This window comes from Thamnophis elegans, chromosome 2, assembly GCF_009769535.1.
Source record: "Thamnophis elegans isolate rThaEle1 chromosome 2, rThaEle1.pri, whole genome shotgun sequence".
Lineage (NCBI taxonomy): Eukaryota > Metazoa > Chordata > Lepidosauria > Squamata > Colubridae > Thamnophis > Thamnophis elegans.
The window spans coordinates 55,872,577-56,016,755 of record NC_045542.1 but is presented as its reverse complement, the minus strand read 5'-3'; the positions used below and the strand labels follow the sequence as shown (position 1 = coordinate 56,016,755).

Genomic DNA, 144,179 nt, shown 5'->3' with positions numbered 1-144,179 from the left:
CACTGCAGTTGTCATATTAGTAACATGGTTATTAAGTGAATCTGGATCCCCATTGATTTGGAAAAGGTGATCACATGACAATGATCATATGTGTGAAAATTGGTCCTAAGTCACTTTTTCATTGCCATTATAACTTCAAACGGTCACTGTTGTAAGTTGATGACTACCTATGCTTTTAAGATAACATTTTAAAAGGGATGTTGGGAGCCATATCTAGACAGTTAGTGGAGGGATTTATTCTATGATCCAGTCTATGGATGAAATGATTACTCTTCCAAGACAGGGGATAACAGGAAGGTATGTTGCACTAAAGTTTATGATGGCTTAATGCACCTGCCACCCTTGTGGACAAAATATACTTTTATAAGCAATTTGTTTCTAATAGCTAACTAAGAGCCATTGTAAGCCATTATAGTTTGATGGCTGAAAATCTGTATGTATGAAATATGGTAGATGTTTCTTTGTTGACATGGGAGTCTGATTAACTCATAAACAAGGGGAGGGAAGAGACATTCATTGCAAATTCATTCATCCTCCCCGACTATTAGATTCGGTTTTGGATGAATGAATGCACTCCATGCAAAACCGGGCTGGTGTGAATCAAAGGAAATATTTACTCAGTGATCAAAAGGCAGGTTGCTGAATTAATGAGAATGGCATATTGAGAGTTGTTCTCGCTGAAAGTGGTAGGCTTTTCCCCACTTGCACTTAGCCACGATGGAAACTTAGCCTGACATCTTTTGTTGGTTGTTTTGTCCTTTCAACCTGACTTAGCTCAGGGAAACAAGTTCTCCTCCTTTAGCAGGATTAAAGTGATGTTTTCTGCCCTGCCTATCCCAACTCTTATTTCGGTACACTCTAAAGTCGTGATGGTGAACCTTTGGCACATGTGCCACAGGTGGCACGTGGAGCCATTTCTGAGGGCACACGAGGCGTTGCCCTGTCAGCTCCAGTGCACATGTGCATGCTGGCAAGCTGATTTTCAGCCTTGATTATCAGCTTTTTTGCCCTCCGGTTTGCGCATTGGGCAGGTTTGTCCTCTGGAGGCTTTGGGGAAGCCTCCTGAAGCCTCCAGAGGGGGGGAAAAACGGCCCAATGGGCAACCCAGAAGTCTGTTCCTGAAATTCTAGTTGGCGTGTTAGGCCATTTTTCACCCTCCCCAGGCTTCAGGAGACTTCCCTGAAGCCTGGGTAGGGTGAAAAACAGCCCAACAGAGCCCAACGGAAGTTCAGGAATGAACTTCCAGATTGCCTGTTGGGCCGTTTTTCTCCCTCTGGAGGCTTCAGGAGGCTTCCCTGAAGCCTGTGAAGGGCGAAAAGTGGCCCAACCTGCCTCCCGGAAGTCTGGAGGTTTCAGTGAGGCCTGCGTGCATGCGCGGAGGGGGAGGGTTTTCCGCCCATATGGAGCGAATTGCATTATGGGTGTGGGCACGTACGCGTGCGATCCCCCTCCACGTTCTTGGCATGCCTCGAGAAAAAGGTTAGCCATCACCGCTCTAAAAGAAGACTGTCCTGCCTTACCTTGCGCTACCTAGAGGGAAGTCAAGTAAATGTGGGATAGGAGAAATTAACAATGGGAAGTTCCATCTGATAGAGTTTTCTGGGTGAATGGAACTTTAACTCAGAGGTGGGAAAGGTTCTACTTTCAACATGTTTCTCTTTGTTTTTGATTTTTTTTTCATTTGAAAAACAAACCCACAGACATTTTGGGTATCAGCTCCCATCCACTTCAGACAACAGAGCAAAGGCAAGGGCCTGCAGGGCTTGTAATCCAGAACATATGAGGTTCTGTAACGAGAACTTGTTACAACTTCTGGAACTTGTTTAAACTTGTTAACTGTAATCATCAGTGTTGCTATGAGAACACCAGGAGGCGATGAGGCGTCTTCTTGAGATGAAGTCCTGGAAAGGGTGATTTGCAGCTGCTACTCACCTCAGAGGAATGGAAATTATGCTAAGGAACCTGGTTGTGCAATGATCCCGGCTCAACGAGAGACGTGCTTAGACTGGAGGTTATGACTTTTGATAACAACCAAGCTGGAGATGTTCCTAGAATTGTATTTGGGTGGTGAATTGGAAGGATTTGGAGATTCTTTAGTGAGTGAAATAATCTCTGGATAACAGCTGGGATGGCTGACTAGACGGAACACCCATGCTGTGTTTAGCCTAGACGCCTAATGGGACAAGTTAAAGAACAGGGCTTCTTCTTAGGGCACTGATCCCAGATTTCTCAATCTCCGTGACTCCAGGCTCTTCCTGTTGATCTTCCTGAATTAATGGAGACAAGTTAATCCTTACTTAGACAGTGAGACTCATGTGTGGATGCCCATCCTTCCTCTCTAATTCACTTAAGGCAGGGAAGTTGTGAACTGCCCATATTTTATAGGAATAGTTGCAAATTTACAATGAACTATGCAGTGTATATGGGGGAAATTTGTAACCAGGCAGCCTAAGGACTAATGTGCCCTCGCACTCCATTTTAAATTCTTCATTATCTTTAAACTGACTGCAAGTAGCAATGCCTACCTGATCTTGGTTGACCTAAAAAAGCTAAATAAGGTTGGACCTGGATAGTTTGCATGGAGGATTTCTGGGCAATCCTGGCTTAGACAGGATGAAGTCAAACAAACATCCTGGAAGAAAGTAACGGCAAATCACGTCTACCTTGTTTCTTTAAAAAATATGCACGTGTTCAGATGGCTATCAAGAGTCAAGCTTGATCTGAGGGTTCCTTTGTATATGGTGCCTTTGAATCAGTATTTACTCCTGAAGACTGTCTGGATAAACCCCTGCAGTTTCCTTGGCAATGCTTTTCAGAAGTGCTTTGCCATTATGTTCTTCCTGGGGCTGAAAGAGAGTAACTGAACCAAGGCCATCCAGCTAGTTTATACATAAGGCAGGATTTGAATTCACCATCTCCTGGTTTCTAGCCTGATGCCTTTACAACTACCAAATTGGCTCTTTATCTTTACTGTGTTTAAGTCAGATTTGGATAACTCTTCAAACTAAGGGGTCTTTCAAACAGGAGGCTAAATACTGTGTTATGGGCTCCTCTTTTCATTTCATTGGGTACTTGTATAAAATCATTTCCCATAAATTGTTCTGGTTTTATTAATATATCCAAGTAAGTATCAGCCAAAATCAGTATTTTTATGAAATGATCTCTAAATCCAACAGCCTGCAGTTTGAGCTACTCCCTTGGCTCTTATAAGCCTCCATTTCAGGAAAGCACATCCAGTATATTCATTTTAATTGATGGAAGCTTCCATCAATATCCATAATCTCTCTAATTCCCCAAGTTGTGTATTCTTCCTGACATCACTGTTAACATTCTGCCCTGGATGGCTTATTAGTACAGATTCATTTTATGGGAGTTCACTTGCAGGGTAACATTTTGCATGAAATGGATGTTAGTGTTAGATCCTCTGTTAGCAGTAATCAGTGCTCAATACAATCTTGCAAGGAAGCCCCCTGTCTTCCTACTCCATTTACAGACTTTGTGTGATTGGAGCAATCTGGCCAAAGAACTCTTTCTTCAGACCCTAGATAACAAGCAATACTATCAGTGGCCGGTTGGAGTGCACAAGTATCTCTAGATCAGGGCTGTCAAACTCATAGCCTGTGGGCCAGATGTGTCATGTGCTGGACACACCCACGACTGGTTTAGTAAAGGGGGAAAAAGTCCCAATGCGTCATGTGACGATGCCGTGATGCTGTGATTTTAACATCCCTGCTCTAGATGAATGTTATCCCCACAAGGTAGTCCAGACAAGCAGCATAACTAGATGTACTCTTCTCTAATTTAAGATTCTTTTATTCTCTGGTAAACTAGGGAGGGTCACTTCTGAAACATTTTCCATGCCCTCACTCATTCTGTGAACCGAGACATCTTTTATTCGCTGGTTTTCCAGTGTGCATCTTTTCCCACTGCCTTCCAAGGTTATTCTCTAGTCTATAACATTACACTGGATTGCTGAGTGAGCAGGAGAACAGGTAACCATTACCCTGATTTCTCATTAAACGTTCTCTCCAAAGAACTATGCGCATTTGCATCAGTAATGTTCAGCCTTGGCAGAATTTATATGTTCTTTCCCCTAAAACACTGAAGGTCCTTAGTTTTAATCAACCCTATTCATCCTAGCCAACTTACACTTGTGCCACAGACTAGACTACAATTTTATTCTTCCTGGCTCTCAATTTCCAATAAACTGGGCATGCTTTTCATTCAAATGTAATTTTCACATCTGTTCTGTTTCATTTCTGTCCTTAAACTACATCCGTATTCTGTCTTGTTTTTCTGTCTAACCTCAGATAATCCCTCCCCAGAAACAATTTCCTTTTCTGTCTTGCCAGGCCTTGTCAGTAATTCTATCCACTAGGGATTTTGTATCAACACTGACCACTCACACTTTTATGGGAATTGGAGCAAAGGAGAGAGAGAAAGACATTAATGGCTGTTGGAATCCATGGTTGTGCTTCTCCAGCTATCCTCATAAACAAGAGCTCGTATAAACCTTGCATTCTCCTATGATCCTTAAACATTTAGAGTTTCTCATTTACTATAAACATGTTCCTCTCCACTAAAGCAGGAATAGCATTAAATGGGATAGTTAAAATGTTTGGAGGCCTGGTGTTAGTCTACAATGGCTGGTTTCTTCCTCCCACAGTTGCATTTCGTCCTTTTGGTTCTGCCTGTGTTTTTTTCTGAGCAGCTAAAGGGAATGCATTTAATTAATTACCTCTCGCATCCTCCTCTCCATCCAAGAAACTGGAAGAGAAAGGCTTAGTCCAGCATGAATTTGGATCACTTTCTCTTGGCCAATTTACCCATTAGGGTTGTTGTTGTGAGGATTAAAAAAAGATGCTTTCCATGGAAGCAGCCCTGAACTCCTGGAGAAAAAGCGAGTAACAATTCAAATATTACTAGCCTCACAATATTTACTCCAAATGCTAGATCAATCGTCTTCTCATAAGTCTGCATAATTTCCCATTCAAGGAATGACTGGTGAATCAGACCTGACAATATCGGTGACCTTCCATCAGAGGAGGCTTTTTATTTGTCCCGAGTGTCAGTGGACTTAAGAAATGAAGCCGAATCTTCAAGCTTTGTGGCGGTTCTCCCCCCCCCCCACCCCAAGTCAAGTGGGAAGGCAGGAGAGTTCACCTTTGCCCTTTGCATGGAGCTGGCTGGGAGGATTAATGTGAGTAATGTGAGGATTAATCTGAGTATCTGATCAAGGTGTAATCACCAGCATGATAAATGAGACTATGGCTTTGAATTATCAGTCTCTCTCTTTGGAACTGCATGTTGAAATCATAAAAAATGTTCGCTAAAAAATAGAACTCAAAGTCCTATGTAGGTACTGGTAATATAAATGAAGCCAGTTATCATGTTGCTTTGATGAAAGTCATTCTTTTGATAAGGAACTCTCTTGGTAGATTAATCTAACTCAATTTTTCTGTCTGCAGATTAGTTTACTTTATTGTCATTGCACATGGTATAACGAAATTAAATGCTGTCTGAATTCAATATGGTTACTCTCCTGGGATGGAAGCTGTTTTTCCAGCCTATTTTCCCTTGTTTTTATTATTCTTCTGAGTGTGGTATTGTGGTAAAAGGGTTGGAGTAGGATCTGAGCAAACACAGACTCAAATGCAATATCAGCTCTGCAGGCTTGGTTGGATAATGTGGAGCCAGGCATTTCCCTCAGTCCAAAGGGCGTTTGTTGTTGTGTGTTGTTGTTGTTGTTGTTGTTGTTGTTGTTGTCAGAAAAGCAGGAGAATGTAGTGTTATACATCACTTTTTGCTCCTGGAGGAAAAGTAAGGTCTAAATCTGACAAATAAAAGCCACACTGGTTGAGTTTCGTCAAATACCAAATGTGCCTCATAGGGCTATCTTAACATATGATCCCACTGATCCTATAGAAGGCTGTTATGTATGGAACAGACTTTTCCTCCCAACCTTACATAATTTTTTTAAAAGTGCAACTAAGAAAAAAGAGGAACAAACCAAAAATAAATTCGAAAGTATTTACAAGTTATGTAAAACTGAACACATATTTTCAAAGTAATGTTAGATTAATTCTACGTATAGGAGTAAGATACTCCTAGTTCAATTTTTTATTAAAGTCTACTGTTAAGAATAGCCACAAATATAGCAAGCATCATGAATCAGAATAAACAAATTTATTAATATAAATTTTTACCTAGTGTAAGAAAGTCTCTCTTTATTACAATCAGGCACGATTTAACATTTAAAAGCCTTATATTAAGAGAAGCTCATTTCAGCTGTAAGTTCACTGAATGTGCAGAGTTACAACCCATAAATAGTTCCAGGATAAGTTCGTACCATTATCAGAGTTGTTTTTAATACTAAGTTATTTTGGACATTGCTTATAGCTTAATTATTAAAGGACATCTTTTGACTTCCGTGATTGCTAGTTCAATTGGCAAATTACATTCTGTACTTCTAGGCAAAAGCTTTGTAATTTCATCTTTTCTGATGCAATATATTGCATTAAACCAAAATGATAACTAAAAGAAGATAACAAAGATAAGTAGAAGATATAAGAAAATGCAATATAATAGCAGACAGAAAATGCTATCTTAGTATCTCTCTCGATCATACATTCTTCTATTCATAGAAGAGAAGCAAATATGGTCTGGCTGATGGATTGATGTTCCAGGCAAACCAGACCTCCAGGATTCCAGTCCTGAACTCAAGGTCTGCGCTCTAAGCCTCTGTTTTTCAGCAAGAAGCACTTCCGTCCTTGGTACCTTGAAATGGGGTAAGTTGCCTGGCTAAAAAAGCTAAAAAAGTTGGGCAGGACAATTGGGAAGGAGTACAAATTGGGTGGCGGTGATAAGGAGGCCACACTAATTGTTCAACTTTCTTGGCATCCTCAATAATGAATGGAATGGAATGGAATAGAATAGAATAGAATAGGAATAGAATTCTTTATTGGCCATGTGTGGATCGGACACACAAGGAATTTGTCTCCAGTGCATAAGCTCACAGTGTACATATAAACAGCAAGTAATAAATTACCATGAAAAATTGCAAAAAAAAAGTACATAGGCCTACATGTATATGAAATTATTTTTCCACCACAGAAAGATTGGTTTTTCAATCACAGAAATGTGCTACAGCAGTTAGAAGGCAAAAGCCTTCAGGGTGTAGCTAATTAAGATTGTGTCAATTTCAGACAGGGTACTAATCAAGGTCACCCAGTAGAGCTTGTTAATTTGCAGTTAGTCCTTATTAGGGAAGCCCTGAGCAGTAGAGCACAGCTGCTCAGGAAGAGGTTAGTTTGTAGATACGCAAAAAGCCAGGCAAGATTTGATGTTAAGACTATGCTTGCCAGATGGGAGGAAATGAGGACAGAAAGAAGAAGTCCTCTTCTTGCTGGTGGCCTGGAAATCTTGCTTGTTGGATGAAGAGAATTTCTGGGAAATGGTCCAGTATAATTTACCATTTCTTCTCACTGCACTGCTTTCTCTGTAAAAGCGTTATGCTCAAGTTCCTTCAGTCTGAAGAGTAGGATATCTGTTATTTTGTTAAACCAAGTTACAGGGAGGAAAACACAGAGAGATGTAGTTTGGGTATGGCTTGCAAGTGGAACCAGCAATGATGTGGCAAAATTCAAAGATAAGAAAGGAACAAAAAATCTTAGCATGTCCTATATGGAGACTTCCAAGATTTATTTCACATTGGATAACCATCATATCAATAATCTGTCCAGCGTAAAAAACAGATACAGAATATAAAGTATACAAAGAGACTGCTTCCAACCGACTGCGAGGCAAATTTTGAGTCAGTCATATTGCTAATACTGCACTTCAGTCCAAAGAGCTCACAAATTCAGAATCAAGCCTCTTTTTTTGTTCAAATAAAACCACAATCACACAAATGTTCAAGCAGATGTACAACTATGAGTTGCCTCTTTTTTCCTAGAGGTTCTCTGGGGATAAAAAAATGCTGGGCATAAGTACAGATTTGCCTTGCAATTATGCACCCAAGCCTTTTAAAACGTTAATGTAAAAAGAGAATGAAAACTCTGCTCTTGTTCATTCAGACATCCCATCCACATTATAATAAGAAGACCAGTGGTGGGAAGGGAGACAATGAGAAGAGGCAAAAAGGGGGAGTGGGCAGAAAAACTGGGAAATAAAAGCACCTTATGACCCATCCCAAGGCCTCTTATCCTAGATCTCTTCAACTCTCGCTCTTACACCATTGCCTTGAAATGTCAGAGGATGCAGAAATCTATGTCATGTTTGGCTCTGCAGTATAGATAAAGAGAAATATGGCCTAGAGTCAAGATCACCTTATTTCCAGTGAAGGTTTTCCAGCTAAAGGTTCAACTATATAGAGTTGCTTGGTGATAGAGTCTCCCAAAACTCAAGCAGACCCAATGGTTGTCAAAACAAGAACTTGGAAAGAGGCCAGCAGTTCCTTCTCTGAGGCCTATTGGCCCAATAAATAACATCAATGTTGTTTTGTTTCTTTCTCATAAAAAGTAGCTGTGGTTTTTGGGTGATGGGAAAATAGCAGAATGGAGAGTTGCCCATTCCCACTCATCAGGAACCTTCTGGGACAAACACAAATCTAACTCCAGACAGTAAAGGCTTGGAGTGGGCCAGAAATCCTTGCTCAAAAAAGCAAATCCACCCACTATTAGGTCAGCCAGGGCAGCTTTCCCAGCAGATCTTCTTCCATGGAATACTATGAGCAGAATGTTGTCTCTTTTCAAATAATGGGATGTTTCATGTCTAAAAATGGATTACTTGGTATAGCATTATTCTTGGACAGAAAATATGATGGTACCTGGCGGCAGAATTGGACTGAAGATAAACTGGTAGAGCTTTATGTACTCTAAATGTTTTAAGTAGAATATACTAGTTTTTGTCCATTTTTCAATATATGTATGAGCCCCCTGTTCCCAAATAATGCCATCCATGCTTGAAGTCAAGACCATCCAATTATTTCCATGCCCTAATTAGAAAGCTGTCATTGAGATGGCCCCACTGCAGTGATTTCCTTTCATCCTCAAGGTAGAAGGAAAAATGCCATTTTGACAACTGTTTCCCCCCCACAGTTGTTCTATGCCTCAGAAATAGGACTCATAAAGTCGCTGTGCTTTCTTCCAGATGTCAGGGATGCTCTCTGGAAAGCTGCCAGGATGGGACCAAGAGGAAAGAGAACAGCAACACTGCCATGAGGAGGAGAGAAAAGAATGCCACCTCTGCCCCTTTACTCTATCCCTCTGCTCACATATGTGGAACAGTTTTCCCGCTACTGCTTTTCATTTTCTATCCATTTCAAATTGAAAGAAAAGGAAATACCACTAACTTTTCTGCACCCGCTTCTCAATTCCTTCCAGCTGATTCTGAGCAAAGTCTTGGTGTTGGCTCACTGGCTTTCTATCAAGCTATTTGGATAAATTGATTTGGGGTATTGCCCCAATGTATATTCTGGAATTTTCTTGCAGCTGTGTCCTTATAACTTTGTAGTTAGTATCCACATATGAGAAAGCGAGAGAAATGAGAAATAAAATCCTTAACATATTATGCTATGTTTTCTAGAATACAGAAGCAGAACTATAAGATAAGTAAAAGTTACTAGTGAAGTCTTGCTATCTCCTTACTGGTGGGAATAACGACTTCACGGAGGGATCAAATTTTGATTTTCCATATCCATGTGATATTCCTCTGACTTATACCACAAAAAAGAAATGAAGGAGACTGCCCTGGAGAACCACAATACAGTAGAAATGGCTATCGACAGAGACAAGGAGCTCAATCACCAGATAAGAGAGAATGGCCTTTCAACCGGCCATTGGAGCTCAGCAGTTCATTGACCTTAAGAAGACAATTCTGCAAAGTGACACAGAATACCTACCTACATTGTTTAGAAAATTTCATTTTCCTGCTAGGTCATCTTGAATTGCCTTCCATCTGCCTTAGCAGCAGTTAGGCACCAGATGTCAGCTCAAGAAATAACATGTAAACCATCTTGGAATTGGGATTAGAAGGCTTATAGTGATGAGCCCAGGGAACAATCTATGTTCAGAGCAAAAATAAATAATCCTGTAACACCCTGCTGGCAAAAAAGGGGGCGCATTGGGGTCCGCATGTGGCCCCCATGTGCCTTGTTTTCACCCTCCATGATCTCCTGCAGATTTACCTGGCCATTTGGAGCCCATTTACGGCTGTTTTGGGACAGTTTTTTAGGCCATTTATGGGGAGATATTCAGCCCATTTTTGGCCCCAGTTTTAGTGCAGTTTTAGGCCATTTTTGGAGCCATTTTTGGGCTCTTTTCAGGCTGTTTTTCAGGTCATTTTTAGTGAGCAGAGTGCTGCTAGAGGCCATGGAGAGTGAAAACGAGGCAGCCACCCCTCTGCACATGCAGCCCATTTTAGCTACCAGAGCAGTGGTGGGTTTCAAAAATTTTAGAACCTCTTCTGTAGGTGTGACCTGCTTTGTGGGAGTGGCTTGCTGGCCATGTGACCAGTGGGAGTGGCTTGCCGGCCATGTGACCAGGTGGGAGTGGCTTGCTGGCCATGTGACCAGGTGGGAGTGGCTTGCCGGCCATGTGACCAGGTGGGAGTGGCTTGCCAGCCATGTGACTGGGTGGCGTGACAACTTGTAAAATGTGGTGAAACTCACTTAACAATGCTCTTGCTTAGCAATCAAAATGTTAGCTCAGAAACTCAGACATTTGAAGCATGCAAGTCTTAAAGCTGTCAAGTTACAAGACCCTCGCACCCCTAATGCTTTAAAAAAAATCCAGGGGTGTTTAAACTTGACAACTTTAAGACATGTGGACTTCAACTCTCAGAATTCCTTCTCTCGCTCTTCATCTTGATGATGTGCGGATGGGCGGGGGGAGGGAGCTGGACGTATAGAAGAGGTTAGAACTGGCAGGAACCCCCCCTGCACCAGAGGCACCGCAGGCTTGTCCTTTCATATTTCCAGGCCAGCCCCATGGGCCGGATTTAAATACCCCATGGGCCAGATCCAGCCCGCAGGCCTTGGGTTTGACACCCCTGGTATATACACACACAACATTTAAATTAACTAGCATGGAATCATAAAAACATTTTTCTGATCATCAATTTGTTCTAATTTAATGGGATATGAATGCTGTGCCTTAAAGTATGATAAAGCTGCAAAATACAGGAAATGTTACAAAGACAATGCAAAGTACTTCTCTTAGGCTTCACCAACCTTTCCAAAGTCTGTTTATAAGCTTCCGTGGTCCAGAGTTGACCAGTCATATTTCTACTTCATAGAATTTCTCTTCCTTCAGCCTTTTCAGCTTCTGTTCCCTATTCCCAGCCTCTCTTTAATTAGGTGCTCCTTCTGTCCTCCCCTCTCTCTGTGTTTGCTAGTAATCAGCTACAAAAATGAAGAAGGCCCCAACAGAGAAGTGATTTTGATGACAGACATTATTTCCGGACCAAAAAACCTCATTAAGGATATGGAATGGGAGTTGTAAAGACTTAATGAAATGTTCCTAGAGGAGCAAGAAAATCTTATTACAAGAACTTGCTAGTCATTAAGTTTTTTTTTTTAAAAAAAAATCCTGAGTTAAAGAAAAGTTAGGAAAATGTAAGAACTGAAATGTAAGCTTTATTAACTACTTCTTGGAGTTTATATTATTTACTATGTATGATCTCTATTGCCTCACGATCAAACACTTCCTCCAATCTTTACAAACTACGGTATATATCAGGAAATGTCGTACTCGGAGTCATTTTCCTGCTAGTGTTATTGCTCCCTTTGATCTTTAAAAAAATTTTAATTCAAAATAAATAAGTTGGCTTGCTGAAAGCAAATGCAGTAGACTCTAGCATTACAGGAATTTGATTGTACATAATGCAGTCTATACACATAGAGAAAACGCAGAAAGTATACAGGATTATCCCATACCATAATTGGGGCCCAGAAAGATGATGGGGAACCTCATTTGCCTGCTTTTTGGCTGATAGGTACTTTGCAGTTGGGCACTGTCACCATGGCAACCCTTTTAGGAAGAGATCACACCCTTGATACCATTTTGTTAAGGTATTCATGACATGCCCTCAACTGCATTCAGAATGTGCTTACTCCTTCCAAAAGTTAACCTGTCTTCTGGATCCGTGAAACTTTAGCACCGCTGTATAAATCTCGAGTGGAAACAATTCAAGCCTTCCCTAAAGATACTTTAGTTCTTCCATTCTCTTAAGCAAATGGTGAACTAACATGAATAGTACTCCCACTGCTGAGTGGTATTGCTCTTCTAGCTGCTGTTTAGATTTTACATTTCAATGGCTCTGAGCAAAGTGAATTCAGGGCAAATATCTGGGTCAAATGTTTCCTAGTTGAGTGTGAACATGTATTAGCTGAGTGATACCTAGCTATGCATCTCTATTTTTTAAATCCCTGTATTGGATGTCTTGGTAGTCTTTCTTCCCTTGTTTTCATTTTTGTAAGAAAATAGTCTTCCCATCATTCAAACACCAGTTCTGGAATGTGCCATATTGCTAATGGCTTTTCTTCCATGTGATAGTTCTAGTTATGTTGCAACTACAACTCCCAGTACTTCCAGTAGCATGACCCCATTGACTTGGGATTTTAGGTACATCCGTTCTAGAATGCAGCAAGTTAGAGAAAGTGGAATTAATGTTTGGGATCTGATCAACTTGATGGTCTGTTCCAACCATATGGAGGTGCTCTGGTCTAGGCTGGGGAAAGTTGGAGCAGTATTTATTATTTGTGGTGGAACCTCCAGCTAGAGTGGGTAGAAGTGTGAAGAGGGGACTAAGCTTAGAATTCTTGCACAGCAGGAAGTGGTGCAGAAGCCTGAAGTCTTATCTGGCAGTTCTCAAGAAAATGCAGTCAGATTTCTGCAAATAGGCATGCAACAATAAATAAATAACTTTGATCAGCTCACGGTGTCATTCTGGTTCCTTGTGCCTGACATATTTCTTATATATAAGGAAACTGAGATCCAAAGTTAGCAAACTAGATGTTTGCATGTAACATCCTGGTTGAATTTAGGCCTTAAGTACCTGAGCTTTTTGACTTCTTGTCTGCATTTTTATCACACTATTTTTCCCAGCCACCAGTCCATTTTTTCAAATATACTTTTTATTAAAAGTTTCAAGAATAGTAATTAGAAGAACTTATATACACTAGATAGAACAGAGGAGTTTTTAAAGAAAAATAAAAGAAAAAACCCTAAAAGTGCAATAATTGAAGAAAGTAGAAAAAAGAAAGGTATAAAGATAGATTCCAATATTCTTCACAGCTGTTACAAGTACAATTATATTCTAACTCCTCTTTCTAAAATTATATCTCTCTTCTTCAGATTATGACTTTCTTCTTTCTAATCTATCTATCCTGTCCAATCGTCAAAACCATAAACCTCAAGTTGATTTTCCCCATTTCAAAAAGTCTGTAGATGTATCCAGTCACCAATATGTACTTAGCCACCATTCCTATCTTTATGTAAAATATAGTTTGCTGTTTCTGCCAAATCTGCAAGCTACATATCTTTAACTGAGAAAGGAAGGAAGAAACTATCATGTGCAGGAAGAGGGCATGACAAAGGAATTGGACCTGTTCACAAGTTCATATGTGAACCCTTCCAAATTCATATGTATAGTACCCAACATGCTTTCACATGAATACTGAAACACCTCATAGTGCCCAAAACATGCCATCAAATGGTTGAGTGACTGAAAACTCCAGTCACACGAGTAAATCCTCCGTTTCATCTGGTAGCTTGTACTCCTTGTTGATCCAAGAATAATTCAAGTGTTTTGACTTTTGTTGGGCTCATGGGACTATTTATTTCTTTATTTCATTAGGGATTTACATCTTGGGAAAAAATTAAAACCACAACACATGTAATTTTCTCAATTTAGGCCATGGAAAATGTTTCCTCCAGGGTATCTCTTCCCATTACTTTGCAACAGCATGTTTCTGCAGGAGATCTTAATGCTGCGTTTTTTGCCACTTGTGGCTTCCTTTTTCTGTCTTGCAACTTAAAGGCGCAGTGACTTCATTTCTTCTTCCCCGAACTCTACTGGAAAACAATGGCCATGGTTACAAATAGTTTTTAAAATACCTTCTTGAGATTTTTTTTTCCTGGTTGGAACCTCTGCCTGGTATAAAGCATAATGCTCATTGAGACAAGATCAGGTTTTGCAACAGTAGGTGTGACACTTCCCGCATGCCCCAGCATGAGCTTAATCCCCACCTGCTTTTTTTGGAGACCAGAATATATGCTGTAGTTCAGTGGTGGGATTCAAATTTTTTTACTACTGGTCCCCATCACTGGTTGGTGGGCGTGGCATGGCTTGGTGGGTGTGGCACAGCTTGGTGGGCGTGGCTTGGTGGGCATGGCAGGGGAAGCTTACTGCAAAATCCCCATTTCCTCCTGATCAGCTGGGACTCGGGAGGCAGAGAATAGATGGGGGAGGGGCCAGTCAGAGGTGGTATTTGCCATTTCTCCGGACTACTCAAAATTTCCACTACCGGTTCTCCAGAACTGGTCGGAACTTGCTGAATACCACCTCCGCTGTAGTTCTCAACCTCATCCCACACCAGGCTGCAGCAAATGCAACCTCCATCCTGTTTTCCATCACTGTCTCAAAACCAGGGTTTTCCACTTTCCAAAAAAGTTGAGATAACCAACTGGTTTTCTAGTTGCCTCGCTGGATTGTCCACAACTGTCTTGACTGTGATTGGCTACTGTGCAGTGCTGCAAAAATGCTGCTTCCCCTCTGGGCCCCGCCTTATTTCTGCCATTTTTCTTGGGCTGCTGAATTCCATCCCATTCAGAGGCCACGTTCCAAGAGTGATAAGCTGAACCTAAGGAAGCAAGATATATAACCTACTCAAATTTTAATTGATCTGGTTATTTGTGCAACCAGCCTCTTATTGATGCTGGTGGTTAGCATTGTAAAAATAGTTATCTGCCTTGGTTTATCATAATATATCTGGAAATATTGCTATTTACAGAGGTGAAGTGTTCCAAAGGCACATCGATGAAAGCAGAGCAATCAGCTTTAAAATAAAAGTCCCTACATTGCCTTTGGTCAAAAGTAGCTGCCTAATTTCTGATGAATCTGTTACAGTGGTGGGTTGCAAGTGGTACTGGTGCCTGCCTGGAGCACCGGGTACCATTCTGTTCCGGTGCTCCTGAGGGCCTACTGGCCCACCTGAGCTCCTTACCTGTATTTGAGCTCTTTGGCGCTTCCGTGCACATGCACAGAGTACACAGCGCCTGCACAACGCTCCGCCAAGCAGCTGGAGTGTCGCAGAGGCTTGCAGAGGCGTTACAAGAGATAAGGATGCATGCATGCTGGGATCCGGAACCCACCACTGATCTGTTACCCCATTGTGGTTCAAAAGTGTGGTGAGTACCACACTTGCCTCATATATAAACAGTTCCTAGTCCGCAACTGATCAAAACATTTTTTTAAAAAAATAACCCCCCTTCCTACTGGGCTTTTTTTTCTCTTTTGGAGTATGTTTTTCAACCTGTAAACTGTTGAAATGCTGGGGCTTTCTTTGCCTCCCCCCCCCCTACAATTGGAGCCAGGTAAATGGAGTGGTAGTCCTTACTCATCTGAGCTATTTCAAAGCTGGAGTGAAACTATTCTACCTGAAGGGAATGAGTGAACCATCCACTGGTGAGCTGCTTGTTTGTTAAATGGATGGCTCAAAGAAAGAGAAATAGTACAGGTAGTCCTCAACTTACGACAGTTCGTTTAGTGACCAAAGTTACAACAGCACTGAAAAAAGGGACTTGTGTCCGTTTTTCACACTTACAACCATTGCAGCATCCTCATGGCCACATGATCATATTTTGGATGCTTGGCAATTGGTTCATATTTATAACCGTTGCGGTGTTTGGGCTCACATGATCCCCTTTTGTGACCTTCTGACAAGCAAAGTCAATGGGGAGGCCAGGTTCACTTAACAACTGTGTTACTAACCGAACTGCAATGATTCACTTAAAAACTGTGGCAAAAAAAGTTCATAAAATGGGGCAAAAATCATTTAACAAATGTTTCGCTTAACCACAGAAATGTTGGGCTCAACTGGGGCCACAAGTTTTTTTAAAATTCTGTCCGTTTTCAAAGATAGAACCTTTTGTAGATGATACAACCTGGATCAACACAGATTATTGGAGCATCATCAAAGCTGTAGCAAGAGCAAATAACTGAAAATGAGAGCTGGAAAAATGTTTTAAAAATATATTCTACCAATGCAGACTTTGGGGTTCACGTTCCTCAGTAGTCCCCTTTGGGTCATTGTCCTGCTGGCCTTCTGGCCAGCAGGACAGTGACCCAAATGGGACTACTGCTGGCCTTCCCTACTTAATTGGACTGTGATCTCTGCCTTTGAAAAACCGTGGAAAGAAAATTGTCCTTTCTCTTCCAAAGTTGGTTAAGAATTTGCTGTGTCTCATTGTGGAATTGTGATGCTTATTAATAAAATAGGGTATTGCTACTGATTAGTAATCAATACTTGTTTTGTGAGATGGGTGGCTACAATTTGGAAATATAGAAATAAGATTAGTGTACATTTTTAGCCTGATTTGGTGGGGAAATGTGGGTTAAAGAGACTAAGAGTCACTTTATCAGATGGGCAACATATAAATTTAAAAAACAGGGAACAGAAAATGTTCTAGTTATCTGGATTCCTTTAGCTTTGATTTCATCTTGCACATCCTGGTAACATGATGTCACCATGCAAATATGTAATATATTGTACATTGTGTCATATGCATGTCCCATTACAGCATATCCTTCATGGATAAGGATGGAGGCTCTTGGACACTTTCATTGATTTTGACATAATAAAGTATTCACATACTTTTTCAGGAAGACCAAACAATATTATCTGTCTTTGGTAATTTTTATACACTTTGCTTTTATCTGCGCTGTGTGAGAAAAAAATGCTATTACTACGCACTGAGTTCACACCTTACCCAAATTTCTTAATAATCATTTATGTTAAACCAGAGTTAGTTGGGTTCAGACAACATGGCAAACCACAAACAAGCCACACTTCAATAGTAGGATTCATTCAACATCTTAATCCAAAGCCAAATAAATCACATTATGACTTAGGACATATGTGAATGAAGTCATTGTCCTTTGAGCAATACGCCTAAAAACTATTATTCCAGAAGTGCCACCTATTCTCTTACCATGCACTTACCATGATATAGTCAATAACAGGTTATGAATTTTCCACCAGGTGATACTATAATACAGGGAAACATGTTTCTCTTCCATTTCTATACTGTGCAGGACCAGAGTCAATTTCCTGCTTCTCTGTAGAGAAATACAAAACATAATACAGGTTACTGTATATTCACTGCAACTAAATATTTAAGATGGGGCCTTTCTGCCTTTCAGGATGTTTAAAACTAGACTACTCACAGCTTAATGCTGGTAAATCATTCTAATTCTGTATAATTAACTGCTTAATTCTGTTAGAATCTTCTCAGAAATAGGTCCTATTAAACCAAACAGTGCTTGCTTTGAGGATGGAAAATTGCAGCAAGCTTTGTTTAATACTATTAATGGGTCTAAATAGGAATGGTCACAGTAATATTTACTGGTCAGGAGTTTCTGCTATGAAAACATTATCAAAATGAATGACATTTATATAAATGGACCGTGTTACCTTTTAGAAGAATCTGATTTAGTCTCCTTGGGTTCTTCCGTTGTTTCTCTGAAGTTTGGGGGGGGAAAGAGAATCTATTATTTTGGACAGCAATAAGAAACAGCTTTTCATTATGATGGCATTTATTTATTCATTTAAAACATTCGTATAGCTACCCATCTTTCAAACAACTCTGGGCAGCTTCCAATGAATCAGATGCTACCACCACTCTACACTGCTGGCAGTGCCTACAACCCTATCTGCCATATCCTGTGCTAAAATATTTGTGTTTATCATCAGGATCCTAGCTCATTGACTGATACAATTTCTGTATATTATTGCACACAAGATGGGAGTGTAATCAGCTTTTGCCAGATAGGACTGAAAGATAAAGTTGGATTTACAATATACTTTGTGTCAGGTTTCAGAAAGATGCCCTAATTATAGATTTTAATTATAATAATTATATATATATATATATATTATATATATATATATAAACCCTCGATAACAGACATGGAAATGCTTTGCGAGTTGACACTTTGCATTTGAGAACTTTGGTTAATTTCAGATTTTTGTAGGTCAGGGAAAGATTTACTACCTTCTAGATTTTGGGACTAGCAGCTTTCACAATCCTTTACCAGTAATGATGCTTATATGGACTGATAGGAATTGAAAATCAAATCTCTGGAAGTCACATTTGCCTTCCTGTGTCAAAGGGGCCTCATTAGATTATCAATATATGAAGGAGAACACTCCTTGACTTCTCACTGGTACAGATTAAAGAGATGGCAAGCATCACCGTTTATTATTTTGGTTTGTGTGCTCCATCCAGAAGGACTCTGAGCAGCTTACATTGCATTCTTTCACTAAGAAGATTAAAAGAGGAAAACAATACAACAAAAGAGCAAACTAACAATAGCTAATCTTGTTAAGTCCCACTAATATTGAGAACACTGATGGAAGGACTTAGTTTCAGGGAGTCTGTGATGGCCCTAGGCTTCCAGTTTCAGCAGCAACACAGAAGGAGTCTTGATATCACCTTTAACTATACAGGTAGTCCTCAACTTACAACCACAATTGAACCTAAAATTACTGTTGCTAAGCGAGACAGTTGTTAAGTGAGTTTTGCCCCATTTTACAACCTTTCTTGCCATAGTTGTTACATGAAACACTGCAGAGGTTAAATTAGTAATACAGTTAAGTGAATCTGGCTTCCCTATTGACTTTGCTTGTCAGAAGATCACAAAAGGTGATTACATGACCCCGGGACACTGCAACTGTCATAAATATGAGTCAGTTGCCAAGCGTCTGAATTTTGATCATGTGACCATGGAGATGCTACAATGGTTGTAAAGGTGAAAAACAGTCCTGTCACTTTTTTTCAGTGCCATTGTAATCTCAAACAGTCACTAAATTTTCTGGTTGAAGTCAAGGACTACTTGTATCATTATTCTCAAGAACAGCACTATGGAAAATGAATTTTCCTTACTGTTCATTGCAATTCAAAGGAAAAAGTGGGAATTCTGAATACATCGAACAAATGGAAATTGTTCTAGGGACTGAGTACAGAATATTATTTTATATGGATCAGTGCAAAATAATTAACGCCATTACAAGAGACTTTCAAGAGACTTTCAAGAGACTTTCTCCTCTCGAGTAGCCTGCTTCTACCTTTTCTCTGCCCTACGTGTTCTTTGATCAGGAGTAGAAGGCACTTCTTCCTCCTCCTCCTTACTGACCAGCTGCAAGTGCATGCTTTCCCCAGCTGTAGCCTCTGCCAAATCCCTTCCAGACAGCTGCTCAGAGCCATCAATTAACTCAGGTCCCTGACATGCCACAAACCGGTTCATCCTCCCCTGAGCTGACATCTAGCGAGGTATCTGTGGAATCGTCCAGGAGAGTCATCACAGTTGGGCATACAGACAGTCCTTGACTTACAACCACAATTGAGCTCCAAATTTCTGTTGCTAAGTGAGATGTTTGTTAAGTGAGTTTTACCCCATTTTACAACCTTTCGTACCCACAGTTGTTAAGTGAATCACTGGAGTTGTTAAGTTAGTGCCAAGGTTGTTAAGTGAATCTAGCTTCCCATTGATTTTGATTGTCAGAAGGTCGCAAAACATGATCATATAATCCCAGGACACTGCAATCGTCATACTTATGCCAAGCGTCTGAATTTTGATCACGTGACCATGGGGATGCTGCAATTGTCATGTAAAAAATGATCGAAAGTCACTTATTTCACTGCCATTGTAACTTTGAATAATCATTAAACAAACTGTTGTAACTTGAGGACTACCTGTACTTTGCAATCTGAAGGGGTTGTGATAAGGCTCAAGGAGTGATCAAATAGTATGGTAAGTAAGATTTTTTTTTTAGTTCTGACCAATTAGAATGGAATTAAATAGGAATCAGGATCAGAAGCACAGTGGGAGAGTGCTTAAAAAGTTGTACTGTGGGCCCAATCCATTTTCTCATGCTCATGCTCTCGTTTGGTTTGATAACATTGACTGAGTTATAAAAAGAGCTTTGAGCAAACTTTGAGAACTTTGACAGCCGATTGCAAACACCCATATTCCAAATAATTAATTGTCACTGGGAAACTTAATAGAAAATTTGCTGAGAGTCAAGTTCAACAGGCAGAGCAGGAACTAGCAGCAATAGGCTATAAATGTAGCTATGTTTTGGAGAACTGGATGAAGTTGTTTGGGGATGTTCATCAGTGGGATTCCAAATCTTTTCCTACCGGTTCTATGAGAGAGCACTTTGTGCGCATGCGCAACACTCAAAAACCGCCCTTGGTTTCAGCGCTGGTGAGACACGGCCACGCGAATCAGCTGAGCTAAAAACCAAGGGAATATAGAACAGGGAATGGCGGGGGGCAGGAGGGTGGGGCCAACCAGAGGTGGTATTTGCCAGTTCTCCAAATTGCAGGGAAGAGATAGAATGTGCTGAGAACAAAATATAATATAAAAACTAATTGTATAAACTCTTACTAAATTCATTGGAATAAGACTTTCCTTCATGCAAATTTTTCTCATAACTTATTCTTTTCTCCAGATCAATTCAATTGCAATATACCAGTAGTAAAGAATCACTAATTGCCCACTAATTGTCTATCACAAATGCTATTATGAAAATTGCTTAGCTCACTCCATAGCCATTGCAACTTTAGCAATTACTGTAATTGTTTAGGTAGAGGTCAAGGACAAATCTGACATTTGTTGAAAAGGTTATTTTGATGTCTAATTGTATTGTTCTCTAGAGAGCTAGTTTGGTGTAGTGGTTATGGTATTATGGCTAAAAAGTGGGAGTTCTAGTCCCACCTTAGGTACAAAGCCAGCTGGTGATCTTGGGTCAGTCACTTTCTCTCAGTCCTAGGAAGGAGGCAATGTCAAACAACTTCTGAAAAACCTTGCCAAGAAAACTGCAAAGATGAGTCCAGGCAGTCTTTGAGAATTGGACACAACTGAATAGAAGAAATTTTTTTACATCTCTAACCAGAATAAATTCCTGCTGATATTTTGGTTGGCATTGCTTTGTCCTTTGTGAGTAAAAATGTTCTCTTGCCTTTTAGCTTCTCCAATCTTGATGTTATCTCAATCCAAAATATCATCCTACTTACAAAAATATATCAATTTCCTAAAATCCACGGGGAATATTTAAGATAAGCTGCAATTCACATCTGTTAACCTGCTTTTTCTCCCCCAGTTTGAATAATTTAAGGTAGGAATTATAATTTAACATGTGATGTAACAAGTAAAAGACAAGAAGTAAGTCTGTTTTTCCTTGACAAATTCTCCTGTAAAATAGTAATTGCATTTTGAAAAAGTAATGCTGGCCAGATCTGTTAAGTTCTGCTTTTCTCTTCCTTATCTGTTTACATTCTTGTGATATTTGATGAAATCTGCTTCATGAAATGCCTTAATATTTGCTGTCTATATATATACAATTCTCCTTGTTCTTCAGTCTTGTATTGCTTTATATAAAATATTTTTCTGCCATTTAATTCATTTAATACCTTGTCTTCAATTCTTAATAAAATATTCGTTTTTACCATTGCAGATCTTCCTATAAATAATTATATTGGATTTCTCCATCTTAAAATAGCCACCATCAGGCTTTTCCAAGTGTGTGAATAATTATTCTGAAAAAAGTAATTATTGTTTTGGTAAAGCAAATATTTGTTTGTTTGTTTTTTATTAGCTCACACTTCAGGACTGTACAGGATTTCCCTGTGCTTGTCTTTTTAGCAATGATATTAGAACCTGTGATTTGCTGAAGATACTGCATTTTTTCTTCAGATAAATTTCATATGATTTGAATCTTATTAATCTAATATCCTAAGATTGAATTGTACTCCTATATATGTTCCATCATTAATTCTAGGCAATTCTTTGGATGAGTAACTTTAAGTGCAATATTATTGCCTGTGATTTTAGTTTGTGTTCTTCATTCGCCAATTTAATTATTATTATTTTAATTTTCTTAGTATGCCTTCCTTGGAAATAGTTCCAATACCAGTAGAAATAAAAAGAAGACGGGCAGACATGTTCTTCACTCTTTGTTATGCTATATTTTTCTGACAAGACTCCATTTTCCTGGGTCTTGGTTTCTTATTCTTTATGCTTTATATTCAAACCACAGTTCATCTTCTCTGGAATCACTGAAAGGCCACTCTAAATTGTCAAATGCTTTCTCTGTATTAAGAGAAATCATAGCTACCTTCTTCCTTTTTTATGATTAAAAATATTTTTTATTATTTAAAATTTTATTATCAATTTTTATTATCAATTTACTTGTATTATCAATATATTCAAAATTTAGCTTATCCAACACGAGTTTCTTTGGAACAAATCCAGTTTGATCTAATGAATGAATTCAATTAAAAGACCTTTTAAGGCTTTTTCAATGGGGGTTGCTTGCTGCAGCATTATCAACCACAACATCCCAAATACATATTCCAAAGAGATTTTTCTAATAAACTGGAACATTGCCAATGGAATTTCTTCACATCATTATGGTATGATTTTATAACCCAAACCTCTTTTGTCTGAGTAATTTATCTGTTTAAGGTACATTTTGATAGAAAAAGTTTTAGTAACTTTAGGATATGTAGTATTTCTGTAACTGAAGTTAGAAAATTCTTCTCCACCAATGGTGGAGAGGAAATCTACTATTCAGGTCTCGTCTCCTCCTTGTCAGTCTTTATGAGAGACTCTTTTCATATGAATTAAACATCCCCTGACGTTTAATATTATTAGACATAGCAAGATGGAGTGGACTCATGATTTAAAGAATCCCCAACACACTGCCATGCCTCAAATACTTGAAATGTTTTTAGGCCAATCCTAAATCTAGAGGTAGAGAGCAGTTAATATTCTTTCTTTCTGCACTTCTGTCATGTTAGTTGATAACCAAAATGCTTTGGACTTGGCATAATATTCCACCAGAATAGTAAGAGCTGTTTGTTTGTTTGTTAAATTTATTTGCTACACATTTTGTATCAAATGAGTCTGGGCAGCTTACAAAATGAAAACATTGGAAAACATTAAAATCTTCCATTGTAACAGCAGATAAAATAATTAACAGATAAAATGTTGCTTATTACATTTATTCTGTAGTATCCAGAGATGGTGTAATGTAACATTGTGCTTGATTAAGAGACCGACAGGACTTAAAAACATGCTTAGAATATTGGTGGGGCTGAAGACAGGTATTGCCTGACCAAAGATGTCAAGATCTTTCTTAAAATTAACACTGTTTACATTATTCTGTGTTGAATAAAAATGTTTCAAATGTTATTCAACCCCTCCCCCCCAAAAAAGATAGTACAGACAGTACAGAATTGTTTGTACAGACTGCCCCTTAGACAATGTAAGTGGTTCTTGACAGGCATTTTATCCCAACACCCTGAAATTAATCTCACCCTCGATTCTTACGCCATGCTGTCCTATCTGTTTTCTAAAACTGTTTTCCCTCAGTATATTCTCCCCTCACCCCACCTGCTTATGGCATTTAATTTCCCCATAGACTATCACATAAAAGAAACAAAGTCTTTGCCTGGGAGTGCATCTGGCAAAGCAGCACCTCTTTTAAGAGCCTCAAAGATTGCTGGTATTGAGACAGAAGAAATGGATGGTTATGGCAAGAAGAAGGTGAATTTCTTAGTTCTTCCGGAGAAGTTTTAAGATTGGGCAGAAAATGCTTGAATTCATTTATTAAAACTTTATTTTCACTAAAGGAAAGTAAGTTTGCATATGCCCAAGCATGACACTTTAAAAAAAGAAGTAGTATGCTGTGGCTTAGTCATATAGAGAAAATGAATGAGGCTTTTGATTTAAAGGACAAAGATAGCGTATAAAGCATGTGTGGATTTATGGAAGCAAAGTTATAAATTATGGAGAGATAGAGTGTAAATGAATTGCATCTATTTATTTTCCTTATCTTACAACTTCAATTCATTTGGGTGTCTCTTATTCTTTTTCTGTGCTTTGATAATGTTGCTTATCCTCAACAGGAATGGTGTGATATGTGTATATATGGGCATATGTTTATTAAATCATTGTAATAAGTTGTTTTGAAATAATTGTATTCTTTTAAAATGTTTCTATGCTAATTCAACTTTAGTTACTTATTTTTTAGAATTGGAAAATTAGCTCCAATCAAGCAAGGCTTTGAGCAATTTATTATCCCTACATACAGTAATTAAAATGATATAAATACCAAAAAAATCTAAAATATTAAACTACCCCTGACCAATAACTGGCATTGTACTCTTCACAATTCCTTTCCATCCCCAAATCCTATGGAAGAGCCGGGTGAACCGAAATCTTCAGAAATGTAAGTGATGTGCCAGGGCCTCGAGGCTGTTAGGGACTGGATGGGGGTTAACAAGCTTGTACTCAACCCAGATAAGACCGAGTGGCTGCTGTGCTTCCCTCCTACTAATTGGCCAAGTGTTCCATCTCTCAGGCTGGGGGGGTCAAACAGTACACCCCTCAGATAGGGTCCGCAACTTGGGAGTCCTCCTGGACCCACAGCTGACTTTTGAACATCATTTGTCAGCTGTGACCAGGGGGGCATTTGCCCAGGTTCGCCTGGTGCACCAGTTGCGTCCCTACCTGAACCGGGAGGCTCTCACAACAGTCACTCGTGTCCTTGTGACCTCTAGACTGGAATACTGCAACGTGCTCTACATGGGGCTGCCCTTGAAGAGTATTCGGCGACTTCAGCTTGTCCAGAATGCAGCCGCGTGAGCGATCATGGGTGCGCCTCGGTTCACCCACATAACACCTATCCTCCGCGAGCTGCACTGGCTGCCTGTTGATCTCCGGGTACGTTTCAAGGTGCTAGTTGTCACCTACAAAGCCCTTCATGGTTTTGGATCTGGGTACTTGAGAGACCGCCTACTGCCAATTACCTCCACTAGACCAATTAGATCCCACAGACTAGGCCTCCTCCGAATTCCATCAGCCGCCCAGTGTCGACTGGCGACTAGCCGGAGGAGGGCCTTCTCTGTGGCTGCTCCGACCCTCTGGAACGAATTCCCCGTGGAGATTTGTACCCTCACCACCCTCCAGGCCTTCCGCACAGCCCTTAAAACCTGGCTGTTCCGACAGGCCTGGGGCTAAAGACTCGCTGCCCCACTTCAAATGGTATGATTGTTGTGTTTTTTAACTATGTATGGTTTTATGTTTTCTGTAACTTTGTTTGTTTTTCCCTCCCTTGAGTTGTGAGCCGCCCTGAGTCCCCTTAGGGAAAAGGGCGGCATACAAATAAATTAAAAAATTTTTTTTAAGGAGGCACTACTCTTATTTTAGGGGAATATTATTCCATAGGAAAGTGAGAGGGGAACAAGAAGCCTTATCTTGAGATCCCTGATGACAACATTTCTCCAGAGATAGGATCTGAAAGATGCTTTCCCTCATAGATCTCACAGGATGGGTAGTTTTCACCTAGAGCAGGTGGTCTTAGAGCTACCCAGGACTAAAATAGTAGAGACCTTTAATAGTAATAACCAGGATCTTGAATTTATATCAGCCAATATGGCACCTGGATAAGTTGAATCAAGCTGGTATCTATCTGGGCTGCTGTATTTAGAACCAACTGTAAGGATAGCTCCATACTGAGTGAACTGCAACAGCCCAGTGCAGATTGGAAGTGATAAGGATATGACGCACCATCAGCAAAGCTCCCATTCCAGGAATGGCTGAAAGTGGTACTAGATAGATGAACTAGTGCAAAGACTCCTGGCCATGACCTCCTACTTCTCTTCCAGCAGATGTTGCTGAGTCTAAGGGCAGCCCTTGTTTTTTAACTTGCTTCACCAGATGGGCTTCCTTTGGAGTAATCACCTTCCCTATACCCTACAATTGCCTTGCTGGGATTAAGTATCAACCTGTTTCTCCACATCCAGACCCTAACAGTTTTTAGATGCCAGAATAGAATAGTAACTGCAACCAAAGGTAACAGCTGTATAATTGAATATCAGTCATATATTAATACTTATTTTTTGACCACCTGTCTCAGTGACTATCCAGTCATCTACATTAAACAACAAGGGAGAAAGAGTCAAACTTGCTGGTATCCCAAATCAGAATGGAAGACAGCTCAACCGTTCCTTTTTCCCCAGTGGTGAAATTCAATTTTTTTTACTGCCAGTTATGTGGGTGTGCTTGTTGGGCATGGCAGGAGAAGGATACTGTAAAATCCCCATTCCCACCCACTCCAGGGGAAGGATACTGCAAAGTCGTCATTTCCACCCCACTCTGGGGCCAGCCAGAGGTGGTATTTGCCGGTTCTCTGAAGTACTCAAAATTTCCGCTACCAGTTCTCCAGAACCTGCTGAATTTCACCCCTGCTTTTCCTACCAACTAAAACTGCCCATTTAGGAAGGAGAAGAACCCATTCAGCATGTCCTTCATTCCTATCTCCATAGCCACTTGAACAAGGATGAATTTTCAAACCATTCTAACATGGGCTTGACTGTTTTCCCATAAACATAACATGTAACTGCTTTCTTTATATTGAACAAGATGTACAGATGTTCTGGCAGAAACAAAAGAACATGTTCAAATGTTCAATTTAGGATACATTGCTCTATGGATAGAAAACAGGTGAGAATACATTGGAGAATGACCAGTGGAATATGGCAATGTCTGGATTCGCTATAAAATCCTGTGAACGAGGCAAGCAGATGGCACATTAAAAACCTCACTAGGAAGTGAAAATGAATAAAATAGCTTTCTTGTCAGAAACTAGAGATGGATTTAGAACACGTTTATCAACCTAAGGAAGGAAAGTGACAGATAAGCAGTCAATGCATGAGTTACTACTGGAGACAGCTAATATCTGGTTTCAAATGAAAAATAATAATTATATTCTAAAAATAGGCATTTTATCCTCACAGAAAAAGAAGAAAAGCAGGTATTAAATCATTATGTATGGCAATAGGTAGCACTATTTGGTGGGTCAGTCCATCAGCTTCCTTGATTTTAAGCATTATCATTAATGCTAGCAGCTGTTTTCTTTCCTGTTATGTTCTTAGCTGTTCATCTAGAAAGAAAATCTGTTCAGAGCAGAGCAAACTGTGTACATAATCCTGAATTTTAAAAGAAATTTTAAAAAACAACTTGTGTAACAGTGGGCATTTCCAAATTTGATACTTGCACTGTAATTCATTAGAAATAGAAACATTCCTTCAGTCTTTTCTTTCAAGAAGCTATACTCTTGATGATTAAGGGCAAATTTCCACCATGTACACAGTCCTTCATAATGTTCTCTTTCTGCAGCTGGAAAATAACTGCACTAAATATATAAAATTCAGTCAATGTATACAATCTGTAAATCATTTGTGAATAATGCGCAGATATAGAAAAACTCTAGACATCTTAGTGCAATGACTGACTGCATGACATGCTATTCACAGTTATAGTTGTATAAGACATATTCTTGACCTGTTCTTTAAAAATATTATCAATGTCTAGATTGAAATCCAAAATAATTTTTAAAATCTTCCATCATGAAAGTGCCCTATTCATCTGACTGATAACAAGCAGAAACTTTCATTATCTTCTTTTCAGGATTTCTATAGGTAAGAAAATGATCTTCTCCACACAGAAGGTTCTTTTTCATTCTAGATTACAGGAAATTACATAATGGGTGAAGTTTGAAGTTCCAACTGAATGTTTGGACAAAAGCTTTCTAATATTAAGAACAGTTTAAGAATGGAACCAATTAGCCAGAGAAGTTGTAGGCTTCCCTTCGCTGGATATGCTGAAAGAGATGTTAGATAGCCATCTATTGAGGTGCATTAATTCAGATCTCTGCCCAGAGAGAGGGGTTGTTCAACTCCATAATTACAAAGATCAAAGAGAGAAAAAAGCTCTTAAAACAGCAAAAGGAAATGAGACGGACAACATAACATAGGAAAGATGGGTTCAGTCACATAATTTCTGTTGATTGCCTATTGTTTTACTGTGCTGCTTAATCAGAAGTGTTAACCAACATGGATAGCACACATCTCTTCCTCTCCCCCCACAGTTGTGTATTTGAAAAAGATAGTGAAAGGAGAAGGAAAGGAAGAGGGGATTAAATAATTTAATGTTTTGACAAACATTTCCCAAACAGCAAAATGAAAACTAGTAGGAGAAAGGAAGGAGGAAGTCCTGACTAAGCACATCTCTTGTGCTGATCACATGTTGTGTTTCCTATAGGGCTGCTGCAGAAAGTCACTAGAGCTCAGACTATTTAGTATTTTAAAGGTGAAGAGCTGATTTGGGTTGCATTCTAGTACAACCGCTTGTTAATACAACACATATTTACTAATATGTTTCATTTAAATATAAGGAAAAACTTCTTGACGCAAAGAGCTTTAAAACAATGGGCCAGACTGCCATCTCAGTCATCAGCTTTTAAGAAGAGGTTGGACAATCATTGCTCATGGATGATTAAGATAACCATTGTTTATTAAATTAATTCAACTGGGTAGCTTTGCATCAAACACTACATCATAAATTAATTACCCGAGTTGAATCTAAACATTACACTAGAAAAATATGGGATTGGCTTACTGTTGTGTGACTAAAAAAAATATTCCTTGACTTAAACTTGATTCCTTGAGATTTATACAGACAGATCAAATGAAGTTAATACGTCTTGGCAAACAAACTCTATATGCAACCTGGGGTGCTTTTATAACTCCCAGGAGTAGGTAGCTTGACATTTCCTCATAGTTTCCTAACCAGATGTATCCAATGGAAGAGAATATATGCCAATCAGTGTTTAATTGGGGAGTCTTTGGTGCCCTCTAAGATTGGCTGTTTGCTTGCAGATATTTCATTACCTGACTAGGTAACATTAATAATGCTAGCCACTATCGGTGCTAGCACTGATAATTTTACTTAATTAGGTAATGAAATGTCCACAAGCAAACAACTAAGTTTAGAGGAGCACCCCATAGAATCATATATGATCAGGCTTGCTCACCATATCATATCATTTATGAGATTTACTATTTATTGCTATCCAGTAATATAGGATTTTATATTCACTTGTATCAAACACATGCATCAAAACACCGGAAGGAAGCAGACGAGATTTCCCACATATGCAACACACATTTTCTTTACTATGACTATGAACTAACCACAATAAAGATTTGGATTAATGTAAGGAATTTGTTCAAAGACTATCATGACTACCTGATTTCCAGGTTTGGGACACAAGCAATGTCCAGTTCCAACTCCATTACCTTCTCATTCCTTAGACTTGAAGTCTACTGCTGTCTTTCTCTCACACAGACACAGTTTCTCTCATACATGCTATAGCCTGGCTGTTAAAAGAATAGAATAGATATAAACTATGCTGGATGCATCCTATAATGAAGGAAGATGGGTGGCAACGTCAAATGAGATCCTCCACTGTGCATTTTATGGGACTTCCAAATTCTTAAGGGAATACACTGTTCTTCTCTGGTTTCATTTTTAAAAAGTGAATTGCTAACAACTGACACCACATTCTTTAATAGAGCAAAAACCATTGCTACCTAATTACCCACAGAAAGGAATACTGATAATTGCTTGCTTGAGCAATTTTGCAGATACAGTATATGCAGAATGAAAACTCCAGATACTTGCTAGTTAATCTACAAACAGCATTTGTCAGTTTGCTTTGAAAAAGACTTGCGATCACCTCATCTATATAACCAAGGATAACTATATCCAATTTTGAATTCTAATTGACTGAAACAATGTGAATCTTTTAAGCATCAACCATTTTTCAGTTGAAAAATAGCTTTGTGCCTTTGTAACGCAAACCTATCCCAGAAGGAAGGGTTCTGTTCGCAGAGATCAGTTCTCCTTATAGAGATGCCTTGTGGCCAGAGCTACGTTCTGGATTGTTGAAATGCATTGAAATTACAAGATATTTTGTAGATGAGAAGAAGAGAAGAAAAAGAAAATATGTACTAGCATTCGAGTAACTACTGTTGAATTCAGTAGGACCCAGGAAGAAAAAGAGGCCTAATCTTTTAGATAATTATCTTGTGTTTGTTTTTTAACTTTCTCCAATTTAATTTAGAAAATTCAGCTAGGTTTGATTCTATTAAACAGTCATTATCAGCTCCACTAGGTGAACCAGACCAAAACTTCAGCTCCAAGAAAGCTAAAACTAATTTAATTAAAGGTAAAGGTTCCCATAGCACATATGTGCTAGTTGTTCCTGACTCTAGGGAGTGGTGCTTCTCTCTGTTTCAAAGCCAAAGAGCCAGTGCTATGCAAAGATGTCTCCGTGGTCATGTGGCCAGCATGACTAAATGCCAAAGGCGCACGGAATGCTGTTACTTTCCCACCAAAGGAGGTTCCAATTTTTCTACTTGCATTTTTACATGTTTTCAAACTGCTAGGTTGGCAGAAGCTGGGACCAGTAACGGGAGCTCACTCCATTACGCGGTGCTAGGGATTTGAACCGCTGAACTGCCGGTTTTTCTGATCAACAAACTCAGCGTCTCAGCCACTGAGCCACTGCATTCCTAAATTAATTTTATTTAGACTGACTCTAATAACAGAATCGTACAATCCTGATTGTACTGCAATCTCTCTTCTTAATAGGATAGTGAATCAGCAAGGTGCCTGCATGAGTTGCTTCCAAACATTAGCAAGACATTCTGTGGTTAAAATGTGCTTGAGTTCTTTTACCCAGGCAATCGATCCTGCATCTCTCTGTCAAGGACATCTTCCTTATTCTCTATAGGGATTTGGCACAAGTAATAGGCATACTCCACACACATCTAAGTTGTTTCAAAGAGATACTTAAACCGTAACCGGAATCTGACCCTGCAAAATCCAAATGCCACACAACCTACTTGGAAAGCAGGATTGGTTTTCATTTGCATACAGCCCACTGCAAATGTCGCTTGGATTGTCCATTATGTGTATTAATTTGGCACTAAAAGAGCTTGCAGTAAAAAAAGTATTATTTCCCCAAAATTTAGTTTTCTCATATCATAATCTCACAATTTTCTCCTACTTTTTTTTAAAAAAAGAAAATATTTAAGTAATTATAGATCATGTAGACGCATTAAAATATTTGCATATTATAAAACAGTAGTTGATTGGGAAGTTATTTTCAGTTTCTACAATTAATGCCATGTAAGTAATAGATAATTAAATGTAAAAATCTTGGTGTCTGAAATCATATATCAGAGTAATATAAAACAAGTTAATCTCAAAAAGAAGAGTCTTATCTTAAAGTCACTACTGTTCCTATATTTTCTTATCTCATTTTCCTTTTTCCCAATTGCTAACTGGTGTTATCTTTTCTCCCAACTATTAGAGATTGAAGATTTGGGTTTCAACAGGACTGAAATATTATACAGTACATTACAACTAAATGAATGCAGTGAAATAAAGGAAATAAATAAACCACATTTCCTACAGCAGAGCTAACCACTGTCAACAACCAAGGCATTTTAGAAGCTGAATGTGGAAGCCCATTTTAGGATGTGTTTCTATGGTATGACAAGGAACTCTAAATCTCAGTATCTTTACTGGGATCTAAAAGATTCTGCTTGATGTTTTGGCACAGAAGGGAAACCCTGCACTCCATTTCATCTCAAACTTTCACATACAGGCTCTGCCACACAATCCCACCTTCCTTGCTCAATCTAACTTTAGGGAATTACTAAGGAAAGGAAGGCAAAAACATGGCTTGATTAAGCATCATGCAAGCATTAATGCATCTTATTGTTCCATAATTCATCTTAAACAATATCCTAACTCACCTTGGGATGGTGGATGTTCCTAACAAAACCTGAATTTGTGTGTGTGTTTGTGTGTGTGTGTGTGTGTGTGTGTGTGTAAATATTCATGGTGACTGATAATTCAGTCCCAGATCAACAGGCTAAATATCACTTCAAAGACTAGTTAGAAAATGTAAGAACATTATACAAATTCAAAAAGAAAACCCTATCTTGAAAGCCTTGTCATGTCCTACCCTGAGCAGTGCCATCCCAAATATACCAGGACTCTGTTTCATATAGCTTACTAGACAGCCATACTGACATTCTCCTATGGAGAATCATTTCTATGTAATCCCTAAGATCTACTCACTGAAATAAAATTGTTTGGGTAGAATATGCACTGAGCACCAGAGATAAAAGAAAAACCCACAACAACCCTATCTCAGGAATTAGATTGAAAACCTGAGCAAAAACAGGCATTTTGATATCTCAAGATCCACTTTCCAAAAGTCAACAACAAAACAACATCATCAACAACAACACACATACAAACAACAGCTCTTTATGACTGAGAAGCAGACACTGCCCACCCATAGGCTCATTGCCATAAAAGCTGCTAAAACTGCTTCTCTATAGTAAGAGGAGGGTGACGAGACCTACGGTTCAACTTTGTTGAAGAAGTGTCGACGTAGCAGCAGTATTAGAGTTGTGATGGCCAAGAAGGTGGTGCACATGGTTCTTCCTCCATTACCAAACCAGGGGCATTCTTGAGCTACTCAGAAAGCAACAGGCAGAGTGGCATTGCTGCCCTTGGAACAAACGCCCTGGTAGCGTGGGAAGGAGGCTAGGCAGAAGAAAGGAGGGGGGGCTGTTTTGTTCCTGGTCACCTGTGGGCTCTCCTGACCCTTTCAGAGAAGATTAGAGGAGGATAAGATGGAATTAATGGGGAGGAAAATGAGGGCACAAGCCTCTAGTCTTTCAGAGAGTACGGCTCAAGACGGACCAAGTCGTGCAATGGCTCCGAGTCACAAGCTGAGAAAGCTAAAAGCTTTTTTCTTCTGGGAAAATCCCCCCTCTTCTCATTTGCACAGGATTCAGGTTCTATTCTAAGACCCCACTGGACTGAATGCTGTTTTTGCACAACATCAGCCACTACGCATGCATCATATTCTGAAGTCTTGGAAAGTCATAATCTTTCCTCACTTGTGTGATTTGCTGGCATAAGGAATTGTGTAAAATAATGGGGTGAAAGAAGAAAATAGGGCATAAAATGTATCGTAAATCACCTGGAAATCATTTCTCCATCAATATCTAGAATACTATCTTGCTCAACAAATGACAGACTTTTCTAGTACTTCTGTTTTCATGCTGTCTTCCAACTCCTTCACAATGTCTACCCCTCCTCTGGGCTGCAGCATTTCTTCCCTGCTTTATTTTTCTTGGCACATGATCTTCAGAGTTATTTTCCTCTCCACTCAATGCATTCCCTTATTTCCTCTAATACCACCATCTGCCCCCTCCCCCCCCCCTGATAATCTGAAAATCCTTTAGGTTCTGGCCAGCCACCTGTTCTTTTAGAGACTATTGTATTGCTTTCCATGCTCTGCCTTCTTGCTGATAACCTCTTCTACAATTTCTCCGAAATCTGTTATTTTGTACAGTAAGTATTTCTTCAACAATCCCTCCTGAAGGAAGCCCTTCAATTTGTTGTCACACGAAAGATAAAATGCTAGATAATTAGCTGGTTTTGAGCACTGTAAATAGAGAATCCTCTAATGGAAATGTTAATGCCAACTAATGTTAGTAACACTATGCACTAAGTCAATCTGTTGTAGCAGGGCGCTGCCTACTTCTTTGCAGATGACAAAAAGGCCAGTGTGAGCACAAACTCAGCTTTCTTGATTAAGCTGAAGTAAACATCGCTTAGAGCAGATTTAGATTCCCCCCCCTCTCAAAATGCTGCCCAATTCCATTTTTTTTCTGTAAGCTTCACTGGTAGTGTCTATCTAGAATCAAAAAAGAGAAACACTAGATAAGTTCTTCAGAATATTAATAGTCTTCCCCCTAACAACAGCTTGTTCTCACAAGCTGAACATGTTTGTGAAATAATAAAATGGTTGTATATAATAGGAAAAAGGACATGGTGGCTCAGTGGCTAACAGGCGGAGCTTGTTGATCAGAAAGGTCAACAGTTTCGTGGTTCGACTTCCTAGCGTCGCGTAACAGAGTGAGCTCCTGTTTCTTGTCCCAGAAGCTGGGACAAGAAAGGGAGGGAGGCGGACGACCCTTTACAAGGTAGAGCTGAGGAATTTGTTCAGTTTCTAATGGATAAAGTTGCTCGGATTTGGACACATCTGGACTCCAATTGCACAGTACCAGCCGAGGTACCAAGGGAAGGTCTTGAGCGGATTTTATGGAGCGAGTTTCAACTTGTCACTCCTGAGGAAGAGGACAAGGTTATGGGAGCGGTGAGTGCCTCCACTTGTATACTGGACCTGTGCCCCTCCTGGCTGGTCTTGACCAGCAGGGAGGTGACACGTGGCTGGATCCAGAGGATGGTTAATACCTCTCTCCAGGAGGGATCCTTCCCACTCCTCTTAAAGGATGCGGTGGTGAGACCCCTCCTGAAGAAGCCCTCTCTGGACCCAGCCATTTTAAGTAACTATCATCCAGTCTCCAACCACCCCTTCGTAGGGAAGGTTGTTGAGAAAATGGTAGTCTTTCAACTCCGGCGGTCCTTGGATGAAACCAATTATCTGGATTCCTTTCAGTCTGGTTTCAGGCCTGGTTACAGCATGGAAACTGCTTTGGTCGCACTGATCGATGATCTCTGGCGAGCCAGGGATAGGGGTCACTCCTCTATCCTAGCACTCCTTGACCTCTCAGCGGCCTTCGATATCATCGACCATGGTATCCTTCTGTGACGGTTACGCGAGGTGGGAGTGGGAGGCACCGTCCTATGGTGGTTCTCCTCCTACCTCTCGGACAGGTCGCAGTCGGTGTTGGTCGGAGGGCAGAGGTCAATCCCTAGGCCGCTCAACTATGGGGTGCCACAGGGTTCGGTCCTGTCCCCCCTCCTATTTAACATCTACATGAAGCCACTGGGTGAGATCATACGACGGCACGGGATTAAATATCACCAATATGCGGATGACATACAACTGTATCTGTCCGCCCCGTGCCAACTCACTGAAGCGGTAGAAGTGATGTGCCAGTGCCTGGAGGCTGTTAGGGTCTGGATGGGAACGAACAAGCTTGCACTCAATCCTGACAAGACCAAGTGGCTATTGATGCTCCCTCCCAAAAATGGTCCAGCTATTCCATCCCTTAGCCTGGGGGGTGAAATTATACGCCCCTCAGAGAGGGTCCGCAATTTGGGAGTCCTCCTGGATCCACAGCTGATGTTAGAACATCATTTGTTGGCTGTGACCAGGGAGACCTTTGCTCAGGTTCGCCTGGTGCACCAATTGCGACCCTACCTGGACCGGGAGGCCCTTTGGATAGTCATCCATGCCCTCGTCACCTCAAGACTGGATTACTGTAACGCGCTCTACATGGGGCTGCCCTTGAAGAGTGTTCAAAGACTTCAGTTACTCCAGAATGCAGCCGCGCGAGCAATTGTGGGTGCACCTAGGTACACCCACGTTACACCTATCCTCCGCGAGCCGCACTGGCTGCCCATTGATCTCCGGACACGCTTCAAGGTGCTAGTCATTACTTTTAAAGCCCTGCATGGCATCCGACCTGGGTACCTGAGAGACCGCCTCCTGCCAATTACCTCCCAAAGACCGATTTTATTGCATAGACTTGGCCTCCTCCAGATTCCATCTGCCAGCCAATGCCGGATGGTGACCCCCTGGGGGAGGGCCTTCTCTGTTGCAGCTCCGGCCCTCTGGAACAACCTCCCCATTGAGATCCGGACCCTTACTACCCTCCCTGCCTTCCGTAAAGCTACTAAGTTCTGGCTGTTCCGGCAGGCCTGGGGCTGTTGAAGTATCCAGCCCCACTTTAATTGTGAATGTTGTTGTATTTTAAATTTTGTATTGTCTTATTTATTCCCCTTCCTCTTTTATTGTAAGCCGCCCAGAGTCCTTCAGGAGTGGGCGGCGTACAAAACCAATAAACTCAAACTCAACTCAACTCAACTTCTGCCAACCTAGCAGGTCGAAAGCATGTAAAAATGCAAGTAGAAAAATAGGAACCACCTTTGGTGGGAAGGTAACAGGGTTCTATGCGCCTTTGGTTTTTAGTCATGCCGGCCACATGACCACAGAGATGTCTTTGGACAGCGCCGACTCTTCGGCTTTGAAATGAAGATGAGCACCACCCCTAGAGTCGGGAACGACTAGCATCCATGTGTGAGGGGAAAATTTACCTTTTATATAATAGAAAATGATTGGCAATTGTTTATGCTGACATATTACCACATTCTACACAAACACATTATAAAATCAATTTTCCATAGCTGGTCCCTTACAATGCAATTTTATATCTTTAGACATCAAACCGACGCTCATAGCTCAACATTTAAATCAGATGTTTGCTGAACCAAATACCCACCTAATAAAATGGCCCAAAAAAAGCCCAAGAAAGAAGCCTCTCCTATTTTTCAATTCCTTAAATCAACTTTGAAAATACAGTGGTTTGCAGTAGGATTTTTATCTGCCAATAATAAGACATTGAGAATAAGGAGAAAAGAAAGCCATTTAGTTATTGCTCCATTCCAGGCTGCCAGACATCCTGCACAGTAACAGACACCCATTACACATAGACATACAGACACAGGGAAATGTCTTAGATGACTGCTTCCTGTCCATCATCCTGCTGTGTGCTTCTGCCTGGACAAAGACAAAGCAAACAAACTTAAGCAGGCTTTCTTCTAGGCAGCTCTCAAGCCATCTTTTCCCTTGAAAAGCCAGCAAAGGTTTGGGAGATGGGGAACAGTTCTCCAAAGGAACAGGAGCTGCTCATAAGCTTCAAAGCTCAAGTTCCCAGCAATTTAAAATATATTACAGCTTCAAGCAAGAGTGGCTTCCATACATATTACACGTTATGCAGCAAGGCAAAAATAAATATATGTAAGGCATGCTTGCCAAAGTTTATATCAAAATATACTGCAAAATGGTGGGAGAACAAAGAATGGAAGTCAGAAATCAAACATTTATATACCTAAGGTGACCAGACATCCCGATTTTGGCAGGACAGTCACGATTTATAACAATTTGTCCCGTATCCCGGGGCACCTTTAAAAAAGTCCCGATTTTCTGGCTTCATGTTGAAAGCCCAGTGGATTTGCTTAAGAAATCCTAACTGGAGCAAGACAAAAGACACGGAGGTTGGAGGTCAGCTGGTGTGGAAAAAATGGTGGCAAAGTTTCTTTGAAAAACATTTCCCTAACTAATTTCACCATTTTAATTTGCTCAGTTCTTTGTATTAACATCTACATCATTCTGGATTGACTTGGAGTGTCTGCCTGCTGGTAAGTGAGCTGGGTTTTTTCTTTTATTTTTTTAATGTATTTTAAAATAATATTTTATTTATTGTGCATAGGATTTTTTAAAATAGTTTTATTCTGTGTGGATTCTTTTTTTAAATTGTCTTAGACTATTTAAAAAAAGATTCTATCCAACATAAATTGAAGTGAAACCATATTTAAAAATTCTATGCACAATACTTTGAAATATATTGTGCATAGAATTTTTAAAAATAGTTTTGGTTCAATTTATTCTGTGTGGAATAGTTTGAAATGTTTTACTTCAATTTATTCTGTGTGGATTCTTATTTTAAATTGTCTTAGACTATTTAAAAAAAGATTCTATCCAAAATACAAAATACCAGCTGCAGTTATTCACTTAAGAACTGTGGCAAGAAGGTGATATAGTGACCAAAGTTACAATGGCATTGAAAAAAGTGATTGATGACCATTTTTCACACTTAGCAACCAGTTTCACACTTAGCGACCGTTGCAGCATCCTCATGGTCACGCGATCAAAATTTTGATGTTTGGCAACAGATTCGTATTTATGATGGTTTCAGTGTCCTGGGGTCATTTTAATTGCCTTTTGTGACCTTTTGACAAAGTCAAATGGGGAAACCAGATTCACTTATGTTACTAACTTATCAGTTGCAGTTATTCACTTAAGAACTGTGGCAAGAAAGGTGATATAGTGACCAAAGTTACAATGGCATTGAAAAAAGTGACTGATTACCATTTTTCACATTTAGTGACCATTTTCACACTTAGCGACCATTGCAGCATCCTCATGGTCATGTGATCAAAATTTTGATGTTTGGCAACAGTTACAATTTATATTTGTAAATTGTAGTTATGTTGAAATAAAAAAAATTACAATACTATTTTTGCATTGTATGAAAATTTTTGTTGCTCCATATAAAATTTTTAATCAAGCCACCCCCACCCCCCCAGTCAAAGGTGTCCCTCTTTACCAATCTGAAAATCTGGTCACCTTATATATACCCTATTTTTCGGAGTATAAGACGCACTGGAGTATAAGACACAGGTTTTAAAGAGGCAAATTAAAAAAAAACTTTTTTGCAGTCTGCAAACATCCCCAAAACAGCCCATATTTTTTCAAAAAAAAAAGAGGACATGAATAGCCTTTAGAGGCTTGTTGAGTGCTCCGGGGGAGGGGGGGCAAAAACAAGCAAAAAACAGCCTGTTTTTTTTGAAAATTGGCCTGTTTTTTGTCAAAAAATTGCACAAATAGCTTTTAGGAGGCTTATAGTATGCTCCTGGGGGCTAAGGGGGCAAAACTGAACAATACAGCAGCCCGTTTTCTACTCATTTATGCCCTCCTCAGGCCCCAGGAGCTCTTTGAAAGCCTTCTACAGGCTATGCACAGCCATTTTGGTGAAGGCGGCAGGGTTTCAGGAGACAAAAAATGCTGTATTCAGTGTATAAGATGCACCCAGATTTTCAGCCTCTTTTTTCAGGGATACAATATATTGTTTATGGATGTTATTCTTTTCTTTTTTTCCTTTTCCTTTTACTATTTGTAAACAATAACAAATACAATAACAATAGAAACAATAATAGATTCACTGGAGAAGAGTCTAATGCTGGGAAAAACTGAGGGCAAAAAAAGAAGGGGAGAACAGAGAATGAGGTGGCTGGATGGAGTCACTGAAGCAGTTGGTGTGACCTTAAATGGATTTCAGAGGATGGTCGAGGACAGGAAGGCGTGAAAGGACGTTGTCCATAGGGTCGCGATGGGTCGGACATGACTTTGCAACTAACAAAAACAATAACACCGTGCAGAAATTGTTACTAAGCTAAAAAAAAACCCATATTTATTTTCCCCCTTTTAATAATAGGAAAGCAATATGCTTTGCTTGATATCTTTGTTAATGCTATTTTGGCATCAGTTGTACAATTGTTGTAACTACCGGTATGTGTCCATGTATAGACTTTATCTTTAAAAAAATTAAACCCATTAAAAATAAAAAGACTAAAATATTCCATAGCTGAACCAGAAATAGGTTGATGTAGGAGGTAAATCAGGTAAGATCCTTGAGGGTGGGAACCTTTTTTTTGAAATTATCTGTATAGAATCATGTGTTTTATTTGTTAAGCCACAAATTATAAGCACAAACTGCCTATCTAAAAGCATTACAACAATACATTGGGTTGTAATTTAGTAAACAGAATGTCTTTATTTGGAAAGTTTGCGTTATTTATTTCCGCCTTTCAAGACATGGGTGACAAAACTATATTTCTTTAAAAATCAACAGCAACTCACAGGTCCTTACAGTTCTTATAAACAGCCAAAGACTATGTCATAGTAACATGCAGACCTCATCCTGCAGGAGACTTAATTTACTCATTTCTTAAGAACTAATTATACATTACTAAGGTGACCAGATTTTCAGATTGGTAAAGAGGGACACCATTGACCGGGGGGGGGAGGGGCTTGATTAAAAATTTTATATTTTGTCAAAAGGTCACCCCAGGACACTGAAACCAGCATAAATACGAATCTGTTGCCAAACAAAATTTTGATCACGTGACCATGAGGATGCTGCAATGGTCGCTAAGTGTGAAAAATGGCCGCAACCATTGACTTATAAATAGACTAATGTTCTGAAAACCTGACCTAAATTACTATATATTTTAAATAGCTGTAAAGCTATGCTGAAAAAGTTGTTCTCAAGGTATTGTGATAAATTCAATAAAAAGAAGGGAATTCTTCATGAACTTTAGGAGAAATGAGAGTATTGGATAGTAAATGGGCAAATAAAATTACCAATCAAAGAGAATATTTGCATCTCAGGGTTGAAATGAGATGTTCTCTCCTACTCTTTCCTCTTCCTCTCTTCTCTCTCTGCCTCTCTCATCCTCTTTCTCTTTGTCTCTCTTCTCTTTCTCCTTCTTTTCCATTCTTCCTTCACTTATTCTTTCTTTCTCCCTTCTCTCTTCTCTTTGTCTCTTTCTGTCTCTCATCCTCTTTCTCTTTGTCTCTCTTCTCTTTCTCCTCCTTTTCCATTCTTCTATCACTTTCTCTCTCCTTCTCCCTTCTCTCTCCTCTTTGTCTCTTTCTCTCTCTCTCTCTTACCCTTTTTCTTTTATTTTCTTTCTCTCTCCTTCTTTCCCATTCTTCTGTCACTTTCTCTCTCCTTCTCTGTCTCTTTCTGTCTCCCCCTCCTTTTTCTTCCTCTCTCCCACTCTTTTATCACTTTCTCTCTACCACCCAACTTGTCCCCATACTTATTTTCGACTGATCATGTTTGCAATAATTTACCTTTTCTAAATAGGCGCAGTTCCCTTAGCGGATCCCTCGCTCAATCAAACACACACACACACATACACACAAAACCATTTTCTGCCTCTCCTAGCAGCATACAAGAAACCCCGCGATCTCCGGTCTCTCTTAACTTAGATACGGAAACTAAGCCCGGCGCCTGATACAGACGTCACAAGGGAAACGGCTAATAGGAACGACTCGTGGTCACAGATCAAAAAAGGAGATCGCGACGGAGAAAGAGCACCCATTAGCACTGCCCTCCCTCCCTTCCCTACTTCTGCGCATCTCGAGACCACCGCGTAAACAGAATTTGCCCCGAAGTTTTTCCTGCGGACAATGAGCTCTCCCTCAGACCTTTTACGATACAGCCACACGCTGCCAGACTCCAAATAAGTTCTAACTAGGTTACCCAGCCCAGCGAGCTAGCAGCTGATGGGTGGGGGAACGAATGAGCGGCTCACTCGTTCCCCACCCATCCGCCCGCTCACACGCTACAGTAGCAGCTGATGGGTGGGGAACGAATGAGCGGCTTACTCGTTCCCCGGCCATCTGCCCGCTCACACGCTATAGTACCCAGCCCAGTGAGCTAGAAGCTGATGGGCAGGGGAACGAATGAGCGGCTCACTTGTTCCCCGCCCATCCGCCCACTCACACGCTACAGTACCCAGCCCAGCGAGCTAGCAGCTGATGGGTGGGGAACGAATGAGCAGCTCACTCGTTCCCCGCCCATCCGCCCGCTCACACGCTACAGTACCCAGCCCAGCGAGCTAGCAGCTGATGGGCAGGGGAAGGAATGAGCGGCTCACTTGTTCCCCGCCCATCCGCCCACTCACACGCTACAGTACCCAGCCCAGCGAGCTAGCAGCTGATGGGCGGGGAATGAATGAGCAGCTCACTCGTTCCCTGCCCATCCGCCCGCTCACACGCTATAGTACCCAGCCCAGCAAGCTAGCAGCTGATGGGCAGGGGAACGAATGAGCGGCTCACTCATTCCCCGCCCATTCGCCTGCTCAGACGCTACAGTACCCAGCCCAGCAAGCTAGCAGCTGATGGGCGGGGGAGGCGGCAGCGGCGGCTGTTTTTCACCTTGCGCAGAGAACTCCCACTCGGTCCCGGAGCATCTGCCGCCTGTGGCGGCCCCTGTGCTGCGCCGCCACGAGCAGCAGAAGCTCCGTGACTGAGTGGAAGTTCTCTGCGCAAGGTGAACAGCCGCCGCCGCACGGGAGGGCGGCAGGACGCAACCACGCCTCGCGGATTCGCGGCGTGGTCGCTGGGAACCATGCAGCACAGGCACCGCCATGCCAGCAGAAGCTCTGTGAGTCCGTGACCGAGTGGAAGTTCTCTGTGCGAGCGGCGGCGGCTGTTTCACTCGTGCAGAGAACTTCCACTCGGTTCCGGAGCTTCTGCCGCCCGTGGTGGCGCAGCACAGGGGCTGGCTATGACGCGAGGAGGTGAAATGAACTCCGCAAAGGGGGAGAAGGAGGAGAGGAGGGCTGTCTCCTCCCCCCAGCGCCTCCCGATTCCCACCGGTACCAATCCATAACATGATTACTCACCAGTGAGTAAGCGCAGCTGCAACCAAAAGACGGAATGAAATGGAGACTCGCGCAGGCATGCTAAGCTAAGCGGAGTCCAGCCAATCAGTGAACTGGTTGGGATAGAAAATTTTCAGCATGCGGCATGCTGAAAATTTTCCATCCCAGCCAGCTCACTGATTGGCTGGAGTCCAGGCCAATCCAATCAGTGAGCGGCAGGCTGGGCTGGCTTAAATTAGTACGATAGAATGGAATGATGAGCCAGCCCAGTGAGCTAGCAGCTGATGGGCGGGGGAGCGAGGGAGCTGCGAGTGCCAAAAAAAGTGTTTTTTTTTTTAAGAACAGCGCGGGACGCGGGAAAATTTATGAAAAGGCGTGCCTGTCCCGCAAAATGCGGGACGTCTGGTCACCCTATACATTACCCCAATCTGAATGGACAGTGTTCATGAACAATTCAATAATGACATTCCACACTCAGCATAATGATAAGAGAAAACAATTACAGGTTTTTTAAAAAGTGCCGAGAACCACTCTATGGTAAAAAATCTTGCTCAAATGAAAATTATTTTGAAGGCCTTCTTGAATGCAATTTATCAGCATTGCTCCAGTATCTTCTCTGACTATTAGCAAACCTGTATAGAAGTTGGAGATGCTTCTTCACTGGAGATTTTTAAGAAGAGACTAAACAGTCACCTGTCTGAAATGGTTTAGGGTCCCCTGCTTGAGCAAGGGGCTGGACTACAAGACCTCCAAGGTACCTTCCAGCTCTATTCTGATTGACTTCATAGGCAACTTTTCTTCTAAAGCATATCATTTGTTAGAAACATTTAGCTGCAGTCAGTATAAAATGAATTTGACAATCTGAATGCAAAAATTAAAAAAATAAAAAACCAAAAGATATGTAGGAAGTTAGCAATCCCCCTCTTCTTGAAAAATGAAATATCCTAGGAAATATTGAAGAGGCAGAATATTATATTTCCCTGTGTTGAAAGAAATGTCCTTCTGGGTTCAGCTCCAAGTGGGGAAGAAGACACTGGAGACATGGAGGCTGCTTGGAAAGATGGTTTATTGTTGGACAGGGCCACATGGCTTGAGCCCTGAACAGAAAAGGTGATCACATGCTTCAATGTTGGTGGAGAAGAAGAGAGAAGGGCTGAGGAAGGGGCTTGCTAGGCTTTTTATACCCTGTTTAGTCCCACCTCTCTGTTTCCTGTTCCTGTGTAAGAAATGTATTCTGATTGGTTGTCAGACTCCCATGGTGCGATGCAGGGGGCTACTCTCTAGGCTGTTTTGAATTCAGGTATAGATAAGTTCTCAGATGCCATGTGGAGAGTTGAGTAATATCCCTTCCCCCTGCAGCTGCAGTGGAGAAGTCTTTATTATGTAAAGTAGGCTAGCCTGGCCTTCTCAATGGCCTATTAACAAAGTGTGGATGGGCAGGAAGCTACAGGCAACTATTCTGTCTTTTAAAGCATGTTTCTTTCTTTTCACATACAGAGAAATATATAGGATATTTCATTTTTCTGGGAGAGGGCTGGATGATAACTTCCCACACCTGGATGAGACAAGGGATAAACATGTTTTTAAAGACAGAGTAGCTCCCTGCAGCTTCCTGCTCCCCCTTGTCAATGAGCCATTAAAGCCTGAGCTAGTGTACTTTACATAATAAAGGAAGGATTAGCCTTCCAGAGAAACTCACCACATGGCATCTGGAAACTCAAACTTGGCCCCATGGGAGTCTGACAACCAATCAGAATACATTTCTTACACAGGGACAGGAAACAGAGAGGTGGGGCGGAACAGAGAGTATAAAGCCCAGAACTTTCAGCCCTTCCCTCTCTTCTTCTTCACCCAACATTGAAGCATGTGATCACCTTTTCTGTTCAGGACTCAAGCCATGTGGGCCTGTCCACCATTAAACCATCTTTCCAAGCAGCCTCCATGTCTCCAGTGTCTTTTTCCCCACTTGGAGCCGAACCCAGAAGGACATTTCTTCCAACAGATACAAATCTGATTCTAGTGGTGACAATATCCAAAACCTGGAGGATGGGGTGTGGGAATTCAATTCCATGTTTTTATGTAAAAAAAAAAAAAGTACAAAGATCACTTTAATCATAAAAGACTTGATCTTTAGTTCATCCAGCACCTTGCTTGTGTTATTACACAGATGAAACATAATTCTAATTCTCAGAAATTCTGATTCTAAAAAAGGGCACTTAGCCAGGTTACCTATAGAGAGCGCACACTGGAGTCATTCATTTTGTTGAGTTGTGGTTTCCCCTTATTTAGCATTGTAGCTGGAAGTGGCAAGCGCTTTGAAGAAAGTATCTTTTGTTTTTTTAAGCCTGGCTATTATCAGCCTGGAAGATATATTCCCAAAACTTTGTTTCTCAACTTTGTTGAGCCCATTGTAATTTTTAATGTTCTGATTTTGGAGAAGATTACAGTGGAAGACTGAGTGGGGGGGGGGGGCTTGATTTCCTGCCCACAATACCAGTGCTAAAATGCCTAGGCCCTGGCCTATGTCATTCCCAACTGTTTTAAGCATAATCATTATCAATAGGTAACTATCATCTGAATTTCATTTCCATTTTTTTATTCTGTTCTCTCCCACAACCTCAATCTTGGGTCAATATATCAACATGATTGCATTATAGTGAACAGGAGCCTTGATAACATCTTCAAGATTCGGCAACTTTACTAGGGCAGAAGCTCATGAGTGTTCACATCATTAGAATGGGTTCAGTTTGCCTGTGGAAAAACATCTGAGAGAAAGAGAGAAAAGGATAAGGAGATGAATAGCTGAAATTCTGTCTTGTTGATTGCTAATAACCTTCACTTTTCAACATTTGGAGCTTGGACAGAAGAGATCAATTAAAAGCAGGTTTGATTGACACAGCGACACCCCAGATTCAAAGGCATGCAACATGAGTCTTGCCTGAGCTGCCTGTCCTAAACTTTGGAAAACCAAAAAATATATGAAAAGCCAAGCTTAAAATTCTTCTACAGATTTGTTTGGCTTTTAAGATATGAATCAATGAATCTTTATGGGCACATCAGGTGCACGATCTGCATTTAAAATGGGGGTCTGCTTTGAACCTCAGCTAGGATCTTTGACAGCAAGCACGTCAAGTGCCACGATGAAATGCAGAATGATATGAATATGGTTATTAGCCACCTGCCACCTTGAGATTGCATTCAGTTTCAGTAGGAGGGAAACAAGCATACACAGCTCTGTAAAAAGTATCAGCTTGTGGCCTATCCTTTATCCCCAAAGTTTTAAAAGTTTTTTTTTTAATCAATTTCAAGCAGCCGGGCTGGAATAAGGACAGGATCCAGCTATCAAGTGATCTGATACATTGTGGTGGAGGAGATAAGAAAATAGCTAACTCCCCGCAGTTGCCCTCCTGCCTTCCTCTTCTCTCTTTTCTTCCTTTCATCTAGTGAAGTTTGTTCTTTATCATAATCGAGGAGGCATTCTGTGAAACTGGAACTAAAGGGGAAAAAATGGGGAGGTATGCCTGTTATCTACTGGAAAGAGAGAAATGGTTGAAAACAAATTGTAAAAGTGCACTGGATTTCTGACCAATTTGGAAAATAAGAATAAAGCAACATAAGGTAAAGGTTCCCCTCGCACATATGTGCTACATCTCTGTTTCAAAGCCGAAGAGCCAGCACTGTCCGAAGACATCTCTGTGGCTGGCATGACTAAATGCCAAAGGCGCACGGAACACTGTTACCTTCTTACCAAAGGTGGTTCCTATTTTTCTACTTGCATTTTTACGTGCTTTCAAACTGCTAGGTTGGCAGAAGCTGGGACAAGAAACGGGAGCTCACACTGTTACGCGGCACTAGGGATTCGAACTGCTGAACTGCCAACCTTTCTGATCGACAAGTTCAGTGTCTTAGCCACTGAGCCACTGCATCCTAATCAACATAATCAGACCTAAATTAGTATATTTCTTTTGATGGGAATACTGATGTTTCCTGATAAACACCTTTTAATATGTAAAGGTTTGGCCTTCTTGTTTTCATCAGGAAAGGTCTCATTAAAACTTTCCCTATAAGTGAAACTGCATGGCTTCAGAAGCCACACTTTGGGATTCTGGATTGGCACAAGCTTGCTCACTTCTGTTTGTGACAGATAGAGGCAAAGCTCTCTCAAGGCGAGCCAAAGGGCTAAGTTTCTCCAGCTGTACAAACTCAGTGATGGGGAGATTAGAGAAGTCACCCTGAATGGAATAATCTTTTACCGAGAGAATTTGGAAAAGAAAGTCTGCCAAACAGATATTAAATGGCCACTCCCAGCTCCTAAAGTCATCCATCTTTGCCAGTGAAAGAGATTTCTGAAGGGGTCAGCCAGTACAGCTTTTCCTCACCTGTAGCATTTCTTGAATTTTCTGCACCACTGTGGCAGGCCCAAAACAACTGGCAGCCTTCAAAACATCCCAAGAGGAAGAAGGGGAAAAAGCAGAGGGGAGGGAGGGAGGAATAGGAAAAACTAAAGATTTCACTCCTGTGGAAAAGGGATGAATCAAAAGGACACTTCAGAAATCAGGGACCAAGAGATTCTTGTAATTAGAAGCTCAGTCACTCCTGCCCACAGATCATTTCAGCACCTCCTGAGCATTGCGAATAAAAATGGAGGCTGCCCCTCCGTGCACTTGATCTTTTCAAAAGCTGTAGGAACGTAGAAGGAGCTCCTTCTGCCTCCAAAGCTGTCTGAAGCTGACAACACTGTGATCCCTTTGCTCTCTGACAAGCACAAGGTCAGCCTCCTGTCATTTTCCATCTTCTCCAGGGGCAGCCGCTGCACAGGGTACACACTCAGGCTGCTTCTAAAGGGGATAAAAAAAAACTGAGGAAGCCACAGACAGAAAACAGGCGGGTAGGCAGGCAGAGCGGGGGAATAGACAGGAACGGAGATGAGAGGCGAGAGGAATGGAGGGTGACAGATATGGACAAGGTCCTTAATTAAAAATCTACAGCAGGGAGCAAGTCAGTCAAACAGAGAAGGAAGATAAATTATGCAGGAAAGGGAATGGAACAAAACTAAGGGGAAACAGGCAGTGGCAAGGGAAAGGAAAATGCCTGGGAGAAAAAGAGGCAGAGGATAAGATTAGCAACTATTGGCTTTATTCTAGATGTCCATAGATTGAAGGAGGCCTTCCTGAGCTTCTAAGAATCCTGATTTGGTAAGTAGAAAGCTTCCGCTCTTGAGAACTGTGCATAACTTTAAGCTGAGGCTTAACAGTGAGTGGAAAGGGATCCAAAAGGCTCTGGAAATGAATTGGGAAGCAATTGTTTAAGTAGGATTGGGAGTCCCTGTATCCTTTCAAACACAGACTAACAACTCCTGTTATCCTTACCATTGGCCCGTAGGCTGTGGGTACTAGGACTTCAACAGCAGCTGGAGCCTTCCTGTAAATCAGCCTAATTGCAATCAACACAAGGATCCCTGTCTTTCACTTCTTGACGTACAGGTTTTTATCTGCAGTACTGAGGATCAACAATCTGGTTCAGGATTTCAGCTGGATAATCTGGAAGTCTGAGCAAAGGCATCCATTGTGGGGAGGTAGCCAAGAAGGTGACTACAGCCATGCAGTTGAAACCCTGCCTTTTTTTTTTATAACAAGACAAATACAGACTTCAATGGATAATTAGATTTGCAGAAAAAACAATTGCTACCAATCTGCCTTTCATTGGGGACCCGTATGCTGCACAAGTCAAAAAGAGGGCTGTGAAAATACCTACAGATCCCTCACATTTTGGACATAAATTGTTTCAACTTCTGCCCTCAAAACCACGCTATAGAGCACTGCACACCTGAACAACTAGACACAAGAACATTTTTTCCCAAATGCCATCACTCTGCTTAACAACTAATTCCCACAACACTGTCAAATAATTTACTAAGGCTGTATTACTATTCTTCTTCTCTTTCTTCCTAGTATCTATCCAACTTATTACTATAACCATGTTGCTTGTATCTTTCAATTATATTGTTTTTATTGTTTCCTAATACAATTCAATAGCTTATTAGTAACTTTGACTATCACTAAGTGTTGTATCTTTTTATTCTTGATGAATGTATTTTTTTCTCCTTATGTACACTGACCAACGACAAACCACACTTGGCCAATAAAGAATTCTATTCTATTCTATTCTATTCTATTCTATTCTATTCTATTCTATTCTATTCTATTCTATTCTACTCTACTCTACTCTACTCTACTCTACTTTAAGATATATGCATGGTTACAAAAAAGGGACAGAGATTCAGGTATGTTGTGGTAGATGCCACTTTGATTTTTTTTTATCCCTTCCAAAAATGCATCTGTTTCTGAAGTTGCAAAAAACCCAACCATTTTTGCAATCCCTAATGCCTTCTCTTATCTCACTACTAACCTACATTGATTTAGTTGCCATAAATCAGCAGCTATGTTTCCAGACATGTTAGGAAAAAGCACAATAAAACAATTGTGCCAACCTTGGGGGTCTGGAAAAAAAAAACACCCTCAAAATAATCCCAGTCAAAAGAAAACAAGGGAAAGCCCATGTACTGTATTCTATACCCAATTGGTTGATATCATTCCCCTCTTTTTAGTGTCTCTTTCCCGTAATGGCTCATAGCTGTCAAAACATATGATTAACACAGCATTTCCTCAAGAAGCAGGGCAAGATAGAAAAAAAGGACTCTAACTAACTGTGCATCTGTTTACAGACTCCAGATACTTCTTTGGCTCTGTGCAAATAATATGCTATTTCCAAGACAGCTACCAATTCCACAAGGTATTCTCAGCTTGCAATCCTGAAAGGAAGTGTTCTAAGCATCAAAACACTCCTGTTGCTATATGACAGTTTCTGCTCATTGAGAACCAATATGGCCATGGGAGAGAGAGAGACAGGAAAAAAAGGTTGTTAAAAACTTCTGGCACTATATCTTTCTGTTTATCAACACTGACTCTAAATGGCATGCAAATTCAGAATAAATACTATGCCTAAAAATGAATTAACTAAATATGTCAATTTACTTTATCCAAAAGAGAGAGAAAGAAAAGATGTTTAGATTCTAGAAAGAGTGCAGGGAAGAGCAACAAAGATGATTAGGGGACTGGAGGCTAAAGCATAGGAAACAGTTGCAGTCTAATTTAATGAAAAGAAGGACTAGGGGAGACATGATAGCCGTGTTCCAATATCTCAGGGGCTGCTACAAAAAAGAGGGAGTCAAGCTATTCTCCAAAGCATCTGAAGGCAGGACAAGAAACAATGGATGGAAATTGATCAAAGAGAGAAGCAACTTAGAACTAAGAAGAAATTTCCTGACAGTTAGAACAATTAACCAGTGGAACAGCTTGCCTCAAGAAGTTGTGAAAGCCCCAACACTGGAAGTCTTTAAGAAGATGTTGGATAGCCATTTGTCTGAAGTGCTGTAGGGTTTCCTGCCTAGGCAGGGAGTTGGACTAGAAGATTTCCAAGGTCCCTACCAACTCTGCTATTCTATTCTATTCTATTCTATTCTATTCTAGTCTATTCTAGTCTATTCTAGTCTATTCTAGTCTATTCTAGTCTAGTCTAGTCTAGTCTAGTCTAGTCTAGTCTAACATACCCTAGCCTAGACCAATATTTCTCAGATTTGGCAAATTTAAGAATTGTGGGCTTTAGCTCCCAGAATTCTCCAGCCAGCATGCTGGGAAACACTGCACTAATAAAACTGGGGCTGCATTCCTGCATAATGCCTAAAACATGGACACATCACCAACTTATACCACAGCCTGAGGGGAAGAGCCTGGTTTTGAAAGATAATTTCTAGGTCTACAGAGTCATGGCAGTCTGAGCCTCCAGGGAAAAGAGGATTCCATAGGCGAGGAACCACAGCACCCCCTATCAGATGATATTAGTTAGTGAAGGGGGCCCAAGACACACCTTCTCTGTTGGATTTAAAGGGACAGGCAGTAATGGAGAAAGAGATTTGGCTCCTCAGATTCACAGGTGCTATGCCATGAAAAGCTTTATAGATAACCCGCACCTTGAATTGCACACAGAAGCTCACTGTTGACCAGTGCAGTTGACATAGCGGAGATCTCGCATGAGCATACCAAGATGCACACAAAAACTGCTTGTATTGCTTCATCCTGGACCGAGCGAAGTTTCAAGTGGCCTTCAAGGCAGCCCCATATAGACCACATAGCAATAATTCACATTTAAGATGATCAGAGCATAAATGACCATGAGAAAGAACTCGTAATCTTGGGAAAGGGTGCTATTGTCAAACCAGATGAATCTGTGCAAAGCCTTTCTGGTAGCTGTGATCCCCAAATGATACACCGGTTCTGTTTGGGAATGTACTACTTATTGAGAACTAAAGATGGAAAATCACTAGGATCAGATTAATTTGTATTTTGTCTTTTATGTTCCCCCTTTTCCCCCCCCTTGAATTGTTCGCCGCCCTGAGTCCTCCCGGAGAAGGGCGGCATACAAATAATACAATACAATACAATACAATACAATACAATACAATACAATACAATACAATACAATACAATACAATGCACCCATATCTGTTCATTCTTGTCAAGGTTGAGCCTATTCCTCTTTGTACAGATATGAATGACCTCCAATCACTGAAACATGATCTCAATAGCATAACTTGGTTGACTAGAGGTCAAGCCTTTGAGCAATAAAGGTTTTGCTTAGGGGGTCAGTCTGGATAGATAAGATAGCAATCTACAAGAGTTCTTCTTCTTTGATATATCAGTTTCCACCACCTGAATTCCAAATCATGGAGATTATTATGCAAAATCTGGGTTCTGTCTCCAAGACATGGTTATTTTCATAATAGAGATAATTGAGAATAGGAGCAAGGGCAGAGGGCAAACGAGTTGAAACCTAAAAGGAAGAATCATTCTTTCTTCAAAATCACATGCCTGGAACATCTCTGAGAGATCACGGCCTCTCCCATTCTATGTAAAATAGGCAAGCTCAACAATGGTTAATGGCACATTTGAAGAAACAAAATATAAACAAAAGCTAGGAAGACAAAATCTCTGGTCCCGGTGACTGACTCAGATTGGAACTTGCAATATGACCCTGGGAAACATATATTCGCCTTCATTCGTGAAACAAAATATAGCTGGTAATTTTTGTCAGAGAGATCAATTCCTATTTCCTTCAAGAGAAGACAGTCTTTTCTGTTGGTATGAATGAATTTGCTTACTGGATTGGATGGGGGAGAATCAAAACCAATTAAAACTAAGCTTCTCATCTGTTCTATTGTTACACTTGATCCATTACTGATCAGGATAATACTGAGTTTTTCATATTATTCTTCCTCTTTTTCAGACATTGCCCTGCTTTGATTGCAGTACACTTCTTCTTTCTTCAGGCAAGATATCCAACATACTTTGAAAAATAATTATTTTGCCACAGACCTCAAGAGCTTCTAAAATATGTATATTGCTATGGTGATTGATAGCAAGGATTTCCTCTATTATTTCCAATTACTCTGAGCTTTCTGAGGATAGACGGCCCAATGTATGTTGTTACAAAGAATCCCAGCCCAGGAGGAATAATATTTCCTCCTCTGCTGAATAAAGTTTGTTGGATGGGAATAATCAGACTCATTTGTTAAACTCTGTGTTTCTAAGAAGTCATTTATTTCTTCAAATCTATAATTGAGAGAGAGATATTGGTGTGTGTGTGTGTGTGTGTGTGTGAGAGAGAGAGAGAGAGAGAGAGAGAGAGAGAGAGAGAGAGGGAGGGAGGGAGGGAGGGAGGGAGGGAGGGTAATCTTTCATGTATTTATCAATTTCATTCATAGTTCATCATTTAATAGTTATTTACATTAATCTAATTATATATGGCATATCTGGAAAGGAATTCAGAAAATTTTCTGTGGGGTTTTTCCCATTTATTCCTTTCTTATTTATTCCATTATATTTACATCCAATTTTATTTCTAAAAAGTATAAGGCAAACAATTGCCTCTTCCTTCCTTTTCATCTTCATAACAACTCTATGATATGAGTTAGACCAGTGTTTCTCAATTTTGGCAACTTTAAGATGTGTGGACTTGAACTCTGAGAATTCCCCAGTCATCCTTGCAAACTCCACACATCTTAAAGTTGCCAAGGTTGAGAAACACTGAGTTAATCTGTTCAATGGTAACTAGATAAGCTTCTTGTTTGAATTTTTCACCATGCCAAGTCTTCTAAGAACAAAATCTTCTTTAGCTGGGTCCAGAAGTAACAAAAGCTTCTTCAGCATGAGAAAAAATCCTTCTAAAGAAGCTTTTTGTGTTTTTTCATTTTTGCCAATACTATTTTATTACTATAACAACAGTAACAATTATACAATTGTGCTTCACTTGGTTTTTCAAGATAATTCGACATATCATTGCATCTGTTCACAACTGTTTGTTGATCCATTTATTGCACCTTGTTGATCAATTCTGAGCCATTCTATTAGTCTCTGACATCTGTCTGTGTTGCTAAATCTATAGTATATTTAGCCTAAAATAACTCCCATTTTACTGACATTTGTTCTAAAAGATTAAGTAAACTAGAATAGATGATTTGACATGCAAAGTATATTCCAATTATTCTAAAAGTAGCATATCTGTTGACCCTTGATGCTAGACTATGGACCCATATTTCCATAAGGGAGAGGTGCCTGTTTGGGTCATATATTAAGTCAATTCATCTGCTAGGAAAGGAAAATGAATGATCCTTTAAAAATTAGAAGAGAAAACTTCAGAGAAGCTGTGGTTGAATGCTAGAATAAAGTGGGACTTACCACGTCCCCAAGACCTCTCAATAGTTCAAGAAGTGGTACGTCCAGGGAAATTAAAACTGATGTGCTCTTATTGCAAAGAATGAGCCAAAAGTCTAACCAGGAGCTTTGGTGTTTTTTAATCTTCTGTTTAATTCTAATGTTCTTATTACTTTGTACAAGATAGTAAATTGAATGTACTATCAGTTCTCATTCAAACATTCAAACTTTAGATTGTACATGAATATATTTTCTTTCTTTTAAATTTAGTGTAATGTGGAATGGACAATATTTGGACTCTTTAATTTCTTGCAAGAGAATCCGAGAGATTTGTGGCAGACCACTACCATCTTGTGGTTTACCTGGAGCATTGCAAATTTTCCCCCAAATTTCTTTTTAGCCACTGCTTCCTCATGTTGTGGACAGCTATTTTTTTTCCTACACTGAATTCTTGCCTCTTAAATATTTTACATTTCATAATTTTCATATTTTCCTCTTTAAAAAAAGGTTTATTTTGATATCTGCTGAGACTGGTGTACCTGTAAAGGATAAGGTGACCAGATTTTCAAATTGGTAAAGAGGGACACCTTTGACCAGGCCGGGGGGGGGGGGGTTGATTAAAAATTTTATACGGAGTAACAAAAATTTTCATGTAACGCAAAAATAGTATTGTAATATTTTTTTTAATTTCAACATAACTACAATTTACAAATATAAATTGTAACTGTTGCCAAACATCAAAATTTTGATCACATGACCATGAGGATGCTGCAATGGTCGCTAAGTGTGAAAATGGTCGCTAAGTGAGAAAAATGGTCATCAGTCACTTTTTTCAATGCCATTGTAACTTTGGTCACTATATCACCTTTCTTGCCACAGTTCTTAAGTGAATAACTGCAGCTGGTATTTTGTATTTTGGATAGAATCTTTTTTTAAATAGTCTAAGACAATTTAAAAAAAGAATCCACACAGAATAAATTGAAGTAAAACATTTCAAACTATTCCACACAGAATAAATTGAAGCAAAACTATTTTTAAAAATTCTATGCACAATATATTTCAAAGTATTGTGCATAGAATTTTTAAAAATGGTTTCACTTCAATTTATTTTGGATAGAATCTTTTTTTAAATAGTCTAAGACAATTTAAAAAAAGAATCCACACAGAATAAAACTATTTTAAAAAATCCTATGCACAATAAATAAAATATTATTTTAAAATACATTAAAAAGATAAAAGAAAAAAACCCGGCTCACTTACCAGCAGGCAGGCATTCCAAGTCAATCCAGAATGATGTAGATATTAATACAAAGAACTGAGCAAATTAAAATGGTGAAATTAGTTAGGGAAATATTTTTCAAAGAAACTTTGCCACCATTTTTTCCACATGAGCCGACCTCCAACCTCCATGCCCCACCCCTCTGGGAAATCCAGGAAGAAACAGTCCTTACTTCTCTAGCCTGCAGTATTTCCTGCAGCTCTATGGTACTGGGTGATCTTTTCTTATAAAATGAGGGAAAAGGGGTGCAGGGGGAGTCTGTTTTCTTGCTTTAACGTTTTAATATCTTCAATGAAAGTACTGAGACATAGAGAGGGATTAGACAGAGTGTCTTTTGCCTTGCTCCAGTTAGGATTTCTTAAGCAAATCCACTGGGCTTTCAACATGAAGCCAGAAAATCGGGACTTTTTAAAAACACCCCGGGACACGGGACAAATTGTTAGAAATCGTGACTGTCCCGCCGAAATTGGGACGTCTGGTCACCTTAGTAAAGGAGGGTCAGAAGGACTGAGTCAGAGGGAGACTTCAGAATCTTGCAGGGTGTTGTTAGTTAAGTGGTTGTTGGAAGAAATGTCCTTCATGGAGGCTGCTTGGAAAGATGGTTTAATTGTGGACAGGGCCACATGGTATGAGATCCTGACAGAAAAGGGGGATCACATACTTCCAGATGTTGGGTGAAGAAGAAAAAGAGAGAGAAAAAAGGGGCATGCTGAGTTTTCTTATACTCTGTTCCGGCTCCACCTCTCTGTTTCCTGTTCCTGTGTAAGAAATGTATTCTGATTGGTTATCATGGGGCCGTGCACGGGCAACTCTCTAGGCTGTGTTTTGAGTCCAAGTTTTGTTGAATTCCTAGATACCATGTGGTGGGTCGAATAAAGGACTAATACTATCGTCCCTTAATCCCATCACCCTGGAGCTGAAAGGGGGACTCTTTGTTATGTAGAATACACTGGATTAGACATTTTAATGGCCCATTAAGAAAAGTGGGGGCTATTAAGAGTGAGTCTGTTTCCTGCCTAAAAACATGTTTCTCCATTTCTGATTCTGGGAAATATAATATTCTGCCTTTTCAATATTTCCCAGGATATTTCATTTTTCTAGTAGAGGGGTGGGTGCTAACTTCCTACATGGTGCTGCCTGGGATCATCCACTCTATCAAATGAGGAGCGTTAAATCTGGGTTTTTAGCTTTACCCAGTGATTTAAACAGCTTTAGACTGTTATGATGCTTTAAGAAATCATCCTTGGACATGTCTATGGAGATTCTCAATCATCCAGATCATGGCTGTCCCAAAGGGGCTTTTCCAAAAAGCAACTGGACTTTCTTGATTTTTCTCTGAAGATGTTTCACTTCTCATCCAAACACTTCAGAATTGAAGATGCTTCTTGGATGAGAAGCAAAACATTTTCAAGAAAAAAAAACAAGAAAACCCAGTTACCTTGGAAAAGAACCTTTGGGACATCCTTGGACATCATATTTAAAAATGAAATAATACAAAAAAGAAAAGAAAACTTAGAAATATAGAAAGCTACCGTATATGGAGTTAAGCCATATCCATCTAGCTCAGCAAAAACAGATGAGAAAATAAAGGGTAAAAACAAATGAAAAAAATAACGGGTCTGGATCAGACCTCTAACTAGGCCCGATGATTTAACCAAGATCCTAACGAAATCTGGAAAGGAGGGTGAGAACTCTATCACCATCTTTTCCCATCAACTGTTGTTCCATTAACTTGTCTAATACCTTGTGAAAAATCATCTTATCTGGTGGAAATCACAGATCTGTTAATAGCCAGTTCTATAGTTTAGCTACACATTTTGTAAATAAATGTTTATGTTTACCAGAAGAAACAAACAGACAAAATAGACAGAGGTATCCAATAGCTTAGCAGTCAAAAGAAGAAGCTTGGGAAGACCCTCCCCTAATGGATCAAACAATGAAAAGTGGCAGCAGAAAGTTTGTAACTTCAGACTTGCAAGATTCTGTTAATGTAGTCTTACAATAAAGTATTGTAGATTTAGCTCATTTAGTCGTGTTTCCTGTCTGATTTACTTAGGAGAGTTGATAATGGTCTTGTAAAACCTTTGAAAAATGTTGTGAGAAGGGATTTTTAAACAATGAAAAGAAAGCAAATTCCAGGTCATTATTTAAAGAGATTAAATAATATTGCTAAAAATAAAAAGAAGGAATATAAAGTTGCTGTGTTTTATTTTATTTTAACATAAAATAAGGGTGTTGTTATTTTTGATAACTCTTAAACTTTTGCTGATCAGAATTGAAATGATGAGTTTTTTAAGGATTTGTTTAGAGGTAAAGGATGAAATATAGAAAGAAAAGATCATTTGTTATCTTTTAAGAGAAGATGATAAGTTACTAAAATTGTTTAAGCTTCTTGTGATGAAAGGGGAAGTCATTTCTTTATGCATTTCATTTTTAACCTTTTGTAAGCTGCCAGAGTCATTGAGAGTGAATCGGTGTGGCCTTACACATTTTCTCAAATAAATTAATAAAAATAATTTTTTCTTTACTATATTCTAATTTTTCTTTTCTGTTTTATTTCTATTTTTTCTGCATCTTCTATTTTTTATCCTTTTGTTTTTTTTAACCTTGTATTGATATTACATTAGTATTATCTTTCTAATTGTAATTTTTAATTTTAAAAAAATTATTTTAAAAAATGATGTTGTGTGATCCTTTCTGCTTTGTTCCCAGCTATGCAGTATTCTCCACTCCAGTTATAGTCTCAGCATATATAAAATAAGAGAAGTATTATAATAGCATTTATTTTTAGTGCCCTCCTCAACCATTTCAAGTATGGAATTTGCCTTCTTGCAGCAGCCTCACATTTTTTCCCCTATAAAATTTCATGGAACAATCACTTTGAAAATCTTTTTGCATTGCCTTGTGTTTATTTACCTTAAATTGCATTTGCCATTTAAATCCCTTTCTGCCAAAGAGAATTTTGCCAAAGGTTCTTTGAAAGGCCAAATGTTCAATATCTTTTGAACTCTTGACAAACTATTGTATCTATGAGTATGTATGCACACTCTATTGTATCTATGAGTATGTATGCTTGTGTGTGTGTGTTTCTGTGTATGCATGCACATATGTACACCTGTGCAGATGTAGACACACTAAGCTAGATGACTTATCATTTTATTTCTCTCCTTAATCCCTCTTCAAAATGTAGTTACATTATTTTTTCAGGTTTTGAATCAGATGCAAATCTAAAAGATTTTAAAATATTTTAAAATCTGCATTTTATATTTAAGTGTTTGGAAATCCTTTAGGAGCTTTCTAAGGAGAGTCCTCTGGAATCAGGCAGCTTGTTGAGTTGTGGTTTCCACTTATTTTGCATTGATGGAAGTGGGAATCTCTTTGGGGAAATGATTTTTTGCTATTTAATCAGGGCTTTGCTATTTTAATCATCTTCCTGGAAGGAATGTTCCCAATATTTTTGTTTCTTTGTGTTAAGCCTTTTCTAATTGTAAATTTTAATGTCCTGATTTTGGGGGACACTAGGGTGGAAGGAAGACCTGGGGGAGATAGGAAGGGTTTGATTTCCTTCCCACAATATCGTTTAGGTATTGTAAGAAGGAAATCAAATATTGAGGTTTAATTCATCAATTTGGTTCATCAATTCAACTCTTGTCACCTCTGAGTTTTTTTTTCTTCTTTTGCTTGATTCATGCCCCATGATATCTCATGGCAATGGTTGTTCTTGGTTTGAGGCAAGATTGCTTACTCAGGGCTACCACACCTGGACTAAAAATATGGACATTCCATGAAATGCAGAAAGTTTTGCAGAAGGTGCTACATTTTTGTGGCCCTCTACTGGTTGTGTGTATTTGTGCACGCTGGATAGATATGGAAGAATAGCATCTAGAACTTTTGCTATGAAAGATGATGTGTTAATGAGTGAACCTCTGCCCCCTTCCAGATTTAATCTGTTGAATAAAAGATCATTATGATTAGGCATGCCATAACTGGATGACAAGGAAGAATTTAATTTTTCTGTATCTCTTTGCTGCCATTTAGTGACCTTCCTGATTTTGCAGTCCAGGTATCATGTGCGATAGACCGTCCTGAATTAATTCCCATTTTCAGCTGGCAAGTTTTGGGAACTTCCATCCCAGCTGCCTCCCTTCAGCCCTGGGAAAAGTAAAAGTAAAATGCTTAGGTGTTTACTTCCTTCTCAGACCTCAGAAATACAGAACTTGAGAAATCTTGCCCAGGTCCTGAAATACAAGAAAGGCCAGTGCAACCCTGCACTCTTGGGAAAGTCCCCTACTGAAGTCAAATCTCAGAAGTAAAAATTATTTGAAAAATGTAAATAAAGGAGAGAACTCAACAATAGCAGAGACATCTAAATAGCCAAATCACTAATTATCTAATAGCTAATTTACTAACTGCTTTCAGGACATGTTCAGAATGTGTTGTTGTTAGTTGTGAAGTTGTGTCCAACCCATCACGGCCCCATCACGGCCTCCTCCAGGCCTTCCTCTCCTCTACCATCCTCTGGAGTCCACTTAAGCTCACACGGACTGCATTGGTGACTCCATACAGCCACCTCATTCTCTGTCGTCCCCTTTTTCTTTTGCCCTCAGTCTTTCCCAGCATTAGGCTCTTCTCCAGTGAGTCCTTCCTTGTCATTAGGTGGCCAAAGTATTTGATTTTCATCTTCAGGATCTGGCTTTCTAAAGAGCAGTCAGGGTTGATCTCCTCTAGGACTGACCCAGTGGTGTGTTTCAATTTTTTTTAGAACCTCTTCTGTAGGTGTGGCCTGCTTTGTGGGAGTGGCTTGCCAGCCATGGGACCGAGCAGGAGTGGCTTGGCACTTAGCAACCAAAATGTTGGCTCAGAAACTCTGGCATTTGAAGCACAAGTCTTACAGCTGTCAAGTTACAAGACCCTTGCACCCCTAGCCCTTTAGAAAAAAACCCCCAGGGGTGTTCAAACTTGACAGCTTTAAGACTTGTGGACTTCAACTCCCAGAATTCCTCCTCTCACTCTTCATCTTGATAATGTGCATATGGGTGGGGGGAGGGAGCTGGAACCGGTTCTAAATGGCATTGTAGATTTGTGGAACCTCTTCTATAGAAGAGGTTAGAACTGGCAAGAACCCACCCCTGGACTGACCAGTTTGATCCCCTTGCAGTCCAAGGGCTTCACAGGAGTCTTCTCCAGCACCATAGTTCAAAGGCCTCAATTCTTTGGCACTTAGCCTTCCTTATGGTCCAATTTTCACAGCCATAGATTGCAACTGGGATTCAGAATGTGTTGCATCTTTTATTTTCTTTGCACTAATCTCAGTTTTTATAGAAAGTGGAGGATAACTAGAAAGCAGCTGTTGCTTTCTCCTGCCAAGCAAAGTGTTCCATTTCTGATTCCAGAATCTAGTTAGCAAATCAGAAATTATCCAGTGGTGAAGCCCTCCTAAGGTTTTTGTTTTTTTTTTACCAGAGGGGTTTTTTGGATGGGGGAATGACAAAAGCTGAATTCTGTCTATTCAGGTCTTCCAGAATGAGATCCCCAGATTGCAGAAGAAAGTATATTTGATTAATGGACAGCCTGAATTTAGACAAATTCAGCTAGGGGCTCCTATATACCGTATATTTGGTATGTTTCATCTGGGCAAGCTTTTTTAGAGGATCTGTTTTTCATTGAAAGGTCATTATGCGGACGTTTAAAGAGATCAGGAATGTGTAAATCTATCTCTGTTCTGCAACTCCCTCACACAAAGAATAGCAACATAGCCACCAGTTATATTGATGATAAAATCCCCTCCCCGGGGAATTCAGAAGGAGATTTGTGCTCAAAGGCACATGCCTTCTGAAAAGATAAGCACATATCCTCTGCAACCTAGCAACACCCAAAAGGTTACCTAGGTAGAGTGATGACTATAAATCATCTTTGGAAATGGGGGTGGGGATGGCAGGGAGAGGGAACCATTTTCATTCATTGTAGGAGTCAGTGATCCTTCGATGAATCACCTGGTCTTGTTGACCAAATGTTTACCATTTGAGTACCTTCTGCTGTTTACAAAGGTTAATCTAATCAAGCCTTTCACCTTGGTTCTCCTTTGTCCAGGAGGTTATAACTAACTCTTCAGCCTCCAGGATCATTGTTCATTTCTAGACTAGCATGCTGTTTCCTAAGAACTGTACAACTGATTTATTTTGATTCTTGAGATTCCTACTTAGCACTCTCTCTCTCTCTTTTTTCTTTTTCTTTTTAGCACTTCCCTTATGTTTGAAGATCCAGAGTTCTTGTCTCTTTGGCACTCTTGGTTGCTTTTCTACTGCAAGATATAAAGTATTTTCCATTGTTTTTCCCTGAAGAAGGACCATTTAGTCTCAAAGCCAGATCTAATGCAGGTCTAAGGTCTAAAGTACCTAAGGGGAAGGAAACATTAATACCCAAGAGTTTAGAGTGAATCTCAAGTTAACTGTAACAACTGGATAATTGCAGCTCTATTTTTAACACAGTGTTTGGCCTTGCGTAAGATTTGAGTCTAAATTCAAGATTCTACTTGCCCAACAAGGAAGTTTAACTGGGAAGTTTAAGTTCTTTTGCAATTCATCTTCTCTAAGACAGGTAAGTGTATTTTATTTTTGTTCACTTTCTTTGAAAATATTTAGTTTTACCCATTTATATTCTTTCATTTTACATTTGCAGTGTGTTTTCCTTGGTATTGAATAAAGTATCAAACTGTTGGTTTTTTTAGAGCTACCTGCCCAGCCAAATTTGGCATCTGTCATTCTCTCCAATCTTTCTTGGGTTATTTATAATTAGCATGCCTAGCATGTGCTATCTATGGGCAACTAAAGAAGCCTTCCCCCCCCCCCCTCTGTTTCTTGAGTTGTTGCTTCTCCATTTCATGTCATCCTGAGTGTATGAGAATCAAGCTAATGCTGTTGCACCATATATAGGTGTGTATGTGGGAAATAAACCAGTTTCCTTTTAAAATAAACATATGTACGGAGTGGGTGACATGGCAACATTCAGTTTCCTTTGCACTCATGTCTCTGAAAGTTTGCTGGCGAAGACCTAGGAAGCTTGCTCAGAAATAGCTTTGAGAGCATTTGTACCAAAGAAAACAAGACAAGAATCTAATAAAAGAGCACCAATTTCCTCATGTTGTGCAGATGTTTGAAACTATTATCCCGTCACTCAGAATGGAAATAATGGGAGTTTTCTTTGGATGCACCCAGAGACTACTAAGTAACTATGGAGTTGGGCAGGCTCTCCTTTCCTCATTTCCTTGAACCAGTACAGGGGCTCAGATGGAGAAGCCATAATGATGTAGAGGGAAAGGACAATGAAGAGATTTCTTCAAAGATGCCTTCAGCTGAGTTCTAGAGGTACCAAATCTGGACAACAGATTTGGTACCTCCACTATGGAACAATCTCCCCGTGGAGATTCGTACCCTCACCACCGTCCAGGCCTTCCGCACAGCCCTCAAGAACTGGCTAGCCCGTCAGGCCTGGGGATAAGTTTACTTTTGCCCCTCCCGAATGCTGAGTGAATGTTGAGTTTTACTGTTTAATTTACTTTTGTGCACATTTCTTTTTGTATTGTCCTACACTCCCTTCCCTTTTTGATTGTAAGCCGCCCTGAGTCCCCTCAGGGAAAAGGGCGGCCTATAAATGTCTAATAAATACCTAAATACCTAATACAACAAAATCCAGGATAATCATGAAGCAACAGCAAAGAGGTTGGATGGCATTTAATGGTTAACGATGGTCCATTAGTTCGAAAGCATGTAAAAATGAAAGTAGAAAAAATAGTGACCATCGTTGGTGGGAAGGTAACAGTGTTCTGTGTGCCTTCGGCATTTAATCCTGCTGGCCACATGACCACGGATATGTCTTTGGACAGCGCTGGCTCTTCGGCTTTGAAACAGAGATGAGCACTGTCCCCTAGAGTCTGGAATGACTAGCACATATGTGCGAGGGGAACCTTTATCTTACCTTAATGGTGGTCCAGAGTTTTGCAATCTGGCTATTATATCCTATCTTGGCATTCCTTTGAAGGAAAAATATAACTCTGTTATATTTAGAAAGCTTTTAAAAAGCTCTAAAAAATCAGAAAAATTCTATCCACTTCCTTAAATATTGAACCAGGGTTGGGGGAATCTTTTTATCTCACAATAAGTAACAACATGTCACCCATCATGTGACCTTTTACCTTGTTTTTTTTTAACGTGTCCTCTATTACAGGGGTCTCCAAGACGCCAAAAGCTCCAGACCACCAAAGCTTTGCTGGCTGGGGAATTCTGGGAGTTGAAATCCGCCAGGCTTAAAGTTGCCAAGGTCGGAGAGCCCTGCTCTATTATAATTGTTCAGTGCATAGTCCTCGACTTACAACAGTTCATTTAGTGACCATTCAAAGTTACAACATCACTTAAAAAAAGTAATACATGACCAATTTCCCCACTTACAACTGTTGCAGCATCCTTGCGGTCACATGATAATAATTCAGACCTTTGGCAACTGACTCATATTTACAAAGATTGCATTGTCCTGGGGTCATGTGATCCCTTTTTGCGATCTTCTGACAAGCAAAGCCAATGGGGAAGCCAGATTCACTTTACCAGCATGTTACTAACTTAACAACCGCAGGGATTCACTTAGCAAAGAAAAGTCAAAATGGGGCAAAACTCCCTTAACAAATGCCTCATTTAGCAACAGACCTTTGGGGATCAGTTGTGGTCATAAATCAAGGATTACCTGTAATTATAGTTCCAAAGAGGCATTGCCAATCTGATTCTTTTTTGCTGCTTCTGCTGTCTTGCAAAAGAAATCCGAGGAACGTGGAACTTGGCTTCTAGTATTGGATGCTTGTCTTATGGTCAAAGCCAGATTTTTTTTTCTCTTGCCCTCTCAGTGTTCCAATCTGTTGTATCTTGAGTGTCATTTCAGAATCAGGTTTCTCCTTTGGGGGGGGGGGGAAGCCTCCTCTTTTGTTTTGTACAGATGTGATTGAAACTAGAAACTGACAGCCCATATTCAGCTTCTTAACAAATACATTCCACAGGAGCACCCAAAGAAAAAGTATGAAAACAGGTCAGCGTCCAAAGCCTGAAGTAAACATACATTCCTTGTAATTTTTTTCCATACCATTCCATTTGTTTTTATTTTGAAAATGTTCATTAAGAAGCAACATTTATAACCTGCCACATAGGTATAAGCTCTATTCATAAACAGGTACTAGAAATGAGCATCAGAAGGAACACAATATGCAAATATTATGCTTGAATTAAAATGAGCTCTGTTGCCACTTGATACTTGAAGAGTGAGGCAGCTTGTTCCACAAACATCTGAGTCCGTTTTTTTGCTCATAACAATGAGAACCATTGAGCTAATGCACGCTATCACTTGTTCAATTCATTCCGAAACTATAATTCACATTCCCGCTTCTAAGTCCTCGTGGGAAAACCCATTTGATTGGATCTCTTGAAGTATCAAGGCTGTAATAAAGCAATTCTGACTCACAATGAAAGTTGGATATGTAAAAGATTTGACTTTAAATACAGCTTGATTTAAGTGTGATTACCGCACTTTATCCACAGAATGACTCTGAAAAGTGGGGTGTACAATGAAACAAACAGGCTTTAGACTCAACAGTAATATGAAGATACTTTATTCACCCAGCAATTTTGGTGCATTGAATATTTATTGGTAGCAATTGTTCTAAACATGAGCAAGTTTTCAGATTTTGCTCAATACATTCCTATCTGTTTTCTATTCCATTGGTTTCAACCAGCCTCCTATTTACTCTTTTAAAATGGATCCTTTGTAACTCAAGCAACACACCTCTTGATAACTTATTTGGTATCTGGAAACGCAGCCCTTCCTTCTGTATAGACTCTCAGATATGAATGTCAGAGAGAGATGCAATGCTAAACCACCCTGTCAACCTTTATTTTGATTTCAGTATTATTTAAGGATTAAAAATAATACTTAACATAAAACTATTTTTCCTAGAAATGCTTGGACTGGATCAGTTCCAGTTTGGAAATCATCCAGACCATTTGGATTTTTTTCTGGACACTCATGGAGTTGTTAAAATCTTACAAGTATGAGAATCCTGGATTACATCCCACTTGGAAACTGTTCATAAGCTTGACTTAAGAATGCACAACTGTTCCCCCATCCCCACAAGTCTTGAGCCGAGAAGCCAAAAAGCAAATAGTAATCTTGAAGGGTTAGATGATTAAATACATAGGAAGTAATCATATCAACCATATTTAATTTTAATTATATTTAATCAGACCCAGCTTTTATCCTGCAGTTTTTTAATCATGGCCTTATCTTATTTACTTGTTGACTTTGGAATGCAACCTTAGCACATCACTCAAAAGCTAAGGGCAGCCCTTCTCGGTCTGAAGGAAGCTGTTTATGTCTTCATCAAATCATCTTGCTATGCAAAGGAGGATACTCTAAGCAAAAAATAGAGCCTCGGTACCCTACTTCAGGACTGTCTATGCTGCAGAACAAAAGAGCTCTCAATCAGAAATAAACCAAGATAGGTAGGGGTCACAGATCAGCCAAGCATCCAGTCAATTATAAGCCAGGTCAGAAAGCAGCCTGTGATTTGGGTTTAACAACAAAGGCAAAACATAAAACAAAAGTGGAATTCAAGGCAATTTCTTTAAAAAACCACCAGATACAAGAGTGATCAGACTAGTCAAAAAGCAAGCACTGAACCCAATGGACAAATAATATTCTACCAGTAGCTGCTATAAGTTGAAAACAGTTGAAGCCATTCTTGAGCCTTCATCATTGGGCACCAGATCATCTACCCAGAATTCCTTTTCACTGGTGAGACTCTCTTTTTGGGTAAGGATTTGCTCACAGGGAGACCTGTTTGTGAATTGTGTGTCTCTTAGAGGTTGGGCCTATACCTGCTCTGCTTTCTGGCTTGAGTATATTTTGTCTTTAAGACTTCAAATCTGGAGGTGATCCTTCAGAGCAGCGGTCACCAACAGGTGGTCCATGAGAAAATTTTGGTAGTCCACAGAAAAATTATTTGCATTTTGTATATTGCATTAAATCAGGGGACCTCAAACTATGGTCCCTGGGCCAGATACGTGCAATGAATGTTTGTGTTGCTGCAGAGTCTCCCACTTCAGCGTCTTTTTGTGGGGGGAAGAGGGGGGCAGAAATTCTGACTTGGGGCCTGCTTCAGCCTCCTGGTGCTGGGTTTTGGGCAAAGGCTGGAGGAAAGTGCTGCTGGTGGTGAAGAGCTGGAAGGCCTTGTCCCAGTGGGATTGCATCATGGCCTGGAACTGGCTGACCATCTCAGCCCGCTGAGCCTCTAGGCGCCGGTACCTGGTCTTGCACTCCTGCAGGTCTTCCCTCTGCTTGGAAAGCCTATGTTCTTAATCCTCAGTGAGCTGCTTCTTCTGAGCTTCCTTCTTGATCAGATCCAATTTGAACTGAGCCAACTGTTTTGCCAACTCTTTCTTATGGTGGCTGCTTAGCTCCAACTGCTTCCTGTTGTGGCCCTACGGCCCAGGTGGAGAGGCGAGAAGTGGCTGGCAGGGGAGGGGTGAGTAGAGGCCAGTGAGGCACCCCTCGACATGGAGTGACATCGAGTTGGCCATGCCCACCCAGTCACATGCCCACTTGGCCACAACCATTCATTAGGCAGATCATATTAGTGGTCCACGGGATTTAAAATTATGAATTTAGTGGTCCCTGAGGTTTGAAAGGTTGGTGACCCCTGCTTCAGAGGGTCCAGAACATTCTGGAATGAGCTGCTGGTTAGGTGATTCTAAGGCTAAAGATGAAGTTCCTTTATCACATTCATACGTTTCTCAATGATTTGCTAATGAAATAAAAATCTGGTTTGCAGTTGTCTGCCTGGCATAAATGTGTAGTGTTTCCTAAATTTTGTTGCCCCATTTCATAGCCTTTCAGACACAATTCTGCCAAATGCCTTCCCCTTGCAAACTAATCTCCCTGTAGTTTTGGCATTTATTCTTACCACAGGCACTTGTCTCTTTGGAGAAACTGCATTTTCCAGATGTCAGGCACAGAATCAGTCTCTCTCTCTGTGTTGAATGAATCACATAGGCAGGTCATAAGCAAACAACATTAATATTTTAACCTTTTACCAATTATACGATTTACATCTGACAATTTTTCAACGTTCTGAAAACATGTTTGACTTCCTTTATATCACTTTTTCATGAATACTTCCAGTTCCACTCTTTGACATGCCCCTCCAGCCTTCTCTCACTTTTCATCCCAAATCATTTCCATGCCTTTATTCTTAATTCTACTCATTCCCATTTCATCTAATGCAAAAACATTTTTCTCCCCTTTTAATAGTTCTGTGTTGACTACATTATTTGCATATATCCTTTCCTCTATGGATAATTACACAATCTTTCTCATCCTAATATTTCACAACAGTGTCTCTTTTATATGCATTTTATATGTATCTTTTTATATGGTTGCCACAATATAAAAAGATGTTGAGATTTTAGAAAGAGTGCAGAGAAGAGCAACAAAGATGATTAGGGGCTGGAGGCTAAAACATATAAAGAACAGTTGCTGGAATTGGGTATGTCTAGTGAAGTGAAACAAAGGACTAGGGACATAATAGCAGTGTTCCAATATTTAAGGGTCTGCCACAAAGAAGAGGGGATCAACCTATTCTCCTAAAGACAGGAGAAGAAGCACTTGATGGAAACTAACCAAGGGGAAAAACTACCTAGAAATAAGGAGAAAATTCCTTATAGTTAGAACAATTAATCAGTGGAACATCTTGCCTCCAGAAATTGTGGGTGTTCCAATGCAGGAAGATTTTAAGAAGAGATTGGACAACCATTTGAAATGGTATAGGGTTTCCTACCTGAGCAGGGGGTTGGACTAGAAGACCACCAACATCCCTTGCAACTCTGTTATTTTTGGCATCCAAATAATGGATTGTTTCTATATAATGGCTTACTATTCTACCAAATATTCTTTCTCATATTTTCATATTACTTGGTGACATTGTGTCCCATAAATGTTCTATGCAGCTCCCACATTTTCTTTCCCTACCTGTCAGCCTCTGCTTTGCTACTGCTTCGGCTGCCATTGAAACGGGGAGGGTGGGCATGGTATTTGAGAAGGGAATCATTATGTGCTGGAGGAATATTCTAGACGCTGTCCTGACCATCTCATTGCGCATGTGGAGGAAGGGAGTTTCCCGCCAAGGTTAACTGTCCAGCATTCCACCCTGATGATGTTTTTTGAAGATGTCTCCCACCTGACAGTTGGATGAATTATAATTGGACTATGGACTGGGGTGCCAGGGGGAGGGGATTGACCTATACATGATATTCTTTGCTTTCGCGCCTAATTAACCAGATTCAGCTTAGCTTTGCTACTATTCGTTTGTAATTAGTAAAAGTACACTTAATTTCAAACAAATGGAGTTGAGTGGTTTCTTTCCTGATTATTAAATGAAGCAGCACCTGACAATAAGCTGAATCTCACCTCGCACCCAACCCGGAGCGAACAACTTCCGAGGGGGGTGCCCTCATAGAAGGAAAAGAAAATGTCCTTACATGATAGCGACCAGGAAGAAGACATGGGTGCAACGGCAGCACCATCTTTAACAGAAATGCTAGCTGACCTGAGAGTGGAGGAACCTGCTGTTTGACCCAGGTGGACTTGCGGTGTGGGACAGAAAGAGGAACCTGAGGAATTACTAACTGGAGTCACAAGAAGGAGACCAAAAAAACCAGCTGCTGACTGGAGTGGCTCTAGGGAGGAAGACTACAAAATATCCCAAGCCATGAGACTCCTTGAAGAGGCATGGAGTGAACACCGGATTTGAGAGAGTGCTATGGAAAGGGAACCAGCAGAGGAAGTGGAAAAAAGGTACCCGTTGCATAGCTTAAGGGAGACTGGAGGGGCCGAAGGGGGATGTGGGCAAGAAAACCCAGCACCGACCTCTCCCCCTGCGGCTAGAGACATTCCGAGAGCAGGGGGGCCCAGGCAACCCCGGATGGCTAAGGTCCCATCCTTAAGCGTAAAGTATGATAGAGAGCCCAATGGTTTGGGGTTGTTTATTATTCAGGTCTGGAATTATATGCAAATATATGGGCCTGATTTGGACTCTGATGAATCTAAAGTGAGAATAGTGTTAATAGCCCTAGAGAAGAAAGCAGCAGACTGGATGGTCGGATTACATAATAGTAACTCCCCTCTCCTGAGGAATTTTGATGACTTTATGGTGGCAATGAAGAGAAGGTTTGATGACCCCCTCACCGAGCGTCGAGCTAGGCTAAAATTTATGACCCTCAGACAGGGAAAAAAGACTGTGCCTGAATATGTGCAGGAATTCCAGGAGTTGTCGGCCTATATGAGGGGATGATCTGAAGAAGCCTTGTTGGATCAATTCGCAAATGGCTTAGATAAATATGTTTACCAGCAGTGCATAAACAGACGCATTCCCCGCCGCTTGGAGCCTTGGTATGAGAATGCTGCAGATATCAAGCTTGATTTAACCAGGCTTCGTTGCATGGAAGAGAGAGAAGTTGAGGCATCTACTCCACCCCCCTAAACCCCCCCTCCAAAAGAGTGAAAAAGGGGGTAGGGGAAGTTTTGCAGGCAAGCCCAAGCTCTCCGCTTGTTTCTGCTGTGGGAAGGAGGGGCATCGTGCTGTGAATTGCCGAGTCAATCTGACGCACACTGCTCTCCCCCCCCCCCGGAGGGAGAGGAAACCTGAGAAGCCTCCAGGCAAGAGAAAGGAAACCGCCTTGGCTGGGGAAGAAACTTCTCGCCGCTTTGAGCCAGAGGAAGGAGGGAATGGAAGTCCCAGCTCATCTGACGATAGTGATTATGAAGATGCTGATCGCTGGGTAAGTTCCCGCTCTGGCCCCATGCTTATTCCCATTGAGCTTAGAGTGCCCTCTTCTGGCGCAAAAGAAAAACTTATGGCTGTTTTAGATTCTGGCTGCTCCCGCTGTATGATAAGCCCTGAAATGGTTGAGAAGCTGGGCTTGAAACTAAAAGCTTTAAAAATCCCTATTGCTTTTTGCCAAATAGATGTCTCTATTGTGGGGGGCAGTCCTGCTCATTTTTCTACTGAGCCCATTGAGATGTGGATGGGTACCCACCAAGAAATGATAACTTTTATTGTGGCACCTGGGATGGACCGGCCCCTTATTTTAGGACTCCCCTGGCTCCGTAGATGGAACCCACGCATTAACTGGAGAGAGGGGTGGTTACAAATTCGGACAACCACACCCCCTGAGGGGAAGATTGAAGCTCCTGGCTCTGATACTCCTACTCCCACACAGGCAGCCAGAGGGCAGGAGAAAATTGAGGGGGAGGAAAGAATTCCAAAGGAATATTGGGACCTCAAGGATGTTTTTAGTGAAAAATCTTCTGATAAATTACCCCCTCACAGGCCCACTGATTGCACCATTGATATTTTACCAGGAGTAAAGCTTCCAAAGCCCCAAATATATTCAATGACCCCTAGAGAGATGGAAGAAATGAGGAAATTCATTGATAAAAACTTAGAAAGGGGTTTCATTGAACCAGCAAGGCCCAAGGTAGCTGCGCCAGTATTGTTCAGAGAAAAGAAAGATGGCTCCTTCAGATTATGTGTTAATTTCAAAAACTTAAATTGCACATCTGCTCAGAATCTCTATCCTTTACCACTAATGAAGGACATGCTGGCCCAACTGGGGAAGGGCTGGATTTTCACTAAATTGGACATAAGGGAAGCATACTGTAGGGTCAGAATTAAAGAGGGGGACAAGTGGAAAACTGCTTTCAACTGCCCCCTTGGTTGCTTTCAATTTCGAGTAATGCCATTTGGCCTCCAGGGGGCTCCAGCAGTCTTCATGCAACTGATTAATGAGGTTTTACATGACCATCTTTACAAAGGCATAATGGTCTATTTAGACGATATCCTTATTTACACGGAAACACGTGAAGAACACATGAAGCTTGTTCGCACAGTTCTGAAGAAACTCCAAGCGGCAGAATTGTATGCCAAATTGTCCAAGTGCGAATTTTATCAGGAAAAAGTTGATTACCTGGGCTATCAAATCTCCCACAAGGGGATAGAAATGGACCCCACTAAGGTCAAGGTTGTCACTGAATGGGAGGCACCATGTACACGTAAGCAATTACAGAGATTTTTGGGATTTGCTAACTTCTATTGTCAGTTTATTCCCTCCTTCGCTAAGATAGCTCTCCCTATAACTAACCTCCTTAAATCGAAAGGAGGGGCTAAGCCTAAACCTAGCAAACCGTTGGACTGGACTATGGACTGTCAAGCTGCTTTCGAGAAGTTGAAACGCCTCTTTGCGAGGGAACCAGTCCTAAAGAACCCAGACATGGATGCACCTTATGTGATCCAGGCTGACGCCAGTGATGTGACAATGGGAGCTGTACTACTTCAAGCAAATAGCCAAGGTAAATTGCAACCCTGCGCTTACACCTCTCGCAAACTGACCGACACAGAAAGACGTTGGGCTATTTGGGAGAAGGAGGCTTTTGCTGTTCGTTGGGCTTTATCAACCTGGTGCCATTTTCTGGAGAGCGCCAAGCACCCTTTCGAGGTGTGGACTGACCATAAAAATCTGGAGGCATTGAGAACCCACAGAAAACTTTCTCCAAAACAGATGCGCTGGGCTCAGCATTTCAATAGATTCAATTTTACTTTGAAATACATTCCGGGAAGGAAAAATTTTATGGCTGATGCTTTGTCCAGACTCCCTCAGTACAACTGTTCAAAGCTCAGTGTTGTCCAGCCTGTCATTCCCACGAAAAGCCTGGCTGCTCCTGTTGTCACTATAAGTCAAACAACTTCTAAATTGGAGGTCACTGACGACTTTCTCTCTAACCTAAAAAAGGCCCTTACTGGGGATGACTGGTTCCAGCAACACATGGATTAATGCACTATAAAAGATGGATTGGCTTGGATTGGGGCAAAATTATACGTCCCTGTGTCCATTAGGACCTCTGTACTCCAATGGGCTCATGACTCCCGGATGGCTGGACACTTTGGGTTTGTCAAGACCCTGCACCTCATTAAGAGGCAATTTTGGTGGCCCTCACTGAAAAAAGACATTGAGGCTTATGTAGCTAGTTGTCCCATTTGTGCCGCAGCTAAACGCCCTCCGGGTAAGCCCCAGGGGTTGCTCCAGGCGGTGGCTCACCCAGTAGCCCGGTGGAAGGAGATCTCCATGGATTTCATTGTTGAACTTCCAGAAAGTCAAGGAAACACAGTAATCTGGGTTGTTACTGACTTATTCTCCAAGCAAGTTCATTTCATTCCTTGCTCCAAGATCCCTTCCGCTAAATCTCTCGCTAAGATGTTCATCTCACATATATATTGCTTACATGGGGTGCCCGACCGCATCATTTCAGACAGAGGTGTTCAGTTCACCTCCCTATTCTGGAAGGAATTCCTGAAGCGGATTGGCTCCCCCCAAGGCTTAAGCTCCTCCCACCACCCTCAAACTAATGGGGCCTGCGAGAGGACTAATTGTGTGCTGGAGCAATATTTACGTTGTTTCATCAACTATCAAAAAGATGATTGGGTGGAATTGTTGCCTCATGCTGAGGTGGCTTACAACAATTCCGTGAACAGCAGCACTGGCTTTACCCTTTTTCGTGTGGTATACGGCCAGGATTTCGTGCCCATTCCAGAGATTCCTCGCGAGCAGCCGTAAGTGTCTTCGCTGTCCGAGTGGAGTGATCGCCTTCGAGATGTGTGGCCTTTGGCACTTCGGACCCTGGATGCTGCACACCGCGCTCATAAGAAGCAGGCTGATAAGAAATGGACTAAACCCCATGACTATAAAGTTGGTGATCAAGTTTATTTATCCACTAGGTTTCTTCAAACAACTCAGAAGTCAAAGAAGTTGGACCCCAAGTATGTTGGCCCATTTCCAATTATCAAGCTCATCAACCCTGTCTCTGTCCATCTCCAGTTACGTAAGCACCTCAGCCGAGTTTACCCTGTTTTTCATCTTAATCTCCTGAAGCCTCAGCTCACTTCTTCCTTGAGGGCACCTCTTCCTCCTCCACCTGCCCCACTTTTGATAGAGGGTGAGCAGCATTTTGAGATCCATGAGATTTTGGACTCTCGTAAGCGGCAAAACCGTGTCCAGTACCTGGTGGCTTGGAAGCATTTCCCCCCTTCTCATGCTGAATGGGTTGGCAAGTCCCATGTTTGAGCTCCTTGTCTGCTCCACGAGTTCTACTCTGCCTATCCTGACAAGCCCTGATTCTTGGATGGCCTGCTAATTTTTTTTCTCCCTTCCCCTTTCTCTCTTTTGCGTCATGTTGTCTGTCTGTTTGTTTATGTTCTTTTCGTTTCTGCAGGACTGACCGCCCTTTTCTGGAGGAGGGCCGGATGTCAGTCTCTGCCTTGCTACTGCTTCGGCTACCATTGAAATGGGGAGGGGGGCATGGTATTTGGGAGGGAAATCATTATGTGCTGGAGGAATATTCTAGACGCTGTCCTGACCATCTCATTGCGCATGCGGAGGAAGGGAGTTTCCTGCCAAGGTTAACTGTCCAGCATTCCACCCTGATGATGTTTTTTGAAGATGTCTCCCACCTGACAGTTGGGTGAATTATAATTGGACTATGGACTGGGGTGCCAAGGGGAGGGGATTGACCTATGATATTCTTTGCTTTCGCGCCTAATTAACCAGATTCAGCTTAGCTTTGCTACTATTCGTTTGTAATTAGTAAAAGTACACTTAATTTCAAACAAATGGAGTTGAGTGGTTTCTTTCCTGATTATTAAATGAAGCAGCACCTGACACTACCTCTATTTTCTATTCATTCCATTGAGAGATTAACTTGAGAGCCTCGGTGGCACAGTGGTTAGAGTGCAGTACTGTAGGCTATTTCTGCTGATTTCCACCTGCCTGCAATTTGGCAGTTCAAATCCCACCAGGCTCAAGGTTGACTCAGCCTTCTATCTTTCTGAGGTGAGTGAAATGGAGACCCAAATTGTTGGGGGCAATATGCTGACTCTGTAAAATTGCCTAGAGAGGGATGTAAAGCACTGTAAAGCAATATATAAGTCTAAGTGCTATTGCTATTAATACTTTTTCATACAACACTCTGATTTTTTTCCTCACTTCTTCTTCTTTCCTCACTTCTTTACAAGGAGTAAAGAGGAAGAAGTCACACTCCTCCACATTCCATGGTTATTTCCAGAGACAGCCCTATAGATTTTGGAGATCTCTCACCTTCCACCGTAGCTTTGGTCAATCAAACTTTCAGGTAATATTTTTCAGTAATGCTGAGGGGATATAGACTACATTATCAGCCTTACCTGTATCTGCACCACATGCGATATTCCCTGCTTAATGTGAAGAGCAAAATATCACATGAGTTCAAAACCTCTCTGTTATTGGCAGCTTTTCAAGATGGTATGAATGCTAATACTACTTTTATTACCTCTGTTTTAGCAACTGACTCTTGCAAGTCTGAATGTACTTCCCCTTCCCTCCCTTTTCTCATGGGAGGGAAGGGGAAATATTCCCTCCCTATTTCATGAGAAATAGGGAGACTGTTGCCTGATATGTTTATGCAGGTTAAAGTTCTAGTCATGACTCGGTTTTCTTTCACCTGACTTATCTTGGTAGTGAGTCTTCCTTCTGTTCCTCGAGGTTATTCCTTCTCCACATTACAGTTGTTTCTTAAAGACAGCTGATTTGGTGGGGTGGGGGGATTCATTTGAATATTTTTTTTTAATTAAAGCTTTACCCAGTCAAAATATGAGGTGAAATTAGTCTGGTAACAAATCTATGCTGACCTAATAATTAATGTATTTTCAAGTCCCCACAGATGAATCTCTACTGTGCATCTAGAATCTTTCCAAATATTGGTATCAGATTAACTGTCCCTAATTCATCAGATCCTTCTTTTCCCCCTTTAAATTTGTGATTATTTGTGATTACCATCATTGTTATTCTCATAATTCCTCATCCTATCACTTTGTTCTTCCAATATCCTGGGATGCTATTCATCTAGCACTGGAGGTTCAAACTCATTGAGTGAATAGTTATTACTTTGTCATGTTTCTTTTCAGCTTTAAGCTTCAAGCTTGTCCCTTCAACCACCCTTATTTTCCCGATTTCCTGTAAAACATGCTGTGTTATTAAAGAACATTGAAACAGTTGAATTATATTTATGATACAGATCTGTATCCTCTTTTGTGCTAGTTTGGGCTGACTTTTTAAAAAATGGTTCACTATTTAAATCCTTAGCTGAATTCTAGTGATGCAGTTCTTTATTAAGGTCGCATTAAGTGGCCCTCCTAGTCTACTAGCCTGTTTCTCCCAGAAGATTGGTAAATGAGTAAGAATTTTCGTAGGAGCCAAAATCCATGTTAAGCCACAAGCTCTTCCTTCTAAAATGTGGGGGAGGGGGAGCAAAGTGCTGTCAGTGTTTTGAGAGAAGAAACTACAACAAAATCTTAATCAGAATTTTTACATGTAATCCACAATATAACCAAAGGGTTGCCTCTTTTGAAAAAGTAGGGTACCTCATTTAAATGCAGCAGCATATAATGTCCATTGAGATAAAGTCTCTTATAGTTTTCACAGTAATACCGTAGGATTTTTGCTTTGGGATGGGCAGACATTTCAATGACTTCCAAGAAGGATAAGAACAAACAGAACTTGACAGAGTATTGATGAGAAATATTTTGAAATTTATTTTGAAATTTAATAAAATTTGTATGTTGCCCAATCCCATGGGACTCTGGGCAGCTTACAGACAAGATAAAAAGCATTTAAAAATTAAAGGTAAAAATACAGTTGTTAAAATTGCACACCATCCATTTTGTCTAAGTGGGGCTGGACATTGATCAACAGCCCCAGGCCTGCTGGAACAGCCAGGTCTTGGTGGCTTTTCGGAAGGCCGGGAGAGTGATAAGGGTCCGGATCTCTACGGGTAGATCATTCCACAGGGCTAATGCAGCTACAGAGAAGGCCCTCCCCTGGGGGGGGGGGCCTCCAGCCAGCATTGTCTGGTCAACGGCACCCGAACGAGGCCCAACCTGTGAGATCTTGTTGGTCATTGGGAGGTATGTGGCAGGAGGCGGTCTCTCAGGTAGCCAGGTCCTAAACCATGTAGGGCTTTAAAAGTAACGACTAGCAACTTGAAGCGCGTTCAGAGACCAATAGGGAGCCAGTGCAGCTCGTGGAGGATGGGTGTAACATGGGTGTATCTAGGTACACCCAGTATTGCTCGCATGGCTGCATTCTGGACCAACTGTAGTCTTTGAACACTCTTCAGGGACAGCCCCATGTAGAGCGTGTTACAGTAATCCAGTCTTGAGGTGACGAGGGAATGAGTGACCATTCGAAGTGCCAGGTAGGGATGCAACTGGTGCACCAGGAGAACCTGGGCAAAAGCCTCCCTGGTCTCAGCTGACAGATGGTGTTCTAACATCAGCTGCGGGTCCAGGAGGACACCCAAATTGCGGGCCCTCTCTGAGGGGTGTATGATTTCACCCCCCAGGCTAAGAGGTGGAATGTCTGGACTATCCTTGGGAGGCAACATCAATCGCCACTCGGTCTTGTCTGGATTGAGTGCAAGCTTGTTCGCTCCCATCCAGACCCTGACAGCCTCCAGGCACTGGCACATCACTTCCACTGCTTCGCTGAGTTGGCACGGGGCAAACAGATACAATTGAGTATCGTCTGCATATTGATGATATTTAATCCCGTGCTGGCATATGATATCACCCAGCAGCTTCATGTAGATATTAAATAGGAGGGGGGACAGGACCGAACCCTGCGGCACCCCATAGTTGAGGAGGCGATCTCTGTCCTCCAACCAACACCGACTGTGACCTGTCCAAGAGATAGGAGGAGAACCACCGTAAGATGGTGCCTCCCACTCCCACTTCCCGTAACCGTTGCAGAAGGATACCATGGTCGATGGTATCGAAGGCCGCTGAGAGGTCAAGAAGCACTAGGATAGAGGAATGTCCTCTATCCCTGGCCCACCAGAGATCATCGATCAGTGTGACCAAAGCAGTTTCGGTGCCGTAACCAGGCCTGAAACCTGACTGAAAGGGATCCAGATAATCTGCTTCATCCAAGGTCCGTCGGAGTTGAAAGGCCACCACCTTCTCAACAACCTTCCCTACAAATGGGAGGTTGGAGACTGGACGATAGTTGTTTAAGATGGCTGGATCCAGGGAAGGCTTCTTAAGGAGAGGTCTCACCACCGCATCCTTTAGGGGGTGGGGGAGGGATCCTCCTGGGGAGAGGTGTTAACAATCCTCTGGAGCCAGCCACATGTCACCTCCCTGCTGGTCGAGACCAGCCAGGAGGGACACGGGTCCAGTAAACAGGTGGAGGCACTCACCGCTCCCATGGCGGCAAGTTGAAACTCGCTCCACGAAATTCGATCAAGACCCTGCCCCAGCATCTCGGCTGGTACTGTCCAAGTGGAGTCCAGGTCCGTCCAAATCCGAGCGACTTTATCTGACAGAACCCGAACAAATTCCTCAGCTCTACCATGTAAGGGCTCGCCCACATCCCTCCCTTTCAGGAGGGAGCGGGTTATCCTAAACAGGACAGCTGGGCGAGAGTCTGCAGATGCAATAAGAGCGGAAAAATGAGCACATTTTGCCATCCGTATCGCCACTAGATAAGTCCTAATAAAGGCTCTTAATATTGATGCTCTTTGGAATAATCATGTCTGCAACTTGGAAGAAGATGGTTCACCCATGCTTTCCTCTTTGAAGAGCAACATATGTCATTCCTGCCATTCTTGCTGCCTAGAGTAGACACTTAGCCAGGAGCAGCCCTAGAAGTCAAAAATAATTACTTTCAGGTTAGAAGGGGAGCTGTCCAGCAGGAAGCTAATTGGGAAAATCAATTTTATAAGGGCTTGATTCCAACAGAGCAAATGCCGTTCCTTCCCAGCTTGACACAATGGCTCTGATCCAGTACATTCTTTCTTTTGAGTTTCAAAGGTAGTATCTGCTGAAGTGATGGAATTCTTGAACAGGATCAACATTTTCCAACTCCTTTTGATCTAGTTTAGGGTTCCTCCTCCAAGGTAGCCACCATTCCCAGATGATTTGGCCAGTGGTGGGTTGCCATTTTTTTTTACTACCGGTTCAGGTGTGCTTGCACGTGCACTCATACGTGTGACACTTCTGCACATGCGCAGAAGCATCCAGGTGGGTGGGCAGAGTCTCCCGTCACCGCTACTACCAGTTCATTCAATCCAGGCCGAACCGCGAGCAACCCACCTCTGGATTTGGCCAGGACAGTAACAAACTACTATAGCCAAGCGTTTATAAATACAGAAGTTATTTCTTGGTCCTAACCAAAAACAAGTTTTGGTAATGCTGGCATGGAGTTCTGAGAGTTATAATCCCAAAACTTAGAAAGCATCAATTCTTGGAAGGCTAAATTAGGTCTGCATGTGCTTACACAAAAGGAGAGAAAGAGAAGGAGTCAGGGAGAGAGAATTAAATGGCAGTATTTTTAATCCAAGTTGAAATAACAAACAAACACATTGAGTCAGCCAAAAATCTACTAGTATTCCCACAAAGCAGCAATATTTACTTCTAATCCATTCCTTCATTCTTGACTGAAAAAAGATATCTTATCTCCAATCTAAAAACCCAAAGGAGAGTTTATAGCTAATACGATTCTTTCACAAGTGCTTTGAATCAGATTATTCCTCTAATATCTGATTCACAGATAAGAAGGAAGTAAAAAAAAAACCCAAGTCTTGTATAATTAGAAACATTCCTTCAGAGGAAAGATATAATTCAGATGGTGCAGAAGATAAACATTGATTCAAGAGTGGATTTTTCCTCCCAGCTCTCCTTCCCTCAAAAATAAAGGGGGGGAGGGCATCCTGAGAGATAAGGATTCTTTTTGCTGCTGTTGATAAAAACAATCTAAGCAGATGTTGGGGGGTGGGAAGCCATAAAAAAGATCATCTCAGCTAAACCAGCTGTTGGGATAAGTTTAACTGCTCACTTCAGATGCTGCATTTTCTCCAAGCCATTTGCAGATGCAGAAAACAGAGAAAACACACAAGGCATAAAATAGTCAAAGTAGGAGCTTTTGACACTCATTTCCCCCCTCCCTCCCTCTCACTCACTCACCCACAAATGCACACACAGGAGAAGGAGGAGGATGGAGGGGAGGAGAGCGAAAAGTGAGCTCACATTCTCACATTGGTAAAGAGGCTGGTCTTGCAGTGCCTTTGAATATTCTACTTTTTGCCAGTTTCTCTTCCGAGTCATGCAGACACACACATGCTGAGCTGAAGGAAACCACAGCAATGGACTGCTCTAGAAGATCTGAAATCTGATCACACACCATCTCCCTCCCTAATTACCTCTATTACATACCTCGGTCTGTCTATATAGGAAACCACTCAGACCCAGGGAAGAAGGCAAGGGCAGTGTCAGCCACTCCATCACAACCCAACAGAGCACCTTATCTCTTCTTGCTGGACACACACACACACACACAGGCACACACACACACACACCCAAACAAACAAACAAGACAAAACCCACAGAGCAACAGACTCACACGTCTTTTTAATCTCTTGGCTTCCTTGGAAGATTTTTGCTGGCTGTTTTTCATGGAGAAAGTCCAAGGAGAAATGGAGATTGAGAGATGGGAAAGAAACGAAGAACTGTCAGATGCCGAAAGGAAGATGATCCAAGAGACCTGGAACAGAGTCTATGTGAACTGCGAAGATGTTGGGGTCTCCATTCTGATCAGGTATTTACAATGACCACAAGAAGCCAAATTCTGGTTCCAGGGACAGGGTGGGAAGCTAGTAACTGTTTCCCTCGGCGGATTAGCTGTGATTGGGAATTATTGCATTGCATTTCGATTTTCAACAGTTTGAGTAGCAGAGGGAGGGATATGTTCTGTGTAGCTTAGTTGGTGGCAATCAATATTTCAGCTAGGAAGGTCATCTCAATCTTTGTGTACAACTGGGGGATTTAGCAGGAAGGGATGGTTTTGGCTTAGCTCTTTGCTGATAGAAAAAGATATACATCATACTTCTGGGTGAAACACTGCAACTTACGAGCCAAGATAAATCCAAGCAGGGCTGCTGAAGCTTGTCGGCACCATCTGCTCCTCAGTTGGGTGGCTGTATCAATGTAAAATATGAGGCTGAAGTTGTCTCTTGAGTATGCCGTGAAGGTTAATAGCCAGGGGGTTGGTGTAAGGGAGGCAAACTGGTGACAGGTAAAGGATAATTGGATGCTTCACTCTGCTGGAAAGCTCTTGGCAAAATTGCCAGAGGGCCGTGGGTAGGGAGGGTTATAGGGAATCTTAAGGAAGCCCGTGGCTAAGTTTACACATGGCACTGAGCAATAATGTGGCTTGTTTCGCTTTGGCATAGTTCAGAGTACAAACCCAGCCTTTGTGGCTCGAAAACCATGATTTCTGACTTTGCATGTTGCATGGCTTGCTTAAAAAAAAATCATGATTCAAACCGTGGATTACTGCGATGTGTGAATGTAGCCTGTGTATTTATATGTCACTAGATAAGTGAAATAGAAAGCAGCTTTAAACTAAGGTGCCCTATGAATAGGACAATTCTCCAGACTAATTTATTTTTCTATAGCCTACCGGATCCTAGGTACTTTACTGGGCTCCACGCACTACAAATAATCCTTTGAAATACCCTGTGTGCAATGGCCATGTCCCTGTCAAAATTACCTTGAGAATTATTTCAAAATCTGACCTTGTTTCATGTTAACTCCTGCAGACTCTTTTGGAGATGTGTGGAAGGCATTCTTTTTACATGGGTAAAAGGAGTTTTTCTCTCTCTCTAAATCAAGGTAAAAAGAACTATGCAAAGAGAAAAAGACCAGGCTTGAAAGAAATAGTCACTGAACTGATCTGGATTTGAAACTATTTCCAACCATAAATTAGGTTTGGTTCGGTAGAGTGGGATTTGGACAGGAAAAACACATTTCCAATGTTATTGCTCCTATTTAATCCAAGGCCTCCAACAATTCCCATTTTTTAAAGTTTAAATAAACCTTAGGAACTCCAGTCGTAGCTTTCCACTATTATACAAAGTTTGACATAGAGACTATGTAAACTGGCATTCAAAAAGAAGTAAGATTCTTTCATTTATTTAACAAGCATATTCTCCAACAAACTGTTATGTCAGTTTATAGCAACTTCTCAGAGTTCTGAGGGGGGAAAATATCCTGCAATCCAAGAACATCCAGTTGGACTAAAGAGTAGAGAAGATTTTGGATTTTGCAGCAATGAGGACATTCACAAATGTACTATGGTGGTATCTTCCCAGTTTTTCTTAAAATTTCCTATCAGTTTTTCTGTGAAAAATTATACTGGTTTTGTTTTTCAGAAATTTCCCAAGAACTAATTGTTTGAAAGCTGTTTAATGCAAATCCCATTGTCCCAGGGGGACAAAAGCAGGATTGTCAGTTGCATCATTAGATATGCTTTCAAGTAGATTCTTTCTGGGGTGGGGTGGGGGGAATTGGAAGAATTCATTTTCTTACAGATCTTCTGCTTTCTGGGGGGAAAAATCTGAGGAATTTAACTTAAACCCAAGATGTTTCATTCATGATTATATTAAAATATGTTCTTTTGAGTGGGGAGGGGAGACCTATTCCTTTTTTAAAATGCTTCTTCTATTCATTCTACAAAACATATTGAACATCCCTTGTGAGAATGCTAAGATTTGCAATCTTAACTAAGGTGAGGTAAGGCAACATGTATTCCAGGGTATCCCTCAAACTTTAATCAGATGATCAGAATACTCAGAAAAGGAATCAACAGCCCACAAATGAACCTCTTGATTTCCCACCAAATGACTTTCCCCCCCAATTGAATGGAACTTTTCTTATTTTATTCTTGAGTAGGAAATCGGGGTAAATAATCTATCAGGGTAATTTTGTGGTGATTTTAATTTTAATTCCCGCATGCTGAATGATGAAGATCATGCAAGGGAATAACCTTGGCCCTGAATTTCAGATCACGGTTCCATTTGTTTTTCTTGACTTGAATGTACGAAACTGTACATTTTTCCATATATCTTCTATGTTCCTTAATAATCTCTGATTAAATTATTCTTTTCATAAGAATCACTTTATTGTTATTTGGAGATGTACTTAGCTGGTATACATAGCTGCATAAACATATCTGTGTATATATACACAGAGAGAAGCTGACATTGTATTTACCAGGTAGAAGTACCCATTCAACTGGGTCAAAAAAGCAAAACTTGTTATAGTATAAAGAGCCACAGTGTTATATGATACCATTCTTCATAAAATATGAACTTTAGGAAGCTGGAACAAAATTAAACTTCTTACACAGAGATATACCTCATAATAATGGAAAAATTTCAAAGATAACTTGTACAGTTATCTAATTTTTCTATTTCATAGAACATGACAATCTCCCATGATTATCTTTTGATCCATAAAGCACCAGAATTCTGATTTCTATATTTCTGTCAAACATTTGGTTTCCACCGAACCAAAGATCAAGACAGATTGTACAAAATGGAACTGGCAGGTCAGTGTCACTCTATGGCACGACAGGCTGAAGTTAAAAAGAAAGGAGAATGAATAAAACAAAACTAAACAAAATGCTCTCTGGAGATGGTATAAAATTTATTCAGATTACGTCTTTGCTATGTGTCTTGGACAATAAGAGAGAATGAACTTTGCTGTCCTGTTAACATGGCCATCAATTCAGTTTTAAGGTTCTAAATCACAGGTGTCAAACCTGAGCAACTTTAAAACTTCTGGACTTCAACTCCCAGAATTCATTAGCCAGGCAGACAGACATTTATATTCTAAATGAATAGTGGAAAGAACACAAGAGAAGTAGAAAAGCTGTCTTTCTGTTTTCAGACTTTTCTGTTTTCCCTTTGTATGGGAGAGCAGATGTCAAGAAGAATGTCCGCAGGGGACCAGAAATCTCTTTGCTTTTCTGAATTATTTTTGCCCTCACAGAAGTCTTTTGCATTCACACAAACACACACACACATTTTCTGCAAATGACTGGCATAGTACATGTGTGTCAATCCTTTAAATATGCAAATATGCATGCCAATATTCTGCCTGTACCACTATTGCCATTCAATTGTACTACCTTGGTGTGAAACATAAGCTCATTTAGAGAAGGGGAAGAAGAGCAAAGTTATTTCATCAAGTACATGTACCTCATTTGTTCTGGAAAGTGCCAATTATAGCTCAGAAGAAATTTATTTAATTGTTTGTAATGTCTATTAAGCTTTGCCCATATATATCCCAATTCAATTCTGACCATGTGTAGATACATTAGACAAACTGAGCTATTTGTGCACCAGTAAAACAAAACCTCACTGGGACTAATGCAGAAATGAGCATTTGTATTCAAATCCCCGATTGCCTTTGGTTTTTATTCCTTCTCTTTTGACTTCTCTTGAACAAGACTTTATACCTCAATCTGGCTTCTACTTATCTCCCCTCTGCACTTACTTCCACCTGAAAACTGATATAAAGAATATTTGGATTGGAATAAGTATCCATTCCAGCAGCTAAAAAATATCTTGTTTAAAAAGAAACTGGCAAATTTCTGTGGCATCAGTGACATGATTTGTCTGCCAATCCAAGCCATCACAATAGAATATAGGGATAGATTACAGTGCACAGTTATGAAGAACTGGCCCTGAATTCATTCTGTGCATGTACACAGTGACTGCAAAGTCATTACTCAGTGAAGGATGTCAAGGGCGGGCAGGAGGGAAAATGATAGAATCACTCCAGGAGTAGCAAAGAAGCCAGTACATAGAAAAACACCAGAGATTACCCTGTTTCTTACAGCCTGCAAGCCATGCTGAAATTAATTTCTAAGCAGGGCTCCAGAGTAGCCTGGAAAGATAAATGCTGTTTGGATTTTGCCCACCAGATCTAAGCATGACAGATAAGCAGGCAAAGGTGGGAGGGAAAGAAGAAACACTGAATCTGAATAAGCTGCCCTTCGTTTAGATTTCTGAAATACAAATTTGACATTTTTTAAAATAAATCTACACACACACACACACACACACACACACGTCAAGCAGCTCAATGGTATCTTTACCTTTACCTCACACACAAACGCACACATGCAAACATACTAAAAATAATTTTGAAAGTTAGCCACGCTATCGCTGGCTCTTTGTGCCAACAAGAAAACAGTTGCTAACCAGACTTCAGTATTGAAGGAAGTATAAAGTATTCAGAAGAATATTCTGCTACCGGGGTTTTTTTGGGGGGAGGGGGGGTGTAGGAGAAACATGACAAAATAAGATCAATATTTTGGCCTTTCATTCAATTTCCTGCTCAGCCACAATTTGAACCACAATTTGTTTTATCATTAGGTTTACCTCACAGGCTTGTTGTGAAAAGAAAACAGGACAAGGTTTTGCAATGGTCTGAAGGCTGCTACAGAAATGCTACTGTGAATAAAAAACCTTATCTTTATTCAAACAGAAGTTTAGCTAATCCCAATTCCAAATACTTTTGTTCGAAATAAGAGTCAACAATAGCTGAAGAATAAAATCCCAAGGAATTAAAATGTATGCTTCTCACAACAACCATTTCATCAATGATAAGAGGTTTTTGCAGTTGGCCTTTTCAGAATAATATAATGGTCCACAATGAATATATATTATGTGGAAATATACACAATAATAACTGAAAATAAAGTATGAAAAAAGCAATATATAGTGGATAGTTAACAATCCAAGTTCATCTATGTAATGAAGAGGGTGGGGGAAGAGAAAGCAACATCATGTGGGTAAATAGATAGTTTTGCTATGCTGAACAGAGAAGAAACCTTGAGGGAAGGAGGGCAGACACAGTATTAATTGCTTCTGCATTAATACTTATAAGAGGTTTTTTTTAAAAGATTGTCTTTACCAAAGAATGTGTTCATCCAATATGTTGAGGTGGTACTGGACATGGCAACTAAGTGGTACCTTGGTATTCAACTGCTTTGAAACTAATAGAATTTGGTACTCAATGCATTTTGACATGAAACTTTTGTCCCAGTACTCATCGTTTGTTTGGTACTTGACACACAAGCTATAACTTGTTGGTGTCAACTGCCTTGTGACTCACCACATTATTCCGTATGGGGAAATTTTGTTTGGTACTCATCAATTTTGGTACTCATCATGGCTCCCTGAACGAATTAATGAGTACCGAGGTAACACTGTATTTAGCTGTTTAGCAATCTTCATGTTTTCCTTTCTTCATGTCTCTTTCACAAGAATATTAAGTATATTTCAGACCAGATAATCTTAATAAAGTAATGTTTTGAAAGAAGATATAAGGTTAATTGTTCTGAGGTAAACTCCAAACTTTATTCCATACTTCAGTGACTATGTAGCTTGCAATTATTTGTTTAAAACTCTGCAGTCAGATAATGAAAATATGTGAAAAATTGTTGCTCTTTCAAGTAACTTTTAAATAATTGTTGGATAGTTAAAGAAAAAAATATCTGTCTTTAAACAATCATCTCCAGAACATATTACTAATAGCTTGAGAGAAGATGTAATGAATAAAAAAACTGAAAAACTTTTACTGTAATTTTTCTACTTGTGTTCATGGGAGCTCTAGACTAGATATATCTAACTACCTTTCTAATGGGCTTTAGATGGCTAAACTAGCTTAGGAATTGCTTGTTTAATTAAATTCAATGCAGTTTGTTTATCTTGTAGTTCTAGCAGTCAGGAGAGATGGGGAATGAAAACTAATTTCAAAGAATGGGTTTTGGCTCTTGATTTTCTTCAGCAGTATAAATACTTTGGAATAAATTCAGTAACAAGAATTTGCCTGCCAATCTTTCTTTAGAAAATCAGAGAGAGCCAGTTTTTGTTGAACTTTTCCAAAGAATTGGATGTTATGTATCCTTGTTTTTACATATAACGTTAAAAACATTTTTAAAAAAATAAGAATGATATTTCTCAAACTGAAAATTCAGTGATTATCTTCTGTTACAAATATTGTAATAATGTCTTTGGGCTACAGTGAATATAGAAGCAATTACATCAAAGCAGGAAGAACACCAAGGATAGGAGCCAGCTCAGCAGAGAGATTACCATAGTTTCCAAAAATGCATTGAGCTGTTGATCAGTATATCCCAAGTATAAATCACCTTATCTTTGTATTCAAATTGCTTTCAAATGAATATTGCAGTGCTTGAACCCAGTGATTTATCTATGAGCTTCTCCTAAGCTGGTGCCTTCAAGATATGCTGAAGTTGGACTTCTATCAGTCATAAGAATTCTTGTTACTGAAGTCTAATACAGATAGCTGGATGTGGAAGACTGCTTCATGCTATATAAAAGACAGCATTAGTGAGATGTTAGTGTTTTAATTGGGTGTACAAACATCTTGCAATAAGAACTGAGATACAGATAGAAACTTCAGCATAGCGACAGAGTACCAGTGAATTTTCTACAAGAAAGACAAGCTGGTAAAGGTTGCTTGGAGGCCTTCTAGTCCAATCCCCTGCTCAAGCAGGAGACCTTATACAGATGTGTCATGTGCAGGCCATGCCTGCTCCGGCTCCGCAAAGGCACAAAACATCACGATACATCACAATACGTCATGTGACGCGATCGAGTTTGACACCCATAATGTAGATTATAGGATCTGGCACCATGATGACATCACAGAAAGAGGCCTTGAGTTGTATTGATTCTAAAAATCTTGCCAGGTGTTTCATTCCTGCTGCTGTTGTTGTACAAATGGACTTTTGCTGTCGTCTTCATGAATAGTAGTAGACTTTGAACCTCCTTTGGATTCAGAGACTTTCCTAATAAGGATTTTATTAACAGAAGTAAAACATTAGCACACTGTGTGTGTATGAAAGAGAGAGAGGGAGGGGGGAGAGAGGGAGGGAGGGAGGAGAGAGAGAGAGAGAGAGAGAGAGAGAGAGAGAGAGAGAGAGAGAGAGAGAGAGAGAGAGAGTTGTTCTGGCCAAATAAAAGAGTTATAGCTCCACATTATCTTCTGAAAATTAAACTGGATGGTTTCCATACTGTTAAGGTATAACCATATGTTAAAGAATTAGAAGGAAGGACAATATTACATTAATAATTGCAAAAAGAAGTAAATTAGGATTATATCCAGGACACTATAGATCTATCAAACAAATCTCTGTTCCCAGCTAAATTGGTAGAAAGCATGATGAAACATATGGAAATATTAAATGTATGAAAGAACACACTTTGCAGAAGAAGAAAAAGTATAGTTTCTCTTAGTGACCTTTAAAATCTTGAGTGTACCTTCTCTAATTTTCTTTTGCTTTAGTTTTGGATTTCAGCCTAACCATACCTTAATTTTACATTCACTCCCAGACTTAAACTACGTACCTATGAAAGAGTTCATACAACACACTAAGTCATAGTTTGTTTACCTGTTATTTATTTGAACCAGAATAATTTAAATTTACACATCAGAACCAAACTCAATATGACTTAATGTAATATATGAATCATGAGGTAAATTAACAAAGCATAGAGTTAAATGGAAGGCCTGCATTCATGTATAGGATATTTTTAAACATCAGGTATTGGGAGATGGCTGTAAACCTGGTAACCTGTTCTTTGTTACTTCTCCTTCTCTTTCCTTTCTCTTTCTACAAGCAGTTGGCTGTCCCCTATTGGAAAAAAATGGCAGAGCAGATTGACCTTTGGGTCTGAACAGTTTGGGCTCTTTTTTGTTCATTTGATTAATTATGTGCCATCAAGCCAATGTCACTTTTTCTGTATCAGTGTCAAAGCAACTACATAGACATATTAGCTCTTCCAATGGTGTACCCATTACTACTATGACTTCATCTACCTTGCTACTGATTGTCTTCTTTGCTCTCCTTCTATCTTTCATAGCATTGTAGCCGGGGTATCAAAATGGGGCCAACTCAACCCATCCCAACCCATCCTGTGGGCTGGATGCATCACACACAGGCCATGCCCACTCCAGCTACATGAAGGGGGAAAATGTCATGATATGTCACTTGACGGCAACATGACACCATGAATTTGACACCCGTGCATTATAGCCTTCTCCAGAGAGCTAGGTCCTTACATAATGTGTCTGAAGTAGGATAAATTGAGCTTGGTCATTTGTGCTTCAAGTGAGAACTCTGAGTTGATTTGTTCAATAATGTGTTGGTTTGCTTGGCTGTTCATGATACTCTCATAATCTACCATTATACTCATAACCTACCATTAACTACATGCACCATGTATTTATCTATCTCACCCTCTTTCCAGTGAGCTGAATTAGCATAAATAGCTACTTTGCACATTAATATGAAATAATATAACAGTATTACAATTTGATAAGAACAGCCTTGTGGGATGATGATAGAGAAACATTAGGAGGAAAGAGAAAAGCACACAAAGGCATTTTAATTAGAAAGACCCTTTTATCACTCCCTTTGCTGAGTAGCACTTTGAAGCTACTCTAGCAAATGTCTCCACACCCTCATCTTACAGCAGTTGTGGTTTAAAACTAACAGTACCTGTGATCACAGCTCTTACGCAGCTGGCCCGCTCCCTGTATTTCACAGCTGGATAATAGATCATCACTCCATCCTGGAGAACTAGGTCATTTGAAGAAACTATTGGGAGGCATAGTGAGAGGAAAGCACTCCAAATTGCATCTAGCCTGCCTTTGCAGAATTTGCTTCTCTAAATGATCAAGAAACCTCATTCCTACAATTTTTGGGAATATTTTTGTCTCTATTACTAAATCACTTCATATTTCTGAGAACCAAAAATGACCTGACAAGAAGCTCACTGTCCAAATCCTACATTGGGTACAGCCGATCAAGATCCTGTTTGTCAGGCCCACTTCCTTTTCCAGAAAATGGAGCCTGAACATAACAGTCCAGTTCTTGTAACAGAAACTAGGAAGAGAAAGATACCTCTTGGGTGAATGTCAAAAGAAACATTGGGTGCCTTTTAGAAGAATCTAAAACAGCATTCCAACCTCAGATTGTTGAAAAATTATGATTCAGATAGCAGGCATTTCTGAAATCAAGATTTTGGACTTTCTATGCCACACTCACAAAATCACATGGAAAGCTACACTATTTCACATTTAGACTCCCACTAGTTTAAAAGAGAGATGGGGCAGCTTTGATGAGAATAGATAGAATAGCATGATAATATAATATGAATAAAAATCAATGGAGATAATGAATTGGAGATTTATAAGGAACCTTCTCTCAGTCAAATGCTTCACTTTTGAATAGTATTATTCAATAGTTATTTAGGATCTGTTTCAATTGACTTCTGTTCCATGAACCCTCTTATTCAGAGAAGCATATGTATGTTTTTGAAGATGAAAAGGCAACCTTGAACTCTTAGAGATCCTTTGGTTCATTCTGTTGAAAGAAGCCTTAGACATCTATCCAGCTTGAAGTCCAACCTGGATTTCAGCACTCCTATTTTTTACATATCTTTGAAAGTTCTTCCCAGTCAGATGTTATATGCAATTATTGCAAACTCCTGATTATTCTCCTTTATTGAAAAAAAAACCATCACAATTTCTTTGGGAAAGATATACTAAAAATAGTTGTTACTTCTAGTTCAAAATATTCTCAGTAGGTGTAGGTTTGTAGAAAAGCAGGCTGTCTACTGCACAACAACTTGGTCTTCAAGCAGATAGTTTTATCTACATATGCATCTACTAAGAGATTTTATTTCTGGGGATGCATCTGGGGAAGGAATGGAAATAGGAAAAATGGCAATGCTGGCAAATCACAATAACAATGTCTCAACCTATCAAAATATAAGGGCAGAATAGGGACAAGCATTCAAAAATAGAAACTATCCCTCTGGCGAATAGACTATACTAGCTAAGATATTTGATCAGCTGCAATTCTCCCACATGCTTCATGGTTGGAGTCCAGTATTCCCCATTCTCGCCCCATTTTTTTAATTTGCTGCTCTATACCTGGTTGCAAATACATTAACCCAGTAAGGATGCAGCTCTCAGGAATGATTATTAGATGTTATCATGCCGCAGGGAAAATACAACTATGTTGAACAAAGTGGTAATGAATTAGATCCTGCTTCCATCCCTTCCCCCTGAAAAACAACTTCACACTCCACATTCCTGTTGGTGGAAAAGGAGGGGAGATCTTTGCCAATTTCTCTCCCTCCCTCCCTCTCCCTCTCTCCCTCCCCCCTCTCCTTTTCTCTTTGCAGACACTTGCATTATTCCCCCCCCCCATGTTACTACAGAGCTCTTGAGTAATTAAGAGAGAACAGAAGACTGTCTTCAAAGTATGTGGGAGAATTGATGAGAATCATCTTAATCCATTTAAGGGAACGTCAGCCCCATGAGGATGGAAGGAATTCTTCCATCTGGGGCTGACAATCCTGGGGCTAGTTCAGTGCAATTTGAATGTTGTCATCCCCAGGAAAACTTTTACTATTTGAAATCAGAGAGGAAACAAGTGTTTGTCCTTTGTTGGACCAGGCATGTCAAGCAAGTAGTTTAAATTTCAAAGGAGATAGATTTATATTGATGCAGCAGGAAAATCATTGGTACCCTCATTCCAAACCTGGTTTATGTCCTATTACTGCAATAGCAGTTCAGTGCTGAAAAGAGCTCCTTGAGAAGATTTGAAACTTAGAATGAGAAATGGAAAAGTTTGAATAAGTGCCACCCATTCACTGAAAACCCAATTGCAAGGCTATCTGAACTGTACTGCTAAGACCTAAGCTGTCATTTATTTGTGGATGCTCATTCTGGTCATGTTTAAGAAACTTTTTTGAGTATCAAAGGATTTTGCTCATGTCAGGGAATTTCAGCATTCCTTAACAGAAGCAGCTCAGCAATGTATGGCTCCCATGGCAACCATAGGCTTGTCTCGGTTCATTTTAGGACTTATATGTAGAGCAGGGCATATGGATAAAGAGGTTTTTGCTATTCTGGATAAAGATCCAAATATCCTGCTGCCATGGAGAGAATATTATCTAGTAACATTTACAGAAGTGGGGAATGTATAAGTGGAGCAATTTCAGGGACTAATTTGCAGCGGATTCTCAACACACAAGATCTGGCCATCCTGTTTATTGATTGAGGGGGTGGGAGGTGACCCAGGTAGCTCACAGTCCCTCCTTAAATCCTCTGCTTGGTACACAGCTCAGGCATATGGCTACAAAATGTCAGGAAAAACAGAAAGCTGAATCTAAGCAAATTTAATAAGACCTATTCCATAGGGCAGCATTTCTTAACCTTGGTGACTTGAAGAGGTGTGGACTTTACCTCCCAGAATTCCCCAACCAGCATGGCTGGCTGTAATTCTGGGGGTTGAAGTCCACATCTCTTCAAGTCGCCATGGTTAAGAAATATTGCCATTGGGGTCATCCCTGCCTTTGTTATATAAGCACAGTTTCATCCTGCAATATAGCGAGGAAGAATTTCTTACAACATGTTGTAACAAGCTTGCAAAATACTTTTGTACTTTGACTTCAGTAGGAAAATCAAACTATCAAGGCAGCCTGTTGACCAGCTTTGATGGGTGTGTTTTAATTTGCTCCGTCCAAATACAGGAACAAATAGTTTGAAGGGTGAAGACCAATCGCCTGATCTTTAAACCCATTTCCATTCTGGTCTTGAAAAACTGCCAGAGGGGAATTGACTAACTGGGTGTTAGAAACTATGAACGCTTCCTCGAAGAATGCTTATTTTATAACTCTTCTAAAGAGAACAGCTGTAAGACCCTTGATAATTATTATTCAATTTTCAAGCTTCCTTTTCTAAATAAAGTGCTCCAATGGGCAGTGGCATCTATCAGATTTCTTGAATGAAGCTGATTATTTGGATCCTTTCCAATCTGCTTTCAGACCTTGATTTTGTAATGAGAATAGCTGAGGTCAATTTGGTGAAAGATTTATAAGGAAAATTGGATAGAGAAAATAACTTTTATTTGACAATATCCTTTATAGGCCACATACTGGTAGTACTGATATTGAATCAGTTTCCGATCAACTTTCTAATTCATCATGGGTCTTCTGTTTAGAGCTCCAAATGGTTTGTGTCCATGTCCAAAACAAAATGACATCACATCATCGTGATGCCATCACACAATCTAAGTTATAGAGTTTGCCTCAATTACATAATCCATATCATATGTGCATAATGTCATTTGCCTCCTCTTGTCTTCTGTGCAGATGCCCATAGATCACAACAGGACTGTCAAACTCACGCCCTGCGGGCTAGATGCATCATGTGCTGGCCACACCCACACCCAGTCTAGCAAAAGGGCAGGGGGAAAGTCCTGATATGTCACGTGATGCTGCCGTGACGATGTGAGTTTGACACCCCTGGGCCAGGACATCTGAAAAATACCTCTTACCATATTCACAGGGTTGTAGCTTGCAAATGACATCTCCCATGATCTAGAAACATAGTTTACATCTCCCATGATCTAGAAACATAGTTTGAAAAACTATTTTTTTTAATAACAGCATCTTAAGTATGGAGCTCTCTTTCTAGGAAGGATGGTCTTAATAACCTTTAATTATTATGCTCAGACTGCAAAGACTGTATCTTTCCATTGAGATTTTAAACTTGCTTCTTCCTTCCTTGAGATCAGTTCTACATTCCTTTATACTCCCCCACTGCCTCAGAGGATGCCTGTGGCAAATGTTCTGCATTCTTATCACAACATATAATTAACCCTTTAATATAATCTAATATTTTATTGTTGTTTTTACTGAATTTTTTTAAATATCCCAAATGACCAGTGGGGAAAGAAATAATTATAGGTATGTGAAGGAGATAAATGCCCTATTTGATCTACCTCTTCATGCATTTTCTTCCACCAAGTAAACTAGATAGTCCTCATTTTTGTCTCTTCCAGTAAGAGATGTTTCAAATATGGTGACATCCGAGACATCGTGTTTAATTGTTCTAGGAAAGAGAGACAGGTTTTGCCATCGAATCTACTCCTTCATGAAGAACACTCTGGAGAAAAGAGTAGATTAAACTCAAAGACTCTAAGTGGAAACTGCTAGTCTAGGCATTAACCAGAATCATTATTGTCTTGCATGGAGGACTTCCATCAAGGAGTTGATAAGCAACCTGTATGCAGATTAAATAGAACTGCAGTTCTATTTTCTCAGCTTTGTGACTAAGTAAAATTTGCCTATTTTCCCCTAATAAGTCCCTACTGATTACACGACCTCCTGAACAATAATCCTGAAATAATATGGAAAATATAGATAATCTGAAAGCACAATCCTTGTGCAGTGCTAGTTTGGGATTTGACTAGGTATCCAGAAAGACACTCAAATTTTATTTTACTTTGAAAACTTCAGGCTGGAAGCCAAAAGCAACCAAGCAGCATTTCCCTTATAGCCTACATAACCTTTCAAAGTAAATTGGACTACAAATGATAATCCCCCCCTAGTTTTTTCTGGAGGGGGGGAATAAAACCCCCAAACATACCCTAATACTTCTGAGGTTCATATTCCAAATATGCTGTGCCACCCAAATCCTGCGCAATCCAACTGGGTGTGGGTGAGCTTCTGCTATACTGGAGCATTAGATAGGGCCGGGGGGGGGGGTATTTTTCTGGTATCTAGCCTTCAAAGGTGTTATTAATTAGCCTGAGCTCAGTAGAAAAGCAAGGGGCTCGTTTAATAGATATATGGATAGATATATTAGCAAAGAATAAATAGCATTTCTGGCAAAATGAGCAAGATCTGAATAAATGATAACTTCCTTTTGTAGGAGAAAGCTTCATGAGAAACAGAATATCTCCTCCCATGGGGAAATGCTTGATTTACATTGTTTTCTTTCACTAAGACAGTAACAAAACAGGCCAGCCTCATATTTGGCAATGTGTTCAAAGATTGCTGTCACTGACAAGGTTCTCACTGATATGGGAAGCAAGGGATTGCTAACTTCCATAACTGATGTTTGATTAGAATGTCATTAAAAATAGCAACAAAGCTGTTTGCTTTTAACTATTGCAGGAAATTTAGTATTAGGAAGTGCTCGTTTACCTAATGAGAAATATTCAATTCAATTTTCAATTCAATTTATTAGATTTATAGGCTGCCCAATCCCGGAGAATAGCCAGTTCTTGACCTTGTTATTGTCTTAGTGTAAATATTTTTAAGGCAAGCATATGCAGCTGACTTGAAGGCAGACTAAGTCACATTTTAGTCGAATTAAAATCATCAGGATATTACTCATGGTTAGGTTCTCCCCCTGATATAAATGGAACTTACCGTAATTTCCAGTAGTGTTAAGAACATTCCCCACTATGTGGAAATTAAGCAGTGGATCGTCTGCTACTTCCAAAATCCTGCCAATTTATCAAATGAGGTAGCATACGAGGCACATTTTCTCTTATTTTTCTAATGATTGAAACAAACAAACAAACCAATAAACAAAACACTCCTATTGAAAACCAGAAGAATTCAATATGCCAACCCATGGCAAGTTCGCCGTGGCAAATTGTCTGTGGCAAGTTGTCCCATTCCGTTTAGACTGACTCACCAATGATCACATCCTATGACCTCTTGGGGGAACCGACAAGCTTTTGAAACCAGTGGATTCAAAGCTGACTAGCCCTCTCAGTTTTGAGCCCACTGGTGGGAATGCAAGTAGTAGCAAAATTAATTCTAATGGAGTTTTTCACATGTACAACTGGTGCTTCAGTGAAGACATTAGCCTAGTAGGTCTTCAAACTTGGCAACTTTGAGACTTGTGGACTTCAACTCCCAGAATTCTCTGGCCGGCTATGGGATTCTGGGAGTCGAAGTCCACAAGTCTTAAAGTTGCCAGGTTTGGGAAACCCTGGCCCAGTGCAACAGATTTTCTCTGCTAGTAGAAATTTCTCTTCCAGCTCATAACGGTGTTACTCAGCAGATTATGAGGGTTAGCATTTCTATTATTCTGAATTGATTTTAGTTTCTTAAAAAAACAGTTGTAAGAAAGTCCCAAAGGTTCTTTTTCAGGAGTCAACTGGACATTCTTGGAGTTTTTTTGAAGACGTTTTGCTTCTCATCCAAGAAGCTTCTTCAGCTCTGACCAGATAATGGGGAATGTCAGAGCTGAAGAAGCTTCTTGGATGAGAAGTGAAACATCTTCAAAGAGAAAACAAAAAAGTACAGTTGCCTCCTGAAAAAGCACCTTTGGGGCAACCATGACCTGGATGACTAAGAATCTCTACAGTCTTTTAGTTGTAAGAAAGGATCTCATTTCTCTGTTAATTGATGTGGCATAGATTCTGATTACCATAAACCACAGCCTAAAATGTAACTCTTCAATGAGTAATGATGGAAGAATTATTATCCAGTCAGCGTGGCAGATAATTTTATGTATTGATAACTAAGAAGCAACATATAGAGTAATTGTTTCATAGAAGGTTAAATATTTTGAACCTAGTAGTTTTAGATTATGTAAGCGCTGTGTGTTTAAATACCAGGCAGTTCCAGTAATGTTGGAATATGATAAGCTTCTATTTCTTCTCTCTCTCTCTCTCTGTCTCTTTGGCTTAATTTCATATTTAGCATGAGGCTTTTCTTTGCCATAACTGTGCAGAAACCCTTTAGAAAACAAGTTAAATGATCAGGAAAGGAATGAACTAATACTTTAAAGATGCAAATATCTCACCATCAGTATGGCCTCTCAACCAGTCTAACGTTGCCAAATCCCAGACTGGCTTTAGATCAGTTTTTCACAGATCAAAGCTGATTTGTATTCAGTAAACATGTGGTGAGAGATATGTTCAGAAGCCAAATGCTTACATAAAGGAATTGGTGCTAGGGGGCAAAGAGCAGAAGGAAAACTGAAATTCTTTTTGAACGTTTAATTTGTATCCTTGGGTGAAACCTATTCACTTATCTTATTCATTTTAATGTCTTTACAATATCTTGGAAGTCCTATAACGCAGTACTGTATAATGGTTATGCTATTAATATGCTAATAGAGAGATCTCACTTGGCAGTAGTTCTCACTGAGTACTTTGGGGCAAGTCACTTTATTTTCATTCAACCAAATTCACATGAAGAGCAACTTCGATGTAGTGGTTAAGACACCAGGCTAGAAATTGAGAGACTATGAATTCACATCTTGCCTTAGGCACAAAGCCAGCGGGGTGACCTTGGCCAGTCACTTTCTCTCAGCCTTAGGAAGAAGGCAATGGCAAACCACTTCTGAAAAACCTTGCCAAGAAAACTGCAGGGACTTATTCAGGCAATTGCCAGGAATCAACAATGACTGGAAGGCACAGAAGAAGAAATCACATGATGGTTGAGATAAAGATAAAATGAGGGATGTTGGAGGAAAGATGCAATAATCAAACAAATTATACTATTTCCATATTGTTTCCTGGCCTAGAATAAAGGTATGATGTATCTCACACTATACACATCAGGGGTGGGTTCAGGTTGCTGCTACTGCAGGTTCACTCAGGGAAAGCTGTGCTCGTGAACGCATGTGCAATACTAAAAAATGCTTCTGCACATGCGGAGAAACCAAAAACAATATGGCGGTGCCTATGGTGCCACCAAAAGAAATGGTTCAGGGGCATGGGAAGCCTGGGTCGCTGCCGGTTTCAGGAACCCAGGCTGCCATGTTACTACCTATTCATCCAAACCAGTAGGAACCCACCTCTGAAATACTTCTATTGAAGCTGAAGAGGTGGTTTAGGGAACCACAGAATGAAAAGTCAGATTTATGAAACAAGGGCTATTTCAATTTCTGGCCATAGCCACAGAAATAATGAAGATAGAGTGAATCTGATGGCCATTACCTGGGTTTCATGGAATAGATTGCCTATGATAGTTAAAGGACCATTGAGGACAAGATTCTGTAAGATTGGTAATTACTTCAAAGCACAGCAGTGCTTCTATTCTTTGAGGTGAATATCCCTGAAAGCTTTTGATCAATCAAAGCAGGGCTGCTAAAATCAAGATAACAGAATTACGGAAAGGAAAAGCGGTTGCCTACATAAGGTCAAGAACAAGGGCTTAGTGCTCTGACAAAAATGGAACAGCAGTCTTTCTGTTGCTAGATTGTCCATGTTTTCTCTACCATTTGGAGACTGGCATAAGAATGTAGGGAGGAGAAGGAGGAGAGGAGGAGGAGAAGGAGGAGGAGGAGGAGGAGGAGGAGGAAGCAATGAAAGGAAAGAGAGAATTTATAGCATTTTCTTCTGCGTGTCTAGTAGATCAAATAAGAGTAATATGTATTGTAATTTGTCAGCAAGATAACAGAGCTATAGATCTTGTCAACAGATTACATGGCAAAACAAGAGATGCTATGTGTTTAGCTTTCACTAGCTTCCAAAAATCAATGGGTTTTCTCAATATTAGTCTATTGCTCCACAAAATTGGCTAGAGATTTAACCCAAAGAACCTAAGATGTCTTTTTCTGGGACAATAATATTAACCACAGTATTTACAATCGGTTGCCTAGTCAGCTGGATTTCTACTGTCACTTACAATGCAATGTTAATCTTTGGTTTGTTCAGACACCTAACTAAGAAGTTTCACTGTGATTTATTTATCAGTTACTCATTACTGAAAACCATATCATTACAGTTCTGATAATCAAACATTAGAAAACCAACATTTCCCCATTTTTGGTATACTTGTTGCATCATGTTAGGGAGTATGATCCAGTCCAGACTATCAAATTAAACTATGGCTTAGAAAATGAGCATCAGATCTAAACATATTAACTGTTTTCCTCCTTTATATAACTCTAGAGACTGAGAATTTTTACTTGCCTTCCAACCAAACTTTTCTGTCATGGATAGAATTAAAAATCAGCCAACTAGTCAATGAGGCAGTGGAAAATGGGAAAGAACTCCAAAATGAAAAGCCACATGTTGTGCTACAACTTATATTATCATCCATCATTTCTGCTTCATTGGAGTATAGTGACATCTGTGGGGCAGGTGCGGAGGGGAGGCAGATGATAAAGCTTCACATCAATGCAATGCAGGTTCCACATTTTTATAATGTGTCATGATGTCACACGCATGTATAAAAGGGCATGATTAAATGATTAAATTTCAAATAGCTCCTGTCAAGTTATATCGTCCCTGAAGCTTCCTTTACTTATTTTCCTGATCAGAAGTTAGAACTGTTGCTGGTAATAAAAATAGTAGCTGTTCTACAATTCTGTAATTGTGGAGTTTTACATTATTTATTTAAAGAACAGACACAATCCAGCAGCGTTCCATTAATACAAACTAAGTGGCATTTGTATTTTCTGAGAAATTTATTTGTTATTATGCTGGACGGTATCCACTGTGCACATTTAAATAAAATACTAAGCATCACAGTTACTGAATAGTTGGAGCCATGTGTTGTTCTCAGGCCATTAGTCATTTATGAGGAAAATTATTTTCTTTTCATTATAAAAGCCAACAATTGCATAAGGTTCGACCACGGCAGGATAGTTGTGGATAATATTTTGACCTCATAGGAAAATTCTCCTGTTCCCTCTTAATTGACATAACTGTGGAAACAGAGACCCTTCTTTATTAACAAACAAGCAAACAAATGAAAAACAACTCTTTCCTCATTTGAAATAAGGTTTTCTCCTCAACTACTTCAAAACAATGTAATTTTATTGATTCTTATTATCCCATTTATCTTGATGTCATTGTGTCAAAATAAGTGTTCCCTTTGGCAAGAAGCCAACTGGGTTTTGAACCAGTGGTTATTTTTTCCCTCTGGCCTTGGAATAAAATATTGGCAAATTATTTCTAAAAATGTTGTCAAAAGGAGATTTGTCCATGTAGGCATCAAGAATGATAATTGACTTGAAGGACCATCAACAACATACACATACACAGAGAGAATGAGGATACTACAAAGGGCTTAATTTTATACACAATGGCTTTAGTATAATATGCATATAAACCAGAGGTGGTTATTCATCAGGTTCTGACCAATTCTGGAGAACCTGTAGCAGAAATTTTGAGTAGTTCGGAGAACTGGTAAGTACCACCTCTGACTGGCCCCACCCCCTTCTATTATCTGCCTCCTGAGTCCCAGCTGATCGGAAGGAAATGGGGATTTTACAGTATCCTACCCCTGCCACACCCACCAAGCCACGCCCACAGAACCGGTAGTAAAAAAAATGAATCCCACCACTGATACAGATGTGCCTTTGGCTCTTATTTGTGGTTAAAGATTCTTGTTTCAAGGTGTTCATGGATTAAAATTTGCTCCATTTGCTCCAAACTCCAGATTTACTAGGTTCCATTCTAAATTATCTTATCAGATTGGCAAACGTATTAATGAACCACCAAGAACACACCCACCAACACTGAAAGGGCAAACTACCAGTATACAAAAATAAGACAAAACCCCACCCCTCCTAACCCTGATTATGTTAACTAGTTTGATAATGAAATGTCTGCATGAAGACCACCAAGCTCAGAGAGAACCACGAATCTCACATGGCAAATATATTTCATAAGTAATATTGGAAAGATTACAAGGATAATAAATATATAGATCACTTTTCCAGCATACTGAAGAGATTTCATATTTCAAAAACATACAAACTGAAAACATATTCTCAGCCCTCCTAGAAATCTTTCCTTTGAATACAATCATTTCTCAAATTCTGCTGTTAAGGGAGGACACAACAACCCATAAATTTATGATATCTTTCTTTAGCAATACATCCTGCTCCAACAGCACAGTTCTTATCTTGGGTTCTATTTTTTTTTTAGTCTGGATTTCCCAATAGATACATCCAAATAATAATAACTTGGATCCTGAAACAAATTAACAAAATTCATGAACAGAATAATATTTTGTTTGCCCCACTCACAGTTCTTAAGAAGCGAATTGGATTTAGAAGTACTCTCCAATTTTGAGCCCACTCATATTTTTGATTCAGGAAGGCCTTTAACTTTTAAGGAAACATTAATCATTGCCAATAGGACCAAAAAGGAGATAAGGAATATTTTTTCTGTGAACTACATTTAACAAAGAAATCCGATAGAATTGGTTTCATTTATTTTACAGCCTTGAATGCCTTATTGGTACAAAAGCAATAGATAAGGAATAAGAGAGTACTGTAAATAAGTAATGAACAAATGAAATATCTCCCATCAGATCGCACAGGGTAGGCCTCCTCCGAATTCCATCCGCCAGTCAGTGCCGACTGGCGACTACGCGGAGGAGAGCCTTCTCAGTTGCAGCTCCGACGCTATGGAACAACCTCCCCATGGAGATCCGTACCCTCACCACAGTCCAGGCCTTCCGCACAGCCCTCAAGATCTGGCTATCCCGTCAGGCCTGGGGATAGGATTTACTCTCACCCCGCCCAAATGTTGAGTGAATGTTGTGTTTTATGGTTAATTTTTTTACTCACGTTTTTCTTTTATGTCTTGTCTTGCACTCCCTTCCCCCATTGTTGTAAGCCGCCCTGAGTCCCCTCAGGGAAAAGGGCGGCCTATAAATGTTCAATAAATCTACAAATCTACAAATCTCTTTATCATTAGCTAACATCATTTAAAAAAATATTTATTATTGTTATTATTATTCTTTATTCTGTAAGACAGTGGAAAAACTGTTCATCTTTCAAAGAATATAAAAATATTTCAAGTTAATATTTTTTTTAAAAAAACATCTTGTTAGCAGCTGGCCAGGAATGAGAGAGAAGTTGCATTTAATATTTAGGCAATAAGTCTGAAGACCTGATCATTGACCACGGTCATCTCCTTTTGCCTCTTTGATGTTAGAGAGCTTCAAAAGAACAGATTGCAGGAGGTCACATTGGCTACTAAACTAGATTTCTCTAAAACTGTGCCAGAATTCTGTCACTAGGGTCAGAATTCTTCACTGTCAGAGAAGCAACTATCAAAATTTCTATCAGCCCTGAGATATCCTTCAGGAGCGGATTGGGACAGCTTGCCATAGCCAACTCACTGTGGCCAACTAACCATGGTCAATTCACCATGGGACAATTTAACAATTCAATTTTATTATTTAAAATAAATTTGAATTTTTTTTAATTTTTGTCATTCACAATTCATTCTGTCCCTCCGTTTGCATCCTTTCTCTAATGATCCTTTCCCAACATTTCTTTGATATTAGTGTAACTCTTGTGCCACAGTGAGTTGTCCCATGGCGAGTTGGCTGCACCAAGTTGACTGTGGCAAGTTGGCTGTGTGTAGATTGCTGTGGCGAGTTGGCCATGGCCAATTGTCATAGACCCATCCATTTACCATAGAATTGCACTCTTTAATTATAGGATTATAATCTCAGAAACAAAACGTGTGTCCTCAAAAGGCCAAGGGAAAAGAGACCTTTTTCAAATGACATCTTGTACACATTTATCAGCCGTCTGTCTCAAAAGACAACAGAAGATACTTAAAAGGAATTCATAAGATAAGCAGTTCCATAGAATTCATACTTTGACAGCTGCCTTTTATCAATTTTATTTGTCCATGTTGAGCAATAGCATGTGTTAGGTATACAAAGCTTTCTGGTAACATACAATAATATTTGTTGTTTTTATTGCCAAGCTTTGAATTCACACAATTGTTTTTTTCCCATCTTGATGTAATCATTTTTTTCCCCCATGGGGAAATCCATGTGTAAGCCAAGCTGAAAGATAGTTACAGTTTGATCCTCACTCCCAGCTATTATTCAAAGGCTGAGGGTTAATTAATCAATTGCATGTATTCCGTTACCACTCATTTGTAATGATTCTTGGAGGTTTGTAGCAAACATAGCTGAAATCCATGGGAAGCAAAACATGGAGCAGATTAATAAATCACACCTGCAGAATGTATTTTGAAGGAGCTTTGTCAGACCTTAATTCAGACAGCCAGGCTTTGAGTGCACTTGCTTGTATAGTCAAAATACCACACTTCATACTTAGGAGGGAATGTCAGAAAGCATACCTCTTTCTTTGCAGAAATATAAATGCATTAGAAGAAAGGCCTCTTAAAAGTGAAAACCTCAAAAATATTTTAAGGAGGATGGCGAGTGAAAAGTAGCCCTAGTGGACAGGATAGGAGGCAAGGCCACTGAAGAAATGGGCTGGAGGTGGGACAGGAAAAACGTAATGGAGCATTAGAATCTAAATTGTTCAATACAGAACTGCAAAATGTTGTTGCAACTCCCAAGTTTATGCACTTTTATGTATCTGTATGCATTCCTCACAATCAATATGTGCTGAGCTCCTTTCTTTCTGATTTAAAAAGCAGATAGCAATAGCTCCACATAACTTATTTAGTTTTATATTACCATATTTTGTGGCGTATAAGATGCACCTTTTCCCCCCTAAAAGAGAGTGAAAATCTGGGTGCATCTTATACACTGAATACAGCATTTTTGGCCTCCCAAAACCATGACCCCTTCACAAAAATGGATGAGTGTAGCCTTCAGTGCTCTTGGGAGCTGGGGAGGGCAAAAAAGAGCGAAAAATGGGCTGTTTTTTCCTCATTTTTTACTCCCACCAGCCCCCAGGAGCACTTTGCAGACCTCCTAAAGGCTATGTATGCCCTGTTTTTCACAAAAAAATGAGGCGTGCAGAGCGTTTGGGAGGTCTGCAGAGTGCAAAACCTTTTTTTTATTTATTTACCTCTTCAAAATCTTGGTGCGTCTTATACTCTAAACAATATGGGTACTTTTGGGAGGGAGGGACAACATTCTATAAAACAATGCTAAGTCAAATTAGGGGTCATTTGACTTGGTTCTCAGCTTCTTTCACTGTGCCCTCTGCCTTCTTTGTAAAAAAAATTAACACCAGCCAATAAGGCACCAGACAAGGAACAAATGAAGCCCATAATGCTGTTAAGATGGCCCTGTGCAGCTTTCCTTTGCTTTACAGATCTGCAAAGGTCAGAAATGCAAGGATAGGTTGCAAAGTTACTTTTGCAATTTCTTAACCCAGCTGAATTCTGTATCTCTAGTGAGGAATAAATTAATCTAAGCAGCTTGCTTTTTACAACATCTTGCTTGTAAAGCTTTTCCAAAGATTTTATATTTTTTTCTGCCATTTTTGGCTCATCCTAATTAAGATATTAGCAACAATCCTTTGGCTTTGACTCCTGATCTGCCTTCTTTCCTCTTTTATAACACAACAGTTATTCTACTAAGATATCAATCTGGCATCCACTTTGTCTCACTTGCTTGGCTACCTCTTTTTCCAGAAATGGGCAGGCTGCTTTGGGACCATCTATCAGATAGCTGCTTTTTGACCCTGGGGAAAAAAAATTAGGCAGAATCTATTGTTGCTGGCAGAAATAAGCATTGGACAGGCCTGTACCTGAGACTTTTGCAGAGAAACTAAGTGAGACTTAGTGTGCCAAGCAGCCTTGGCATACATTTCAATCAGAATAGAGCTGGAAGTGACCTTGGAGGTCTTCTAGTCCAACTCTCTGCTGAAGCAGGACACCCTGTAGGTCTATACCATTTCAGACGAGTGACTGTCCAGTCTCTTGAAAGCCTCTAGTAATGAAGCACCCACAACTTCTGAAGGCAAACTGTTCCACTGGTTAAGTGACCTCACTGTCAGGAAGTTTCTCCTTAATTCCAAGTTGCTTCTTCTCCTTGAGGGAAGCAACCTTCCTTCTATCAAAATCGACTGGAGAGACAGGCATTTGGACTGGATCAGAAAGAAAATGGAAGAATATTTAAAAGGCAAAATAAAGCACTTAATCCTCCCCTTCCCTGCCCCCCCCCCCCGCCCTCTGTCTCTCATCTTTCCCATCCTGTTGCTTTCCATGCACTCTTCACACTTCAGAACTTATTTTAGGCAGGCTGATGAATCCCAGATGTCTAAGGGAAGGCAGCAAGAGATACGGTTATTCCTTTTGCTTCTTCACACGGCTTCCCTGACAACCTCTTGTGTGAGACCGGCCAAGTGGGAACAACCTAATCAAGTGGAACCAAAAGAGTCGACTGCACTGTGATGGTGTGTGGGTGGAGGAAACAGTCAGGATCAAAAACAGCCAGGTCATTTTGTTTCCCCCCACCTGTCTCTGGAGTGAAATTGTCCAACTAGGAATTTGCTTGAAGAGCAAACTGTGCAAGCATCAGGAAGCAACTCTCAAAGCCATGGCAAATATACCTCAGGCTGCCATTCTATGCCACATAGTTCAAGGCTTTTGAACCTTTCTGAGGACAAGATGCATTTGCGAGTAAGAGGGGAGAGCTTGACTGAAATTCTGATTCATTCACATCATGATAATCTTTTCCCAAAATTTCAGCAATGAAGTACTCTAGGTAACTGTAGTCCTTATCCTCTCTCTCCAGAATTGTTGGGAAGGATAAAAATGTCACCCACCCAACAGTTTGAGTTTCTTGGGTGGGGGAAGCAGAATATGAATGCAATTAGTACATAAACCCCCAATATTTGTGTTAAGTTTATGTTTTACCAACAATGAAATAATATAGAGACTAATATAGATCTATTTCAAGTGATTTAGCTCTCATTAGCTAGCCATACCATTCTGAGATTCGAACCAGGGCTAAATAGCTAAATAGCTCAATGAAGCTAAACAGCTTCCCCAAAATTCTTTTAAAACAATGGACTTTTCTGCTGGCATGATTACAATTCATCTGAAAACTAACATTGTAGTAGAAGCTGCCCTAATGATGTCATGAAAAACGGTGTCCGGGTCTCCCTCTTGAAATCCTTATTTCAAAGATTTCACGTCCACTACTCTCTCCTCCCCACCCACCCCAAAACACATTGTGACATATTGTTTTCCAAACTAATTCGGCACTCTTCTCTTTTTGGTATTGTACAGATTTTTTGTCAACTTCCCATCTGCCAAGCAGTACTTCAGCCAATTCAAGCACATGGAAGATCCATTAGAGATGGAAAGGAGCCTGCAGCTGCGTAAACATGCCAGGAGGGTCATGGGGGCTATTAATAGTGTGGTGGAGAACATATACGATTCGGAAAAGGTCTCCTCTGTGCTAGCTCTGGTGGGCAAGGCACATGCTGTCAAGCACAAAGTTGACCCTGTCTACTTTAAGGTAAGGGCAAAATCATGTCCTTGAACATTGATAAGAAAATCCCAAACCAAACAAAGTTGACATAAAACAGTAATATTGACTGGCTAGTAGGTCCTTGCAATTCCCAATTTATTGAGATAAATTTTATCTCAAAATATTAAAGTGATGTAGAATCTCCATCTAACTCATGGGTGTCAAACTTGAGGCACCACTTTGCCATTACGTGGTGTTTTTCCCATTCACGGAGCTGGGGTGGGCGTGGCCTGTGCACGACGCATCCAGCCCGTGGGCCACCAGTTTGACACTCCTGATCTAATTCTTATAACAGAATTTACACATCATTTTGTTGTGTGATCATCAGTATTCTGTTTACTTGTAAGACCCAATGAACAATTAAATGTGTATATTAAAATCTTCTGATTACAATCATTCCTATTTATTTTAGCATGAGGATTGAGTTGAGTTTGTTTGCAATAACCTAAGAGTACTTATAAGGAAAGGGCAAAGACCAACAAATACATATACATTTTTTCCATTATTCACTCTTCAGGGAGGCAGCAAATTCAGACTTGAATTAATTGCTGTTTTCCAAAAACACTTTTTTAAAAGAAATAGTGGGTTAAGGGCTATTTGAAAGGTTACTCAGATTGTCATTTTTAGATTGAGAAGACTAGAGTGTCTTTCCATCCTTCAGAGGACTTTTACTTTAATGGAAAATACTGCAGTTATATATGCCGCTCTCTAGAGATTATTATTTTGTGTCTTTTTCCAGGATTGATTTCCTCTGTCAGTTCTAGGGAACTATATTCTTTCTGCTAAAGAATCTCAAGCCAATGAGCCCTTATTTGTTCGTGCTCTTTGATCTAAGACAGGGGTGTCAAACTGGTGAGATGCATGCACAGGCTACACCTACCCCAGCTCCACGAATGGGAAAAACATTGTGAAACGTCACATGACTGCAATGTGACACAGCAAGTTTGATATCCATGATCTAAGCTATTGACTTCGTTGTAAATAGAGCACTTGGAGTAACTTCACCTTACTGCAGTTCTGTTTCTATTGATTTTGAACTCTAGATCTCTCATTGGTTCTAGTTGATGACTGATTCTAGTTGATGACCGATGGATGATACCATGATTGTCCTTCAGTATAGACAAAAAATTTATGTCACTCACTAGTTCTCATAAATAAAAATGAATGTAGTTCAAAGTGTGCCCAAAACAGAGAGAAGGTGCACTACAGAGCAAAGAGTACCAAATGAATTACCCACAAATTTGGATACATCATAATTTTGATAGTTGATAGTTTATACAGCTTCCTACTTAAACCCCATGCCCTTCAATAATTATGAAGAACTGAAATAGGCTAATTAGTATTGCAAAAATTATTTCAGTGTTTTGAATTTGCCTGTACACTTGATGGAGAATCACAATGGGTAATAAGTTACACTGCAGTAGGATCTGGTGATAAGAGAGGTGATTCAAATAAAAATGTTGTCCTACAATCTGTCAAGACACATTAAAAGCCGCTGCACATAACATTTCCCCTTGAATCAGACGTAACCATACCAAGAACCTGACTTGACTGAAATGGTTCTCCAGTTCCACTAAGAATTCTAAAAATTGTAACTATATTGCAGGACAGGTAATACCTTGTTAATCATTATGATTCACATACCATACTTTTTTTTAGAAAGTTCAGTATCGAAAAGGTTTGATATTGATTTATCATAGAGAAATGCATGATATGTACCTAATGACCAAAAACATTAAATGTTGGGCACAAACCCTTGTAAATGCATTGTCCTAATGGTAATTTGGCCCCAAAAGAATACATGCATACACTGAGCTTGGTTGTTTTTCTTCAGACATTCTATTATTTCGCTAACATCATTAGTGCAATGTTGTTGGTTTTTTATATATGTTTAGCAGCTTGGTTGTGGTATGGTTTCTTCTTTAATGGTGCCTTGATTTTGGTATTGTTTCATTCATGTTTATCTGGTGCTGCTTCCTACTAATCCTAGATATTGGGTGCTCTGAGGCTGTTTCTTCCTTTCCTTGACTTTTGGTTGTATCTTTTTAAAAGCGGTGTATAAACAGGTCTTATCTCTATGTGTCTGCTGATGGCTGATTTGTCAGAATGCCAACTTTGCAGGAATTCCCTAGCATTTTTTGGATTTGGCTTGATCTAAAATATCTACAGTTTCCCAGTTTAGACACTAAAGATTACAGCAGTCACAGTGTAGAACAGACAGAAAGAAGATTGGCAGAACACATTCCAGAATATCAGATGACAATCAAATATAAAGTAGCCTGTTCTGATCTGCCCTGTTGATTTAAAGTATATAAACTGTTATACAGGTAGTCCTTGAGTTACAAGTGTAATGCAGCCTGCCCATTCCATTCATAGCCCAAGGATTCATGGGAGTGAATCTCGTACCTTGAATCCGATCACTCCCTCCTTGCAACCACGCATTTGCTAATCAAATGCAAGACTCGTTAAGTACAGATGAGGTATTTCAGGGTGGGGAAGGCCATGAGGGGCCTACTGATCGAACAAGTCACCTGCCTAAGACTACCCAATGCCTCCCTGACCCACTGAAATACCTCATGCTCCCCAAATAGCTTCTCCCCCAACCTGCTGCACTGAGTCAATTACCTTGTGAAGATCTAGCAAGCAGTCTTCTCTCCAGCCTCATGCGCCCCTCTGCAGTTCTGTTTGCCCCTCCGTGAGCCTCCCTCGGCCTGGTTGCAGGCCAAAATGGAGCCTCCAGGGGCCAGATCCAGCTTTCAGAGCCTCCATTTGGCCCTCTGCAGGCATCCCCCAGCCCATTGCACACCAAAATGGAGCCTCTGAATCCAGCCCCCGGGTCCATTTTGGTCGGCAAGAGCAAAGAACTGCCGTGGTGCTGCAAGATTTGTAGTTCGGGCCTCGTTTGGAAACAATAGGGGCCGTTGATCGATTCCCTTAACCCGGGAATTACCTGTGGTGATTTTTTTAAAAAACCAAACCAAACCAATAAGCTTAGCTGGCATGGCACAAAGCATTTTCTTTTCATTTTAAAACTGTTACTGGTTACTTTTTTAGCACTGAGGTGGTGGCTAAAGTCCAGATTTTGGTTTGTTTGTTTTTCTAAAGTGTGTCCCTACCCAGAAAAAAGTTAAAAGGTAAACTGAAAAAAGATGAAACAGTTCTCAACCTTTTGCAATGAATAAAGAATATAGTTTTAAAATATCAGATCTGCCCACTATTCTGACAAGATTGATGCCTTTTTATGACTGTGATGTTTGAAATTCCTAATTAGACTTTCAGACACAAACATGAAGCTGGCGGCATCAGCTGTAAGCTATGTTATGAATGTTCTCAAATATTTTTTTTCATCTCTTTTATGCTGAGGTTCTATTACATGTAATCTATAGCAAACTGGGGAATGACTTGCAGCCTCTCCTGGATAGAAATACTTTAGTTAGAGTTATTCATGCAATAGGAATCTTCAACCAGGATTGCTGTAGTGAACCACAAGTGAACTATCTCTGAAGACAAACCAGAAGTAGCAGGTGGCAGGTTGTGCATATTTTGACAGCAATTCAGAATTGCTTTAGACACAGTGTGTATGCAACACTTCTCTGCCATTTATTTAAACACACCCGTTGTTTTTTTCAGGCTTCTTTATGAGCCCATTGCTTAGGAGTCAGATTCCTTTTGATTCGTTAAAGAAAGGCGTATTTTCTTAAGCTTGTGAAGAAGCCTGAGAAAAGCTGTTTTCATAGATAGCAAAGTAAGATGAAATACTGCACTCACATGAAGTCTGAAGCACTTGCCAAATCATTTTTCAGTTCAAGGGGTTAGCACAAAATGCAGCTGCTAAAGTACTAATTAGAACTAGTAATTGGAACACCCATCACTTGTGCAGTTTGCAGTCTCCGTCCAGTTTGAATGCAAATACTTAATCTTCAGGTAGCTACTGGTGGGGGGGGGATCTGCTTCTAGATGAGTTGTCCCATGACTCTTTATGACTAAAGGGGTTGTTTTCTTAATAACATTATGTGTTGAGGATAGATAGCTTTTGGGGCTCCTACTTGCGGAATTCTCATAGCACATAGAGTGATGTTTTTCTAATATCAAGTAAACACTTTTCTAATTCCCTTGCTTTTATTAAGTATTTGATCATCTAATTTTATCCCAGATTTTGTTCTGTTGATTTGATTTTGGAATTATGTTACCATTCAAATAGTCTGCTTTACAGTTCCCTCAATGCTAGCTGTGGTGCAGCCTTGGGGATGAAATTCAGAGTCCCACAGGCTGCTGAAATGGCCACAAAGGACCAGTCAGGTGATGAGGAAAATAATAAACAAGCCCAACTTTAATATGCCTAAATGATTATTTTTTCACATTATAAGCACGGAATAATTAAAATGAGTAACTCATAAAAGAGTTGCAACTTTTTAATCATATTTATCTCTGTGTGTGTGTGTGTGTGTTTTAATCAGTCTGCCTTATTGAATAGCAGAAATGTGCTGTGCTCAAGCTTGAATGTCTGAAGTGTCATTTTCAAAGGGTGCATAGTCTTACTACACATGCTCAGAGCATCAAGGACAAGCAATTGTGAAACATAAAATGGCTATGAAGTAAAGGAGAACGACTAGTTTCATGCCCCTGAATTGAAATAACCTAGTCATCTAAGATGATTAGGAAACATCAGGAAATTAAGACCCTTATATCCAAAGCCTAAAATTATTTAGGTACTCCCTTTAGACCAAAACATCCTGCCAAGGAATGAAACAGCTATAGTCTATAATCCCAGGGAAGCCCAATATTAAGGAAGGCTGCTTTTATGTCATTATTAATCACCTTCATCTACTGGGTATTGTACAGCAACTAAGAATAAAGTCCCATTATGACAGCAAACAGCTGAAGTGATAGCAGTTTTAAAAGGGGGTGCTAATGGTCATGCCTTGTTTTGAAACTACGGAGGAGGCTGAGAAATTCTGTTCTCCTAACTTTTCATCTTCGTTCTTCTCCCAGATTCTGACTGGCGTCCTGCTGGAAGTGCTTACAGAGCAATACACCAATGAGTTCAGTGTTCCAGAGGTTCAGAGAGCCTGGGCCAAGATGAGGAGCCTCATCTATACTCATGTGACGGCTGCATACAAGGAGGTGGGCTGGATGCACTTTCCAAACTCAATAATGGGAGTGTAATGTGGCAGGGCAGGCTTGGGATTCCTGCACAATTTCACCCTGATTCTCATGACCCGTCACCCCTTCACTCTACTTGCAATAGGCTCATAGACACAGCTCTGTAGGTATTTAAGAAGAAGTCCAGTGCTTGGCCTTTTAGAGCGATAGGCAATTGTCTGTACTGCAGCAATCCCCAATCTTTTTGGCTTTGCGGACGGGCAGGGGGAGGAGGAGATGGCTCCGTATGAGTGGTGGGTGAACACATGCAGCTCCATTTGTGCCAGCAGCAGGAATGTGCACCTGCCGCTCACACAAATGGGGCTTCATGCACTCACACGCACACTGCTTCCATGGCCTGCTGTGAGCATGGCCTGGGCATTGGGGACCCCCTGCTGTACTGTATTAGCATTAGTAATCATGTTGGAATGGAAAGCCAGCATAAAGAAGATGAAATGCATTCAGTGGTGACTTTTAGAATTACCAGGTTTGCTAATAATGTAGTGCTAGGATGTGTGAAGACATGCTATATGGATCTTGTTAAGAATCTTGTAGCATCTTTAACAGTAATTGGTAATTGTATAAGCCTTTGTAGATCTGAGTCCTTTTCATCAGGTAGAGTGGACAATGATCCACAAATGATGCAATAAATATTTTCTTTTAAAGTATTGCAAGAGTCTTTATTTGCTTCAACAGAAGCCAGTTACCATTCTAAAAGCTATTAGTTTATGGTAATAGCTTTCAGAATGAATTTATTTCAGATATAGTTATTTCAGCTTGATGTTAATAGAGGTATTTAATTCTCAACCCATCAAGAAAAAAGTGTAATTCTACAAATCTTCCACTGATGGATGGGCATGATGTCTTATCAGGCTGGCAATTTTCACTACCATGCACATGACTCGTCTGCAGTATTTCTACAGCCCAGGAAATTCAATTCATACTTAGTGGAATTATAAAATAGTTTAGAGCAATATCTAAGAATATCTTTCTTAGAGCAATCCCTAGCTCAAAATTAAATCCCCCCAGATTATAAATAATAAGAAATCAGGTGATTTCTGCCCACTGAATCATCCCACTTCATCTCTCTCCAAACTCAGTTATATTTTTATTCCTTCACGGATGCTGATTCGTTTACAGTTTTTGAAAGCTGTGATTCACCTCAGTGATCTACTTAGGTGGCAAAGCATGTCAGTTTTGGCCTATTTTCAGAGATATTAGATGAGTGCACTGGGATTCCCCTTCCAGTATTGATTCATACTGGGTTAGACAGAACAAAGAATTAGTCAGCTAGGCTGCTGCAGAAAGGAATCTGCCAAGGTTTTGGATGGCCTCCCAAAGGCAGTGCTGCCTCCACAATGAATCAGCACATGGTAGGCACTTCAGTCTTTAAAGTGGCACACACGGAAAGCAGTAACTGGAAGGGAAACAAGGAAGATATAATGATGGTGTGATGTTTGACTCTTCCTGAAAAATCTGGTTTAACTGGATATAATTTGCTATCTATATGTACAGGTAGACTGTCCCCTGCTTGGAAGGATCACTGCTAACTAAGGTGGCTAGTGTTTCAGATTGGATTTCAAAAGGTAGCACATATGGGGGTACTTGGCTGCAAGATTTCAGCTCAGCTGCATCTTTTCCATTCTACCGTGTTTCTCCAAAAATAAGACCCAACTGGAAAATAGGCCCCAGTATGATTTTTCAAGCTGCTCATAATATAAGCCCTAACCCCCCTCCCCCAAAAATAACCCAGTTAAGATTGTCAGCCAGACAGATGCATTTAGTATAAGATCTAACTGGAAAATGTGTCTTTAGGAACAACAATTAATATAAGACCTGGTCTTATTTTCGGGGAAACACGGGTACTTAGAATTGGAAGGAAGGACTCTTTCACTCAATACTATTGATAGTTTGTCCATTTGGATTCTGTTTTACTCATCTCCAGCCTGACATTAAAATGAAGAGATGTAATAGTTTTACCCTATTGAGAATGATATAGGTAGCCTTCGACTTACAACAGTTCATTTAGTGACCGTTCAAAGTTACAACAGCACTGAAAAAAATGACCTATGCCTGTTTTTCACACTGATGACCATCATCCTCATGGTCACATGATCAAAATTCATGCCCCTGGGAAATGACTCATATTTATGACTGTTGCAGTGTCCAGGGGTTATGTGATCATCTTTTATAACTTTCTGACAGACAAAGTCATGGGAAAACTGGATTCACTTAACAACTGTGTTAGTACTGTTTTTTGGAGTATAAGACGCACCTTTTCCCCTCAAAAAAGTGACTGAAAATCTGGGTGTGTCTTATACATTGAATACAGCATTTTGGGCCTCCCGAAACCCCACCCCCTTCACAAAAATGGCTGTGCATAGCTTGTAGGAGGTTTCAGAGAGCTCCTGGGGGCTGGGGAGGGCAGAAATGAGCAAGAAAAGGCCCGGGTTTTTTGCTCAATTTTGCCCCCCCCCAGCCCCCAGGAGCACTCTATAAGCCTCCTAAAGGCTATCCATGTCCCTTTTTTGGCACAAAATGGGCCCATTTTCATGAAAAATTGCCATTATTTTGCTTATTCCCCCCCCCCCCCGAAGCACTCTACAAGCCTCCTAAGGGCTATTCATGCCCTTTATATTTGAAAAAAGGGGGCACATTTTTCTGAAAAATGGGCCATTTTGGGGAGATTTGCAGAATGCAAAACCTTTTTTAAAAAAATTTGCCTCTTCTTCAAAACCTTGGTGCATCTTATACTCCGGTGCATGTTATACTCCGGTGCATCTTATACTCCGGTGCATCTTATACTCTGAAAAATACGGTAATTTAACAACTGCAGTGACTCACTTAGCAACTGTGGTAAGAAAGGTCATAAAATGGGGCTTAATACTTAACAGATGTGGAATTGGAGAGATACACTTTTTACCCTTGCAAAGGGGCTTCTCTGTCTACCCAAAAATATAAATTACCTAATAATTCAAAGCAAAAGGCATTCTTTTTATAAGGTACAGAAACAAATGATACATATATTTGGTATATGTGATACATCAGAAAGTAAGTAATCAAGCAATAAAGACATGTGAGAGTTGAACAATAGAAAACATCAATTCTAGATAACATTCTACACCTGGCAAATGTATACTATAATTGTTTTACTCTTTCCCAACTGGGTTTGCATCTTTCTTAAGACTTGCAAGTGTATTCAGGGATTTTCAGAATATGCTCCCTATTCGTTAGTGCTGAAAAGAGAAGTTCTCCCATACCAAAAGAAATGGCCTTAGCTAAGGAGAAAAAAAATTATGTTTTCTTGAAGTTAAAAAAGATGCCTAGACTCTTAAAATGCTAATAATGAAATCTAATATTCCAGGTAACATTAGGATGGTTGGGACAAGCTGCAGCTTTTGCTATGAGAAAATGAAAGAAGCAATTTATATAACATAGGGTGGGTTAATACAACATTCCTCAGTTTGAGAGATAAAGGTTGGCAGGGGGAAGAACTTTGTATTCTTAGTATGATAAACACATTAAAAGTCCAGGCTAAGTTCATAAAATATTTTAGCCAGCTGAAGAATTTTCAATTAAAATTGGGTGTTTACTTCAGGGTAGAATGAAATGTATGTCTAAAATAAATGGAACTACATACTACCCTTTGAATCAGACAGTCAGAAATTCCTAACACCACTGAACATACATTTACACACACACACATACACACACACAGACACTCACACACACACTGATTTCAAACAGTAATTATCAAGACTGTTTTTCAATTTATATTTCGCCTCTCCCAGTTCAAGCAAGAAGAGACAGAAGGTTGCCTTCAATGTATTTGTGTGTGCCATCAGACCAATTAAAAAAAAATTACATTTCTCTGTTTATTTTTAAATTAAAATGACTGATCATGAAGAAAGGCATGGAAATTGAATGGCCGTATGCTTTAAAATATCAGAAGAAGCTGAGGATTATGTTCAGGAACAGAGCATGAGCAAAAAAAAAAAAAAAAACCTGACTCAGAATTCAGATGGGAGCTCTCACGGATTAGGATGGAAAATAATGCAAACCTTCCTCCAGCAGTTCTCACACACACACACATACATTTTCTTTTTGTCACAAGGATTCTCCAGTGAAAAATACTTCTGACAAGATGACGGCAGTCAGGGTGAACGTCCTGATTCTCCTTGACTGTGTTCAGCTGGGGAGTTCTTAGCTTTTTTAAATCAGATGTCTCCCTTCAGCCCACCTACAGAGAAACTGTGGGGGCGGAGAGAGAATACCTTTGAATTTTTCTTACCCCAAACCTAGAATTACAATACTTGGCACACCGTTGTGTCCATTCTGAAATGCAACTGATAGCTGTGCAACTTTGCATGTGGGTAAGATTATCTCTTATTAGACCAATGAAGCCAAAACTCTAAATATATTTTAAAAAAAGAATTTATTTGAAGAAGGTAATATAGAAAAGAAGTAGGAAAGGCTGCAAACACACAAATGGAATTGAATCAAGTCAATACAGTCAGCCTAAGTAAACTATATTAGAATTAGAAACATAGAAAACTGATGGCAGAAAATGACTTAATGACCCATTGAGTCTGCCCTTTAAGTTTGGGGGGAGGGGTTGTTTTCTTTTTAATTAATTAATTAATTTTAATTATTATTTCTATATATTATTTTTTTTATTTTTTTGTCAGATAATCAACATGTATTTGTCCCAAGCATGACTCAATGACTGATGATTAACCCTCTATCTCAGCTGGAAGTTGGTTTCAAGCTTCCACTATTCTTTCTATGAAAGAGTATACATTCTAATATTACTTTTGAACTTCCCTCTTGTCAGTATTAAAACCTTGATTTGGGAATCCTTAATACCATGCAATTTGCATGCATAGGACCACGTTTCTTTGGCAATTTTAAATGCTGCAGTAATGAGATTTCATATCAGTAGACATTCTGAAATAAGTGACACCCGACCACATGACAAGCCATTAAAATGTGGATTTGCCTGAAATTTTGATTTCAGCACATGTTCAGAATATACTATCAAGAAATTATTTAAGAGAGTGGATCTGGACTCCCAGTTGCATGTTAATAGGCAGCCTGTCATTCTCCTCTTCCTCTCCTCCTTTTCTTCTTTTTCCTGAGCAGTAACCTCAATTTAAGGGATGCCGTGGCTCAGTGGCTAAGACACTGAGCTTGTTGATCAGAAGGTCGGCAGTTCAGCGGTTCGAATCCCTAGTGCCCCATAACGAAGTGAGCTCCCGTTACTTGTCCCAGCTTCTGCCAACCTAACAGTTCGAAAGCATGTAAAAAATGCAAGTAGAAAAATAGGGACCACCTTTGATGGGAAAGTAACAGTGCTCCGTGCACTTTCGGTATTTAGTCATGCTGACCACATGACCATGGAGACATCTTCGGAGAGTGCTGGCTCTTCAGCTTTGAAATGGAGATGAGCATCGCCCTAGAGCCAGTGCAGGGGAACCTTTACCTTTTACCTAATCTCAGTTTTATACAACATGCAGAATAACTGAAAACCACCCTCTTTAAGGAGACTCTTGTTTTCCCAAGTTAAAGAAAACCTCCACCTCTGGGTCTAGACAGGATATCATAAATTACCTAGTGCAGAAGTGTCAAACTCACATGTCACAGCAATGTCACGTGACATATCAGGACTTTCCCCCCCCCCTTCACTAAACCCGGCATGGGTGTGGCCAGCATGTGACGCATCCGGTCTAGCGGCCAGGAGTTTGACAACCCTGATCTAGTAGCAAAACCCACTTTCCTAACACACCCTTGGTGAAATAATAAGCACAGAAAGAATCCCACAGGTCTGTCATTGCTCATCATCCAGCTGATCAGTAAGAAAGTACAAAATATTTTCACCTGTTGTTTGTTGTATAAATGAGATAATAGGGGAGAATCTTTGTAGGGGAGCAAAAACTGAAATTGATGTATTCAAGACTGAGAGTATTAGATCAATTTATTATACAGTTTAGGGGTCATTTAGCTGAGTCATTCAAACATTAGTGTTGTCACTTCTACAGTCTCAAGATGTTAAAGACATTAAAAACATTTCATTTAGTGAACGTTTGAAGTGACAATTGCATTGAACGTTTGAAGTGACAATTGCACTGAAAGTGACATGACCGTTTTTCAAACTTATGATTGTTGTAGCATCCCCCTAGTCATGTAATCAAAATTCAGATGTTTGGCAACTGACTCATATTTGTTTTCAAAAGAGCTCTGGGGAATTTCAGTAGGGTTCCAAAATTCAAGAATATTTCATTCAGGCAACTTTTTGATGTTGTCTCAGCCATCTGTCCCCAAGTAGTTATTCCATGGAAGGAATTGTATTTAAATCCTCCAGCTATGTACTAGGGAACTGATTCTTCATGTTTTCCCCATGAAATTAGCATTTCCACAGAAAGAGAATGCCACTTATGTAGGACCATATAATTGGATCTTTCAGACATGCTCTCAGCCACACAAAAGATAATCATGTTTAAGTAGTTCTCAAATAACTGAGTTGACATCGGGAAGTGGCTTGAATCTCCCACCATACCAAAACAGCTTTTATCACTAGCTTTCTGGCCCATGTTGTGTGATGCTCACAAAGCCAGAGATGACAAGGTGAAATGATATGTGGGAATGACCTTGGGAGGCAGGAGGAAGAGTCACAACCAAGGGACTAGTCAGACAAGAAGCAGCTTAGCTCATAAAAGAAATTTAGGTGTGGCAAAGAAGGGCTGTTCTCTAGTTTCTTGGGCTATAAAGGTGACAGGGAAGAAATATCTTTTCAGATTAGCAAGATTGACATCAGCCTTAGGTACCTTAGCAACAAAACTAAAAGAAATCATTAGGAAAACACTTATCAAATTAATATACAATCAACATTTTGGACTATTTTGTTTCTGGCTGGGAGATATACCCTGTTTTCCCCAAAATAAGACCTCCCTGGATAATAAGCCCAATCGGGCTTTTCAGCGCATGTGCTAAAATAAGCCCTTCCCTAAAAATAAGCCCTCCCCAAAAATATTGCAAGACAGCAGCAGCCATGAGCTGACCACGCTCACTGCTTCCTCTGCTCCTCAAAAATAATAAGACCTCTCTGAAAATAAAGCCAAGTACATATTTCGGGGGTTAAAAGAAAATAAGATCCTGTCTTATTTGGGGGGAAACACGGTAATAAATCCATATCTTCAAAAAGCATATTATTAAAATATTTGGTATACTTTTTTATTGTTACTGCTATTTTGCAGAAATAATGTTTACTAAACATTATTCAGTTGTGTGCAGCAATTGGTATCATCAGCCTGAAAAATTAGCACCCAGAAAGATGATATGCATGTTCAGAAATATGTTTATAGTTCATTATATTTTTTTAAAAAATCTGTCTTTCTTTTAATATAGAGAAGATATATAATTCAAATTTAAATCTGCCGAATAGGAAATTAAAAAGGAAGAGAAAAAGGAAGTAAGACTGAAATGTAACTTTGGTTGGTGATTCTGTAAATATATTTTGAGTCAGCTGCACCATGTTTCACCAGATCTCCTATCTACATTCCAAGTCTTTCCTCCCTCTCTCTTGACCTCAGAAGCAACAAATATTTCAAAATGAAAATTCTTGGAAACCAGAGTTCATTTATCTATTCTGTTTTCTCTGTGCCCAGTAGATATGTCATAGATTGCATCATACCATGTTTACTCTGCTGAGTTGGATTGTTTGAGAACCCATCGGCTGATGTTCCTCAAGAAAATTATAGCACTCTAGAGGTCAGGGAACACCCTTGTTTGTGGTGGGACAGAGAGCTGGCGTTCAACTCATCCAGTGATTATCAAGTAAAGGGCAAGCTTCCATGTAGAGATATCTAGGATATGCATTAGAAACAACAACTTGAAATGACTGAAGGTCTTACAAGACACCAACTTCAGTGAAGTTCATTAAGGAAAGCTGTCCACCAGAAGGGGAAGCAGAGGATTGCCTTTAACTCAGTGGTGGGATTCAATTTTTTTACTACCAGTTCTGTGGGCGTGGCTTGGTAGGCATGGCATGGCTTGGTGGGCATGGCAGGTGAAAGATACTGTATAATCTCCATTCCCTCCCCACTCTAAGGGAAGGTTACTGCAATATCCCCATTTGCTCCCGATCAGCTGGGACTCGGGAGGCAGAGAATAGATGGGGTGGGGCCAGTCAGAGGTGGTACTTGCTGATTCTCTGAACTACTCAAAATTTCCGCTACCGGTTCTCCGGAACTGGTCAGAACCTGCTGAATACCACCTTTGCTTTAATTTATCCCTTCACCCTTCATCTCGTCAGTTTATAGATATGATTATCTGATAGAGCTACTCTAGATATTTGCAGACCCAGTCCCCAAAGATACTTTCATGAGACCTGAATATCACTTAAATAAATCATTCTTGCACAGGTAGGCGAAATTCCCATCACATGCTCCAGTGCATATTAAAAAGTGTAAAGGATGCAAGCAGCATATAAATTTCCTCAATAAAATAAAACAGTACAGAACAAAACAATAATCTTAGATTCCAGTTGTATTCTGCCAGTTTCACATCTGTTGTGTTAGCCTTTAAAAATTTAGAACAGTGCAGAGCCTTGAAGGTGGCTGTTTTGATCCATTTTTGCCTGGCATTCAATCTGGTTTGGAGGAACTTGCTTGAGTGCCATTACTCACCACCTGGGTGGGAAAGTAAAAAGGGCAGTGTGGCTTTCAATCAAACCACACTGATCTTTTTCTGGTCTGTCCTAGGAACTGCTACATTAACATACTATAGCAATAGCAATAGCAGTTAGACTTATATACCGCTTCATAGGGTTTTCAGCCCTCTCTAAGTGGTTTACAGATTCAGCATATTGCCCCCAACAACAATCTGGGTCCTCATTTTACCCACCTCAGAAGGATGGAAGGCTGAGTCAACCTTGAGCCGGTGAGATTAGAACCGCTGAACTGCAGATAACAGTCAGCTGAAGTGGCCTGCAGTACTGCACCCTAACCACTGCGCCACCTCAGCTCCTATTACAATACTATTTTGTAAAAGCTGTACTCCTATATTGGAAGGAAGGACTGTAAAAGTGATGGTGGCAGATTGTGGCCTTTCCCCATAGAAGCCATCCTGCAAGCTTCTTCATCCATTTCGGTCTGATCCATTTCTAGTAAAGAATTCCCTAAATAAATATTTGTAGCTGATGATGAATTAAGGGAGGATCTATAAATGCAAGTTCAAGATAAGAATGGATAACAGTTGGCTGTAAGGCTAAAGTACGCCCTTGATCATTGGGCCAGACAATGAACAAAATAATGATTTTGGGCGTATATTGTTCATTGGGACAATGCCTCTAAATGCTATAAAATTATTATTACGTTTATATTTGAGATACTCAACTTCCAAAACAAGCTGCCAAAATAATAATTTTCAACTTTTGCTCTTTGATTTACAAGAAGGAACTATGACCTAAAACATTTCATAAGTTCCATCAGTATGTTCACTGTGCTTTGAACTTAAGATACCTAGTAGTAATATTCTGATGAGGTGGTTGTGGTTGTGTGCTCTATGTAAGTCTGAGTTTGCTGATACACAAAGTGTCACATTTAATTATTGATGAGCACTAGCAGGTATTATTGTTTTTTAATATATTTGCTCTGGCTTCTATATGAGTTCTTAAACCAAACAGCTTGTGATCTTGGTTCTAGAGCAGGGGTGTCAAACTCAAGGCCTGGCGGCAAGATCCGGCCCATGGGGTACTTAGATCTGGCCCGTGGGGCTGCCCTGAAAACAACAAAGGACTGGCCCCTTTTGCCTCTGCCAGGGAAAACGGAGCTTGCAAGGGCTGCATGCATCTCACCAACCCTGAGCTCGGTTTTCACTGGCAGAGGGTTGCAAGAGGTTGTGGCAGCTGAAAATGGAGCTCAAGAGCCTGTTTTCACTGGCAGGGTGCTCGGGCCACCACAGGTGCCCCCGACAGGAGTGATGTTGACCATGTCCACCCTGGCCCCTCCACCCTGGCCCCCTCAGATCAAACACAATCCTGAGGTGGCCCTCAGTGAAATCAAGTTTGACCCCCCTGTTCTAGAACATTGACATTGACAAAGCAGGTTCTAATGATAGTTTTTCCTTGTTGATATGCAGAGCTGACTGATACATCGATCACTCAGTATGAATTCCCTAATTGCAAAGCTGCTTCCAGATCAATTTTCAGTCAGTGCTGTCATTGCTGAACAGGTGTTTAGTGCTACAGCTGTATTTAAGCAACCCACTGAAAATTGTTTTTCCTTGAAATGTTCTGTTTGTACAAACCTTCTTAAGCCAAAAATAAAATTATTCTGTTGGGACATTTTCTCTATAGAGTACTGGTACTACTGGGATTCTATTGTATATAATGTAATATATTTTGTAGTTATGAATAAATAAGAAAGGGTTACAAATAATCAATAATTTTTAAAGAAAATCTCCCAAACTCTTGATTTTATACTGTTTTTATTTAGGGAATATATTGCTGACATTCTGCCATGGGTAACAGATCTTACAGGAAGTTGATTTATCTGTTAAATAGGGATTCAGAATTAGAGATATGGTATACTATTATAAAAATAGAACTTGATAAAACCTTTCCCCCTGCGTTATCATTTCAGTATTATTAAACAGTTTATAGTATATAACATGTAAAATACCATACCCTGAAGTTTATCCAAGATTTTCAGGAGAGAACAGTGAAAAAGTTCAATATTAATTTGAGAGAGCACAGGAAACACGGGGAGGGAAGAGAGAAGGGGGGAAGGAGGGAGGGAGGGACAGAGGGGGGGGAACAGAGAGAGAGGGGAAAGTTATTTTCATCTGTGATTCATTGTCAAAATGCTTTGGAATAAAAGACATGGATTCAGATAGTAGGTTTTCTAGTTATGTGCAGATGTACCATCAAAAGACACATACAGTACATCAAATGGACAACTATATAAATTGAATGGCAATAATAACAATATCTAGGTCAACATTAGTATGCACATTATTGTTTTGAAAGCTGAGTATATCAAATATAAACATAAAAGTAATTTTATAGCATTTAGAGGCAGACAGTAACAACTCTGGAAATTCCTACCCTTGCTGACCATTGATTTCATGATCCCAGTCAGTCAAAGGTCATCTGCTTCAAGGATAGGTGTCATAGTTCCTACCCCCTCTCTTTGACTACTTGTTATATCATACTAATTTATGCAACTTAGTTCTGCTGCTGTTCACAATAGCAATAGCATTTAGGCTTAAACACTGCCCCATAGCGCATTACAGCACTCTTTGGGTGGTTTACAATGTCAGCATTATTTGCATCTTGCCTGAAATGCTGTACTCTAACCACTGCACCTCCATTCTCTAACTCAATTCTCTCCCACTGTCAAACAGAGATATTTTTGCTGGAGTAAACATGTCTCTTCTTTTGTAGTAGAATCTCTGGATCCTACAAAACTAAAATAAAACTCCCAGAACCAAGCAGAAGCAGGGCAGCTGATTGAAATATGGTTATTTGGCAAAGTTTCATATACAGTTAAACTGATTTTCAGTCCAACGATATTCCCAATTTCGTTATACAAACACACTTTTTCTTGCTTTGCTGAAGCACTGCTATGTGTAAACTCCTTGAAAAAGGAACTGATTTCCTGTTGGCTTCTTCTCCCAGCAAAAACTCAGCATCCATATGGCTGAACCAATGAGTGACTCCTCAGGCTATAAGTCAAATAGCAGGATATGCTTTGGCAAATTTAAACTGAAGGAATCTGGAAAGCACTTGTGTGGCAGTAGCATGGACATCTACATTTAAGACAAAAGAATCTAGTGGCAAGTGACTGATAGACAGCACCATTAGAGTGAGCATTGTAATTAGAGAGCCAGAGATGAGAGTTAGATGCTAAACCAGTGGTAGTCAACCTGGTCCCTACCGCCCACTAGTGGGCGTTCCAGCTTTCATGGTGGGCGGTAGGGGTTTGCTCTAACTCTGCTTTACAAATTTTATAAAGTAAAGTTACTTCCCTACTTTATAAATGACCATTACTGAGGAACCGGTGGGTGGTTAGAAAATTTTACTACTAACAGAGATACAAAAGTGGGCGGTAGGTATAAAAGGGTTGACTACCCTTGATCTAAACTATCAGCTAGGGGTTTTTTTTCCAGTGCCCTAGTAGGCAATTTATCTCGTCCTGTAAATTTAAACTGACCATATAATCTATTTATCCCAAGATTCAATCCTATTTTTTATCATGCTCCTCACAATTTCCACTTCAAATGTATACTTTTGTGCTGAACTAAAGTCTAAACTGAAGTAAGAGTTGTTGTAGCAATGTCTTTTTGTTTTGTTTGTTTGTTTATTTGTTTGTTTATTTGTTTGTTGCCTGCTAACATTTTGCCATTGGCTGATATACTGATTATTTTCTTTTCCTTTTTTTTTCTATATTTAGGGAATGTATTTAAGGAAGGCACTTTTATTTTTTTTAGCATTGATTGCTAACCTCAACTCATTCTGAGATTTAGCTTCCTGGATGCCATCTTGACAATTCCAGATTATCCCACTCTACTCTTCCTTCGTAAGAAGCCTGAAATGATGAAAAATAACCTGCTGCCATATTTTCACTTTTAATATACCAAAATATACCACTAAGATGAAGACCACTTACATAACATTTTTGCTAAATTTTCAAACCATTTCTTTTCTTTAATGAAACTCATCAACAGCAAATTCTCTTTCCTTTTTTTTTCAGAAATGGAGGGAATTCAGTGGCTAAAAGTAACTCAAAAGTGATCCCTTGTTTCATTCTCCTGTCCCATGTGTCTCTAAGCGTCTCTTCTGCAAACTCACTAACAAAATCTATAGTCAAAACAAGGGAATGAGTCAACAAAAACAACTTGAATGAACCGTGTGTGTGTGTGTGTGTTATGTAGCATTAGTAATTGCCCAGTTAAACCTTACTTTATGCAGATCTGTAAAAGGCAAGGAATAAGCATTTCCATACAGTGAATGTGTTTTGGAGAAGTAATCATGTGGATTTTCACCACATCCTTCTGCAGTTTAAAAACATTAACCTCAAATGTTTTCACAAATGGCCCGGGGCAGGATTTTTTGCTTGAATGAGACTAAAAGACTCCAGGGAACCTAGGATTTGATTTTTAAATATTGTTGCTACATGTACGTAACTAAAAGTCAATTCATACCACATACTACAATGTGGTTATCATCTCATCAGCTGCCCAGAGTCGCCTTATCAGGAGATGGGTGGAATATAAATTAAATAGAGGTAGTCCTTGACGTAAAAGGGATGCAGTGGCTCAGTGGCTAAGATGCTGAGCTTGTCGATAGAAAGGTCACCAGTTTGGTGGTTTGAATCCCTAGTCCCACATAATGGAGTGAGCTCCTGTTACTTGTCCCAGATTCTGCCAACCTAGCAGTTCAAAAGGAACTAGGAAGGTAATAGTGTTCAGTGTTTAGTCATGCCAGCCACATGACCATGGAGACGTCTTCGGGCAGCGCTGGCTCTTCAGCTTTGAAATGGAGATGAGCACTGCCCCAGAGTTGGGGATGACTAGCACATATGTGCAAGGGCAACCTTTACCTTTAGTCCTTGACATACAGCCATTTGTTTAGTGGCCATTCAAAGTTACAACAGTACTGGAAAAAGTCACATGACCTTTTTTCACACTTAAAACCATTGCAGCATCCCCATAGGCATGTGACCAGCATTCAGATGCTTGGCATTTGGTATGTATTTATGATTGTTGTAGTGTCCAGGAGTCATGTGATCACCTTTTACGACCTTCTGCCGAGCAAACTCAATGGGAAAGCCCAATTCACTTAACAATCATTTTGCTAACTTAACAATTGCACTGATTCACTTAACACTGCAGACATGACATTACAATCCATGTTCCTTTTGCACAAAAGGGCCAGGTCTTGGATTGTGATGTTGCATCCTCTGTCTTAGCTGTTTTGATCCCTCATTCCCACCCAGGTACCAATGAAGCCAAATCTTCCTATTTCAAATCAACCAATAGTGCATCATAATGGAACTTGGGAATTGGTTTTCAGAGGCATGTTATTCTATTAAAGTGGGATATTATCCCAAAAACTTCCTCGCTCATAGAACAATGAACACTCTGATACATCAGGATCTTTTGACAAGTGCACAGGTAGTTGTCAATTTACAACAACAATTGAGCCCCAAATTTCTGTTGGCAAGCAAGACATTCGTTAAGTGAGTTTTGCCCCATTTTACAACCTTTCTTGCCACAGCTGATAAGCTAGTCACATGGTTGTTATGTGACTCTGGCTTCCCCATTGATTTTGCTTGTTGAAAGGTTGCAAAAGGTGATCACATGACCTTGGGACATAGCAACGGTCATAACTATGAATCAGTTGCCAAGCATCTGAATTTTGATCCCATGATCATGGGGAGGTAGCAATGGTTGTTAAGTGTGAAAAATGATCATAAGTCACTTTTTTCAGTGCCATTGTAACTTTGAATGGTCACTAAATGAACTGTTGTAAGTTATCTTAGCATGCTGCTCTTATTTTCTAACCTAATCATCTTTTTTGGTGGTCCACTGTTTGCTTTTGTTTGTTGATTTTGCATCAAAGATATCCAGTCAGAGTTAAACTCATGTTCCACGTTAGATGGTTTGTTTCTTGCTGTGAGCTGGTGCTTTTATTTGATATTACAGTATTAGCATTAGTATTATTATTTGTGCTAGCTGTTTCTTTGGAACAAGCTTCAATAAAGGCAATCTTGTTACATTGTTTTTGTGCTGTTCTAGTTGTCCAATCATTCTCTGTTTGAATTTCCCTTCTCTTTCTTTAGTTACAAGGTTTTGTTCTTTCTGAGGAGAAGGCAGAGGACAGAGTACTTGGTTTGGGAATGAAAATTATTCAGTAGCTTTGCTGATATGCCATAACCACCCATACACACACACACACACACACACACACACACGGTCAGGCACAAGAAACCAGGAGCCAGGATAGAATTCAAAAGCACTGTGAGTTTATTCCATGCTATACACAAGAATCTGATCTACTAACAGTCGAGTGAAATTGATGGCAGATAAGAATCAACAGACTACAAAGGGGGGATTGGATTTAGGACTCTTTTGAGATGTAGAGACACCAAACCAGACTGACAATGCATTTGAGTCTGGTCTCAGGGTCAGCCTGGTCATTTCCTATACCCCCTCCCCTGTAGTTTGCCAATATACTCTGAAATACTTCTGGGAAGGCTTCTATTTCATTCCCTTGGATAGACTTTTACGGTTCTTCCAATTCTACATCTACGAATACTTTATTTCGTGTCATAGTTAAATGTTCTAGCCTCTGCTCTGTTATTTCTGATTCTGCTTGTTGTCCTTTTCAGAATTGATGTATTCTTTTCAAATATCCTCTTCTAGTTAGATCTGATTTGTAATAACAGATCATTAATTCTTCATTTCCAGTTTTTGTATATTTGCAAAGGGTAAACAACTTGTCTTCCAGTAATCCTGCAGCTGCTGGCTCTGGTGGCTCAGCCAACGTTTCTGAGATCTATTACCCATTTGTCACTGGAAGTCAGGAACTCCAACACAGCAGTAATGAGGAAGCTAAGAAACTTAACTTACTTTAGGAAGCCTCCTGCTGTCACTTAATTTAAGTAACCTTTTAAAAAAAAATCCCAGCTTCCTTTCAGGCAAATGCAGGAAAAAGAGTGGTAGACCAAAGATCTATTCAAGCATTCACCTGAATGTGCAAGAACTAAACCAATCCTAGGTATGTGACTGCAATCTTTAGCCAACTTGCTCCCATAAGCAGATCCTCTATGGATTGTTATGCAGTTACCAGATTCTAAAAGGAACTTTCAGGTTTCAGGATGAGGGCTTCTAATTTGGTTCAGTTGAACTCTCAGAGAAGCTCAATCTGGTAAAATCCCAACTGCCATTTGCTCTGAAGGTCTAAAGACAAAGTCATTTGTAGGAGATTTGAGGCACATATACATCCACCACCTCCTACATATACTTTGTCCTTGCGTATTGGACATGCGATCTAATGATATTTGAGTCACACACAGCGCAGCTGCAGGAATGTTTGAATGCTTCAGTCGGCTTCTTATATGCCAGAAATCCTTCCTTGATTATCTTTCCCCCTCTTTTTAACCAGCCTGCAGGCATGCCTCATGACTTTGTTTGATTTTGGTAATGTACACAGTTGTGTAAGAACAAAGGCAAACAAAAAAGTAAAAGCCAAGATGGATTGCCTTTAGAGAGGGGTTTCAGCATCCTTGAGAATTTTGTGTTTCCCTGCCTCAGGCTTGTTCTTAGAATATGATGCTAAAAATAAATGTTTCTATCTGACCCGCAAACCCAAATTCTGTGATTAGACAAGCAGGCACGTAACAATGCATGCATATTCATTTAGCTGGCTTTACTTAGGTGCCAAAACTTTTTGCCAAGGACAGAAAGTGGCAGGCTGGAGGAGATAAAGTGGATGTTATGAGCCAAACCATACGCCAGAAGGAAATGGCTCTTTCTGTAAGAAAGACTATCTATTTCCTTTTGGAACTCTCCTAGCTCTTCCCTTCCTTCAAGAAGTCCTGCAAAGATTTTGCAAAGCTGGTCTGAACATCTGGAGGCAAAGAATTTAGTAGGGGGATTTCAGGGAAAGACAGGCTGCCCAGAAATGGCTGCAGCTACTGTCCTCCGTTTCCTATTTGCTCAGCAAACTCCCTTTGCTGAAAGAGATTCTCAACCATCCAGGCCATGGTTGTCCCAAAGCTGCTTTTCCAAAAGGCAACTGGACCGTCTTTGTAACAACTATGTTGTTTTATGAATGAGATACTCTTACAGCTAATGAAAATTCTCCCACCTAATGTACGAATAGGCCGTGTGTGACACTTACTGTATTTTTTGGACTATAAGACACACCGGTGTATAAGATGTACCAAGATTTCAAAGAGCTAAGTAAACAAAAAAGTTTTTGCCTTCCCTCAGCCCCCAGCAGCACTCTGCAGGCTTCAGCAGGGCTGTGGCAAGGCAAAAATGTCCCCGTTTTCGCCTTGCCCCAGCCCTGCTGAAGCCTGCAGAGTGCTGCTGGGGGCTGAGGGAAGGCAAAAAAAAGCTTCAATTTTTGTGAAAAACGGGGGCATTTTTGCCTTGCCTCAGCCCTGCTGAAGCCTGCAAAGGGCTGCTGAGGGCTGAGGAAAGGCATCCCATTTTTCGCAAAAATGGCATGCAGGCTTCGGGAGGCCAAAAATGGCTGCATTCGGTGTATAAGATGCACCAACATTTCCACGCTTTTTTGGGGGGGAAGGTGCATCTTATACCCCCCAAAATACAGTGTTATGTTTAAATCTCCGACTCAAACATACTGGGGAGCTTTTTAAATTGGTTTACTCCAATTTTATAAACTGCTCTCCGTGGGGAAGCTCTGTCTGTGCCAGTGGGTAGGCAGAACGTTACTTCCCTTTGTTGGCAAAGATTGTTCTCTAACAGAAGCGCTGAGAGACGATCCCATCTTCTGTATATCCAGTGAATTGCTCTCAATGGCCAACACTAGCGTTTACTGATTCACAGCAAATTGTGAATTAGTCAAGTTCGGAGTATAGTACCTCAAGTCTTGTATCTTTCTTCCTCTTTGAGATATACTTTTTTTTTTAATGTCCTGCAACAAAAAGAAAAAGAAAACATTTTTAGGAAATTTGTGGAAATGCCAGCAAGGGAGGCTTGTTAGGATAGGCATGGACAATCACATTGCACAACTATCACTTTGAATTAGGAGTGGGCATTGTTGTCCTTCCAGACAAACTCCCACAATCCCTGCCTTGGACTAGTTTATTTATCCAATGATCTTTTTAAAAAGACAGGCTACTTATTTGCTGCTGTCCAGGGTGAATAGCTATCTCCCTCTGAATGCAAAACCCACAGGAGTTCTACTTTATTTAACTCTGCTATTTAATGTCAGCATGAAATTGTTGAAAGAGATAATTGGAAAAGAAAGAAAGCAATGCCGTTAGAATATTGATGATAATCACAGTTCTGTTATCGCAGTTCTATTATACCCTTCGTCCCATCCAGCTGAAGCAGTAAAAGAGTTTAACCAATACATGGCTGTGGTGAATAAATGAATGAAAGACTATTACCTGAATCTCAGGCCAGATAAGAAAAATGCCCTCAGTGTAGGTGAAGTTTAAAGCAGGCATTGCAATCCTAATTGTCTTCAAAAGCTCCAGTTTGTATGGCTATTTGTGGATCATGAGGGTATTTGCCCATCCTACCAGATTAATTAGAATGGGTACAATCCAGGTCTGCTCCCTTAAATGTTGTCACCCGATGGGACCTGGAAATGCGTCTAATGCATAATGGCTGCTCTAGTCCTTTGGCACAGCCTCCCACATGAGATTCCAAGGCAGCCTTCTTGTAGACTGTCTCCTGATACTAGTCTTGCAGATTTGGAGGTTTGGTTATTAATTTTTATTTTTTCAAAAAGCAATGCAAATTAATCATGTTTAGTTTTATTTTGTTTTTGCGAACAATAAGAAAAGGTGAGATTTTGGCTTCAACTTTAATTGTACTCAAATTTTATTATTTATTTATTTAATTAATTAATTTGCCACCCATCTCATCTACAAACAATTTCAAATACTGGAGTTTGACTTTTATTAATTTCTTTTTTAAAAAAACAGAGCTTGAAGTGCCTAGCCTAGTTCAGTAAGACACATGGTAGAAAATTACACTATATTATCCCAGTTCTTAGCAGAAGTATGAACTGTGAATTTTGGACTGCAAGTGGAAAAAATCTTTAAGATTGCTTGATTATACACCATATCAATAATACTAAAATTTGAGGTTAAATAAGAAAAAAAAATGCCTGTAAGCATTCGTACTTTCACCCTCTACGTTCAACAGGAACTGCAAGCTTAACCTCCTCATTAAGTGGAGAACCGGGATCGAATATATAACCTTCTATTATGATGAAATGTCTGTCAGCTCAGAGGGAATATACTTTATATATATATATTTTTTTTAAACAGAACTTTTTTATTTTTCTTTAAAAAAAAAAACACAAATATGTCATCATTTGTCAATCATTAAGACATTGAAGTACAATTTTTTTTTGTTGTGTGTACCCCTCCCTCCCTCCACCCCCCCACCCCCCTCCTCCTTCCCCCCCCCCCGACTTCCCAGAACCCGTACACGGTATGGATTTTTAACTAACACAGTCTAAAATCTATTGAGAAAAAAGAAATAAAGAAATTAATGACATTCTAGATTGACCTTAGCTTCTTCTTACTGAACTGACTTTTAACAGTTTAAATCATTTCTGATCTTAAGCATAGGCTAACTGGAATTTCTTAGTCCCGTATTTATTTTGTATATAGTCAATCCATTTTTTCCAGTCTCGTTTATATATCTCATTTGAATGATCTTTGAGATATGCCGATATTTTAGCCATTTCGGCTAAGTTTGTTACTTTCAATGTCCATTCTTGGATTGTAGGCAAGTCTTCCTTCTTCCAATATTGCGCCACCAACAGTCTTGCTGCAGTTATCAGGTGCAGAATCAAATTGGTCTCTACCACTGTAAAGTCAGTACATATTCCTAGTAAAAATAACTGAGGAATAAACTTTATCCTTCTTTTAAAAACATTTTGCATGACCCACCATATTTTTATCCAAAATGCCTTAACCTTTTGGCAGGTCCACCATATATGATAATATGTAGCGTCGAGAGAACCACACCTCCAACATTTAGGCTGTACATTCGGATACATAGAAGCCAACTTTTTAGGATCTAAATGCCATCTATAGAACATCTTGTAAAAATTTTCTCTCATATTTTGAGCTTGTGTAAATTTCACATTTCTTACCCAGATTCTTTCCCATGTATCCAACATTATTGGTTCCTCAATATTTTGAGCCCATTTTATCATACAATCTTTAACTAATTCTGTTTCCGAATCCATCTGTATTAATACATTATATATCCTCTTTATATGCATTAAGCTTTGATCTCTTATTTGTTTAAACAGATTATCCTCAACTTGGATAAAACCAATTTTTTGGTCTATTTTCCACCTAGCCTGTAATTGCCCATACTGGAACCATGTTTGAACTACCTTCTCCTCTTTTAATACCTCTAAAGATTTTAATTGTAATACCCCCCTTTCCGAGGTAAGAAGCTGTCTGTAAGTAATTCTGTCCTGTTTTTGTGCTGTATTCATATTTTCAATTGCGTGTCTAGGAATTGCTCACATGGGTATCTTGTCATTTAATTTATATTGGTATTTCTTCCAAACCCGCAATAAAGCATTTCTTAAAATATGACTTTTAAAATTCTTATCCAATTTTTTGTTGAATAACAGGTAAGCATGCCAACCAAATACCAGATCGTGTCCCTCAATATTCAATATTCTATCATTGGTTAAATGAGTCCAATCACTAATTACAGATAATGCCACTGCATCATAATATAGTTTTAAATTAGGTAGTTTCAATCCTCCTCTCTCACGTACATCTTGCATTATTTTCATCTTTACCCTCGGCTTCTTTCCTGCCCACACAAATTTGTTGATACCCTTCTGCCATTCTAAAAGGTTCGCATCTTTTTTAAGTATAGGTAACATTTGGAAAAGAAATAAAAATTTTGGTAAAATGTTCATTTTCACTGCCGCTATCCTACCCAGCAAAGATAAGTGCAATTTCTCCCATTTTTTCATCTCTGTCTGTATGCTATGCCAAAGTGGTTCATAATTATGCTTATATAATTTCCCATTTGAAGTTAAAATGTTAACTCCAAGATATTTGACTTTTTTAACTACCTCACATCCTAGCATCACTCCTAATTCTTCCTTTTGTTTAATACTCATATTTATAGCTAATATTTTGGTTTTTCCTAAGTTTATTTTAAAGCCCGACACTTGACCATATTGATTAATCGTATTCATTAAAACCATACTGGATTCCTGCGGTTGTTCCAATATTATGACCAAATCATCCGCAAAAGCGCGGACTCTATATTCTTGCTGCCTAATCTTGATCCCTTTTAAACCATCCAAGCCCCGTATTTTATTCAACAATACTTCCAAAGTTATAATAAACAATAATGGGGACAAAGGACAGCCCTGTCTTGTACCTTTTCCAATTTGAAAAGAGTCTGTTAAACTTCCATTGACTATGATTTGTGCTGTTTGCTGTTGGTATATTGCTTTAATTGACTGTAAAAAATTATCTCCTATCTGCATTTTTTGCAGTATCTTCAGCAGAAATTGCCAGTTAACTCGATCAAAGGCCTTCTCAGCATCCAAAAATATAAACGCAGCAGGGATCTGGTTGTTCTTTCCCAAATATTCTAATGCATTAATAATTAATCTAACATTACTTTTCATCTGTCTCCCTTGTATAAAACCTGTTTGGTCCGTATGTATCAATTGTTGAATGACCAACATTAACCTATTTGCTAATATTTTAGTAAAAATTTTATAATCTACATTCAGTAATGAAATAGGTCTATAATTTTTGGGTTGAGTAGTATCTTGATCTTCTTTGGGTATCAAAGATATAAACGCTGTCTTCCAAGATGGAGGGACTTTACCTTCCGTTTGAATCATATTAAATAATTCTCTAAGAGGTTCTACCATTTCTAACTGTAAGTTTTTATAGTAAACCGCTGTCAAGCCATCTGTACCTGGTGCTTTCCCTGACTTTAATTGCTTAATTACCTGCAGGATTTCCCCCGAGGTTATTGGTTGATTCAATTTTTGCCTGTGTTCTTCTCTAACTGAAGGTATTTTCTCTTTGTCTAAATATTTGTCTATGTCTAAACCATTAATTTTATCCCCTTTATACAGTTCTGTAAAAAATTCCCAGAAAGCCTTTTGAATCTCTTCCTGTTGAAACACCTCCTTCCCTCTATAAATCAGTTTAGATATATTTCGAGTTTTCCTTTTTTTCCTAATCTGATAAGCTAACCATCTGCCAGGTTTGTTTGCATTACAAAAAGTATTGTGTTTTGCATATAATAAATTAGTAGCTACCTGGTCAGAGATCAACATGTCAAATTGAGATTTTAATATGTTAATAGCTTCCTTAACCTTTGTATCGTCTGGGTTCATTGTTAACTCCAGCTCTTTTCTCTTAATTTCCTCTTCCAGTTCTGTTCGTTTTAACCCTTGCTTATTTCTATGTGTTTTATTTATATTCATCAAAACTCCTCTCATATACGCTTTGCTTGCGTCCCATACAAATTCCATAGATGTACCCTTATTCATATTCAAAACAAAATATTCAGATAATAATTTTTTACAATCATTAATATACTTTTCATATCTAAATAAGTTTTCATTCAATCTCCAAGACCTTCTTGCCTGCACTACCCATCCCAACTCCATCCAAACTGGGTTATGGTCCGAAAGGACCCTAGCTGCAATCTTTGTTTTCTTAACCCTAGAAAGCAAATCATTAGTAGTTAGAATAAAATCAATCCTTGAGAGGGATTGATGCCTGTCCGAGAAGAAAGTGAAGTCATATTCCTCTGCATTTCTTTCTCGCCAAATATCTCTCAATTCAAAATCATCCATAATGTCAAAGAAAGATTTGGGTAACTTTGCTTGCATCTTGGTATTTAGGCAGGAAATCTTCTTATCTCTCTTAGTGTCTATCACTCCATTCCAGTCACCCAATAGTATACAGGAACTATAGTCCCACTGTACTAATTTAGCATGAAGATTTCTATAGAATCTATCTTGCTGTTGATTTGGAGCATAAATTCCCAAAAGTAATGTCTTTTTCCCTTCTAAGATTAAGTCTAAAGCAATATATCTTCCGAAGGGATCTGCTTCTATTAATTCAGCTTTCATATCTTTTCTTAAGTATACAACTATACCATTCTTCTTTTCCATAGCAGAAGCTGCAAAATGTTGACCAAGTTTTGAGTTGATCAAATATTTTTGATCAGTTGACTTGATATGAGTTTCTTGCAAACAAATTACATCGTTCTTAAACTGTTTGAGATAATGAAATATTTTCTTCCTCTTCTGTGGAGAGTTCAGTCCGTTGACATTCCATGTTAAAATCTTAGTTGTCATCTTTGGTTGGTTGAAGCATTTTTAGAGCTTCCTGCACGGCCTGTTTAACCTTAGGTCTAGCTCCTCCCACTACTTCCAGATTTGTTAGTGTAGTTCCTTGATCGATGGCCGATGATTGTTGATGCTGTTGCTTTTTAGCTTGTTTCTCCATACGTCTAGTAGTCATGCGGCTAGGTCTTGGTTCCATAGCACCTTGCACTTCTAGAGAAGAGAGATGCTCCATCTTGTCTGGTGGTTGTGTAGTTTGCTGTCTATCCTGTCCTTCTTGTGGTCTTTCTCTAGGTCCAGATGGTGCAGGGTGTCCGGCCTTCAATATATTATAATAAAAATCTCGGGCTTTCCATACAGAGTTGAGGCGGTACCTTTGCTTATCAAATGTAAATATGATGCCAAATGGTGCATCCCATCTATACTGTATCTGACGATTTCTGAGTTCTTCGACCAAAAAAGCGTAGTCTCTCCTGGCTCTTAACATTTGAGGTGGTATCTCTTTCAAAACAGCCAGGTCTTGACCGCCAATTTGAAGCTTAGTGTTATAAGACGCTTGCAGTACCATATTTCTAAGCTCTCTTGTAGTAAAATATATAACGATGTCTCGAGGAAGCTGCTTCTGCTTTGCCAGCCAGGAGTTAACGCGGTAAGCTTTGTCAATTTGCCAGTCTTGGTTGGTCCCTGGTCTTCCCATCAGGTGGTCAAAAGCTTCCGATAGGATCTGTTTCAGGTTCTCCTGTTTCTCCTCACGCAGCCCCCTTACTCTTAATGCGAACTCCATTTGTCGGTACTGTATCATAATAATTTCTTTTTCAGCATTTTCCACTTTTTGTTCCACCACCTCTGTTTTCAATGTCAAGTTAGCATTGGCATCATTAAGAACCTCTAGAGTATCTTCCACTCCAGAAATATGTTCTGTTAATACAGTTACAAGACTCAGCATGTCGTCTCTAATTTTATCAACCTTAGCCTCAAATTTCTCATACAGCTCCTGTTTAAGTCCTTTTATTTCACTTTTAATTTCTTCTTTCATTTCTTTTATTTCCTCTTTTCTCTCCTCTCTATTATCTCTAAATTTATCTTCCATTTTAATTGTCTGTGCATTAAGAGCCTCGCTTAGATTACTCAGGAAAAATTCTTTCGTTAACACATCCCCAGCAGGGGGCGTAGGAAGTGGAGGCTGCAGCTTTGTGCCAGGCACTGAGGATGTGCCCCTGGAAGTAGAGGGTGACGACTTCAAGTTAATATTTGGTTTTGAGGCCATTTCAAAATTTATCTGCCTGCAGTTAATAAAACTCTATTGCCTGAATATGCAGCTTTAAGTAAAGAGGCTTTTATTTTGAAGTTTAAGGCTTGGCAAAACTTTCAGTGAGTAAACATTGTAACAAGACCGTTCAGCAGATTCATCACCATTTAACTTCCAGATAAGCAAGGTTAATGAAGGAGTAAAATTCTTCTATTGTGAAACCAAAACATATGATAAGCAATCTCTTTTGTTTTGAATTCTTGTGAGGATTAGCAAAAAGTGTTCGTTATTACCGGAGAAACCAGCCTGCTCGGCGCCATTTTAAAAGCCTCTAAGTAAATAATTTTTCGGAGGAGAAAAAGAAAAGAAGCTAAAATGTTGATAAACAATTATTGTCCACGCAGTAAACGGATTCAGCTCGTGATAAGATTAAATCAAACAAAACTTTGAGCAGAGTGGGGGAGACCTACTTTGTCCTGCACAAGGCAGTTTGAAGTTCCCAGCACGGACAGCCATTCTGCCTTGGGCTAGCCCCCCTTTCCTTGCAAGCACAAAGCTGCAAAAATCAAAGAGCATTTGCCAGCAAAACAGTTTCTTCTTTCCTTCTTGCCTGAAGGATAAGAAAACCTGATAAGACGTCAGATGGAAGATCCTCTAAACAGGTACGTAGCCAGGAATTCGGAGGCAGCTGATTTTTTGCTGCCACCACCAGCAGGCTCCTCCCAGGAAGTCGGAATATACTTTATATTAAAGGGCTGTCAGTCTCACATTCCAAACCCACTGCATTTCTCAAGACTCTATATTTAATTTTAGATAGCTTGTATTATTTCGAGCAGATTCTTGAATTCTGATGAGAAAGGTCAATTCTGTGTGAAATTTTATGAAGTTGTGGCCCTACGGAGTTTGAGACCCCTTCTTTTATCAATGCTGATGTGACTTACCATGATCTTTATCTTTACAGACCTAATATAACTTTTTTAAACACAGTACATCCTACTTACTAACTGCTTTCACACTTCCCATTTTGAAAATGAGAAAATGACAAATCCATTGTGAAATTAATTGTTGCCCATTTCAGAGTACTACCATATTTTTTGGACTATAAGACACACTAGAGTATAAGACACATCTAGATTTCGAAAAGAAAAACAAGAAAAAAATTAGTTTTTTTTTTTTTTCCATGGCCTCCAAGGAGCACTCTGCAGGCCTCCCAAACCCTCTGTGTGTCCCATTTTTATGAAAAATGGGCCTGTTTTTAGCCTCCTGAATGTCCCATGTATCCTGTTTTTGCCCTCCCCAGTCCCCAGGAGCACTCTACAGGCCTCCCAATCCCTTCATGTGTCCCATTTTTGGCAAAAACTGCATCAGGAGGCCAAAAACAGGGTCGTATTCAGTCTATAAGATGCACAGACATTTCACCCACTTTTTTGTGGGGGGGGGGGAGTGCGCCTTATAGTCTAAAAATACAGTACTTCAAAAGAGAGTTGAGGTGGGGAAATTTGCCTTGATGGTCTCATCTGCCTCATGAACAGCAGTCACTGTACAGAGCCGGCCCATATGCAGAAGATCCTGCTGCCAGATGAAGCAGAACAGCTGTTTTAGAAAAAAATCCTTCTACTTTGATGAAGGAATGCTTTGCTCAAGTCATTATTGAAGAAAAGCACCTCTGTAGAGCCCTGCTGGTCTTAATCAATAAAACATAGTCCTCAAATTCCAACAGCAATGAGGACCAGAAATGCTACCACTAAGTGATGCAGTCATAAAGCATGTTGTCATGGGACTGCATTGCTCAGTGACAGCAATCTTGACAGTGCCTGTTACTGTCATTAACCAAATCCCACCAGATGTTATGCCTTCTTGGCTTAGTCCCTTTCAGCCCCGATCCTTGGTAAAATAAGAGACTGCCTCCTTTACCTCTTCTTCATCTTTCCACACCCTCCTATCTCTGTCTTTTCTCTTTTGACCACTCTGCCCAGTGGCACTCCTTTGTGGTGGCAGCACTGGGGTAGAGGCCCAGGTGTCAAGCACCAGGGAAATCAGGAGATCCGGGCAATCCAAATGGGTATAAAGATTTATTGCAAGCTTAAGGTCTCTACAGGAATCTGAACAGCCCAAGCAAATAGGTGGTAGTTAAAGGTCAGAGGAATTAAAGGTGAGCTGGGCTTAGATCTCTTGTGGGTGTGAAGGTACTCATGACTGATAGCATTAGCAATAGCACTTAGACTTATATACTGTTTCACAGTGCTTTTACTGCCTTATCTAAGCAATTTACAGAGTAAGCATATTGCTCCCAACAATCTGGGTCCTCATTTTACCCACCTCGGGAGGATGGAAGGCTGAGTCAACCTTGAGCTGGGTGAGATTCGATCTGCCAAATTGTAGGCAGCTGGCAGTCAGCAGAAGTAGCCTGTAGTACTGCATTCTAACCTCTGCACCATCGTGGGTCAATGATGGGTTTGACCCCTCCCTCAGACTCAGCTTGGTCATCTCCTATCCCAGAACAGACAGCAGTTTCAGCTGGCTACCACCATCATCTGAGCTCTATTTTAGTCTCAGTATCACCAAGCAGTGCCACCTCAAGCCCCATGCTGTGGCCAGCCATCCCAGTCAACTCAGCTGTCCTGCACTCCTCAAGCCTTTCTGTGCAACAACTGCTGGCCATTTCTTCCTGAGGCTGCTTACACTATTCTCCAAATAACACACATCATTCTCCAAATGGCGTATGTCATTCCCATAATGCTTCAGAAAGCCTTTGGAGAACTTCTGAGGCTTTCCAAAGCATCACAAGAACAGTGCATGATATTTGGAGAACAACACATGCTGTTATTTGGGGAATAGTCCAAGTGAACTTGGGAAGAAGGCTTGGCACAGCCAGCCCACTGCTTCACAAAGGGTCAGGCCAGATACTACTTATTAGCAGTGGAAAGAAAACAGTGAAGATTAGTTGGGTGAAACAGGTTCTGCAGAGCGCAGGATGGCAGAGTGGGTGGAGCTTTGCACTATGGAGTATCAGGTGGCACTTCTTGGCTGAAATAGCTGCCTGGGCTGGTGGCATCTGGCTGAGATTGCTGAAGGCCCCAGGTATCTACATCAGCTCCAGAACATCATCCAAAGTGCTGCTGTGCATGACAGCCAAAAGGGTTGAGATGGAGGGGGGAAGTTGAAGTGCTCCTATAGTCATAAGTGCAAGTGAGCTGCCAAAAGCCAAAATTTTGCTCACAGGACACTGGAGGCACTGCACTGGTCATAAATTTGGGGACTGGCATAAATATTATTTGTTCAGTGACTTGTAACTTAAAGTGGTCTCTCAGCAAATTGTCATATTGTGAGGATGACTATCTGTACTCTTATTGGATCCTTTCCAAATAATATGATTCCCACACAATCCAATTCAGAATTAGATAGTTTAATGCAATGAACACCCCTAAAATGGTCTTGGTTTTAATAGAGCCGAGGTGGCGCAGTGGGTAGAGTGCAGTACTGCAGGCCACTTCAGCTGACTGCTATCTGCAATTCAGCGGTTCAAATCTCACCGGCTCAGGGTTGACTCAGCCTTCCATCCTTCCGAGGTGGGTAAAATGAGGACCCAGATTGTGGGGGTGATATGCTGACTCTGTAAACTGCTTAGAGAGGGCTGAAAGCCCTATGAAGCGGTATATAAGTCTAACTGCTATTGCTATTGCTATAGTCAAGCTCAGTTACTTTCATCTAATGACTTAGATTTTCTTTTAAATTCTGGAAGGAAAGAATGAAGGAAAGAAGGAAATTTCCTGCTGTGATTCTGGAGCAAGAACTGACTTCATTGTTTCTTCAACACTTGTTCAAAACAATTTGGTTTATTTGAGGAGTGTTTAATATAAATTCTATCAGGACCAAAATTAATTCCCTCAGTGTTTGGCAAGAAAAAGATTAAGTATTAGGTGGTAAAGACTGAGGTGGAGTATGTGGGATCCAGATATATATTAATATTTTTTTCGGCGGGGGGAATCTCCAGGGCAGGTTTCAACCCTAACCAAAAAAAGAAAACCACAACACAAGATAAAAAGGGAGGCATAAAGAGAATTCGTCTTTTGCCATTTATTTCCTGTTCTGTTCTCCACACATGGGAAGCTGGTTAATGACCAGAAATTACACAGCATCAATCTTCACATTTCACAGAGGGATAGAATATGGAAAATTTCCGTTTCTGTCTTCATGCAAAAATCCTGCCAACAGCCCTCAGGGTACCCCAGAGCCTTTAAGTATAAAATAATTGCCAAGCTGCCGTTTTAATGGACTCAGCTAATTCCTCAGTCTTTCTCTTTCCCTGGCCACACAATGCTTCCCTACTCAAAAGGGAGGGTTCTTGTTTGTTTTCATAAGATATTGTCCTTCAGATATTTAACCGTTTTATTAAGGTTGTCCTTACCATTCAGCCAAGCTAATCATGCCATTTTATAAGTATAGTATGAGAAGATTTAATCAACAGCTACAGAAGGCAACTGAATTATTCAGTGTCATTTTGATTAGAGCTATAAATCTCAGATGATATAGGATATTTTGAGTTTTCATCTGCAGAGGGAGGGAGAACTCTGACCCCAGTGGTGGGAAATCTGACATTAAACAAATAAACACCATTTCCTCCTTCCATTTCTAGGGCTGTTTTTTTTCTGGCAGCAGGACTTCTGCTTTGGGGATGAACCAAAAGATATATATCCTGGGAATCATCTGCCTAGATTCTTTCCTAGTCCTGGATGTAACACGGGGCAATTTCACACATTAACCAGATGCCTCAGACAACATCAGCAAATAGCTCCTGAAAGATATTTCTATGGACGGCTTACAATTTGCAGCTAGATCCATGATTTCCAGAGATGGGACAGCACTGGGAGGCAGTCCACCATTAAGCCCATTTCAGGAAATGAACTAAGAGGAGAGTCTATTGACACAGCCCTAGTATAAAACATGGCCAATATTGCATAGAATCCTGAAGGATTCCTGAAGGAGAGTAACTACGTGAGAAGATCAGCTTTTCTCCTTCAGCCCAACAATAGTGAATGGCTAGGGGAGGGCCAACTGAGGAGGAAAACTAGAGGTAAATGGGGGGAGCCAGAAGCCTGGAGGAGAAAGAGATGGAGCCAAGGGTAGCGGCCTGAAGGTCCCATTCCAATGATAGCAATCCAAACATTTTGGACTGAAGGTCCCATTCCAATTATAGCCGCCCAAACTTTTTCAGGTAGGAAGCCATTAGAGAAACAACTAATGGTTCCTAGCCTGCCCAAACAAATACTCTACTACTAGGCAAGACAAAAGAACCAAAAAAAATATTCCTCAATTTTATGCTGTCATTCACAGGTCAGCAGATGACCTGCATTTGGCAGAAGAATTACAAAGATAGTTGGGTGAAGAAGATATGTTCTGGAATTCACACAAAAACCAACAGAAAGTTTCCCGCCACTCCCCAACATCAAATACAAAGAAAATCAGCTAAGGATGAAGGAAGCATTCTGACTTTCCCATCAGCGAGGAATAAACTAGGCACAAGCTAGATATGTGACGTGCTGGGAATATATCTCGAACTTGCTGTAGAAGGGTGAAAAGCCAATGGCCTATATGTCTCCTACAACAAAGTTCCCCAACCTTTCCAACTTTCAAATTCCGGTGAGGGGAATAGTGGGGGTGGTTCCACGGGAGTGGTGGGCAAGCTCCACTTGGCGGTCATTCAAATGGAGAGCACATGCGCACACTCTGCCGTTGCTCGTGCAAGTGGAGATGCATACACGAGCACTTGCCCGCCACTTCTGCAGCCCAGTTCCAAACAGCTCAAGGCCCGGTAGTAGGATGCTACCTGAGGCTTGGGGACCCCTATTCTACAAAACAGCAGTTTACATCATCTATCACCCACAGGCTGCGTTGCTTTGGCCAGGAAGAGCTTCTCTCCAGCAGCACAGCCCATCTCAACAGCTCTAATAGAAGGAATCCCACCATAATTGTAGGGTAGAGCCACATATATTTATTAAACATTGTAAGATAAACAGGTATAGAAGGTACAGTAACAACTACTGTTCCAGTGTGGGAATATTGCTGTAGTTTATCCCATGATACTAACTACTGACTGTGTTTGCTAAATGTTATCTATTGCACTTCCATTTCCTTCCACTGGTTTTGGTTTTTTTGTACGTTGCAATGAATTATTCAATTAAAAAGGAATTTGGAGTGCATTGAGCTAAAGTCAGTGCACTTATCTGAAAGTGAGAGGATTTCTCATTGGGATATGAGAAACTTAAGCTCTGCCTTCAAGCTACCATAGAAGGCGTTAACTCTTACCTCTCAGATCCTTCTTTCAGCAACCAAAAAGATACTTCGTTTTTCAAACTCCAGCTAGCAATCAGGAGAATTCATAGCCATTTTTTAAAATAGACAGGGGCAGGGCTGGTTAGCTAACATTAAAAAGCCTCCAAACCAGTAGTGGATTATGACCGGTACACCCCGGTATGGGCGTACCGGTGCCTGCCGGGAGCACCAGGTACCGTTCCGGTATGATGCTCCGGAGGACCCATCCACCCACCCGCACTCCTTACTGGTATTTGACGTTTTTGGGGCTTCCGCGCACGCTCACAGAGAGTATGGCACCTGCATGATGCTCTGCCGAGCAGCTGGAGTGTCACAGGCAATAAGTACACATGTGTGCATTGCACGTGTGAGTGCACGCTGCACATGTGTGTGCATGCACTGTGCACGTTCATGTGGTGGCCGCCTGGCCCCATTGCACCATAACGGTTGCAATGGGATCTGGAACCCACCACTGCTCCAAACCCTAGGAGTTACTTGGGGTCATGATGACTTCTCCCTTTGTTGTGTTTGAGAGCCAGACAGCAGGAGTTTCCCCCCAAAAAATTTGAAGTAATGAGTTCTATTACCAGAAAAGGTTTTGGGGGAAAATTCCATGAAGATGAAAGGGCGATGGAGGAGGCTTTATACCCTCTGGAGCTGCTTGGCTAAAAAAGTGTGATAAACATATTATGTTGAAATTCGTCTTTAAAAATCTGGGTGAGATCAATGTTTCCAGTAATGAAGCTCTTTTTGGCAGAATTGGGAGGTGAATTCAAACTCTTGGAAGAAAAGAAAAGCAGAAACCCTAGTAAAAACCTCTTTTTGTGCTGTTGATATTCATTTTCAGGAATAGATGATTCACACAGCAATTTGTGAATGTCAGAAAAAAAAAGCTACAATCCTCTACATCAGGGGTGGGTTGCTGCTGGCATTACTGCCTTTTCACGTGCACATTTGCATCAAAAATGCGCCGTAGGAGAACCGGTTCGGGGGGGTGGCAGGCCTGGATCGCTACCAGTTCCAGCGACCCAGGCTGCCAAGTTACAACCCATTCAGCTGAACCGGTCCAAACTGGTAGGAACCCCCCTCTGCTATACACATCTGGCTAGGAATAGGGCCCATCAAACATGGTAGAATGTGAGTTCCCTCAGAGGGACATCATGAGATCATTGTAATCATTGCAGACATTTAGCACAATCCTCTAAGCTGTCCAAAATTCCAGAAGTGATTAACCTAAGCTTCCTTTGGTTTTGTTTTCCTCCCTTTTCCCTTTCCCTTCTAGGAACCCCCAGGTGACAACGGTGGCAGCAGCAGCTGGAGCAGCAGCAAAGTGGCAGAACCCCTCCCACAGACCTGAAATGCTGTCTCTCAGAAGACTAAACTGGCACCGGAATAGGATAGCACCCAAGAGAACTACATCTGTCTCCTTTAATTATCCCGTGTACATATTAGTCAGTGGAAATGCTTTATAATTTCTATAGCTAAAGCCGGCTAAGCTATAGAAAAACCAGGTGTCCATAAACACTCTCCCTGAAGTTAGCCAGGCAAATTAAAATAATGTACACTGTGATGGGGGGGGAGGGAATGTATTGAATTTCCCCAGAGGGAAAAAATATATTATATAGATCATGACTGTTATGATTCACCCACATTGATAACTCTGGAGACTTACCATTTTTGTCTGTCTTGAAGAGGACTTTTCATCAAATGGCACTGAATTGATACGTTTCCATCTTTTGTAGTAAGGTGAGAATGTACAAGTTCCAGTATTTGAATTCTGCAAGTACTTTTGTGCCCGTATATCACTGATAAGTCCATGTCCTTGCTTTCCCTCACTCCCCAAAAAACAAAACACTATTGATGTGTGCATAAGTGCTTGCAGGATCTCATATCCGCATGATACATTCAGACCATGTCCTTAAAAGGACATTTGATCTCAATACATTTAGTCTAGATTTCAAAATATGCACCGTGGGACGAGGCTTAGTCTTGTCTTGTCATTTTACGCTTTTCTCTACTGCTAATTCCTCTGGACTGGAGTTTCTCTGGAATAATATGAATTGTGTTTGCAGTCCTCACTGTTTTGTTCTTAGTTTTGTATTCCATTACAATGTTTCTTTCCCCTGTTACAAAACTAACTTTAGAAGTCTTGAGATTGTAGAAGATTTAGCCAAAGCTTGAATACCTAAAGCACCTGAAACCAAAAAAAATATGATGTATTAAAAGAACAAATCAATATATTAATTTCTAGCTGTTTCCTGATGCTTAAGATATTCTCTGTGTGAGTTGAGTTGAATCAGTTCATGCAGTCCTATATATGTTGGCTTTCTGAGGTCTTATTGGGCTATTTACAATAAGTGGATGTGGGAGTACATTCTTTGTTATTACTGTGGAGTTGGTAATACTGCCCAGATAGGTTTGAGGTAACGATCGTTTTTTTAATCACTTTCCTTCCAATTCCCATTATTATATTCTAAAGGATTTCTGCTAGGATTTTTGTGTTCCTATGACCACCAATCAACTCCAGCAAGTAGCACTGCCACCTAAATAGAAGGGGAAAATCTGAGCTGTTAGCTGACTTGGCTGTTCAATAGAGAACAAATCTGCAAAAATCAGAAGGGAATCCTTCATGACATGGAAATAAGGAATCAGCCAATCTGCCATTAAAGATGCACGAATCTAGACTGGTTACACAATTTGACAGTTCTAATGTTTATATATATACATTTTTTCCTGCTAAAAGTCACACCATGGACACTACTACTACTACTACTAGATTTCACCACCACCATTCTTCAAAAATATGACCTAAATTATGACAGTTATTACAGTAAAACCATGATCCCATGTCACAATCTAAAAGTATTTTGAAATTAATTTTCAAAGTAGGATGACATTTTTGAAAGGAAAATACGTATACATTAATTTATCCTTGAAGCAATACTTCCATCCTTAAAGATTTGCAGCTATATATTGTTTCAATCCATAACAATTTCTCCCCCCCTCTAATTCTTTCTCTCATTCTCTCTCAAACACACACACACACACACACACACACACACACACACACAGACACGATGGTGGGAAAATCTTTACTGTTATATTGCATACACACTAAATTACTTTAGTCAAAACTTTGTGTTTATGTGTTTGTGTGTGTGTGTATATATATATATACACACACACACACACAAACACATACACACACACAAACACAGACAATTTTGAGTAAAGTAATTTTATTATAAATGAAAAGGGGACAGCCGTGCAAGAATGCAAAAGAAAAGCAAAAAAACCACCGCATAACCTTGCCTATAGCAAGCTGGTGATGGAAATGTAAAACGAGCTGAAAAACTCAAGAGCTTGTGCAGGTCAAAGGCAAAGTAAGAGTAGAATAGCCTTGGCCAGCCAGGGCCCTACCAATGTGCTGGGTTACAATTCCCCTTGGCTATGCTGGCAGAGGTGATCAGAGTTGTTGTTTAGCACAGCTGGAGGGAACCTGTATGTGACAATACTTATAGCTCTTTACTGACTCTCATTCAGTTCATTCCCAATTCTTCCAAACTTTGAATTGTCGGCTCATTGGGAGCAAAAAGCTGTTTGTTATGGGGATTATCTGTTAAACAGCCATGCACAAGAATACGGCACTGTATAAAATAATAAATATTAATACATATAATTTAATAGTGTATTTTATAAAATGGGCTTCTGGTGCTATGATTTGTGAACGTTTTCCTCCTTATCGTACTAAATCCTCTTGTTTATTACCCAACGTACTGGCTGAATCCTGTTGTAATTTTCCTCTGTATTATTTGTATGACTTCTGTATGCTGCCAATATATTGTCTTGTGATTTTGTTTAATCTTTATACATCGGTTCCTTGTTATAAGTGTTACCATTTTGTGTTGTCTCCATGTAAAAGAAAATCATCTACGCCAGGGCAGGTTAACCCAAAGATTGGCAATATGGAGCCTTCTGAGTGTTTTAGATTACATCTCACCATGTCCTTGCCATTGACTATGCTACTTGGGGCTCATAAGAATCAAAGTCCTATACTTTCGGAGAGCAACACACTGTCTCCCTTTGGCCTGC

At 40.1% G+C, this 144,179-nt stretch overlaps 1 protein-coding gene across 1 annotated transcript; it reads left to right on the top strand.

The window, feature by feature from the left end:
• The first annotated feature begins 78,609 nt into the window (after positions 1-78,609).
• Positions 78,610-143,973, top strand: CYGB (cytoglobin). Its single transcript, XM_032208628.1, has 4 exons — positions 78,610-79,031; positions 104,064-104,295; positions 109,300-109,431; positions 141,370-143,973. Exons 1-4 carry the CDS (start codon positions 78,889-78,891, stop codon positions 141,442-141,444), a joined length of 582 nt encoding a protein of 193 aa, XP_032064519.1. The 5' UTR covers positions 78,610-78,888; the 3' UTR covers positions 141,445-143,973.
• Positions 143,974-144,179: the final 206 nt, after the last annotated feature.

Excerpts from the sequence above, each read along its gene's own strand:
- CYGB (XM_032208628.1), top strand. The coding sequence starts at position 78,889 with ATGGAGAAAGTCCAAGGAGAAATGGAGATTGAGAGATGGGAAAGAAAC. Across the intron at positions 79,032-104,063 it reads GGGGTCTCCATTCTGATCAG|ATTTTTTGTCAACTTCCCAT; the intron begins GTATTTACAATG and ends GGTATTGTACAG. Across the intron at positions 104,296-109,299 it reads TTGACCCTGTCTACTTTAAG|ATTCTGACTGGCGTCCTGCT; the intron begins GTAAGGGCAAAA and ends TTCTTCTCCCAG.